Genomic DNA, 117,846 nt, shown 5'->3' with positions numbered 1-117,846 from the left:
TGTGCCGATGTGCCTAAAATCAAATCAATCAATTATGATGAAGAAGCTAAATAAACATTCTCTAAAGTTTTAAGCAAACGAAGATTATGCTTATTGGTAATATTTCGAAACAGGACACACACTCAGACCAGTATTTATGTAGAACTGTGTTGAAAGTGTTGGGTTGGCTTGGAACAAGATGTCAAGTGTAACAACTGATGGAGCCCATGCTTTGACTGAGAAAAACAGTGAATATCAGACATATTATTGACCTAATCATCTCAGTGATCAAACTTATCAGCGCCACAGACAGTTTCAAGAAGTACCACATGGGCAAGGTATTGAAAAGAATATGGGGTCTCAAGGAAAATTTTTTTTTCCTTAATGACACTGACAGTGGCTTTCTTACTAATGTTTCTAATGAAGAGTTGCAATGGGCTACTTGCACATCATGAAATTTATGAGCATCTTTTCAAGCTTTTCCATTTCTCCAGTCAAGCAAGTGAAAACAGGTTTTATCATTTTGTAAATGTTAAACATACTACACTGACTCAAGTCCGTTTCAGCAGACAACATGAAGTTTATTTTACCATAATAATAATAATAGTACACTGCACTCCTTGTTAGTGCTACAAGTCAAGAAATAATAACAATCCTATCCAATTAGGATATATCCAATATATGTTAGTTACAAATCACGTCCGCATCTCAGCGGGTAACAATAAGAACAATTGCTACTAGTGACACTGGAGCTCCAACTATAGATATCCATTGCAATACGAATAATACTTTAATATTCAATAAGCACATGATGAAATCAACTCTCAAATATAATTAATCAACAATCATTAGTCCATCGACTTTCATGCTATATACATATATATACACCAGTCCAGGAAGCAACGTCCAACCTTCCTGGACCGGGAGCAAAACCTTACTGACTTGACTAGACTGAACTCAAAGTCAACTTTATTCATTCTACTTCCTGTTTTCTACATCAGGAATTCCACGTGTCTTTTAAACTCTTAACATGACGTTAACTTTAGATCATGCAATGTCAACTAAGACTGTGACACATTTTCCTTTGCTGAAAGGTGAAACTATTTCTAGTAAAAAGAAAAGAACAAGACTTATGGAATTTGAAAACAAATGTTAAGACGTCAAGAACTTAAACCATTTTTGAATATCCTCACTTCACCATTTAGTACAGAAGCTGATTCAGCTCCCGAGGAAATACTTCCTAGCAAATTATGACCCAAAAGAGAAGCAGTTTGAAGGGTGCATAAGCTGTATTTCCACACTTAAAAAGACTTGATGCTAAACTTTGACATTTTTGGATGCACAAGAATATTTTCTTTTGTTTGAACATATGCAACCAGAAGAACAAGTGGATGCTGACTGGCTGTAATTTAACAGCAGTCACAAAGATAAGAACTAGTAAAGCTAGTTCCAGAGTTCCGGAACATTATGCACAATTAAATACTTCACATTAAGTATAACTGGATTGTTGTGAAGAATGAATGTGATGTAAAAAGACAGTGACAGTAACAAAATTTTTTTAAATATTAGTTAAATTAGTTTCAAAAATTGCTAAATCTTGTTATAATTCCTCAATTTGAATGTCTAATACAATATACAAGTAAATTAATAATCAACAATAGCATAGCATATTTTTCTAAGTTGTAAATACAAATTATATATATGTGGCCCCCTATTCCTAAAAAAAAAATTTAATGCGGCCCTCAACAGAAAAAGTTTGCCATCCCTAATTTAGATGGTTGATTTTAAAAGGGAGACAATTAAATTAGAAGTTATACTACTTAGACATTAAAAAAAAAAAAAAGAAAGATACAAAGGGATAAAATAAAGTACCAGTTGTTATTCTTAAAATAAAAAAAAATGTATTTAACACATTAGCATATTCTGTTCCAAAAATATAAACTTGATCAGAATATTTATTGCTAGAGTTGTATACTCTAAACATCTTACAACAGATATATTGACATGCTGATCTATTGGTTCCCATGGGATAAAACACTATCAGGCAGTCATCTAATGAACAACGTAGTTAACACCCAGGACTATACATAAATACTTCATGTCAACTTAATAACATTGTCACTACCAACGAGGTTCAATGTACAATGAATTTACACTGAATTCTATAAATGATTATAAAAACTAAAATGCAAGTAAATAAATGCTTTCACTATGATATACATATTCTACATATATACAAACAAAACAAACTTGATATGAATAAACCAAAATTTTTATCACTTTAAAAAAAATTGTTCAGTGCAGAGAGTACATTAAATATGAGATGTTTTTAATATATAGCTATAAAAATTATGTAATACAATAAATATGCCATTGTACAATATTTCATTTACAAAACATGGTTGAAAAAAGTCTAGTAATATAGCAGTGTTCAGTGGTAACATTTTCATAAAGAACTCTTAAAAGAAAACTACAGTTGATAATCTTATCTTATATAATACAGATGTTACTTCAAAATAGAAGATAATGCATATATTAAAAAGTAAATTAAGTTATTAGTAACAAGTAAAATACATGCCAGTGGTTTGAAATACAAATATATCCAGTTATCATCTATTAATAGGTCTAATCACCTGTACAGGTACCATTTATTCAAAAAACATTCCACATAAAGATGATGTAATCTCAAAAATGAAATGTTTTCTTTTTAAATTTCTTTAGCATTTAAATTTTTTAATGGAATCCTGTGGTTAATTAACTGTACTTATACCTATTTAAATTTCAATGACAAATATCTTAAAATCCAAAGTAAATGAATAATAGGTACCTGGTAAATTTAAATTAATAAACATTGCAAGTTGTCTTAAAAACAAACACCCAAATTGATCTTTGATCCTTCTTTCATGAACACTCTCAGCATTAAGAAAACTAAACCATTCATGAACAGTATTGTCTTGAGCATAAAAGTGTGTTATTTAGTGACTACAAAAAGTTGTATACAATTAATCTCAATCTTTTATCACTAAACGGATAGAAATCTTTCTGCTAGACAAGTAAGCAATGGATTTCAGATATCCCTCACAGCTTCTGTCGTTGAATAATTCTCAGAATAAAAGCTGCTTAGAATAATATCAGTTGAGCTTGACCATCACTAAACAGAATTGACAGGTAAGGGGACACACAATTCGTTCACTGAAATTTATAATGCAGAAATTTTCAATGGTAATTATGAAATTTTTAGAAAAGATAGGGCTGATAATCATGGAGGAGTTCTTTTAGCAATAAAAAACACTCTTATAGCAGAAGAAATTACCTTACCTAACTCAAAAAATATAGAATCAACATTTTGTAAAATTAATACCACCTCAACATCCCTAATAATAGGCAGCATTTACAGACCACCAAATTCTAGTTTAGAATACATGCAGGAACTATGTAATCAGATTACTACACTTAAAGAGACAGATAAAAATGCAGTTTTTTGGATTATGGGTGATTTCAACCTACCTGATATAAATTGGAAAACACTAACCATAGATAAACAGCAAAACCCTAAGGACATAAATGAGCTTTTCATAGAAACTTTACACAACCTAAGTTTAGATCAAATCATTAAAAAGCCAACTAGATTAAACAACACAATAGATATCTTCTTAACCACAGACCTGGATTAGTAGTTGATTATGATATTATCCCTGGTCTATCAGACCATGAGATCATAAAAATACACAGTCAGATAAAAGCAGTAGCCAATACAAAACCCAAAAGAAAAATTTTACTCTGGAATAAATGTAACCTAACACAACTACACCAAGCTGCATTAAACTTTCAACAAACATTCTTATTAGATAAAGACATTAACCAACCAGTCGATGACCTCTGGAATTTCATTAAAAACCATCTTAAAAGCATTATAGAAAATCATATACCAACTAAATACACATCAAACAAAATAAATTAATGCTGGTTTAATAATAGACTAAAGAAGCTTTGTAAACAGAAGGAAAACCTATATAGAAAATTTAAAGAAACTAAGGCAGAAAGAGTTTACAAAAAGTATATAAAAATTAAACACTTAACCCAAAAAGTAAGCAGACAGCTGCAGAGTGAATACATAAACAATGTAATATCTAAAGATAACAACAAACAAAAACCTATGGTCATACATTAAGTCTAAGAAAATGGAAACAACAGGCATAGCGCCATTAAAAGATGAACATAACATAATGATAATGAACTAAAGCAAACATCCTAAACAAATACTTTGCATCAGCATTCTCAGCCCCAGGAGACAAAGATATATTACTTAATTTGAACCAAGTAGACAACATAGAAGATTTAGTAGTACAAGAAAATGGAATTAAAAAACTATTAGCCAACACCAAACCAAATAAAGCGTCTGGACCTGATGGTATTCCAGCTAGATTACTCAAAGAACTAAGCAATGAACTAGCCCCAGTGTTCAAAATACTCTTTCAGGCATCGTTTAACCAGGGCAGAGTACCAAAGGACTAGAAAGAAGCTAATGTCACCCCCCTATTTAAAAAAGGAGAAAAATATGACCCAGGAAACTACAGATCAGTATCACTTACCAGCATCACATGTAAAATCCTAGAACACATAATATGTAGCAACATCATAAACCACTTAGACAAACATAATGTCCTCACCCCATACCAACATGGCTTTAGGAAATATAGATCATGTGAAACACAACTAATAGGACTAATTGATGATTTTTCAAAAGGTTTAGATAATAGTGAACAAATAGATGCTATCTTACTAGATTTTTCCAAGGCTTTTGACAAAGTTCACCACTATAGTTTGCTTAAACAATTAAAATATTTCGGCATTAATGGTCCACTGCATCAGTGGATTAAAGATTTTCTGATAGGGAGAGAACAAACTGTAATAATAAATGGCTCTAAATCAACACCGATAACAGTAAACTCAGGTGTACCTCAAGGAACAGTCTTGGGTCCACCACTATTTTTAATTTACATAAATGATTTACCAAATTGCATTAGTTCAGGAACAAAAGTCAGATTATTTGCAGACGATTGCATAATATATAGAACAATAAAAACAACACAAGACACAGATATTTTACAAAGAGAATTAGATGAATTACAGAAAAGGGAATCAAATTGGAGCATGTCTTTCCACCCAGAACAATTGCTATAACTTAGCCAAATAACCTCAACGAAAGGAGTATAAAATAACAAAATAGAATGTTTAATAACCAAATAGGAAACTAGATCTAGAATTACACTAATCACATCACAAGCGTCGTTTTCATCTCTAATCATCGGCCATCTTGACTTCCTCTCTTATTTCATGTCTCTGTCCTGTGTCTCATGGTGCGCAGTCTCACACCTAATGACAGCATGCATTGTAGAGTCATAACACCAATTGTTGCAACTCTCGGCTAGGCACTCAATGAATAGGCATGCAACTCAACACAGTGTAACAGGAAATAAAGACAGGTGTTTATTCACTAGGACAAACAGATAGCATCCTTCAGCTTCCTCAGAGTCTTTCTACTAATTTACCAGTCCTTTAGACAGCAACCCGAATGTGGACCAACGACAGCCTTCCCCGCTTCGTTCCAGGTCCCTTCTACAACCTTCAGGCAGCACCAAAAGCTGGCTTCTTAGTTTCCAAACATTCAGACTCTTCACAATCCCTGATGCCCTGTTCTTCTCTCCATTCTAGTCTCTTCCTGTTTACGTTCACTAGTGCGCTAGTGTGCACCTCAAGCACTGGTGCAAGGCAGGGTTACAACACTACCCCCATGTTTACACAACATTTGAATAGTAACACAACGATTATATAGGAAACTAAAAGCAGTGATAAATCTAGGAATAAAAAATACTGATAACAGTGAAAATAATTTCACAACAGTTTTACAAGTTTTAATTAATCTTTTAGACATTTAAAACAATGTTTAATGATTATAAATCTGTCTACTAAAGCAAAAAAATTTCTTTAATTTTCAAATTAAATTATTGTGACCAAAAAAGCTATCACCCTAACTTCAATACTGCTTACCAAGACAGATTGCAACTTATAGTTCGTCCATCGTGGTTCGATGATGACCACTTTGTCATCCAGGGGGCTGAGGGCTTTGCACTGGGGTTTTATGCCTCCTCATGTGGCTGGTGAGACCTATGTGAGCCCGGAATGTTCGGCCGCACACTGGGCAGGTTATTCCAGCTGGAGCTAGTGTCGTGGGCCTTGATTTTCTTTTCTGGCATTTTTCTTCTGCCAGCATTGTTCTTTTTTCCTCAGCCTCCTGTGCGCCAGTTTTCACAGCGCGACGCCATGATGCTCTGTCATGTGCCTCTGTCTCCCAGGTGCCTGGGTCTATGCTGAACGCCTTCAGAGAAGCATTGAGGGTGTCCCTGAAGCGCTTTCTTTGACCACCTTGCGAGCGCTTTCCTTCGCTTAGTTGGCCATACAGGAGTCGTTTAGGGATGCGGTGGTCTTCTATTCTGTAGACGTGACCTGCCCATCGCAGCTGGGACTGCATCAGGATTGTGTGGATGCTTTGCAGACACACTATGGTATTTTGTCTTGCCATTTGACATTTAGTATTTTTCTCAGACATGTCATGTGGAAGTGGTTTAGTTTCTTTGCATGTTTACTGTACACTGTCCATGTTTCTGAGGCATATAGCAATGTAGGGAGGATGACGGCTCTATAGACCCCTAGCTTGGTGTTTGTGGAGATACCACGTCTGTTCCAGACATTTGTAGACAATCTGCCGTAGGATGCACTGGCCTTGGTGATACACAGGTCGATTTCACTATCGATTTTTCCATTTCTGGAGAGTGTGCTGCCAAGATATGTGAATTTGTCCACTGCGTTTATATCCTGTCCATTTATAGTAATGCTTGGATCCATGTAGGCTTTCCCAGGAGCAGGTAGATATAAGACTTCAGTCTTGTTCGTATTGATGGTAAGGCCAAAGTCTGAGCATGCTCTTGAGAAGTCACTGACGATGCTCTGCAGATCGTTTTCAGAGCAGGCATTTTAGGGCACAGTCGTCAGCAAATAGCAAGTCTCTGATTACTGCTGCGTTTGTTTTTGTTTTTGCTTTAAGCCGCCTCGGGTTGAGTAGGCCACCATTAAATCTGTATGATATATTTATCAAGACAGATTGCAACTTAGTTTCTGGATCAATGACAACAACCACTTCATGATTTTCTCATACAATGTAGATCAGAGATTTCTGTGTAAAGAAAGGAGATTCAATTCAGAAGTTGCAAGTCAGAAATACAAAAAGTAACACAAATATGTATTTGCAAATACAGACAAAAATATACCACTCAAGGCTGAATTCATTCATAGAAATTTATGGCAGAATACATAGAAATATGAGAAGTAAATAGCTTGATAGACAGAAACATGACCTGTAAATTACTTGATAGGGTTAATGTTATAATTGAAATTTAACAGTAGACTTCAAATAAGAAAAGAATGTTAATGTATGTTAAATTACAGGTTTCACTAGTTTAGCTAATAGCAATTTGAATATTATTTTACACTTGGTAACTACATGCTTCAACTTTACTCTGTGCAAAAGTGCAGTCCTACCTTGATTTCTATCAAGTGATCTCCAGCCTACATGTTTCAGTTCTTTACCAGCCATTAACATAAGACAATCAAAGCCATATTGTAAATCATGTGAACTATCTGAATTGTTCTTCTCTTCTACAGCAAGATGTCTTCACTCAATGCATAATTCCCCTAGAAGATAAGATGCATTGTTAACAGAAAGATGTCAATTAACTGTGATGTCATCCTCTGAGCTGAGTCAGCTAGAGCTGCTCCCAATGTTTATTCCTGTCAAGAATGCCTTGCTTTGGCAAGTCTTTCAAAAACTTTTACAACTTACACCTTCAAGTGTCTTTCAATGAACAAATCCTGTTAATCCTCTGCCAACATAAAGAAGTATACATAGATATTAGCATTTCAAAGTCATGGGCCAAAAGCTCAGTCATTTTTCATTTCACTTCTATATCAATATTTTGATTTTTTTGTCGGCTAAATGATTTGTGTACCTCATAGGAAAACAATGGGGTCCTGGGTTTGAACCTCCAGCCTCAATGAAGATTGGGATTTTGAATTTTTAGGGTGCCCCTCAGTAACCCAACTCTAATGGGTAACTGATTTTAGGTGGGGAAAATTAAGGTGGTTAGTCATTGTGCTGGACACATGACAACCTGCTCATTAACCACTAGCCATAGAAACATAACCTTGACATCATTAGCTCCATAGATCGCAAGGTCTGAAAGGTAAACTTTACTTTTTTTTTTTATTAATATCCACTGTGCATACTGCATCCCATTACTTCTTACTTATGTACAATAGATTGCTCTTTTCCCTTCCTTGTGTTTCTTGAATCTAGTATCTTTTTATAGAGCATTCTGATACCTCCACAAAGCTAATGGATTATATTATTTGTCATAATGTCCAAAAATAGAAACTAATTATTTTATAATGAGAATGTGGGTATGTGTGTTGTCTATCCAGTATCCAAAACTACACATTTTTCAAGAAAAAATCAACAAATTAAACATATTGAAAAGGTAATAAAAATTAACAAGGCTTATGTGAAGGTCTTTCTAAATTTTATTAAGATTTGTGGTTAAACAGTAGAGTTCTTTTTATTTATTTAAACAGATCATTGAGTGTAATACTTCAAGACCTATATCTAGTTCCTAATCTTCAGACAGGTGATCATGGATAAAATCTGAACATTTTCATTTCAATGTATGGATTCCATGGTGGAAAGGTGTTCTACAGCTTCTGCAAAGATCATGCAGTATCCACCCTAGACAAACAGTATCCACCTTAGACAAACAGTATCCATTTCTATATAAAAAAAAATAAATACATATAATTTTCTTTACATATTAAAAGAAAAAGATTACCTGATGTGACCAGACACCATCAATAAAGCAATATTTTTTTGAGATATCAGTTACTGGTTCGGAAACTGCAGATGGATCAGTCACTGTACAAAACTTGGTCAGTAAAATTTGAAAAGTAGACAACGCCATGGTAAACAATAAAATCGCCACCTCAAAACACAAATAAACAATAAGAGGATGTAGACACACACAAAAATTATTACAATGTATGATTTTAATTCAATGTGAGCCAAAGGAATAGTTATAACCTTATATAGCCTTAAACACATCAAACATTTGAACTAGTGACCAATACTGCACCACATTTTAAGGATAAATGTATAAAATATACAGCTATTTTATTTGAATAAATGTGAATATTAAAGTCAATATAAAAAAATATGAGACTGTGTGACAAAAGTTTAACTTAAATATTACATCCTGTTTGTGTTTTTTTTTTCTCTGTGTTCTCATTATAAATTGTAGGGTTCAGATATATATATATATTTATCGAAGATGAACTCCATTATATTCAGATCAGGCAGCTTTCCATACAATCTTTATTCTAAAGGACTGTTGGGGGCCAGTATTTTGTTTGGGCCTCATGATAAAACAAGGCCACATGTTCTTTTCACTAGTTTCAACATCCAGAATAAGTGTTGCCTCATTATGTTGTGCCCTGTTCAAAGGTGAAAAATAATTCATTGACTGTGTCCTGATAGAATGTAACATGCATCCTTAATCCTGATTTTTGAGTGACAACTGTTATATTTTTGATTTATACTACTTTTTTTTTCTTTTTCTATTCTCTTCTGGATATAGTGGAATTTAAGAAAAGAAAAAGTAAAGTACCCCTTTCAGACCTTGTGGTCTATAGGGCAGATGATGTAAAGGGCATCTGTTTCTGTGGCCTATGGTTAACGAGGGTGTCATGTGTCCAACCACCTCTACTTTTCCCTAACTAATGTCAGGTACCCACTAGAGCTGGGTGGATTCAAGAGGTGCCCAAAGATCCCAAAATTAAAAACCCCAGTCTTCAGCAGGATTCAAACCCTGCACCCTGGTTCAGTAGCCAAGTGCTTTACCACTTAGCCACTGCACCTCCCATGGAATTTAAGACTGCTTAGTTATTCTTCCATTTAGGCAGTGTCAGATTTTTCTTCTCCTCTATTTGAAAGTGTGCTGGGATCCATTGGAGAACAGTTTTCTTGCTATTATTGTTGAGATTTATAAGAGCTGTCCTGACCTTTTTGATAGAGGAGGCATCAGATTTTTTTAAACATTAGAAAGAAATGTTTATTCATTAGAAAGTGTGCATGAGAGATCACCAGTGGCAATTACATTTTCTAATCTTTCTCAATTGAGCCATTTATTGAATAAGACAGCTCCTCTGTTACTGGTGGATTCTTAAGATGATTCATCTGTATAATTGACCCACTAGTTATTGGTTTATTAGATTTGTAGAAAAATATTCACCATTTTCTTGAGATCTTTCTGATTGTGATAAGATTTTTTGGTTATGTTTTCAATACTGTCTCTTACAGCAGAAAGAGAGCTTAGGTCCCAGAGGAGAGAGCCATTGCACTGTTTACCTGATTCATAAATTATATTTTATAAGTGGTGTTTCTTTGAGATTCTTGTATGAAATGAGGTCTTTTCAGTTAGTTTTGAGTGCCAGACTTGTGGGTTTAAGTTTTGAGTGGGTAGCTCTCTTAGGTTTTCATTTTAGTAAACTGATTAAGGATTATTATTTCTCTTATTTTGTCCAGAGAAACCAGGGAAAAAATGATCTTTCCATTGCTTTGAAGGTTGTTGTTTTCATTGTTTGGAGTTAGGTTTTTGTTTTACTTTTTTACTTTGACAATTTTCTGTAGAATTGACTGCTGAATCATATGATGTAGCACTGTGTTCTAGAGTGATGTAGCTGGTACATTTCTTTTTCAAAATGTAATTTGCTTATGGAAACTCACAGCCTGCTAGGTGATTGGTGTTAGCCTTCCCTGGTTGTCCAAGAAGTCTACATCTGAGTTGCCAGTTACACTGATGTGATTTGGTATCCACTGCATCTAGTGTGTTGTAGCTGGTACATTTCTATTTCAAAATGTTGTGATTTGGTATCTACTGCATCTAGTGTGTTGTAGCTGGTACATTTCTATTTCAAAATTTTGTGATTTGGTATCCACTGCATCTAGTGTGTTGTAGCTGGTACATTTCTATTTCAAAATGTTGTGACTTGGTATCTACTGCATCTAGTGTGTTGTAGCTGGTACATTTCTATTTCAAAATGTTGTGACTTGGTATCTACTGCATCTAGTGTGTTGTAGCTGGTACATTTCTATTTCAAAATGTTGTGATTTGGTATCTACTGCATCTAGTGTGTTGTAGCTGGTACATTTCTATTTCAAAATGTTGTGATTTGGTATCTACTGCATCTAGTGTGTTGTAGCTGGTACATTTCTATTTCAAAATGTTGTGATTTGGTATCTATTGCATCTAGTGTGTTGTAGCTGGTACATTTCTATTTCAAAATGTTGTGATTTGGTATCTACTGCATCTAGTGTGTTGTAGCTGGTACATTTCTATTTTAAAATTTTGTGATTTGGTATCCACTGCATCTAGTGTGTTGTAGCTGGTACATTTCTATTTCAAAATGTTGTGACTTGGTATCCACTGCATCTAGCATGATGTAGCTGGTACATTTCTATTTCAAAATGTTGTGACTTGGTATCCACTGCATCTAGCATGATGTAGCTGGTACTTTTCTATTTCAAAATGTTGTGACTTGGTATCCACTGCATCTAACATGATGTAGCTGGTACATTTCTATTTCAAAATGTTGTGACTTGGTATCCATTGCATCTAGCATGATGTAGCTGGTACATTTCTATTTCAAAATGTTGTGATTTGCTCCCAATTAATATTTCCATTTTATATCTTTTTCAATTTTACTTTTTTTTTAGTTGACTTTAAAGACTGTCATTTTAATCATACTGCCATGTAAGATCTTTAAATTTGTTGAACCATGGATTGGGCAATCATAAATCTATAAAGGTTAGTATGAGTGAAAGCATAAATGAGTTTGAATATAACTATATCAAACAGATTAAAAAAGTAAAAGTTCTCCTTTCAGACCTTGTGGTCTATAGGGCAGATGATGTTAAGGTCATCTGTATCTGTGGCCTATGATTTACGAGGGTGTCATGTGATGTGGCCAGCACAACGACCAATCACCTTTACTTTTCCCCAACCAATGTCAGGTACCCATTAGAGCTGGGTGGACTCAGAGGCGCCCAAACATCCAGAAATTAGAAATCCCAGTTTTCACCAGGATTCATAGCTGGGACCCCCAGCATGGAAGCCAAGAGCTTTACCACTCAGCCACCACGACTCCATCAAATTGATTAGGCTAAAAGTAGTCCTATAGTTCTTTGAGTGAAAAGAACACAAGAAAACAGTGTTTAATGAATAAAAAATGGAAGAAGAAACTTTTTTTTCCACTAAAGTAAATCAAAGTAATGTTCCCCTTTCAGACCTTACAATCTATGGGGCTGAGGATGTAAAGGTCATCTGTTTCTGTGGCCCATGGTTAATGAGGTCAGCACAACAACCACCCGCCTTTACCTTCCCCATCACATCAGGTACCTTTAGCTTGGTAGACATAGTCATGTGATCATGGCACGGCATACATATTGTTGGTAAAAATCTGGTTTCTATGCACAGTCAACACACGCTTTTAGGCACTTACCATGGATAAGTCGAGCAAAGAAAGATATAGTCAGGAAATTACAGAAATAAATAATATTGATCCTTACACTTTGAAAGCAAGCCATCATAATAAAGAAAATGATTTGCTGCCCTCCTTGTGTTATCCAGATCTCTTCACTTATAATCTTGTTCTACTGAAAGTGCCTACACAATCACAAAGGATGAATTCAAGGTATTCCGAATCAATTTTATTGTTAGACCTAGATTAGATCTAGATCTACTAATCTAGACTAGATTCTAGATCTATATTCTAGCTATTTAAGTTAGCATATCTAGACATATATACAACATTCATATAGATTGTGATAGAGATCTACTCTTTACTCAAGCCTTCAAGGTCTAGTATTCTAGATCTAGATCTATGGCTATATAGATCTATTATATATTATATACAAAATCTGGATGATGTCTCAGATTAGAGTGTGACTAGATCTAGAGTCTAGCCTACATAATACTTAGTAGGTCATTCTAGATCTCATCTAGACTCTATAGAATAGATCTAGATAACATCTAAAATCTACATATCTCTGTTGCTGCATATTTTAAGCATATTTTAAGCATATGAGACTTAATCTTTATCCAATAGATTTAGCTTATAGCATGCTCAGAGCGCTATGGTCCAATCAATCTCATTGGTGGACCGGAGAGGAGGGGTATCTGGAAGGTTTTCATATATATATATATATATATAATATATATATATATATATATATATATATATATATATATATATATATATATATATATATATATATATATATATTACATATTAGTATTATAATTTATTAGATTAGAGATAACTTATAAATATATATATGGACTATGGTTACAGATAATAGTTACTTATTATTAGATACTAGTATTATCTAGATCAGATCTAACTTCTAAACCAAAGAAAACTTTACTATCCAGTTTAGATCTAAGTCTAGGCCTGAAGACTTTTTAAAGTTTATTCTAGGACTAGGCTCATCGGGTCTAGTAACTTGATAAATCTAATGGTCCTAGATCTGATACTAGTTCTGTGTTTCTTTTACAACTTTCAAATGCTCCTTAAAATTTGAAGCTAATTACACCTTAGCCCCAAACCTTTTGGTTGTTGCGGCTGAAGCACTTGACTAGTCTCGATTGAATTTTTGGTGTAGACTTGGGTTTTTAATTTCTATATTTTTAGGACGCTTCGAAGTCCAACCAATGTCTTGATATGAACAGGTATTTTTTATTATTTTTTTTTTTCTTTTCATTATACAAGAGCTCTACATTTATTACTAAAATATTATCGCTATTTTTATTTTTGAAAATGTCTACAGGCTTACAAGAGTTTAGCAGCTTACAACCAGTTCCTAGATGGTTGGGTTCAAGATATTATGGCTTTTAAACCACTAGCAAAGGTAAGTAATAAATATTGTTATATTATACTAAATATCTTGATATTCATTGTATTTGCATGTATATGAGACCAATGTCTTGATATGAACAGGTATTTTTAATTATTTTTTTTTCTTTTCATTAGGTTCTTCACTCTCAGTGGTTAGCAGAAAAGGTACTGCAGCCCTGGATAAGTCGAGATGGTATTATTCTATCAGCCCACTGTTCTTGTACAGTTGGACTTGGAGAGTCCTGCACTCATGTGGCAGCCACTTTATTTATGCTGGAAGCCAACACCAGACTAAGAGAGAGTAAGACAGTTAGTTACAGGCTTGTTATCTTACTGGATAAATCCATCAGAGCTTAAAAAAGTTTTGCCAACTAAGGTTTCTGAGATTGACTTCACCTCATCAAAAACAAAAAGTTAAATTTGATTCTCTTGTGAACAACATCACTTCTAAAAATAAAAATGTAAAGGCTATTAAATCCAAAGAAACTATAAAGCTTAGTATAAATATTTTTAATTCATTTATTGAAAGTAATGAGACAACACCTTGAGTTGTTATTCCAATCAGATATTTTACTACGTTGTGCTTATAGGATAGCTGCCTGGTCATGCGGTTTGCGCGCTGGACTGTCGTTCGGATTTATCGACGGTCGAGGGTTAAACTCTACCCGCTCCCATCCCCCATCGTCCTGCGGGAGGTTTGGACTAGGAAGTAAACTATCTTCAACTCTGAAGGAACATCCGAAACATGTAAAACATTTTACAAATATTTTTTTTACAGGAAGAATAGGTTTGTGCCTGTGCTTTAATGCTGCTAGGTCTTTCAATGAAAATTTCAAAACAGTCATTTATTACTGTCACCTTCCTGCCATAAGTACTAATAATTTCTTTGGGCCTGAGACTCTCCTTATTGGGCCAGAAAATCAAATCGGACATGTTGACATACATAACATCCAAAACAGTATATGAATATCTTAGATGCAGTTGTGGGATGAATTTTGAACATATCAGCTAATACATAGGCAGGTTTACCTAGAATATTTGAAATAATGTGTGTTAAAAAATTTTTTTTTGTACATTCATAATTATAGTAGTTAAATTAAATTATATATATATAATTATATAATAATTATAATATAATTATATATATATATGTAAATGTGAGACAGTGCATTTTTTTTTATACCTGTATTATATCCAAGCTATCCAATGAGAAATATTTATATAATTTAATATATAGATATATTTATTCAAATCATATAATGCATTCATTTATTTGTGGAAATAAAAGAAATGAATTGAAGTATTGTTTGTATATTAATTATTATTATCTTATCTATTAGTATGAAAATTGTAGATCTACTCATTCAAGAGACCCTTAGTGGAACCTGGAGTACCAGGTTCCAATCTCGTTGAAGACTGGTAATTTGAATTTTGGGATACCTCTAAGTCCAACCAGATTTAAATGGTATTTGACATTAGTTGGGGAAAAGTAAGGTGGTTGGTCATTGTGCTGGACAAGACATCCTCGTTAACCTAGTCCACAGAAACAGGTGACCTTTACATCATCTGCCTTATAGATCGTAAAGTCTTTAAAGTTAACTTGTTTATTAAAAAAAAACATTTTATTTCTAGATCAATACCTGTTCTATGTAACTGTTTGAATAACAATGGATGCCAAGAACTAGTGTTTTTTTTATAAAGTATCTTAGTTATTAATTCAAATAAAGATGTCTGCCTGGTCATGCATTTTGCGCAATGGACTGTTCAGACTTACAGATGGTTCTGGGTTTAAACCCTGCCCATTCCCATCCCCTGTGGAAATCATTTCTAAAAAGTTAAATCTAAATCTAATCTAGATTGAAAGATTCTAGTCAATCTAGCTAGAGCTTGAGAGTCGAGTACTATGTCACATGCTATGTGTGTGGATCTAGTATGTATGTTTAGAGTATACTATTATGTAGAATCTATTTATATCGACTCAAGCTCTATACTAGATCTAGACCAATTACAGACTATTTATAATACTATCACGATCTAGATGCATGTTTATAATCTAGACTTGTATTAATTATTAGATCTAGCTCTAGATTCTAGATACAGTTTTAAGTCTTAGATCTAGACCATGAAAAAACCTTCTAGATACGAATCTTGATTAGATTTCTAACTTACAACTTGTATTTGACCTACATGTTACTTTATTGTTGTTTTTTTAAATTACTATTTATATTTGGATCAGTAGATCTACTAAATGTAGCCTGAGAAGATTTACCTATAAATCCTATATGTTAAGATATATAATCTAGATCTGTAGCATTTACTTTTGACTTTAGCCATAGGAGTAAGTGATACACTATTGTTGGAGCATAGTGATATAAAATCTAGTCTTTATACTAGAATATAGTATAACTAGCATTCCAGACTAACATAGGTGGACATAGGTTTCACCAGTCACATGAGGAAGCACTAAACCCCAGTGTAAAGCCCTCAGCCATGATGGACAAACTATTTATTGTATCATCTAGTTAATATAGATCTATCTACTTTATCTTATTATAATTAAATCCACTAAATTGTACTGTAAAATGTTTTACATTTTGGAAGTTCTTTCGTAGTCCAAACCTCCCCAGGACAACAGCCAAGTCTTTTCGAAGTAATCTCTTTTTGAAGTAATCTCTTCATCCCTAGAGCCTAGCCAAGTTCTAGGCCTAGGTCGTCTAGGAATGCTAAAAAATCTCATTCCTTTCTTGTTTATTGACGTATATGAGTTTTTTTTAGCACCCTATTATGCAGCAGTAGCTAGGCATTTTGTTAAAATTAATGCACTAAAAAGGTCAAAGTAGAGATTGTGTTTTGGAAACTTAAACCCAATTGTATTACATCTAGATTTACTATAGTCAGTATAGCCAGAGTAAGGCTACTAATGTAAACTTACAAACAAAATGGCGGATCAGCTTAGTACGCAGAAACTGTCGCTTCATGTCTTCCAACCCAAAGGGTGGAATGACCTAAAGATCTGAAATCCAAAATCCCAGCCTTTACTGGGACTCGAACCGGAGACCTTTTAAAACATTATCATTAATCATGGCTAGATTTGAAAGAAAAATTATTTTGTTAATTATTTACCTCCATATTCATGAATTATTTATAATCTGGATTAATAGGGCTGGCTCAGTCCTTTTGCTATTAGTACTAGTAAGGGTCTTACCAGCATTCTGAGCATTGCACAGTCTGTCTCCATACTCATTATCATACTGTCTGATCTTAGACAGTTTTCTCACATACTATCACCGAGTATCAGTATATTTATATTGAGTATAATGTCTGTAGTCTAGTGTAATCTGATTGAAGTTTGAAGGCATCACTGTAAGTTAGACGTAGGTCTAGTCTAGAATTCAATTAAAAAACGTATTCTTAGAATATTATAGGTAGTCCACAACATCAGTGGCCACAGTCTGTCTCCATACTCATTATCATACTGTCTGATCTTAGACAGTTTTCTCACATACTATCACCGAGTATCAGTATATTTATATTGAGTATAATGTCTGTAGTCTAGTGTAATCTGATTGAAGTTTGAAGGCATCACTGTAAGTTAGACGTAGGTCTAGTCTAGAATTCAATTAAAAAACGTATTCTTAGAATATTATAGGTAGTCCACAACATCAGTGGCCACAGTCTGTCTCCATACTCATTATCATACTGTCTGATCTTAGACAGTTTTCTCACATACTATCACCGAGTATCAGTATATTTATATTGAGTATAATGTCTGTAGTCTAGTGTAATCTGATTGAAGTTTGAAGGCATCACTATAAGTTAGACGTAGGTCTAGTCTAGAATTCAATTAAAAAACGTATTCTTAGAATATTATAGGTAGTCCACAACATCAGTGGCCACAGTCTGTCTCCATACTCATTATCATACTGTCTGATCTTAGACAGTTTTCTCACATACTATCACCGAGTATCAGTATATTTATATTGAGTATAATGTCTGTAGTCTAGTGTAATCTGATTGAAGTTTGAAGGCATCACTGTAAGTTAGACGTAGGTCTAGTCTAGAATTCAATTAAAAAACGTATTCTTAGAATATTATAGGTAGTCCACAACATCAGTGGCCACAACCGTGGCCTAGTAATTTGGGTAAAACTTCCCATCGAATACCCCTAGTTATTAGACTGTCATGGTGGATCTTAGTTTACTAACTAGACCTAGACTAATCAGTGATCTTTTTGAAAAGAGACGATTAAAGAATTATTTGGAAAGGGATCAATCATGTAAAGAAAATCGTTGAGAAGTGTAATTGTTTATAATTTAATTTTTCGCGTCAACGACAGCTGATTTTATTTATTTATTTTTATTTGTACGTATTAAATACTAAAATAAGATATATAAATTAAATTATATGCGCTGTCTAGGTATAATTAGGATTAAGGTCTCATTAAATAACAATTTTATTTGAAGAAGAAAAGAAAAACTTTATGCTACTTATAAAAAGGACTTGAATAAAACGAAAAATTAAGTTATGGCGTTATGTCGACTAGATCTAAATCATATATATATATAGTTCGTCCATCGTGGTTCGATGATGACCACTTTGTCATCCAGGGGGCTGAGGGCTTTGCACTGGGGTTTTATGCCTCCTCATGTGGCTGGAGAGACCTATGTGAGCCCGGAATGTTCGGCCGCACACTGGGCAGGTTATTCCAGCTGGAGCTAGTGTCGTGGGCCTTGCTTTTCTTTTCTGGCGTTTTTCTTCTGCCAGCATTGTTCTTTTTTCCTCAGCCACCTGTGCGCCAGTTTTCACAGCGCGACGCCATGATGCTCTGTCATGTGCCTCTGTCTCCCAGGTACCTGGGTCTATGCTGAACGCCTTCAGAGAAGCTTTGAGGGTGTTCCTGAAGCGCTTTCTTTGACCACCTTGCGAGCGCTTTCCTTCGCTTAGTTGGCCATACAAGAGATCTAAATCATATATCATATAGTTTGTCCATCGTTGTTCCATGATGACCACTTTTGTCATCCAGGTGTCTGGGGGCGTTGCACTGGGGTTTTGTGCTTCCTCGTGTGGCTGTTGAAACCTATGTTAGCCCGGAATATTCAGCTGCACACTGGGCAGGTTATTCCAGATGGACTTAATTTTTTTTTTAGTGGAGTAAAGTAGTGCCATTAGAGAATGAAATGGGTTGCCTGAATAAGCAAGAAAACCAACGAATTAGCAGAGTTTAAGTCACTTATTAACACGTATGACTAGAATGGCACATTAAACACGTTGGACGTAGATCTTCTTCGTTCTCATTATGTTGGAGTGTTCAGATGAGTAGACCAATACATGAGATGAACTGCGCAGTGGTATCCAAATCAGCTCCATATAGTTTCCTTTCTATTGGGGTGATTTGGGGCCAATGACTTATACGGGCCTCTTGGTAAAGAGAGCAGTTTTGGAGGACGTGGTCTGCATTCTCTGGTGATACTCCACAGGAGGATGCTCCCGTCGCCTCAGCGTGGCCCTCCTGTGGAAACGTCCGCCCGGGGAAACGGATAGGCAAAGTACGGTAGCACACATAGCTCTCAGTGAGTTACCACACGTACGGTCGAGAGACTGTACACAGCACGTGGTAGGGATGTAACAAAGGCTCGCTAACCCGTCCAACACCCCACCGATTCGTTCCCCATCGGGGGCCATACGCGCTGTGATGGACCCTCGCACGGGTTCGGTGGGACATAATAGGCATACGAAAGGCCCCCACGCGGCTCGGCCTCCGGCCTCGCACGAGAGGGGGATACTCGTGTGGGGCTCAAGGGGGCCGTGTCCTGCGACATACCGGACGAGAGTACATGATCGTTTCGGATAAGGCGGGATTTCGGACAGAGGGATTGGTGAAGAGCCGATGCCTCATCCTGGCCATGGATAAAATCCTTTCCTTGGTCAAGAGGTCCATAAAAGGGAACCGGAAGTTCTCGGACCTTAAGGACATCTGAAACAGGTGATACTCCACATGGGCAGATTTCACTGGTTCCAATTTTGAGCTTCCGGACGTAGATCTAATTATCTTCTTTTTTGAAGTAACCTCTCTTTTATAGAATAATATAAGACAAACGCTAATTTATTTATTTTGTCATTTTTGTCATCATTCGTTTTATAAAAAATAAACAGGAGTTAAAATTATTTATAGTTTTTTGAAAGTCAATTGCAACAATAACAATAGCTATGCACATTTCATAAGATCTCATAGATCTAATTTTACGTATTTAAATGTAATATCAATATATTGATACCTTTTCAGACCTTGCGATTTATGGGATATAAATGATCTAAAAGTAATCTGCTTCTATGGCTGATAGCTAATTAACGAGGATGTCATGTGGCCAGCACAACAACCAACTTTACCCATCTACTTCGGGTTTTACTTATCTTATATAATGCAGACCTTACTTAAAAAAAAGAGATTATTACGTCCTACGTCCTACGCGTCATGCATTTAGTCATGATTGTTAACCAATGACTTAAATTCTACCAAGTCACTGGTTTTCCTGGCTGGCTCAGGCAACTCATTCCATGCTCTAATAGAACTAGGGAAGAATGATAATTTGAAACCTAAGAATAGATGTAATTAAGTCTTTTTTTTATAAAGGGATGAATCATATATATTTAAAAAATCGCTTATTTTTGCCCGTGAAGCGTGCTACGAGACATCTCAAGTTTATGCACATTACTGCTTATTGTCGAATGGCTACAATGGGCAGCGCATATGAACGCAACACATTCTCAAGGATGACAAAAATACAAGAGAAATTAAGGGGGATACTAGAGGTTGATCACAGAAAGCCCTAGGGAAGATGATCCAGTTAGTAACTAGAGCCAGCTAAAAACGTTACCACGTGACGTGTCAGCCTAACCCAATAGAGACTGGTGTGAGGAGAACAAGGAAGAAATTCAAGAACTGCTAAAGAAAAAGCACAACTGCTATTGTTCTGTTCTTGCAAACAATAATGACAATGCAGCCAGATCTCTCAATAAAGCTTCTTGTAACACTCCGCAATCAAAGGTCCGGGCATAGAAGTAAATGGTGGCTTAAAGTTGAACTATCCGGGTTTATGCTAACACTGGTGACACACGCTCTTTCCACGAGTCGCTTCTATGTGCCTATAGCTCTCGACTTACCAGACTGTAACCATACTACGTCGCCGTTAAAATCTTCCGATGATTCCCCTCTTTTAACTAGCAAGACGGACACACAAAATTGCTGGACAGAACACTATGGCTTGCTATTTGGTGACAAATGGTTTGTATCGGAGGGATCCGTGGTAAATATTCCAAAAAAAAAAGCTATAGGAGAGGAGCTCGATGATTCACCATTTGAGAAACTTGAAACTGCAATTTTCATATACAAAAGGAGTGACAAGTCTAACTGCTCCAACTATAGAGGCATCACACTTCAATCAGTAGCATGAAAGCTCTTTGCATGAGTTTTGCATGAGTTTTGCTTGACCGACTAACCCATTTTTTTAGTGGAGAACCAATGTGACTTTAGAGCCGGTATTTTTGGATATTTGTTTTGCGACAGTTACAAGAAACTGCAGAGAGCGGAACTTAAATATATATGCTGCCTTTGTGGATCTCACCAAGGCTTTCGACACGGTTAGTTGCCATGACTTATAATCTCCTGCTGTAATAGCAAATGAGGATTTTCACGATTAACTAAACAATAACCAGAGGCGTAGCTAGGGTGGGGCCACATGTCGGTGGCCCCTAAATGAGTGGGTTTGTTTTTTTACACTAAATATTAAATATTACTCAAAATGCAGGGGCCACCAAAGAAGTAACTCCAGGGCCCCCAAAGAACGGCAGATTCCCAGCTACGCCACTGACACTAACAATGAATTCACTGTTGCTAACAAAAGAATAAGAAAAGAAACTGAGGCAAAATTGAGCCTTGAGATTTGTAAAATGTTTTTTTGTTAAATGTTTGTTTTTAAAATGTTTGTTTGTAAAATGCTTGTTTGTAAAATGCTTGTTTGTAAAATGCTTGTTAGTAAAATGTCTGTAAAATGTTTGTTTGTAAAATGTTTGTTTGTAATATGTTTGTTTGTAAAATGTTTGTTTGTAAAATGACTGTAAAGTGTTTATTTGTAAAATGTTTGTTTCTAAATTGTCTGTAAAATGTTTGTTTGTAAACTGTTTGTTTGTAAATTGTTTTACTTGTTTTGGATGTTAAAGATGATTTACTTCCTAGTCCAAACATCTCTCAGGGCGACGGGGGATGGCAGCGGGCAGGGTTTGAACTGAGGAACATCGAGACGACCGAACGCACATACCGCACCACCAGGCAACCCTCCTTGTAACCATTTATAACAAACGAATATTCACACTTGAGTAGAGTTACCCTACTAAAAAATATTAGTAAATTCAGACAATTCATCAGAACATCTATGACATGAGGTAAGAATACAGAGAAACACAAAACCCAGAAACAAAGACATAGGCACATTTCTTATTTCATATGCTAGGACAAATTCGTACAAGTGCTCCTTCTTTTCGGTGCTTTTAGTGCATGTATTGGGTTGTCTAAATCAGCTAGGAAAACCAACAACTTAAAGGAATTTTTAGTCTTTGATTAACATACTTGGCTATTTAGGCGTAATTATATTTCTTAATGAAGTAACGTCAGTAATTTATAAGATAAGTAAAAAGAATTGAGTTATAATTTTAACAATAGCTCAATGCGTGACAGTTGATCTTCGTATCAAATCTCCTTTAATACACTAGTCAGTTGCCATTTTTACAAAGCGTATATTAACTTACTTTGTCTGTCCATCTGTCTGTCTGGTAAAAAGTTTGTGCCCCTTGTTTCTCCAGCATCCATTCTCGGAACAAGTTGAAACTTTGCACGATTATTCTTTGGCAAAGACAAGACACGAATCAGCTAAAAAAAAAACAACATAATCCGATTAGTCTATTAATTACTTGTAAATAATTATTTTGTTTGAAACTAACAAGAGAAATTAATTCCATCAGTAGTCACAGATACGGCTAAATAGGCAGAATTTCGTCCCCTTAGGATATTGACCATGTTATTTCTACCTCGCCCGTTCTCGAATTAATTTGAAAATTTAAACCATTATTTATTGTACCTTATAAAAAACAAATCAAAAACAAAATTAAACAATTAGTCATTTGAATATAGGTAATTAATTATTTTGTTTGATATCGCATAAGAAAAATAATGTTTACATTAACGAGAGATATGCTTGCAAGAAGGAATTCTTTCCCTTAGATAACGTTTGTATTTCATAATTGGATTTAAAAAAAAAAAGACTTTCTCCCTTATCTTATCTTATATAATACAGACGTTACTTCAAAAAAAGAAGATGATTACGTCCTACGCGTCATGCATTTAGTCATGCATATTAACCAATGACTTAAATTCTGCCAAGTCACTGGTTTTCCTGGCTAGCTCAGGCAACCCATTCCATGCTCTAATAGCACTAGGGAAGAAGGAGCATTTGTACAAATTTGTCCTAGCATATGGGATGAGGAATGTGCCTTGATCTTTGTGTCTTTCAGAGTATTTTATTAAATTTGTTTTTGTATTTGAAGATTATGGTTCAGTGTTTTATGTATGATTGCTACTTTACTTTTGAGCCTTCTGTCCTCTCTAATAGACTTATTTAGTGCTATCAAGGGACGAGCTTCGAAAATTCAACTCTACAGTGCTACAGTGTGTAAAAAAAATCATTTAGGCCTAACCTTTCAATAAAACAACCGTATCAATGCGTCCTTAGTTTTTATACAACGGAGACACCAAACATAGCCGCATATAGTTTTATCGCCTTTTTATGGAAATGTCCAATGACAGACGTAAACAAAGAGAAGAAGACTTTAACAAAAAACAAAAGCACTGCGCGTGTGTGAGTGATTCTCTTATCTTATAATTGTGTTTCGTGTTTAAACAATACGTTTCCCCTGTCAGATCTTGCGATCTATGGGGCAGATGATATTAATGTCATCTGTCTCTAACATGAACATGGTGTCATGTGGCCAGCACAAGATCTATGGGGCAGATGATGTTAATGTCATCTGTCTCTAACATGAGCATGGTGTCATGTGGCCAGCACAAGATCTATGGGGCGGAGGATGTTAATGTCATCTGTCTCTAACATGAGCATGGTGTCATGTGGCCAGCACAATGATAAACCGCCTTTACTTTCTCCAACTGCAGTTAGGTACCCATTATAGTTGAATGGACAAACATCCTGAAACTGAAAATCTCTGTCTTCGCCGAGATTGGAACTCAGAACCACACGTTCGGAAGTCAAGCGCTTAATCACTCAGCCACCGCGCCCCTTCAAACAATTTTGCTATTAATGTTTGTTTCTTAATATATGACTAAATATGTCCTCAAAAAAAACAAACTTGTTTTGAAATAAATATATTCCTAGCCATCAATATAAATTATCAGATAATATCTGCTTGAAATACTTGTATTAGGAGCTGTCGTCATTCAGAAACATAAACATAATTTAGAAAATCTTCTTACATTTTTCTCTATGCCCTTGACTGGCAAGTTTCAAGCACTCTGAGATCTGCCCACCTAGTATAGTCTCAGGATGACACCTACAGAGCACTTCTCTGTGGCCTCCTGCGAAATGGACGATGGCACCCACCCCTACAGCTACAGCAGCAGACAGCATCAGAAAGACGAACCCAGCCAAGGCACTCACGTGGCATCAACTATTGTTGTAACGCATGGCCGTTAAGTCGGTATGACTGTTGGATAAATCCGTTAGTTCAAATTTTTGTGACAGCATAGCGTTCGGTATATACCAATAAAAAGTTAGTAAATCAGTTTGCTGTGGAAAAAAAAAAAGAAAGAAACTCTAAATTATTCCAAGGTATAGGTTTGACATATGTCTACTAATTCATGCACAAATAAACTAAATCTAGATCTACATATCGAGGCATGGTGATCGGATGGTAAAGCGCTTGGCTACCTAAAAGTGGGTAAAATTATATCTTGGCAAAAGCAGACATAAATCTATCTATCTATCTAACTATCTATCTATCTATCTATCTATCTATCTATCTATCTATCTATCTATCTATCTATCTATCTATCTATCTATCTATCTATCTATCTATCTATCTATCTATCTATCTATCTATCTATCTATCTATCTATCTATCTATCTATCTATCTATCTATCTATCTATCTATCTATCTATCTATCTATCTATCTATCTATCTATCTATCTATCTATCTATCTATCTATCTATCTATCTATCTATCTATCTATCTATCTATCTATCTATCTATCTATCTATCTATCTATCTATCTATCTATCTATCTATCTATCTATCTATCTATCTATCTATCTATCAACAATTGACAACCTCAGCGTAACTACTATACAACAATATAGATGCACAATATAGATGCACATACGAACGACATTCACACACGAAAAACACATAATCAGCGATTTATAAATAGACTTCTATGTACTTCTCGATGACGACAGAATGTTAATTTTCAATGTTGGTAATCCAGGGTCTATTATTACTGAATGTTTTAATTTTCTTCTTTGGTACAATCATGTTTTCACAGAACTGGATGTACGAATTAACAGTTGTGGCAAGTTCATCTGTCTGGGCAGTTGTTTACAAACATGCCCCAATCTGTTTGCTCCAGACAACTTTGTGGCTGTAAAACAGCGTCGTCAGACCATGACTGGATGGACCGTACTTCGGGTTTTGTTGTTTTTAAACCGGTTTGTACGTTGGTGTAAGATGGATTGTGTGGTCCGACTCTCCTAGGGGAAATAACGATCGAGATGTGTAGGTCACTTCTATGTTGCTATAACACATGTCCAAGGTTTTATCGTGCTGTGTGGGACAATAAACATATTGAGTATATGTTGTCAAGTGTTGATCCAACGTAAGATGATTGAAATCTCCCATAACTAGTCGGGAGGAACCATAGGAAGGGGTTCTCAAAGCGGTACAGGGCGACGATGGACGCCATCGAAGCTCTGACTGCTCCCTATCCGGACAATTTTAGTAGCAGAGTGCCTTGTGGCTGGACCAAGCCACCCTCCAGATCCTTGCGTTCAATCAAAAATGTCTTTATAGACATAGTAGAAAAAGAAAAAAAATACAAACAAAAAAAAAACACTCCTTAAAAAAGGAAACGAAGACACCACACTCCTCGCGGAATCGAAAGTAATCTAAACGGAAGTTTAACCCTTAAAGTGCTGAGTGGAGTCTACTGTCTACAAGCAGAGCCTGCCTTACATAATGGACTTCATTCACCAAATGTAAACAAACAACATTTAGCCACGTGGTGCTCTATCTCTTCTATATAATTTACGATCTCATGTTTAATTCATGATGGTTGTCACGTGACAGTTTTTTTTCGTTGTTTTATCAATAAAATCACTTGACTAAATGTTGTTTGTTTATGATTGGTGAATGAGGTCCATTGGAGGTAAAACGAATAGGGAGGCCCAATGCGAAGTGAATAATGTGGCCTCAATTGAAATAGAAAAGCAAAAAAATTAATGCCTAAAATATGCAATGAATAATAAACTTTCCTGTATCACCTGTATTCATATCAAAATCAACAAATAAGTTAAATTCACATAGCTCCTACGGCGCTATTGTCCTTCATGGACGATCCATGAGACTAGAAATAACGTTTCCATTATGTCAACAGAGGGACGACATAACGGTCTTCTAACATTTGTAATCTAACAAGTACATCTAAATAGTTGTGACTTAACCTTGACTCATAGTAGAGACTTACAATTAGAGCTAGGGGAGCGGACGTAGAGCCTTAGAGTTCTGCTTGAGATTTAATTCACGTTTCGCGATTTTTTTTTCTGAAAAAATTCTTTGAGTGTGACTAAGAATGGTCCAGCTACAAGATTGGGGGGGGGGATATAGGTCGAGTGTAGCTTGATCAAGAAAAGAAAACTGCTCCTCGACACGTACTATCGTAGTTTTCACGGCAGAACTAGGTGTGATGTAATCACCTTTCCCTGTTCGGAGCTTCGCCAGCGCCGGCTCCGTATTACATCAGTTACTGTTAGGATCACCGGCAGGCTCGTAAAGGGGAAGGGCAAGGTACGGTGAGTTACCTTGGTCAATACTGATCTCGTCGTTCACTTTCTTTGTTAGATCACGGACATACAGTTTAACTGAGTTCTAAGTCGTTCACTTTCTTTGTTAGTTCACCGACATACAGTCTGACATACATGACAGACATACATACAACAACTGAGGTCTAAGTCTAAAATGTGACGTAACATAAACGAAGTCCCGATCAAATCTCTCTAGTTTGGATCCTATATTGTCGGCCAGCTTCAAAAGCAGTTGTGTATGACAAATGCACTCTGCTTGTCACACTCATAAATAAAATAAATTATAGCTTTTGTATAGCGCTACTTTCATGCTTATAGCATGCTCAGCTACGGTCCATTCTCATTTGTGGACCAGTGGGAGGAGGGGGCAACTGGGAGAAATTGTCCGTGCTGGCTTTTAGGCGCTCAGTAAACACAACTCTGCTCGCGCCGGGTGTCGAACCTCGCACGCTTCTCACAGTGTCTCCCCCCTCGTTCCCCTATTTGGTCCAGAGAAGTAGTAACACTCATACTATTTCATCTTGCTGCTCTTTTATCCCATTGAAGAGATTTAATAACATCATTGATTTTTTATCGGCCCAGTTTCTATTTGGAGCCATCACAAGGTTACAAACTCCGATGCCATTGTAACATTTCCCGAATCTTCCTTTTCATGCCACAATCCAATCATGACTTTCTCAACTTTTTTGTAGATATTGCTTATTTTTATATTGTTCACTGTTTTACATTCAATAGTTTTATTATTATTATTATTATTATTTCTCTTTATTCTATTACGGTTTGTGTGTGTGTCAGGCCTACCCGTGTATCTAATTAACCCTGTGCATCAAGCAGTCATTTAAAATTAGCCAATTTGTTTGCTAACTATTGGTAATTAATTATTTTGTTTGGAATCGAAAAAGTGAAAGAAATTGTACTTGAATGATGTGGTGGTGTAAATATTTGTTCTTATTATTATTATTATAATATACATATATATTATATAAGAAACAACGAAGATTAAATTACGCTATGACTACAACATGTCAAGCGTAAAGTTGGAGGTTATATATTTGATGTTAATATTTTTTCTATTATTTTTTTCGCCTGTGTAGATCTATGTTATTACTTCTGTTACATAATTTATATTTAGTTTTTAGTTATTGCTTAAAGTACAAAAGCTTGTTTGCAAAACAGCAACAGAAAAAAGTTGGCAAGTAATTCAAGGGAGATAGTCTAGTATTAAGCCTTATAATCAAAATGGCGTATTTCCAATGACAATATATGGTAATAAGAAATAAAATTTAAAAATATATATTTTAAAAACTATTTATCTCCGAAGAAATCACATTACATATCTGTATTCATAAGCGCCCGCAAGGGGGTGCACTGGATTCTGAGTATCGAAATTTTAGCCATTTGTTCGCGCCATCAAATCACTGGTTAATGTAGTAGTGATTAGCCTAGGCGTATGGAAAGGATGGTCAACCATGTACGTGCGCGCCTCTGAATTCTGAGTAGCCACGTTTTAACCAATTTAAAAAAAAAATAATTTTTATAATGAAATGCATCTTCCAGAACTGTTGTTTTTTTTTGGTTTATTACGTAGATGTAGATTTAGTCAAAATCCGGGGTGGGGGTGCGGGTTCAAGTGCATCACAATGTACTCCTCGGGGTGCCCATGGATTATAGATTCAAGAGTTTAATAAATTAATGTTTAGGAAAACTTTTCGCATCGTAACGTCTTCTAAGTCTAAATCATGCGCCTGTCTCACAGGTGGCTGTAGCAATGCTGAGGCTTTCAGAGAAGCTTTGAGGGTGTCCCTAAAGCATTAGCTTTGTCCACCTTGTGAGCGCTTTCCTTCCCTTAATTGGCCATACAGGAGTCGTTTAGGGATGCGGCGGTGCTGCCCATCGAAGCCTGGACTGCATCAAGATTGTGTGGGTGCTTTGCAGGCCGCTTTTTGAAGGACTTCAGTATTGGCTATTTTTTCTTGCCATTTAACATTAAGTATTTTTATTAGACAGTTCATGTGGAAGTGGTTCAGTTTGTTTTTGCACATCTTTTATATACACACTTGAGACCAAATCAAAATCCGCGACAGAGGACAGACGTAGACGACGAAAAGAAAATCTTAATCGACCGCCGGCGGACAATATTTTTGCCTGCTCTGGATTTGGCAAAATATGTAGGCTACAGCTGGGGCTGAGTAGCCTGAGTAGCCACGGGAACTATTGCATTCTTCATTAATCTTCAGACTCGAACACAAGCCTTATGATTATTATGTAGGTCTGTGATCTTATATATGTAGCATTATTTAAATCAGTCCCCCCTCCCCATTGTACTGCTGATTCCTTGCTTTACTTAAGTCTGTAATGACAATTGAAATGATTACCTTGTGTTCCTTATGTTTCTTGTGTTCCTCGTGTTCCTTATGTTTCTTGTTTCTTGTGTTCCTCGTGTTCCTTCTCTCTATCTGTTAGTTTCTGCAGACTTCTACTTATGAGAAAAGAGTCCTTGTAATCACAACACATTTCCTCATGGATCAATAAAGCAGTCTTAGTCATAGTCGTAATTCATATGCTGTATATATTGGGCCATAACAATACAGGGCCAGTTAGGCAGTACTGGCTAGTCCACGATATGTAGTCTTGACTTGTAATGGACCACCCTTCACTCATACACACACATGTTATTTTATAATGAAACGCGACATCCTTTTGGTGCATTCTTTGTCTTGTATTTAGTTGAATATTGGTCAGTGTTTATCACATTGACAACTTTATAAGAAAAAATTGTTATTTAACGAAAGGGATATAATGGACACAAATATTCACCAATATTCTGGCACTGTAGTTCCAATGAGCTGAAGATTAAATGTTTCGCTATACAAGGAAACAGATTGTTTATCAGCCTGCATCTTTGACCTTAGATCGGACTACTCTGGACGTGCTAGGGACCTGTTCCAAATCTTGACATTTCCTGTTTTTACTGTATACAGCAGACCTTTTTCAATGACGTCCAGTCTTGACTTGTCCAATAAAAGCTGGATACATTCTGAAACTGCAAGATGGAGAGCAGTCCAACCTAAGTAATCACTGTTGAGACAAGTTAGAATCAGTGGTGTGCCAAATGTGGGGAGAGAAGAGCATCCGCCTCTGGTGCCGGGGCGTAAGGGGGTGGCGCCAAAACATTACAAAACATATATTTCACTAATTCAGATAAGCTAGCATGAATAATTGTATTAATCATTTCACTGATTTGTATCCGCTTTGTTAATTTTCAACCCCAGCCGAATGCAAAGTAAGTAAGTAAGTCAGACACTTAACTTTTTAAGCAGCATGGCTAAATGTACACGTATTTCTAGGACTGTGACTGTTACTACAGATAGCTCATTAGCTAGCTTTGTTTTCATTATTTGTAAGTTATGTATTTCTCACATGACTATGCAAATATGTATGACGTACACTATTGTAAGGTTGGGGGGGGGGGGCGCTGACAGCACTAGCCACTCCGGTTGGCTGGCATCCTTGGTACGCCTTTAGATATAATCCTAATATAAAAATAATTGTTAACTTATTAACGAAAGAGACTCACTATCTTAGTCTGAACTGAATGTCCATGTGAGTGATAAAGTGCCCAATCCATGCAATCTATAGAATCCCAACAAGAAGAAGATTAATGAGAAGTACAGTATTTCACGTAGGCACGCAGTCCCAGCTGCGACCTACATATTTTGCCACAGTCAGCGCAGGCATAACTATTGTCCGATGGTGGTCGATTTAGGTTCCAGAGAGCGAAAAAGAGAGAAAGAGATAGAAGGACAGAGAGGGAGCGGGTCGTTAAACTTCATTGTTACAGATAAACTAATTCACTTGCTGAAAAGTACGTTAGGGTGATCATTAACATGTAGGCCATTTATTCAAATAATTTTAAAAAAGAAGTGGGTTCTGGCCATAATAAACAATATTAACTAATAAAACCTTGGAACAAATCAACGGGTGTAGCCGGTGTGAACTGCTAGCATGATATATATTTAATATTTTTGTTTTTTGCCTGAAATGAATTGGGGTCTATTATGTTTGCCTACAATGGCTTAAGTATTTGATGAAACATAAATGAAAAATAAAGATAAAATTTAAAAAAATAGCAAGGTTACAAAGACAGTCTGTGGGAAACAAACTGAAAATCGGCCCCCGACTTTGTCAAACCAGGCAAGTAACAAAGGCAGGGTTCAATATTATCAGAATGAAATTTTATCAAAGACAAATGACAGAGAAGAATGGAGAAAAGGGGTTAACAGATCTTGTGTGGTGCCCCATCGGTCCAGCAGACCAAAGGATAGGTGAAAGTGAATGTATATACGAACCTGGCCTAACTGATGTCTTATAATAAATATTTAATTGATCGATTTATTTGGGGACTAGAACAACAAAGATATATTCACGATTGAAGCCGCAGCGGTTTAATGTAGCAAATAAGAAGTCAGAAAACCAAGAAGTATAATGTGTGTAATTCTGTACATTAGTCACAAGACAAGAGTTGAATGTTCTTTTTAAATGCATTAAATTTCAAATTTTATATTGCAAAAACGTTTATATATCAACATACTGTAATTGAGAGAACATATTGGAAGAATGTCTATTATTGTTGTCATTTTCTCTGTTTTCATCTGTCATATCTCAAGTACTGACGGTCAGTGTGATCTATTAATATAAACACTATTCTAATAACTTAGACTCTACTGTTCTGCCTTATATACAAAAGTCGTTAGAATCTCTGGTGTTATAACGTAATAGAAGAGAGATTTTTATTTGGGTAATAACGTGAGAATGTATTACCTTGTATAAGAGCTCATTGGAGTCTCTTTTGTAATTACATGTAAAAAAAAATTAACCAATAACATTGTGCTAAAGGTATTAGCAGTGAGAGACACATTTAATGCCAATCTATAAGGCTTGAATTACTTGGCAACGCAGCCTTGCTGTCATCTACTTAGTTTGTCACACCCAAAGCAGACATAACCGTTGTCTTCCTGTGGTCGGTTTGGGTTCTCTTTCCGCCTGCTACTGAAAGGGGTTCTAACCAAGACAAAAGAAAGGAATGGAGAAAGACGGTCAACTAATCGTGTATGGTGCCCCAATGGTCCAACAGACTAAGGCAGTGTTTCCCAAACTTTTGACCTATCTGTACCTCATTTATAATTTTTGTAACCTTGATTACCCCTCGCCCCCCCCCCAAAAAAAAAAAAAAAGAATAAAAAAAATTATACACTAAATAATAATGAACGAACAATGCAATTATAAGTAAAAGTTATTGTATAAATAACAATCTATGTGGATCAATGTTGATAATGTTTGTGTGCTGAGATAACACATCTTCGTTCTCTGGTTCTTCATGTTAATTTAAGAGGCGTTTGCTTTTTGACGTGATTTCTAGAAATGCTGAAAGAGCATCTTAATGTACAAATAAAGTTGGAAAAAGCAAGAAATTTTTTTGGGATGTTTTCAATCACACAACAGTTAACCCCCCCCTCCCCCATTCGGCTAGTGTTTCCTATGGAAATATCCGATACAGTTTGAGATCAACAGACATAGCTCGTATAGAGTAACATATTCAAATATTTATCAGTTATTGAACTAAAGCCGCCCTCGATATTCATTTTCACTCCACCCACATTTAACTCTTTCTCTCCGTTTTTATTTGTCTTCATTTTGCTCATTACTATTTCACTTCCCTGTTATGACCAAGCTTCAATAGCTTTGTTGTTTGTTATCAGAAAAAGTTGTATCTGGTACAGAATTAAAGGGAATAGCATGCTCTTTTTATTTAACACAAAGTCAAGTTTATACAATTAAACATTAATTTAATTTAATTAGGTCAAATCAACGATGGTATCGTCGATTAGGAGAGAAAGAGTTAATCATTGTTATTATTCATAAGAACTGTATAAAAATCATTTAATGGATGTCATAGTAACAGCTTTTATATATCGTCAAGTAAATTTAAGCCTTATTTTTTCTTCACAGTTATGCTTCAATATGAGGCGAGTGAAGTCACTGGAGATCAAATGCCTGACCAGGTCAATGTAACTTTTAGCACAGAAACAAAATCTGTAACCAAACTTAATCTCAGACGCTCGCGGCATTTTAACCTCAATATTCCTTTGTATAGTTTGGACACCGACCAGGAAGGAATTTTCCATAGACATAAAGTGAAAACCAGACCCAAAAAGGTAAAAACAGTACATTTTAAATTATTTTTTTTAAAGAAATAGTTCCAATAGTCAACATACAAATTACAATGAAGAAAAACTTATTGTGCGAAACATACTGAACAGAATGTGATTGTGTTGCGAGCAAGTGTCTGGAGTAATGCACCACTAAATTATTGATTACATGTCCAGTGGTTAAGTGTGGGATTTAGGAAATTTAAGCATTGTAATATTTGACACCGGACATTTAGGAACCCGGTAATTTATGGACCCAGAAATTTAGGTACCGGTAAATTAGGGATAGTTTATCATTAGAATAGTTTCCTGACTTCATTCAAAAAAATTCATATCAACAGTGAAAAATACTTTCACACACACACACAAGACTGGCTGCGCGAGTAAAATGTACACACATCGGCACACCATTCCACACGCTTAACACTCGCACAAAAATAAATAACTCAATTGCACAACAAGACTACTGCTATTAACTCTTTCTCTTCGTAATTATTTTCCCCGTTTTGATAGTATTATTCGTTTTGCTCATTTGTAGATTATTTCACTTTACTGTTTTGTTTAAACTTTAAAAACTTAACGTTTCTGTTTGTTATCAGAAAATGTTGTATTTGGTATCAAAATGCTCTTTTAACATAACTCATATTACAGCTTATTGCGCTGCCTGAGACGCATAATGGGCATCTCTTGCAGGGACCATGTCTCCAATCAGGAAGTTTTGATATTGGCCAATATGAACAGCATGTATGCTCTCTTGACACAAAGAAGATTACGCTGGCTCGGACATGTCACCCGCATGCCAGATGGTAGAATCCCGAAAGATATCTTATATGCTGAGCTTGTGGAAGGATTTAGACCCAAGGGCCGCCCAAGACTAACATATAGAGATGTCTGCAAGCGAGACATGAGAGCCACAAGGCATCAGCGAAAGTATGTGGGAAAACATAGCCAAAGACCGGAGTGCATGGAGACAGACTGTGCGTGCTGGGACAACCCTTGCTGAGAACAAAAGAATTGAAGCGGCCTTAATCAAGAGGGAAACAAAGAAAACTGCCCTGTCCGCTAGCCCTAAATCAGAGGCATACACATGTACGAATTGTGGCAAAGTCTGCCGTTCTAGAATTGGCTTGATTAGCCACACCAGATTCTGCCCCGTCTCAAGATTAAGCCAAAACCAGTGACTCATTTGGGCGCATCCATTGCCTTTCGAGACAAAAGGAGCCATATATATTACAGCTTATAAATCTAAAAATCAATTAAATTTAATGGGGATCAAATCAACGTTGGCGAGACGACTTTTGGACGTCTGATAGAAATGTGAAGAAAGCCTGTGCATTAGAGATGGTTGAAATGACATCGCCTCCCTCTCCATGCAGCTGTTCTGGTACAGCTGCGTCGCAGGTTAAAGGCAGGTGCTGGTATAGCTGCGTCGCAGGTTAAAGTCAGCGACTCTCTGATTTTTCCTCAGGTATGATTTTCTCAGCCTTTACCAAGTTTGGATATCACAACAAAATTAATGTGTATTATTTAGTTGGCCACGGGGATTTCGCCCCACAGTGTTTATTATGTGTATTTCATTAAAATTTTTTTTTATTATTATAGCTTTTATATAGCGCTACTTTCATGCTTATAGCATGCTCAGAGCGCTTTTGGTCCAATCTCATTTGTGAGCCAGAGGGGGTATCTAGGAGTTGGTTTTCCGTGCTGCCTTTAGGCGCTCAGTAAACACAACTCTGCCCGAGTCGGGTGTCGAACCTCGAGCCCCCTTCTAGGTAGCCAAGCCAAGCCAAGCCAAGCCAAGTGCACTTAGCCTCTCGACCACGCTTCCAATGTTATTCTTTTCATATTTTTACGTTGTTCATTAGAACACAGTATATCGCCCTGATTTTTTCCATAACGCCAGTGTTTTTTTCAATAAAAATCCAGATCTTACAAATGGAAAGGTAATCAAATTACTATGATCAATTCATTTTTTTCATGAAAATGAAGCCTCTCTTGTATCTAACATATTTTAAACATCCTACAGCTAACAAGAAAGGTTTCTGTAGACATAAAATGAATATAATTGATTATAACTTAATTAGCTACAATAGCGGAGTCGTTAGTGGGGTCATGAGTTCGAATCCTGGTGAACTTATGGATCCAGAGTACTTCTCTCATCTCACTCAAGTTTAATCTGTGCCTAATATTAGCTGGATAGAGTAAAAGCATTTGGTCGTTCGGCTGGCCACACAACGCTCTCATTTACTGTCGACCACAGCAACAGTTAAATTTTGCATCTACTCTATCTCTGGGAGTTCAATTTTTATTAATCTTTTTTTTGTGGAAACAATAGACCACATTCTTTATGAATGTCGCGTTCTGCATAAAGGGAGATCGGGACAAGGATTTGAAAGAGAACTGGTTCGTGTGCGGTGTGCGGCTTTTGGTCTGTCCTCGTACGGGGACAAGGCGACCTTAGAACTTACTGAACGCTTCCTTTCACGTGCTCTAAGCGAGTTATCTTAGCATGGTTCGTTACTAATACAGTTTCTAATTCGGTTGCGCTGGTCTATGATGCCCGTGCAGGCGGGTACTCTGCCTCAACGTGGCACTCGGGTGGAAACGATCGCTAGAGGAAGGGATTCGGCAAAATGAGTTTCATCACAAGATTCATGTGGGTGTGTCTAAGAGAATGCGAGAGATTTCTCATTGCATATTGCGGAGTTGCTGTTTATAAAATATATATCAATTGCTTGGATTAGACTGTAGAATTTTTTTAAAAACTTTCTAAGGCAGCGGTTCTCAACCTTTTAAGCTCGGTGACCCCTTTTTACAATCCCCCACTCTGCCACGACCACCCCCACACACACACCTACACACAGCAATAGAAGAATAGACAATAACAATCCATATTTTCGATGGTCTTAGGCGACCCCTGGCAAGTCGTTAATCGACCCCCAAGGGGGTCGCGACCCACAGGCTGAGAACCCCTGTTCTAAGGCCTGTGTCAATTTTTTTAGGCCTGAAAGTTTTAAAGTTTCAATTTAATTTGAGAGTTACGATGTATGCATAGTAAATTAGACCTTCTTGCTTCTTAAGTTAACATAACATGTCGATGATTGGAGATGCTTATAAGAAAAACAATATTGAATTTGTTTAGAGTTCATATTTTTTAAACCCCATTCAATAAAATAAACGTTTCAGCAATGACAAATATTTCCATCAAACACAATTGACTTGTTGAAATCATAGAAGTAGTTTTTAAAAAAAAACTTGACTAACAAAAAATATCCGAGCACAGTGATTTAAGAATAAGCATCATTGACTTTGCTAATAACTAACCAATGACTTCTATTTACTGACCAAAGACTTTATTCATTACTGACCAATGACTATACTAATTACTGACCAATGACTTAACTAATTACTGACCTATAAACCGAAATCTAAATCTATAAATATAGTACCACACAAAAATTTTGGTAATGTTTTGTTTTACATGTTCCCTCATTTGTTCTGAAGATAATTCTATCCTATCCCAAATTGTAGTGAGTGCTGGTCTATTTCGGTGTTGTTCTACTCTATTATTTTCTTTATTTCTTCCGGATAGAGAGGAATTTACATTTGTTAGCTCAAAAGTTATTTATTTATGTATTCTATCTTGGTCCAGAATGTCTAGTTTTTTTTATTGCCTTCGTTTTTAATATGTGCTGTTCTTCATTAAAGAACCTTACAAATTGTTTGAATTTTTTTTTTCTTTTCGAATAAATACCTAACAATAAAGAGTCACCGATTTTTCCCCAGACGGTCGCTTCTTCAAGTTTTATAGACAGGGACGCTAGTTACGATGAGATGGATGCGGACACAGCGATAGATAATCTACAAGCATTTAACATAGGCTCTGGGAGTAGCATCGTAGGCATTTATGATCACGTGATGCTGTTAACAGGATAAGAATTACCCTACATTACTTAGTAGCCCCGCCCCCCCCAACTAAAAAAAAAAGAAAAAGCCGCTAATAGTCTGGCATGGTTGGTCCGGCACTCGTTTAAGCCCCCCCCCCCCCCCCAAAAAAAAAAAAAAAAAAAAACTAGAAAGATATTTTAAAAATCTGATATTATGATATTTTAAATATTACAAAGTTCTAGTGCAATGGCTTTTTAAAAATCTTTTGAAAAAATACTGCTACGAATCTCCACTATCCAGACTCTCTGCAGACTGCACCAGACGACACAACGAACTTAAGGAACCTCACAACTCAAAGCTCCTAAGTATTAGTAACAGTTTAATTTCAAATACATCACAATTGGCGACAACATTAACACAGAGTAAATGAATCTCTCTTATATAACCTTCTTGACCACTCCAGTTGATCACTTCCGCCGTGACCTGCGTGCGTAATATTTAAAACACTGGTCCTTGCCGAACTGGCGAGTATTGTCGCTGGTCACGGTTGACCGCTCGTCCTGTGCTAGACTGGGGCGATTTGGGTAGGCTAAAAACACATACAGTTACGACCATCTGTGTCACCACCAAGTTTCAAACAATACCTTTTTTTTTAAATTAATGATGCAAGTTGTTTTTTTCGCATAAATATACGCTTTTGAAAACAATTCATCAATTAAAGACACATAGATAAAGGCACATTTTTTATTCCATATGAAAGTTTGTACAAGTGCTCTCTCTTCCCTAGTGCTATTAGAGGAAGTAGGGGCTGCCTTAATCAGCCAGGAAAACCAACGACGGCATATTTTAAGTGACTTATAAACATGTATGACTAGATTGATACATGAATACGCGTAAAATCTTATCATCTTCTCTATTGAAGTAACGTCTTTGATTTGTAAGAAAATTAATACATCCTTGCCTTTCTTAAGTCGTAGAACGACTGTGGTTTATCTCGTAGAACGACTGTGGTTTATCTCGTAGAACGACTGTGGTTTATCTCGTAGAACGACTGTGGTTTATTGTGGTTTATCTCGTAGAACGACTGTGGTTTATCTCGTAGAACGACTGTGGTTTATCTCGTAGAACGACTGTGGTTTATTGTGGTTTATCTCGTAGAACGACTGTGGTTTATCTCGTAGAATTACTGTGGTTCATCTCACTGCTGACACCTATTCTCGAGACTAATTTCTATGATGATGAATACAAGAATGTAAGGGAAATTATATTAAAAGGAAAAAATATTTTTTTGTATATGCTGAGTAACATTTATCCATACAATTTAGCTATTAGTTGAAAAAAAATGTCATAAATTATATATTTCATTTGGTTTTCCTGATCAGTATCTCGCTGATCTTGGTATCTGAACAAACGTCGAATCCAGACCTTGTTGGTGAGTTTGCTAGTACTCGATTCTCTCTGTGAGACTCAGCTTTTGTTAAACGCTTGAGTGCAGAATTCAAGTTGACATCCTCAGGACTGTGCAAGTTCACATCATTCGTAGGCTTCCTGTCGTGGAAGCTACATTCGTAGGCTTCCTGTCGTGGAATCTACATTCGTAGGCTTCCTGTCGTGGAAGCTACATTCGTAGGCTTCCTGTCGTGGAAGCTACATTCGTAGGCTTCCTGTCGTGGAAGCTACATTCGTAGGAATTGCTATCACAAACAGCGCTAATATCACTAGCGTCTCGGTTAAGTAAAGGATCGTATCTCTTTTTGACATGGTAGCCATCATGGTACCTATCGGTTTATCTGTCTTGTTAAGCATGGTACCTATCGGTTTATCTGTCTTGTTAAGCTTGGTTCCTGTCAGTTCATCTGTCTTGTTATACATGGCACCTATTGATTCATCTGTCTTGTTAAGCATAGTTCCTATTAGTTCATCTGTCTTGTTAAGCATGGTTCCTATCAGTTCATCTGTCTTGTAAAGCATGGTTCCTATCAGTTCATCTGTCTTGTTAAGCATGGTACCAATCAGTTCATATGTCTTGCTAAGCATGGTACCTATAAGTTTATATGTCCTGTTAAGCATGGTACCAATCAGTTCATCTGTCTTGTTAAGCATGGTTCCTATCAGTTCATCTGTCTTGTTAAGCATGGTACCAATCAGTTCATCTGTCTTGTTAAGCATGGTACCAATCGGTTCATCTGTCTTGTTAAGCATGGTACCAATCGGTTCATCTGTCTTGTTAAGCATGGTACCAATCGGTTCATCTGTCTTGTTAAGCATGGTACCAATCGGTTCATCTGTCTTGTTAAGCATGGTACCAATCAGTTCATCTGTCTTGTTAAGCATGGTACCAATCAGTTCATCTGTCTTGTTAAGCATGGTACCAATCGGTTCATCTGTCTTGTTAAGCATGGTACCAATCGGTTCATCTGTCTTGTTAAGCATGGTACCAATCGGTTCATCTGTCTTGTTAAGCATGGTACCAATCAGTTCATCTGTCTTGTTAAGCATGGTTCCTATCAGTTCATCTGTCTTGTTAAGCATGGTTCCTATCAGTTCATCTGTCTTGTTAAGCATGGTACCAATCAGTTCATCTGTCTTGTTAAGCATGGTACCAATCGGTTCATCTGTCTTGTTAAGCATGGTACCAATCGGTTCATCTGTCTTGTTAAGCATGGTACCAATCGGTTCATCTGTCTTGTTAAGCATGGTACCAATCAGTTCATCTGTCTTGTTAAGCATGGTACCAATCAGTTCATCTGTCTTGTTAAGCATGGTACCAATCGGTTCATCTGTCTTGTTAAGCATGGTACCAATCGGTTCATCTGTCTTGTTAAGCATGGTACCAATCGGTTCATCTGTCTTGTTAAGCATGGTACCAATCAGTTCATCTGTCTTGTTAAGCATGGTTCCTATCAGTTCATCTGTCTTGTTAAGCATGGTACCAATCAGTTCATTTGTCTTGCTAAGCATGGTACCTATAAGTTTATATGTCCTGTTAAGCATGGTACCAATCAGTTCATCTGTCTTGTTAAGCATGGTTCCTATCAGTTCATCTGTCTTGTTAAGCATGGTACCAATCAGTTCATCTGTCTTTTTAAGCATGGTCCCTATCAGTTCATCTGTCTTGTTAAGCATGGTTCCTATCAGTTCATCTGTCTTGTTAAGCATGGTACCAATCAGTTCATATGTCTTGCTAAGCATGGTACCTATAAGTTTATATGTCCTGTTAAGCATGGTACCAATCAGTTCATCTGTCTTGTTAAGCATGGTTCCTATCAGTTCATCTGTCTTGTTAAGCATGGTACCAATCAGTTCATCTGTCTTTTTAAGCATGGTTTCTATCAGTTCATCTGTCTTGTTAAGCATGGTTCCAATCGGTTCATCTGTCTTATTAAGCATGGTACCAATCGGTTCATCTGTCTTGTTAAGCATGGTACCAATCGGTTCATCTGTCTTGTTAAGCATGGTACCAATCAGTTCATCTGTCTTGTTAACTATGGTACCTATGAGTTCATCTGTCTTGTTAAGCATGGTACCTATAAGTTTATATGTCCTGTTAAGCATGGTTCCAATCAGTTCATCTGTCTTGTTAAGCATGGTTCCTATCAGTTCATCTGTCTTGTTAAGCATGGTACCAATCAGTTCATCTGTCTTTTTAAGCATGGTTCCTATCAGTTCATCTGTCTTGTTAAGCATGGTTCCTATCAGTTCATCTGTCTTGTTAAGCATGGTACCAATCAGTTCATCTGTCTTGTTAATCATGGTACCAATCGGTTCATCTGTCTTGTTAAGCATGGTACCAATCGGTTCATCTGTCTTGTTAAGCATGGTACCAATCGGTTCATCTGTCCTGTTAAGCATGGTTCCAATCAGTTCATCCGTCTTGTTAAGCATGGTACCAATCAGTTCATCTGTCTTGTTAAGCATGGTACCAATCAGTTCATCTGTCTTGTTAAGCATGGTACCTATAAGTTTATATGTCCTGTTAAGCATGGTTCCAATCAGTTCATCCGTCTTGTTAAGCATGGTACCTATAGATTCACCTATCTTGCTAAGCATGGTACATTTATCCATATCTCAAGTTAAATTTTAACTATGGTACAGAACCCCAACCCCTCCTGGGTACGCCCATGCGTGCACTATTCATACCACTATAATTCGCCCTCACAAACACATTCCTAGCACCATTACGGAGTGCCGGCACCTTTTTCAATTTTGGGGTTAAAATTATTACTTTTCTTGTATTTTAATGTTTATTATTAATTTATTAGTAGTTAAAGTTAGGCACTCGATCATTGAGTACTGGCACCAATTTTATTTTTACAAAAAAGCACTGTATATCGGGTTAGGGTCCGACTTGATCCGAGATTGGGCGTATCAGAAATAGAATGTACAAACTTTTTACAAGGCAGACAGAATGAGTTGATATAAGCTTTGTAAAAATAGAGTCATTTAAATTCAGTTCAGTACATTTAACATTAATAACGAACAATATCGCATCCATTCTTTTCATTACAGTTATAACCTCTTTACAGCGGATGGTAACAATAATAAACAAGATACCTTAGGTAAGTGCTCTCTTTTCGGGTTAATGTCTTTTGACAGTACTTCAAAGTGATAGGCCTACCTCAGCTCATGATCATACTTCCTTCCAGAATCTTGTTTGACAATTGATTTGTTACAACAGCTTAATATGTTTTTTTTTAATTTAATGGGGTTTTTTTTTTACGAACCAGATACGATGTGAGTGTATGTATTATACGCTTAACACTTTTTTTTAAAAATGTAAACTGTTTCACATGTTTTGGATGTTTCTTCAGAGTTGAAGATAATTTACTTCCTAGTCCAAACCTCCCGCAGGAGGACGGGGGATGGCAGCGGGCAGGGTAGGAACCCTGGACCATCGAGACAACGGAACGACAGTCCGGCGAGCATACCGCACGAGCAGGCAGCCATGTAGTGGGAAACTTGGTCGTAACGCTGAGGTCGTATTTTAAAAGTATTTCCTTTTTCTTACTAAAAGTTCTCAATGTCTTCGTCTCTTTGTTTTGACTGATGACTTCATTAGACCGTGATTCAAGATTAGCAGTGAAATAACAAATCGAACAAGTAAAATTTAAGTTGTTTTTAAATGAAGTCTTCACTAATGAAGCCGTTTGATGGTCTATGATTTCTCATTTAATCAATTTCCTGTAATCCTTATCATTGGAACGAGTCTTTCTTCTAAGTCTAAGCTTTACACATCCAAGTTCTTCTATTCACAATTCAGCTCAAGATTTCTACTTTGAGCTTGTGTGCAAGATGTTCATGAACGTCTATTTTATGTTGTTCATTTACGTGTCCTCTTTATTGTTCACTTTTTAAAGCTGGTCAGACATCTTGAGTTATCACTTTTCTTGCCTCCAGGGCCGGCCTTAGATAAATCGAGGCCCTAGGGGAACTGCATTTGGTGGCACTAAATGAAATGTGAACTACTGGCCCGAATTGCACTCCACAGCAGCACTTTCAGAACATATAATAATATGCGAACTGATGACTCCATGTGTCCCCCAGAGAGCCCTGCGCTCAATGGACTCAACGCTTTTAGTGGTGCCACATTTCTCCCTCAAAAGCTACGGTCATCAGGTTTTTTCAGTGCACGGACCAAAGGTTTGGAACTCACTCCCTAGTGATCTCAGACAGACAACATGCTACACTACTTTTAAGAAGAACATTAAGACTTATCTGTTTAAAACTTTTTTAGATTAGTTTGTCATTGTAGCTGTCGTGTTTGTGTTTGTACTGTTATTACAGCGCATGGAGCCTACATTTTGTTTGTTAACAGCGCTTTATAAATACAATTGTTATTATGTAAAGGCAAAGTATTAGCCCTCGACAACAAATCAGACTGATACGCTCCCTTGTCATGGCCGCATTTGTATTGTGAGTCTTGGACGTTGACGAGGAGGATCCTAACAATGGAATAGAGATGCTACAGAAGGATCCTAGGTATCATATTCAAAGACTGCATCACAAACCAAGAGATAAGAGACAGGGTTACCGCAAAGATTGGACCCCATGATGACCTGCTAACTAGCGTTAAAAAATTTATATTCATATTAAAAAATCATCGGGGCTCGCAAAGCCCTTCCTTTAGGGAACAGTACCAATAAAAAAAAATGAAGAAGAGGCAGACAGAGAAAGCGATGGGAGGACAACATAAAAGAATTGACGGGCCTGTCATTGAAAGAGGTTCTAAAGCAAAAGACATAGAGAAATGGAGAAAGACTGTCGACGAATCTTGCATGGTGCCCCAATGGTCCAACAGACTAAGGAATAGGTAAAGATAAAAAGTAAATGAAAAAAAGCAATATTTCACTTGGATACGAAACCCAGTTGCAGCCTTCATATTTTGTTACATCTAGTGTCGACAAATCCTTTTTTTTTTGTAGAGTGTTCTTGAGTTATAGATAGATTTAGGAAATTTAATGAGTAGCAATATAGGAACCATACGTGTAGTTCGACAAAGACAGAAACTACAAGATTAGAGATACTCTAAGAATAGTGACAAGAGAGACACTCAAGTTAGTAGAGCGGAAGACATTGGTCCATGTAAATAAATCTGTTCAACTTATTAACACTTTTTTTTAATCCATTGAGAGCGCCTGAGAAGCCGAGCATGAGGATTGAGTGATCTAAGTAGGAGCATAACTGTCTATTTAAGTTTCCTTTTCGTATTCGGCTCCTGTGGGTTAGGCCTTCTTCTGTCAGCTTTGTTCTCCCATGCCAGTTAGGGCAAAATGGAATCTGATTTAATTTAATATGTTATAATTATTCAGTAATATTATACTAATATTATTATTTCAAATAGGTAAAAAAAAACACTCATGATATCACAATTTACTTATCCATTTAGTTATGACTTGCTTACAAATCTGAAAGAACATATCCAAACCATATCCAGAACGAATCCTTAACCTATGTTCTAATAACGGAATCCTAATTTCTCTCAGGGATTGCTTTTGGTGAAACAATGTGCCGAACAAACGGGAAGAGCTCTTCTGTGATAGAAGATCGCCAAGAAGATCGCTATTCTATCTCTACTTCTCAAACGGTAGCACATGACCTGGCACATGGGTAATCCTTTGCTATTTAGTTTGTTGGAAGGCATTAATGCTGCTATAAGGAAACTCGCACAATTTGTCCAGATTCAGCGACATGTCTAAAGTGAATCAAGCTGTTGTGTCACAACAGATGGTGGCCTACTTCAACATCGAGACGTATATAAGATTAGGGTATATCTTATTCCCCATTTCACTTTCTTGTAGCCATCGACGATGTCATAAAAATACATTAAACGGGCTGCATTCGGATTTCAATCGAGTTGGATTTTGCAGACGACATAGCATTACTTTGAAATACAATTTAATGTATACTCGAGATGACGGATAAAGACGCCCTCAAAGTTATGCATATTGGGTGCAGGTTACCCAATACACCCATAAGCATTGGTTATACAGATCTTGAACAAATAGAAAAGTTAACCAAGCCTATTTAGAAGGTGTTATCTCAAGCGATGAAGATCATATCATGGTGTTGCATGTCGGATTTAAAAATTAAGGCCTATCTGAATAAACAAAATTAATTAGCCTGGAGATTAAAATCCAGCTTCTCAATACAATCATTGTCCCAGCGGCCCCCACGCTTCGAGACGTGGAAGGCTGAAACGAGGCTGAGTAGATGGCTGAGAAAGATACTAGGAATAACATACTGAGATAATGTACCCAATAGAGAAATATTTTCCCCTACAGGCCGTCTAAGGAAAGTGGCGACTGAATGTCGATTGACATTTGTGAGACATATCACATTAGACAAGACGAAACACGTTTACCAAAGTCAGACTTAAAGATGAAAGCCGAAAAGAGGAACGCAAAAACATGTCTAGCATGGCCTCACACTTTTTTAGAAGTCCTGAATTCCGTGGAGCCAGCTGGGAAAGGGCTGTGGATAGAGCTTGCAGCCCTATACGTCGAATGAGGCGTTTCAGTCTATGTGTTTCTGAACAGTTTAAAATAAACAATGCTAGGTTTGCCACTCAACTGGTTAGATTAGATGATTAGAGTGTCTTAATCTCACTCGTAGTGTTCCGGGACGAAGCCCCGGACGCCGAGCGTTTTTCTACATTTCTGAGCTTCAGAAACTCTTTTCCTGGTGTCTACAAGAAATTATTTTTCTCAAATTCAAGGTATTAATGTTTTAGTTTTAAAAGTTGCATTTTACTCACTTGGGTGTCACCCCCTGGTGGGTGTCACCAGGTGCGGACCGCACACCCCTAGTGACGCCACTGCGCTTAACCACTCAACCACCGCGTCTACTTAATTAGACTTATAAACAAATGGGCTAATAGCAAAAATAAAGGAGATGTGTTACATAGATTAGCTGATACGCCTAGCGATAGTGTTAAAAGTTTTGTTTCGTTGGGTACGTCAGCTGTGAGGAGAGGGGTGTTATGCTCTTCCGCATTGTATAGTACTTGAAAATGTAACTAAGTCCAACTAGAGGTAACACTGAACTCAATACTGGAACAGATAACACCAATGAAAGGCCAACAATCGATACATTGAGTCGACGCTGGTGTTAAAACAGCAAACACTTTTAATACTTAAGGTGGATCTAAGGTTAGAGAATAGAAAGAAATGACCAAAATATCACTTTTTCATTCTCATCATATTTATATTGTACAACCATTTCTCTATCAAATTCAGTTTATTTGAGGCAAGTATTCCTTCTAGAAGTATTTTAAAATAATTTTTGTATTAGGTGGGGTAGTGTTTGTTTACCTTAGCAACGACCATAAGCAGGTAAATATTTTTGTTTTTGTTTTTTTGTAAATAATACTTTTTAATTATTTTCTAATGAAGTTAAAATGCGATATGCTTATAGATATAAAGGAAGTAGCTAAGGGAATGTACTCTATTACTTCACTGTCCCAGTCAACAAAAGCATGTTTATTTTCTGTTGGATTTTGTGTCATTTCTAGCAACATTTTTTCGTTTTGGATTGCTGCTGGTGAAAGACTCTTTTGTATATTTTGATATTTAGATCTGTATTCATATTGCATTTTTATTTGTGTAACAATAATGGCCAATAAGCATAATAAAAGGCAAAGTTGTGGTAGAAAAAGAAAATTTCGTGGGAATAAATACACCAAGTCTGCAAAGTCTACAAGTTGTACAAGTAGTACAAGTGATGATCATGGACAAGTTGGTGAACAACAAGAGACACATCAAGCTGCTTCACCTAATGTAGATATTTCATCTGAATCAAGTTTATCAGATAATCCACTGGATTGTAATATCTTTTTAAACCTAGCATGTTTAAATAATTTCTTGGCAAGTTACTTGATATGTCCTAAATGCTTCAACTATTCTCTAAATTTGTTTTTGAATGAAAGCGCAAGAATTGGATTTTGTCAGGAACTAATTGTAAAATGCACTTCAGCTGACTGCTCATTTGAAGAAAGCTTTAGATCTTCTAAAGAAAATAGAGATGGTCAAAAAAGAGGATTTAGGGAAATAAATCTCAGAATGGTATCATTTGTAAGATCCATAGGTCGAGGTCACAGTGCGCTCTTGAATTTTTGTCAACACACAAACAGTCCAGCTCCTATTTCTGAAACATCTTATCAATCTGTAATGCATACCAGAGGCCTTGCATCTAAGAAAGTTGCAGAAGAAAGTATGGAAAAGGCTGCAAGGGAAGTGAAAGAAAAGGTTGGGATCAGCAACGAAGAAGGCATCACTGACTGCGGTGTGAGCGTTGTTGGGACATGGCAGCGTCGAGGGCACTCGAGCCATCATGGCGTTGTTACAGCCATATCAATAGAAACAGGTAAATGTTTAGACGCAGAAATTCTTACAAATAGCTGTAGACTGTAGACTTTGCACAAAATGGTCTAGTAAGAAAGGAACAGCTGATTATGATAAGTGGATTACCAAACACAAATGTAAAGTAAATCATGTTGGTAGTTCAGGGGAACTGTCCGATGTCCTCTATTACTAGCTGTCTATATAATTCTTCTTATTCTTATTGTAAAGAAGAAAGCGTCTTGATTCTAAAGCGTCGCTTAGAGAGTTCTTGTTTTTTAACTATCTTTCACGTCACTTGTCACTAAGTACAACTTTCCCCTTATTCCTGAAACAAATAACTAAATCCTAATCATGTCATAACAGGAGGAACTGCTGTGGGGAGAGGGGGAAACTACTGTGTCGTTGACATCGTTTCGACTATAGCAAATGACCAGGCATTCATTATCATTTTTATGAGATTATTCCTCATTCCATATGCTAGGACAAATTTGTACAAATGCTCCTTCTTCCCTAGCGCTATTAGAGCATGGAATGGGTTGCCTGAGCTAGCCAGGAAAACTAGTGACTTGGCGGAGTTTAGGTCATTGGTTAATATCCATGACTAAATGCATGACGCGTAGGACGTAATCATCTTCTTTTTTGAAATAACGTCTGTATCATATAAGATAAGATTCATAGTCGCAATTCACTGTCCTTTACATTGTTTAATTTATCATGAAATTCTTCAATAAAGAATTTTGCTATTACTTTAGTTCGCCTACCCGAGCAGTATTAGATTCAATTGAAAGCCTCCTGTAGGTTATGGCGGGCAGGAGACTTTGATTTTGTAATATATGAAGCGGTTAGTATACCACAAAGCAGCCATGTGAGGCAGGAAAAGACAAGACTTTCTTAAACAACCATACTAGGAAATTTAACTAGTTAATTTATTACAATTTGCAGCCTCTCAGCATGTCACGACGGAGAAAACAATCTCTGCAACGCTTCAGAGAGATACATTATGGGTTCTCCTGATGCGAAAAAAAAGCCTGGGACAGAGTATAATCCATGGCTGTTCTCTCCCTGCAGTGTCAGTTACTTTACCAGCTTTTTGAAGAAAAAATTGAGCTCCAGGTTGGTTTCTACATTGTTATGAAAACATTTATTTGTTTTTGTTTCAACTCAAGATCTGCATGTGGCTGTTGAAATTTGGTGGTGCCTCGAAAAGAACATGTATCTCAACCACTGGCGGAAAATGGTTATGTCTGTGCTGGTTGTGGCAAAGTATGTAGGTCGCAGATGGGGCTGTTTAGCCACGGAAAATACTGCATTCTTATAAATATTCGAAGACATGCCTTATTATTTACAAAGCTTGTATCAACTCCCTGTGTCTGTCTGGTGAAATGTTTGTACATGTTAATTCTCACGTACTCAATCTTGGAAAAAAAAAACTGAAATTTTGCCCAATTTCTTTTATCTGCCAGTACAAGAATCAAATAAAAAAAAAACCAATTAGTTAGTTAATTATTGTTAATGAATTGTTGGGTGTCTTTGTTTTGGTATCTCGAGCAAGGGAAAGAAATTTCACTGACTGATATGCTGAATTATTATTATTTGTAGAAAGAAAATTGTGTAAAATCCATTTTTATAGACATCTCTCAGGCAGAGGGGTTACCGTATTGGCTTGGGGAAGGCTGAGGAGACCTCGCGTTCGAACTCAGGCTGCTCACTTTTTTTTTACAAATACATTTAAAAAGCAATCACCCAGATACTCCCTTTTTTCTTCCCCCAATCCTTTTTCAACTGGTGCAGACACGTGATAGGATCATAGCGTATTAAAAACCTAAAAGTTAAACAAAAACAGTTGTTGAAAATATTTCTAATCGCGCATATTTATTATTGTTTGTCTAGAATCAAGATAGGCCCCTTATATTATAAATTTAATTACATGACTAATCCAAACTAATTGATATAACTAGATTTAATACTTTTTAAAATATTATTTTTATTTTGCTTGTTATTAGGTTATATTTGAGTTTGAGTCTGTCTTTTTTCAATTTTATAAGCTGAAAAACTGACATTTTTAAATAGTATTCGGCATCTGTAAGCATGCTTTCATTATGACACTTAGTTTAGTTTTGAGGCGCACTTCAGTAGACAGACTTTAAAACACCACATTTTAGTGACGCCCTTGTTAGTGAGTTTGATATTACTGATGTAGACTTTTAGTTTAGTGACTGGCTCGACTGTGTCCAATTCTGTAATAAAGTTAGTCATTGTGCTATCTCAAGTTTGGATTCTGTATCGACTCTCTGTGACTGTGTTAGCTATGTATTGATCTCGCACTGGTAATTCACTACACAGTACACCCAAGCATCTATGATTCTTACCAAGGTAATAGAGAATATAGAAATATATAAATGTTTTTTTCTTGAGGATTTGAATAAGAGATCGACCCTTTACAAAACAATTAGATGAATTAGATATTCATTATAAGACATCAGTTAGGCCACGTTAACGTCTGACTTCACATTCACTTTCACCTATCCTTTGGTCTGCTGGACTCTTGGTCACCACACAAGATCTGTCAACCTTCTTTCTTCATTCTTCTCTTTCATTTTCAATTTCATTCTGATGTTCTTTCTAAAGATATTGAATCCTGCCCTTTTTACCTGCCTGGGTGGACCACTTCGGGTGCCGATTTTGAGTTTGTGTTTCTACACAAACTGTCTTTGTAACCTTTTTTTTATTTTATTAAATCAGGCTTCCGAATCTAGACGCTCTATCACTGAAATCTGCCAAGCAATGTTATGTGCAGATGTTTTAAGAGGGTTATGTATCCCGCAGATAGCACTCATTGGAACATCTTGTGGCGATGGAAAGGTAAGCTTTCATCGATCCTCAATATATTTCAAAAACGTTTATCAACCACTGGTTGCATTAGGGTTATTGATCGGTGAAGAAACGCTAAGAAAATGCGGTTATTGTACTAGAACTAGCAAGACAAATCTAAGCCAAAAAGAAAAAAAAATTGTTCACTGAATTAAATTTTTAAAAAATTGTGAGAGGGCAGTAAGGCCTCGTGGTCCAAATGTCGTTAGTTTTACTTGGACCTGCAGGGTCACATGTATGCATGTTTCTTGTAGTTTCTATGCAGTCGTTCACCCTTGCAGCAGTATATCTTTGTTTTTGAGTCTTTGAACTTCCTTCCTTCACTCTCTCGCTCTCTTCCTTACTTCTTTCTCTTTTTATTCCTTCCTTCTTTTCTCTCTTTTTTCTCTCTTCCTTCTCTCTCCTTTTCATTCCTTTTCTCTCTCTCTCTCTCATCTATCTCTATTCTTTCTTTTCTCTCTGTTCCTACCTTCCTTCTCTCTCTCTTTTCATCCTTCCTTTTCTCTCTCTTTCTCTCTCTCTCTCATCTATATTCTTTCTTTTCTCCCTGTTCCTACCTTCCTTCTCTCTCTCTTTTCATCCTTCCTTTTCTCTCTCTTTCTCTCTCTCTCTCTCATCTTTCTCTATTCTTTCTTTTCTCTCTGTTCCTTCCTTCCTTCTCTCTCTCTTTTCATCCTTCCTTTTCTCTCTCTTTCTCTCTCTCTCATCTTTCTCTATTCTTTCTTTTCTCTCTGTTCCTACCTTCCTTTTCTCTCTCTTTCTCTCTCTCTCTCATCTATCTCTATTCTTTCTTTTCTCTCTGTTCCTACCTTCCTTCTCTCTCTCTTTTCCTTCCTCCCCTCTTTCTTTTTTTTTCATCCTTTCTTTCTTCTCTCTTGTTAGATAGCCTGTTTAGTTAGTTGGCTTGCGCACTTTATTAGACCGACAGTGAACATGCATTGTATAGTGACGACATCGACTTTGGGGTTAGAGGTTAGGATAGACTTTTAGAAAATCAGTTACTCTTGAAGGGTAAACATCGCTGTTAGTGACGGACTAGACTGTGGCCCATTCTCTGTATTAAAGATGGTTTATATTGTTCATCTGGATTTAACTTGGTTCTTGAGGCTTTGATCCTGTTGTAGCAGTTCATGTCTTGTAATGTGATGTTCATGTCCGAGTTCGCAGTTAAAATACATTCAACAAGGTACGCACGCACTTAGTATAATCAAGTATCTTTAGAGATACTTCAAGTACATCTGATTTACACATGCATCCGCACTCTCTATTTTTCTTCTTTCTCTCTATTTCCTCCTTCTGTCTCTCTTTTTTGCTTCCGCTCTCTTTTCCTTCCTTCTTTATCTCTCTTGTTTCTCCTTCTCTCTTTTTTTTCTTTCTTCTCTCTTTTCCTCCCTCCTCTCTCTCTCCCTCTCTTTTTTCCCCCTTCTCACTTTATTTTCCTTCCTTCTTTCACTCTCTTTTCCTTTTTTTGTTCCCTCCTTTTTTTTTTGTCCTTCACTCTCTCTTTTTCTTCCATCTTTCTCTCTCACCATTTCTCATGTTTCTGGGTATAGTCTAGCCCTAAACTCGCTTATTGTGACTCCACCCACTACAACTACTATTTCATTGGTAGTACTACTTGTGGCAGAAATAGCAATCATCGTCCCTTTCCCCCAATTCAGAGAAATAAATAAAGCAAAACTAATATTACAGAATCCTTAGTTAATGAGGCTTTAATGTTCAACCCCTACCCAGAGCGTAGCTAGGAATTTCCCATCATTTGGTAGCCCGGGAGGGGGGCTTGACCTCTTTGGGGGCCCTTGCATTTTGCGTAATATTTAATATTCAATGGAAAAAAAACACTCAATAGGGGCCCCCTCTCAAGTGGGGGCTGGGGGATTTTCAAATTCACCCCCTCCTCCCCCACCCTAGCCTCAGCCCCCTGTGGCTGCCTGGTAGTGCGGATTGCGCACTAGACTGTCGTTCAGATGTATCGATTGTCCAGGGTTTAAACCCTGCCCGGCCCGCTCCCATCCCCCATCGTCCTGCGGGAGGTTTGGACTAGGAAGTAATTATCTTCAACTCTGAATGAACATCCGAAACATGCAAAACATTTTACAACATTTTACATTTTACCACCAACAAAAATCAACGGGTTACATTGATAAAGTAAATACATGAAAACTCAAGCAATAAAATAAGCTTGACTAAAACAAAAAAAATGTAATTCCCTCCACTAAATAAATTGATCTGTTTTGTTATCAGTCGCCCCATAAAACAGTGCAGAGATATGCTCTTTCTATCTTTGGTTCAATTTTGAGTCAGTATCTAGGTCAGTTCAAAGTTCATAGTGATGTTATAGAATTTTTTTGTTACCAGGAAGAACTAACAAAATCTTTTTTTTTTCTGCATTTACTTAGAAACTAATTCATACGTAGAGATTAATTCACGTGTAGGCCTAAACTATTCCTAATAATTATTTAAATAGTTTGAGGAACACCAAGTCAGGCCTCTCGGAACACAAAGGTTCCGCGGAACACTATTAAGAAAACACTGGTCTAAATGTTGATGAAATTCTTTTTTAAATTTACAAATAATAGAAGTACATCATTTTTTTACAAAGCTTTTATCAATTCACTCTGTCTGTCTGTATGGCAAAAAGTTTGTACCTGTTATTTCTCCCACACCCAATCTCGTATTTAGCTGAAATTTTGCTTCATTTTTTTTTTACCTGATAACACAAGAATAAAATTTTAAAAATAGCTAATTGGTTAATTAACTATTGATAATGAATTATTTTTTTAAATAAGGGAAAGAAATCGTACTTAAAAGATGTGGTGGCATAAGTTGAATTAGTCCGCTTGAGGAATCTTTAGCCCTGAGGGAACATTTTTTTAAATTCATTTAAAAGGAGATCATGTAAGCATTCTCCGAGATACCCCCCCTTCTCCCCTCCCCCTTTCACAACTGGTCTAGACAAGTGATAGGATCATAGCGCATTGATTAAGCTAAATGAAAACCATTGGTGTAAATATTTCTATCACACAGATTTATATATCTAGGTCAGTCTGCTGTACAATTACATAAAGATAGACTAATACTATAGATAAAAAACGAGCTATTTATAGAGACATTACACAATTTAAGTTCAGAAATATCATACGGTGCTTTGGTCTGACCACATTCCAGATACAGAAATCCTAAACTAAGCCAACATGAACAGTATCGATGTCACAGTAAAAAAAGATCCCAATTTCGATAGGCGGGAGTTGTAGTCCGCATGCAAGATAATCGCCTTTCTGTACGGCCTTTGTCCGGGGAGTTGTGTGTAGGAAAGCGCTCCCAATGGGGGTCAATGCAATCAGCAAGCACTATAAAGACACTCTCAAGAGCTCCAGTGTAATATTGACATTTACCGCTGGGAAGCACTAGCTCTCAATCTCTCCTCATGGAATGAAGCTGTGAGTGTTGGAGTCTTGAGATTTGAAGCAAGAAGAGTGACCAGCGTGAAAAAGCACCAAACTAACAACTAACAAAAAGCTGAGAGAAAAAAGCAGGCCTATCTGCAACTGGCCCAACCCACCCATGCCACGTATGCGGTCAGCTTTTTAAAGTGAGGATCGGACTTTACAGTCATCTACGAATCCATAGGATATGAGAAATGTGCTCATCTTCGATCACGAAGGAGGATATATATATAAATTATTTCTCTAGTGCTATTAATGCATGGAATGGGTTGCCTGAGCTAGCTAGGAAAACTAGTGACTTGCAGAGTTTAGGTCATTGGTTAATATGCATGGCTAAATGCATGACGCGAAGGACGTAATCATTTTCTTTTTTTTGAAGTAACGTCTATATTATATAAAATTAGATATATATTTACATATAAGGAAAAAAAGTAAAGTTTACCTTTCAGACCATACGGTCTATATCTCAGATGTTGTTAATGTAACCTGTTTCTGTGGCCTATGGTTAAGGAAGGTGTCATGTGGCCAGTACAACGACCAACTGCCTTTAATTTTATTCAACTAATGTCAGGTACTCATTAGAGCTGGGTGGACTCAGAGATGCTCTTAAGCTCCCGAAATTAAAAATCCCAGTCTATAATTACATGACTGATTTTAACTAATTGATTCAATTACATTTAATATAACTTTTGTTGTTTTTTTTAAAGTGTTTTTATGTTCTTCTTGGTAAGATCTTGAAACAAAATAAGTAATTTATCACACAGTTTATAAAATTTTAATCATTGAATTTTTAAATACCTGTCTTTGTTTCAGGTCTGCATAAATGGACAATGTGTCAGCGACCCATACGCTCCTCAAATTGATGGTGTGTAACTTAAAGATCTTAAATATTCTTTTTCTTATTCACCTAATCAGAACTGAATATTGATTTTTTAAAATAAACTAATTTATATTGGTACTATGGGAGGATTACATAACATATGTATACGATAATAGGCCAAATGTTTTTGAAATTATGGTCGCTTTAGTTGTGTCCATTGTAAAACACATTTTTTAAAACTGCCATCAATGTACCTTTATGTACATTATAAAGCTAACTTAATTTTCCCAGCAATACTTTTCTCTTTAGAAGTAGTAAATCTTAATACTGTGCTATTGCTGCTACTCTATGGTTAATGCAGCTCTGTTAATTAACTAATGATAATGAATTATTTTTTTAAATAAGGGAAAGAAATCGTACTTAAAAGATGTGGTGGCATTAAGTTGAATTAGTCCGCTTGAGGAATCTTTTGAGCAGTTCTGTTACATTTTACTCTCTCTAGAAAACTGTGCATTTGGAGACAGACCGAGCTATTCTTGCAGTTTGTTTATCAATGACTTTATGGGCAACAGTTACTCTACTCTTGGCTATCGAGCATGTTGTGACACGTGTAACAATGCGTCTAGGCCCGTGAAAGGTAAACCTCAATACACACTTTCAATGATCTATTACATCATACATAATGCCATACATGTCAATCCATGTCTAGTAACGCTTAGAGTATCTTAGAGGAATGTAATCCTTCAGAATTAAGATATATTGCTAAATATGTAGGCTTTGGTCTCCTTAGATAAATGTAGATGTTATTTCTCCAACACCTATTCTTGTATCAAGTGGAAACTTGAATAATTATTCATTGTAGCTAAGAAAACATGAATCAATTAAAAATAAACCCATTAGTCAATTCATTATTGGCAATTAATTATTGTGTTTGATATCGAATAAAGGAAACTACTTCTACATTATTTAGAACTAAAGCTGTAAATGCGGGTTTTTTTCCTTCCTATTGCTAACTGAAGAAGGTGAAGATCCGGACACCTACCTGTTCGAGTTAGAGCCCGATGTAGTAGAGCTGTTGATTACTTCTAAAGAACAAATGTTGGCTGACTTTTAGAATGTGTTCAAGTGTGAGCTTACAGAACGAGACCTGTGCCAGGGTAGAACAGATGTACACCTCAGTGGAAGAGATGACGAGCCCCGAGCTGAAAACTTTAAACGAGGTGGTAGAAACCCAGAGCCACGAAATACACAGCTACAATGGCCATGTTAGTGAAGATGGTGCCTTCTGTAACATCAATAGCAAGCCGTATGAAAGTAACTCCTATGACAAAAAATGTGGTGATTGCTACGATTTCCTCAACGAGTACAGAATCATTTCACTTCACGTTACCTCGCAATGTGACCAGTACGAGGCGAAGTCAGAACCAGCAAAGTGTGTGAAGTCCGGAGTAAGACAAGGTTTTTGGACATTCAGTTATTGCCAATTGTGATGTATTTGAAATGAAAATGTTACTGTTATTTTGGAGCCCTGGGGTGAGGTTCTTTAAGTTCGTCGTGTCGTGTGGTGCGGTTTGCAGAGAGCCTGGATATGGGAGATTCGTTACAATACCTATGATAGGGCACTCAAAATGTTGGCCAATAGTAAGTAATGCCTGGCTGATTTTGACACTCAGTCCGCCTCTGTACCAAACGGTGATAATTATCTATACGAATCCATAATTATTAAATGGAGTTGACAATTTTCATAGTGCAATGCCAAAAAAAAAACACATACATATTTTATAGTTCGTCCATCGTGGTTTTGCACTGGGGTTTTGTGCTTCCTCATGTGGTTGGTCAGATCTATGTGAGCCCGGAATGTTTGGCTGCAAGCTGGGCAGGTTATTCCAGCTGGAGCTAGTGTAATTGGCCTTGCTTTTCTTCTCTGGCGTTTTTCTTCTGCCAGCGCTGTTCTATTTTCCTCAGCAATTTGTGCGCCACATATGCTCTATTAAAAGACACAGAGCGAATCGATAGTTCATAACTTTACACACCAGAAAGACTTTTTAAAAAGAATTCTCCATAGAGGCCTAATTTAAATTTGAGATTGTACCACTTTAGGCTGTGAATACGGAGATAGAATCATCGATTGTACAAAAGATCACTGCTTGAATTCTCAAGTGGATTGCTGCGGCACGTGTAACTATGGCACACCCTTTACCCCAACGTACAGCACCAGAAGAAGCTCACCTAAAAGATTAGCCACGACAGTAAATCCCCTTGTGCTATTCACTTCAATTAAAGGTAGGAAACTTTGTTGACATTTAATGGGATGTATGAGCTCCTAGTTTTTAACAATAAGTACTATCAGGCGTTCATATGCAATTCTTGTGAAAAGTTTCTATCAGATTGTTTCTATTTAATAATTTGATTGCCAGGGGAACAAAGGATTTTTTGTGTCTGTTTGTCTTTGCTATCGGTGTTTTGTATCTCTTTAGTGATGGTAAAATCACAAAATCCTGACCCAAAGGGTGACCTTTTATTTCTAGAATCTTTTTAGCTTGTAGCTGCCCGAATGGGTTTTTTTTTTTTTTGCCAATGATTTTACCAGCAGCATTTAGGATTCTATGCAATTCTTGATAGAAATGAGAAAGCTGGGTGAGCTTTGATGTTCTCGATTAGTGACATCGTGATATATATGCATTTTCGTAATAGCTACTCGGATTTGCAGGCGCTCTCAATTACTCATAAGACTTCGAAGCACTTTAAAATATGTATTCACAAGCGGTAAAGGTCAATGAGTAGCCATACATGGGCGTCATTATCGTTACAAATTGAATCGTCTCTTCTTCTAGCTACACTTTTTAGTTTCGGGATTTGTAGTTAAAGATTTCTTAACTCTACTTGATATCCTAATATCTTCTTTTTTTTTTATCTCACTCGATGTGAGGACGTAACTGGAGCGGTGGTTCTCACACTGTATTGTTGTGGTTACAGTACAAGAACATGAAGACATTTCCGGGCGGGGTACGGGAACGACAGGCGCCACGTATATGGGACGATCCAATCGTAGTTATGATCGCTGCCATTGTGGAACCTTCAGACAAGACTTCATGCCTGGTCGTTGAATAAGTTCGTTCCCAATGAATTGTCTGGATAATGGCACTTACGGCGTCGATTATCTACTGGACATTTTACAAGGTGATATTGTAGGTTTGCAGCTGTACTGCCCACTAACAGGTAGCGAGAATATTCTTAGGGATGTTTAGGGCCTCGAAGGTGGCTGCATGGTCAGTTGTCATTATCCCCTCGTTTAATATAATAAGGCTTATCTTCGAGTCCGAAGATCAGTTTCAAATGTGTATCCCGCGGCCTTTGTGAGTGACCTCCAGCTGTCTTGTTCTGAGGCCGCATGCAACCAGGTACTATGTCAGCTAGGGCAAGTTAGCGCCTAAGCTGGTCTTTGAAGCCTTTCCATGGGGCGCCTCTGTTACGTCGACCACCTTTTAGCTCACCAAAAAAGACTGCTTTTGGCATACGTTCGTCCCCCACACGGGAATCATGCCCTGCCCAGCGTAACTGTCGGACCATAAGAAGTCCCTCTAATATAACAAGGTATAATGTTATTTTATATTATTTCTATAGTCGCTTAGTCTCTAAACTTAGGCTCTCATATTTTATTTTCTATCGATTCACTTGTCTGTCTGGTAAAAAGTTTGAACACGTTTTTTTTTCTCACACTCATTCTCGGATCTACGACAAGGAATGCGGCAAAGATTTGGCAATGTTGAAAATTTAATTTTTTTTTTTTTTTGTGTGGGGATCTGATTTCTGCAGTTTACCAGTGTTTTGACATGCTTATCTTTAAATACTTTTATGTCTACAGGTTTTTCTTTTGTTACATTTCCCAGGCCTCATTTAGCATAATTCTTCTTCTTTGTTGCCAAGCATTGTATATGCGAATCTAAAACAATAAAACTGTACTTTGCAAAAGCCGCTCTTTTTTTTTGAGCATTCAGTATATAGTCTTGTAATGTATTTTTTTTTTTAAATACTGTACAGATTGTGAACAAGGAGATCAAGACTTGAGACCAGAACTGTGCACTAACTTTAGCGTCTGCCTAATACAGCCAACACAGTGCTGTCACTACTGCTCGTCATATTACACGTCTGCAACTACAAGTACCACGACAACGAGACCATTGATACCATCCACTTCACCCAAAACTAGTAGGCAATGTATTGGTAGTAAATATGACGTTAAAAAAATACTTTAAAAAAAAAACAAAGCTTATATTAATTTCTATCAATTAGTTTGGATCAGTCATGTAATTAAATTTGTAATAGAGCTAGACTAACATTAATACATCTGCGATTAAATATATTTTATACCAAATGTTTTTGTTTAGCGCTATCTCATCTTTTTGGCGTTCTCAATACACTATGATCTTATCACTTTTATCAACCGGTTGGAAAGAAGGAGAAAGAACGGGGTATCTGGGTGATCGCTTTTAAAGTGTATTTAAAAAAAAAAGGTAACGACCGAACTTTGGGGCTAAAGCCTTCTCAGGCTTCTCAAGCCAACACGGTAACCATACTAAGCCTCAGACGGCAGCCTAATATAAAGGAGCTTATACCACGACTTCAATCAAGTGTTATTTATTTTCATTGTTACAGATACCAAACAAAGTAATTAATTACCAATAGTTATTTAACAAATTTGGTTAATTAGTTTTTTGTTTTCTTATGCACCGACGTATGTAAAACAAATTAGGCCATTTACTGCTTCGTACTGCTTCCTGCGAATGCGTGTTGAAAGTGTTAGAGAGAAGAATCCAAGATGGAATAATGTAAACAAAGTCATTATTGAAATGTTATTAATGGTTTCTCAACATTAAAGTATCCATCGTCTACTATATATATGAGTTAGTTTGTACATAATTAAGAGTCTTCGTCAGTTCGTAATATTTTCCTTAAATTCGTGGTTGTTCATATTTGATACTGTTCCATATCTCAAGCTTAAACTCTACAGAATGTGAACCGGGAGATTTAGATTTGAGACCCGAACAATGTCTTAGCCCTAGTGTCTGCAAGACACAGCCATTACAGTGCTGTAACTATTGCTCGTTTTATTTCAAAACTGAATCAATTACCACACCAACAATACCATTTATTACACCCATTTCACCAAAACGTAAGATATTTAGAATATATTTGTAATCAATTCGACACCTAAACACTTAGACGACTTAGATCTAGAGCTAGGCCTAGTTGAAGTAGTCCTGAACATGACATCTGTACTCGGCATTTGTAACCGTGTTTGTATTCATATCGATACAGCGCTGGTGGCGACTTGGGTAGAGTTAATGGTGTGTGTACAACTAGCACAAGTAACAGAGGCCAGCGCTAGGTGAATCAGGGCCGACCTTATGAGATTGGAAGTCATAGGCGAAGTGAATTTTGGTGAAATATAAAATTTATGCCAAGTGAAAATATAAATATATATAAGACTGAAACAAAGAAATTACGCATTTTAAATTATTAAAAAACTTACCTGTATGATGTAGAGCTTAGAGCTAGACCAGTAGACAGTGAGCTATAGACTTAAATTCTGTTTGAGATTTGATCTGGATGATGTAGAGCTTAGAGCTAGACCTGTAGACATTGAGCTATAGACTTTTGTTTGAGATTTGATCTGGATGATTTAGAGCTAGACCAGTAGACATTGAGCTATAGAATTCTGTTAGTTTGAGATTTGATCTGTATGATGTACAGCTTAGAGCTAGACCAGTAGACATTGAGCTATAGACTTCTGTTTGAGATTTGATCTGGATGATGTAGAGCTTAGAGCTAGACCAGTAGACATTGAGCTATAGACTTCTGATAGTTTGAGATTTGATCTGTATGATCTAGAGCTTAGAGCTAGACCAGTAGACATTGAGCTATAGACTTCTGATAGTTTGAGATTTGATCTGTATGATCTAGAGCTTAAAGCTAGACCAGTAGACATTGAGCTTGTTAGACACCTTATTTATATAGGTTAGTTATTTAGCAACGCACCATAGAAGACGCATATTGAACGGGACTAGTGACGTTTGGGATATGTTGGGTTAGAGACCGGAAAATCAGTTAGCGATAGAATATTCCAGGGTAACGACGTGTTTAGTGACAGGGACTTCTACTGTGGCCTTTTTATCAGAATAAACCTATGTTGAATAGTTCATCAGAGTTGACTACATCTCTTCACTTGTTAAAACAGGTGTTGTTTTATTCTATATGTATTGTTGTTCAACTACACGGAATACACCCGAACATCTATACTCAAACGCTTGCAGAGTAATTTGGTTGAAATCCAACAGTCATCCATAGTTGACTTCAAGACAGCCTGAATAAGCAACATCACAGTGGCGACCCCCGACGCTCGAAGCCGAACCTCGAAGCCGAACATCGAACCGGACCTCGAAGCTGAACGTTTACTCAGGTGAGGGTCGTGCACTCGAAGTTATAAAGTTTCATCGGAGTACGGCTGAACACAGAATCATCGCAGAGTGACTTTGTTCTAGATCTACATGCAGTCGTCACCTGTTTGATCGCACGTTCAACGAGCCGTTAACTCAGGGTGACCTTCGTCAGGACAGTAATCATCGCAACGCCTGATCTTCATATGCTGAATCGACCTACAACCAGAGAAACCGTTCATTCATAACGGGTGAGAGATCGTTAGTGAACCTGTTGGACATATTTTTTCTTCGTCATAGGAGCCACATCGAGTATCAAGTTTTACCTCGTCAGTTTCGAGAAGGACAGTTTGCCCGCTGTCAGAAGTATTGTGAGTACTACAAGTTTGGTAGCTAACTAAATCGAAATCGCTCTGTCGTCGTACCCTTTGAGAGATTCTTGTGGAGCAGTTTGCTCATTGAACCGGTTGCTTGCCACTTTTATAACGGTCACTGTGTTTAACCTTTGGAAGGTTAGTAAAATCGTATTTTTCGTTGCTGGACATTGATATATTTAGTATTCGTTGGTCTAGACGATATCTAGACGTGCTGATATTGAAGTTGTGGAAACAGCTACATCCACTTAATTCGTTGAAAACGGTTAATCGTGTAACGGAACGTCGTCGGAGGTGACCTTGGTCTCACCTAGTCTACATTGGACAGTTTGGTCTAGTGAAGCAACGTACAACAGCAAACTTCGTCGTACTACCAGAGTAGCAGCAGAAGCAGTGAACTATTTTAGAGAACCGTTATTCGTCAGCCCAGATCAAGTCATCGTCAAGAAAGCCGTTATTCGTCAACCCAGATCAAGTCATCGTCAAGAAATTCGTTATTCGGCAGTCGTCCAGATCAAGTTGCCGTCAAGAGACTGTTATTTGTCAGTAGTCACCTACACAAATCAAGTCATCGCCAGAAGAACCGTTAACCTATTCGTCAGTAACTGTGTACACAAAGTCGTCGGAACTACACATACGGTCATCAACAGTCGCCGAAGGAACTGAAACATTTTGCTGTGGCATATCAGGACATCTGTGGCATTACATGGGATACTCGACACGGATTGTATCCACTGGTAGCACCGGAGAACAGAGTCAGAACTGGAAGAGAGGCAGTGGAATTTGTTGTGATCTAGCATATTCGGGAGTCCGAACAAAGGGATCTTTCTTATCAAAAGCTAAGTGCCATTTTTCTTATTAGTATATGTTTAGATTGCCCTTAGAAATAGATTTTGTCTAAATTTGGTATGTTAGCCTGAGTAAAATTCAGGTGGTGCTGAAGCCTTAAACCCGTTCGGGGTAAAGACATAATTTAGATGAAAAGCTATATTATACGTTTAGGGTTGTAATTTGTTTTGTTTGTGTAAACGTCATATCCGTTGTTGCCTAGTTACTTCGTGACGTTATCATTGTGTGCCATATTGTCATATCCCAACCCATAGCGATAGTCTCATTTAATTATTTCATTTGTTTATATTATTTTAAATTATTTATTTTTATTAATTTAATTAGATCTGTAATTTTTTTTCACTCAATGATAGAAAGTGCGGGTAGGATTCTTTTACTGTGAATCAGACTAAAATAATTTTAGTTTGAGCGGTTAAAATCAAATATGATTTTGCCATGAGAATAATGCCGAAACTGGCTATGTAGTCAAACACTGTCGTCTGGCTAAATATAGATCTACAAATTTTGTACATCTCTTTGGTACATTTGATTATCTAGACTCGAATTTGGAATATTATCATTAATTGAAAGATGAATGAAGGTAGTACATTCTAGATATATATATCCTGTTGAAGATATATTTGACATTGTATAAACATATTTGTTTCATATGGTTGAATGGAACCATAATCTACTCTAGATCTAGACTCTAGACAGTCTTTGAATTTACTCTAGACACTTCATTCACATCAGATTTTAAAATTGATCATAGTTATTCATACTAATAGTCATAGTGCTCTTGATAACTATAGATCTAAAAGGTATTATTATACATACTATAATATACTAGATTTAAATTTGTGTGATACTAGATCTAATATACAGATCTGAATATAACTCAGACTAGATTTACTCATTTACTTAATCTATAGATAGGGACATAACACTTAAAACTTGTATAAAAGTGTGTAAAAACTTAAATATATAATAAGTTTAAAGTATAGCCATAACCAATATAGGCTAAGTAAAAAATATATATAAAATATAAAACACAATGGCTACATCATCATATGTGGACCTTAAGGAGGTTAAGGAAACAGCTATGCAGGATGGAAAGGCCATGGAGTTAAAAGGAAAGGACTTAGCAGCTTATGTACAGCAAGTTGTGAGGGAAGAAATGGAACGTCAAAGACAAGAGATAGAGAGACAGAAAGAAGAGATAGAAAGACAAGAAAGGATCAGAAAGGAAGAATATGAGAAACAAAAAGAGGAACAAGACAGGCAAGACAAAGAGAGAGAAAAAATTAGAGAACATGAAGCTAAAATGGAGAAGATGAGATTGGATGCAGCACAAGCCAGAGCTCAAATTGAACAAGGAAATAACTCAAATAATTATACCACTCAAAGAGACAACCCTAATTCGCAGACATGGCTAAAGAGAAAGATACAAAGTTTTGATGAACAGAAAGATGACATTGGTGATTTTTTGAAAAGATATGAGGCAAAAATGTCTACATTTAATATGCCTGAAGAAGAATGGTCTGAAATATTGATAGACTTTGTTCATGGTCAAGCTCTAACAATATGCCAAAATCATGACCATCATATTGATGATAGCTATCAAGTTTTGAAAAAAGAATTATTGAATGCCTATGGTCATAATGCTACAACTTTCAGAAAGAAATACTTTGACAATATACCATCATTAGGAATAGAACCCCAAACTACTATTAATATGGAAAAGGATTTTTTCAATAAGTGGGTAAAATTAGAAAAAGTGACAAACTCTTATGAAGGATTAAAAAATTTTATTCTAGTGGACAACTTTGTAAATAAATGTGATCCTCAATTACAATCTTTTATTAGAGAAAGAAATCCAAAAACTATAGATGAAATAACAGAAATAATGAGAGTATACAAAAATGCCTATCCAAATAAACCATTTTCTGATAGGGATAAAAGCAAAGTAGATTTAATAGGATACACCAAAGAAAATGTTGATAGAAGTAGAAATAGAAACAGATCAAATAGTGGAAATAGAAAATATAGTGAAATAACCTGTTTTAAATGTCAAGGAAAAGGTCATATAGCAGCTAATTGTAGAAGAGGGAATAGTAGGTCTGGAAGTAGAAATAGATACACTGAACAAAATAACAGTAGATATAGGAGTAGAGATAGGAATGACAGGGGAAATTATAGAAATAGAAGTTACAGTAGGGAATACAAAAATAAAGGTACAGATAGGATATATTTCATGGAAGGAAATAGGAACAATTTTGCAATGTACCCAGGGTTTGTAGATAGAATTCCGGTGGAATTAATCAGGGATTCAGGTTGTAACACTTTGGCAGTAAAAACTAAATTTGTCAAACCTCATTGGTATAAAGGGTTTACTAAGAAAGTAGAATTAGCAGATGGCACCGTAAGGGAATTTAAAGCTATAAGGGTATACATTGAAACTCCATTTTTCACTGGTTATTGTGATGGCATTGCAATACCAGAAATGAGATATGATATGTTAGTAGGAAACATAAAAGGAGTTAAAGAATGTTCAAGAAAAGAATTAGAAGACTGGCAAAACAAATACAAAAACATAAGACAAAATCATGAAAACATAGAAACACAAAATATAACAAGTATGATAATAACAAGATCAATGGATAAAAAAGATGAGAAACAGGAAAATACAATAAATGTAATAAGTAATGATGAAGAAAAAGAAACCAGTAATGTAATACAAATAGAAAATACAGATGTTAAGGAAAGAGAGATAGAAAATGAAACACAAAATAATCTTGAAACACAAATATCTCAAAGTGAAAAAGAAACAATACCCAAATTTGCATTAGAACAAATGAATGACAATATTATTGGGAAAATTTATTCAAGAATATCAGATAAAAACAATAATAATCCAATGGAGAAATTTTGTATAGAGAATAAAATATTATTTAGACAAACAAGTAATGATAACAAGAAAATAAAACAACTTGTCTTACCACAGAAATATTGGAAAGATGTTTTAATCATGACACATGATAATAATTTAGCAGCACATAGGGGAGTAAAGAAATGTTATAGGAATTTGTCAAAACAAGTATTTTGGCCCAAAATGAAAGCAACAATCAACAAATACATAAACTCATGTGACATATGTCAAAAGAGATCTAACAAAAGCCTAGTGAATAAAGCACCCATTCAAGAAATGGATGAACCTACAGAACCATTTCAGAAAGTATCTATTGATTTAATAGGTCCTTTAATTCAAACTGAAAATAATAACAAATACATTCTAACAGTAATAGACATGTTTAGTAGATACCCAGAGGCAATCCCATTATCAAATACAAGTGCAGAAAACATCATTAATGCCATAACTCAAAAAGTAATTACAAGACATGGTATACCTAAAATTATATTGAGTGATCAGGGATCTCAGTTTAAGTCAGAACAATTTAAGAAATGGACTAAACAATACAATATACAACACATATACTCTTCGGTTTACCACCCAGAGAATAATGGTTTATGTGAACGATATGGTGGTTCATTAAAAAGATCACTAACAAAAATAATTCAGAATAATCAGAACAAGTGGGATCATTACATTAACTATGTACTATTTGCTCATAGAAACAACATCCATGAAGCAACACAATTTTCACCATATGAAGTAATACATGGAAGAAAACCCAGAGATGAATTAGATGTTTTTAAAGAAAATCTAATAGACAATGAGAATAAATTAAATAATGACAGTGAAACAACAATCACAACAGAATTGAAAGAGATATGGACTCAAGCATATAACAACAATAAGAAGTACAAACAAAGTGTTCATGAGAATCTAAATAAGAAAAGGCAATTGAAAACACTAGAAGTAGGAAACAATGTATTAATATTGATAAATGACCTGAAAAATAAAATTGGTAAACAATGGAAAGGTCCATTTAAGGTGATAAAACAAATTAATGATGTGAATTATCAAATTGAAATAAATGGGAAAATTAAAACATATCACATAAATAATTTGAAACTGTATCATGATAGAGAAGATGAGTTGATACAAAACATTCAGGAGGAAATAGAAAATAAATTTTCAGAAAGAGAAGAATGCTTGATGATAATAACAAATGAAAATCACAATGAAAATGATATTAAGGAAATACCTGTAATAGAAACAAAAGAGAATCAAACTTGGCAAAAGATTAATCTTAATAATTTAACTAAGGAAAAGTCAAAAGATATAACTAAAATAATACAGGAATACAAAGAAATTTTTTCCAATAGAGGATATTTTACATAAATTAAATGGAGCAAAATATTTTACTAAATTAGATTTAACTAAAGGTTATTGGCAAATACCTTTAACAGAAAATGCAAAACCTTACACAGCATTTGTAACACCATATGGTATTTTTCAATGGAATTATATGAGTTTTGGATTAGTAAATGCACCAGCCACATTTAATAGAATGATGAACATGATAATTGGAAACAAAGAAAATGTTATTTGCTATTTGGATGACATATGTATTTTTAATAATAGTTGGGAGGAACATTTGGTAGATGTAAAAGAAGTATTCAAAATAATAAAAGAAAGTGGACTTACAATTCAAGCAGAAAAAGTAGAAATAGGATTGGAGGAAATAATTTTCTTAGGACATAAAGTAAATAACAACATGATTAGCCCTATTGAAGATAACATAAAGAAAGTACTTAATATTGAAATACCTACAACAAAAAGACAAATTAAAAGCATATTAGGAATAGTAAATTATTACAGAAAGTTTATAAAGAACTTAGCAGAAATAGTGAATCCATTAAATGACTTACTTAAAAAAGGAAAACCTCAAAAAGTAGTTTGTAATGAGGAATGTGTGAAAGCTATTGACAGAATTAAAGATGTTTTTAGTCATGAACTAATATTAACGCTACCTGATAAAGACAAAATATTTTATGTTCAACTGATGCATCTGGTAATGCTATTGGTGGTTGTCTAATGCAGAACTATGATAACTTACATCCTATATTATATGTAAGTAGAAAATTGTCAGAGGCAGAGAAAAAATATAGTGTCATTGAACGAGAAGCCTTATCTGTAATATGGGTAATTACTAAGCTAGAGAGCTATCTAATAGGAAGGAAATTCATATTATTAACTGATCATAAACCTATTCAGTATATACAGCAAAAGAGCATGAAAAACAGTCGTGTTTATAGATGGTTCTTAGCACTACAGGAATATAAATTTGAAGTGAAAGCTATTAGTGGATCTGTGAATATTGTAGCTGATCTATTGTCTAGAATGACATTGAAATGAAATAATTTTGTAAATAAACTATGATTATATTGAGTATGTAATATATATTAATATATTGACACCATTTATATGTTATGGAAAAGGGAGATAAGTAAATTTGATATTAAGCATTTAAAAATAAGTATGGATATTTTTTTTTGTGTGAATCATTTCATATATCATTGACGAAAGTTAGTTCTATGGAAAAGGGTGAGTATAAAAGAAAAATGGACAAAAGCGTATAAAAGGGTGGTAAGAAAAAATTTATTGAATGTGTAAATAAAGTCTATAATTGTTTTTTTTGAAATATTGTATTTTATCAGATTACTGCCAGTGAAGAACATTTGTGATGTATGACATGCCCATAAGATGCCACATTTTCCTCCATGATGAACTGTGTACTAATGAAGATGATTCTGGAATGTTATGAACATTGACATTGAATATAAGGAACTGTCAAGTCAAGATGAAGATGTCAAGATTTTATGTTTGTTGTCTTCCCCTTAAATTGAAAATGCCCTTGTAAGACTTGACAGTAGTGGAAAAATATTGACATATTTTTTTTTCAAGGGGGGGAGGAATCTGTTAGACACCTTATTTATATAGGTTAGTTATTTAGCAACGCACCATAGAAGACGCATATTGAACGGGACTAGTGACGTTTGGGATATGTTGGGTTAGAGACCGAAAAATCAGTTAGCGATAGAATATTCCAGGGTAACGACGTGTTTAGTGACAGGGACTTCTACTGTGGCCTTTTTATCAGAATAAACCTATGTTGAATAGTTCATCAGAGTTGACTACATCTCTTCACTTGTTAAAACAGGTGTTGTTTTATTCTATATGTATTGTTGTTCAACTACACGGAATACACCCGAACATCTATACTTAAACGCTTGCAGAGTAATTTGGTTGAAATCCAACAGTCATCCATAGTTGACTTCAAGACAGCCTGAATAAGCAACATCACAAGCTATAGACTTCTGATAGTTTGAGATTTGATCTGTATGATGAAGAGCTTAGAGCTAGACCAGTAGACATTGAGCTATAGACTTCTGTTAGTTTGAGATTTGATCTGGATGATGTAGAGCTTAGAGCTAGACCAGTAGACATTGAACTATAGACTTCTGTTTGAGATTTGATCTGGATGATGTAGAGCTTAGAGCTAGACCAGTAGACATTGAACTATAGACTTCTGTTTGAGATTTGATCTGGATGATGTAGAGCTTAGAGCTAGACCAGTAGACATTGAGCTATAGACTTCTGATAGTTTGAGATTTGATCTGGATGATGTAGAGCTTAGAGCTAGACCAGTAGACATTGAGCTGTAGACTTCTGTTAGATTGAGATTTGATCTGGATGATTTAGAGCTTAGAGCTAGACCAGTAGACATTGAGCTATAGACTTCTGTTTGAGATTTGATCTGGATGATGAAGAGCTTAGAGCTAGACCAGTAGACATTGAGCTATAGACTTCTGTTAGTTTGAGATTTGATCTGGATGATGTAGAGCTTAGAGCTAGACCAGTAGACATTGAACTATAGACTTCTGTTTGAGATTTGATCTGGATGATGTAGAGCTTAGAGCTAGACCAGTAGACATTGAGCTATAGACTTCTGTTTGAGATTTGATCTGGATGATGTAGAGCTTAGAGCTAGACCAGTAGACATTGAGCTATAGACTTCTGATAGTTTGAGATTTGATCTGGATGATGTAGAGCTTAGGGCTAGACCAGTAGACATTGAGCTGTAGACTTCTGTTAGATTGAGATTTGATCTGGATGATTTAGAGCTTAGAGCTAGACCAGTAGACATTGAGCTATAGACTTCTGTTTGAGATTTGATCTGGATGATGTAGAGCTTAGAGCTAGACCAGTAGACATTGAGCTGTAGACTTCTGTTAGATTGAGATTTGATCTGGATGATTTAGAGCTTAGAGCTAGACCAGTAGACATTGAGCTATAGACTTCTGTTTGAGATAGGATCTGGATGATGTAGAGCTTAGAACTAGACCAGTAGACATTGAGCTATAGACTTCTGTTTGAGATTTGATCTGGATGATTTAGAGCTTAGAGCTAGACCAGTAGACATTGATCTATAGACTTCTGTTTGAGATTTGATCTGGATGATTTAGAGCTTAGAGCTACACCAGCAGACATTGAACTATAGACTTCTGTTTGAGATTTGATCTGGATGATGTAGAGCTTAGGGCTAGACCAGTAGACATTGAGCTGTAGACTTCTGTTAGATTGAGATTTGATCTGGATGATTTAGAGCTTAGAGCTAGACCAGTAGACATTGAGCTATAGACTTCTGTTTGAGATAGGATCTGGATGATGTAGAGCTTAGAACTAGACCAGTAGACATTGAGCTATAGACTTCTGTTTGAGATTTGATCTGGATGATTTAGAGCTTAGAGCTAGACCAGTAGACATTGATCTATAGACTTCTGTTTGAGATTTGATCTGGATGATTTAGAGCTTAGAGCTAGACCAGCAGACATTGAACTATAGACTTCTGTTTGAGATTTGATCTGGATGATGTAGAGCTTAGAGCTAGACCAGTAGACATTGAACTATAGACTTCTGTTTGAGATTTGATCTGGATGATGTAGAGCTTAGAGCTAGACCAGTAGACATTGAGCTATAGACTTCTGTTTGAGATTTGATCTGGATGGAGCTTAGAGCTAGACCAGTAGACATTGAGCTATAGACTTCTGTTTGAGATTTGATCTGTATGATCTAGAGGCTTAGAGCTAGACCAGTAGACATTGAGCTATAGACTTCTGTTAGTTTCAGATTTGATCTGGATGATGTAGAGCTTAGAGCTAGACCAGTAGACATTGAGCTATAGACTTCTGTTTGAGATTTGATCTGGATGATGTAGAGCTTAGAGCTAGACCAGTAGACATTGAACTATAGACTTCTGTTAGTTTGAGATTTGGTCCAAGTTTTGCTATTTTTTCTCTAAACATTTTTTGAGTCCTGTGCGAGGCTACCTCAGCCCTGGATGAACTTTCAACCATGGCGAGGGGATATTCCTCGGTTCATATGATCATCCAGAAGGAATGGCAATGTTCTATCGCTTTCGAGAAGGCCTTCGACGACCCTATAAAAAGAGAGAAGGTCATGACAGTTCAGATTCACTAGTTACATTTAGTCCAGTACAGTCAAGTCCAGTGTGAAGTCACCCAGTTGAATCCAGTACAGTCAAGTCCAGTGGGAAGTCACCCAGTTGAATCCAGTACAGTCAAGTCCAGTGTGAAGTCACCCAGTTAAATCCAGTACAGTCAAGTCCACTGTGAAGTCACCCAGTTGAATCCAGTACAGTCAAGTCCAGTGTGAAGTCGCCCAGTTGAATCCATTACAGTCAAGTCCAGTGGGAAGTCGCCCAGTTGAATCTATTACAGTCAAGTCCAGTGGGAAGTCATCCAGTTGAATCCAGTACAGTCAAGTCCAGTGGGAAGTCGCCCAGTTGAATCCATTACAGTCAAGTCCAGTGGGAAGTCGCCCAGTTGAATCCAGTACGAGTCAAGGACGAGGCTGAGAGGCCAGTAGAGTTTGATACATCAGTACAGAGTTTGATACATCAGTACAGAGTTTGATACAACAGTACAGAGTTTGATACAACAGTACAGAGTTTGATACAACAGTACAGAGTTTGATACAACAGTACAGAGTTTGATACAACAGTACAGAGTTTGATACAACAGTACAGAGTTTGATACAACAGTCCAGAGTTTGATACAAGAGTACAGAGTTTGATACAACAGTACAGAGTTTGATACAACAGTACAGAGTTTGATACAACAGTACAGAGTTTGATACAACAGTCCAGAGTTTGATACAACAGTACAGAGTTTGATACAACAGTACAGAGTTTGATACAACAGTACAGAGTTTGATACAACAGTACAGAGTTTATACATCAGTACAGAGTTTGATACAACAGTACAGAGTTTATACATCAGTACAGTACGGTTAAGCATTTTTACAGACAGTTTCGTGTTACCAATTGTACAGTATTGACTAATTGACTCCTTTTTTGAAGTGACCTCTTATGTATCATAAAGATATTAGACATTAATTAAGTTTTATGGCGCCCGAATTGTCAAGTTGAGTAGGTTGTGAAGTGTTTGCATAAAGCCTGGATAGAAAGAGTGACGTTACAATATTGTAGTCTTTCGATCGTGACTGTGTTATTGTGCAATTGTGTGTGTATATGTATACATAGCTCCTCCCTCGTGGTTGAATACGAACACGTTTCTGGTTTTCTACGAACTCGACTATGACTATAAGTCCAATCCTCGCTTTAAAAAGGCAGTATATTTTTCTGCTTCAAACAATGTAAAATTGTGAATTAATGTGTATTATTGCTTATCAAATAGTATTTCAGTCTATACCAACTCTATACCACTGTGTATATTACAGAGAGAGTATCATCGTGATGCGTGCATTAAAGTTTTTAAATTTTGTTAAAAGAATGTGACGTGTATAATTGTAATCAAAAAATGCAAATTATTGTTTCAATTGTGTAGACTACAAAAGTTGTTTTCGCTTAAAGATATTTGTGACGTTATAATACACGAAATTGCTGTTTTAATCCGTACCTGCCTCCACTAATCCCTTAGCCTAATCTTTTTCATTAGTTGCTAAACATTTAGATAAAAATAATGTATACTGCAAGTCACAAATCGAAGAGCGTTGAAGACATTCTTGATGATATAGTATGTGTTTTTTAAATTGTCTACAGAATGTGAACCAGGAGATCTAGACTTGAGGCCAGAACTGTGCACTAACACTAGTGTCTGCCAAAGTCATCACTATGCTGTCACTATTGCTCGTTACATTACAAGTCTGCAAATACAAGTACCACACAATTAACGTCCCCCAACGGTAGGAAATTTTGTAACAAAATGTGTGTAAATACATTTAACATTTTTCGAATGCTTATTCAGTTTTGAAGATGAACTACATCCTGGCCCAAACCTCCCGCAGGACGAAGGGGGAAGGCAGCGGGCAGGGTTTGCACTCATGAACATCGAGACCACCGAACGACAGCCCAGAACGCATAACAAACGATTAAGCAGCCATTCATGTTTTATTACATATCTTTTATCTGACGTTTGAGCTTTTGGTAGTGTAAGTGATTTGCGATTTGTATCTAGGTTCTAAGCTTTAAACTATTCCTTTGTCTAATAAACATGTTTTAGAAAAGATACATAGCCACTAAACGATCTTCTATATACGTAACAATATTTTGAGTCAAGAGAAGTTAATTAAAAGATTGTACCTGTACTTTCATTCAATATAGACTCATATGTATCACTGGAAATAAAATAGTCTGTATCTTTATGTATCAAAGATTGTGTATCATTATGCATTTTTATGAAAAACCGGCTTGCATAATTATTATAACAATAAAAACGGTTAACTTTCAGAAATCATAAAGTAGCCTAAGCAAAAGAGATTTTCGAAGCTGTAAAATCAGATTTTCACAAGATTTTCTATAAGTGTCACAGGTTGAGGAAAGGCTGCCTGGTCGTGCGGTTTGCGCGCTGGACTGTCGTTCGGATTTATCGACGGTCGAGGGTTCAAACCCTTCCCGCTCCCATCCCCCGTCATCCTGCGGGAGGTTTAGACTAGGAAGTAAACAATCTTCAACTCTGAAGGAACATCCGAACCATGTCAAACAAACAAAGGACAGACTGACAGACCACACAAAGCTATGGCGGCTTTCCTGCCTTTCGGTGGCCAGTAATATTGTCGAGAGAATAATAATAATGTTTATTATCCATTAGGAAATGTGTCTTACATTTTGTGCATTACACCAATTAAAACATTAGAACTATAAAAAAAACAAAATATACAGTAGGCCTAGATATTTCGATCTGCTTAATTTGCCTTAGCTCTTGTAAGTGGAAACAATTATCATGATGTCAGTTATGGTAGAAACTTTGTTTACAATAAGAAATTTTAATGAGGTTTCTAATAATAATAATAAAGCTTGTCTTCGAGTCTGAAGATTAATGAGGAGTGCAGTATTTCACGTGGCTATGTAGCCCTAACTGTGACCTACATATTTTGCCACAATCAGCCATTCAGCGCAGACATAACCATTGAGTGAGGTTTCTACAAAACATGAAATGCCTCGTTTCCTGTTTTATTGAAGTAATTTTTTTCTTTATAATAACAAAAAATATTCAACCATGTATTGGAAATGTTTATTTGTCGTATTCTGTTCAGTCCATAGGTTTGTTGTTTCCTTATTTAAACTAATCCACTTTATCGGTTGCTTAAATTTTGTTTTGTGAGCTAAAGGTATTTGTATTTTTTTGACACATTGCACAATTTAGGCCATGTCCTGCCCATAATCCATCAAAGGAACTAGAGGTCAACATATCTAACTTTGATTAAGTCGTGCAAGAAGCAGTACTGTTTACAGTAGTCGAGACATGATGAAAGTAATGTATAATTATCTGTTTACTTTTAACAGAGTGTGTATTAGGAGAACCAGATTTAAGTCCACAGCTGTGTACTAGCCGTAGTATCTGCCAGCCATTGATGTGCTGTAAATATTGTTCTTCCCGAGACAATTCTGCAAGCCATCTCTCTTTATACACTATTTGGATATATTGTTTTTGTATTGCGTTCATTCTTTATATTAAAACAAATGTCTATTAGGTAGATAAAGTACAAATGTCTATTAAGTAGATAAAGTACAAATGTCTATTAGGTAGCTAAAGTACAAGACTCTTAGGTAGATAAAGTACTTACCCTTGTTCGGAATTTTTTTTATAGTTTTTGTCTATTTCTTATCTTTGTACCATTTTAAGCATTGCTTACACAAGGAAATCAATTATAATGAAGCAATTTATCAATCATAATGAAGCAATCGTTGGTGTACTGTGCATGAAATAATAGACCTCTAAAACATGTAACCAGGGCCGGCCTTAGATAATGAGCCTCCTTGTCCTTATCATTATGAGGAACATTTTGTACATCCTCTTATAATTCTGGATCTAGAGATAAATTATGTTGCTTGTTTTTATTTCTTTTATTAAACAGTTTCAAGTTCTTTATATAATGTGTTGCCTTTTCCATTTATAGTTAGTCTATAGTTTGCTGCACTAGTTTGTTTTGTGTCTTTTAAAATAAATGAGCTTTCCAATTTTATTTTTAAAATCATTGACCAGAAGTATCTAATACCTTATCACCTGATTCTGATTTGCCTTTCAATTTATTTATAATTCTATAAAGACAACTTAACTAGACCCCACACCAGATGGCTCTGTCTGCACCAGATGTGGAAAAATATACAGGTCATGATTGGGTTCGCATTCATCTTTAATCTTGGAAATTGAAGGCATTGCCATTTATTGTATATCATTTGTTTGTCTTCAGTGAAATTATTACAGGATTGTTTCCACAGTATTTTAAAATTTGCTATGTTGTCTTCTTCATCAGTTATTTTATTCAATGTACCGTACACCTTAATAATGTTGATTTATCTATATTATATTATTTCTGTAAGCAAGTACTCTATAATTAATGTAATTACAAAACAGTGTATGATGCTGGCGAAAACTTGTTTCTGCAGATTACTAAACAGCTGTATGCTGGTATTTGAGTTTGGTGTAAACAAATGCAGACAAAACTCCACAAATAAATGACAGAAGAGGGAACTGTTTCAAAATTTTAATCACAACAAATAGTTCATAACAAATAGTTCATAACAATTACATGCAGGTAATAACCTTATTTTATTTATACTTTATTTCCTCACATCGATAGTTTGATTATGCAACTCGCAAGTAACATTCCAGAAAAGCTGTGACTCAAACAGTATCCCTACAAAATAACTGTCCAGATATCATGGCTACATTAATTTTTAAAAAGTAAATGTTCGAAGTTAACATGCGAAAAAAAAAAGTTGAATACGAAGAAAACAGGCACCTTCCAAAGCTTATAAAATAATTGTATATAGTGCAATGCAATGCTGGTAAACAAATTAACAATCAGGCCTTCAAGGGCCATAATTCTGAAATTCATCAGCAGAAGTAGAAAGACAATAGTATAAAGCCTGTGAGGCCACTGATCCTGTATCGACACTTGCTGTTCCTTTGGATCTAGATCAGTTGCTTGGAGAGAGGGAAACTGCTGAGGAGATATAGTTTCGACCATTGCCATTGCACAGGGATTCATTTCCATATAGTAGTTTCACAACTGAAGGATCACAATTAAATCAAGCTGGAACTTTTCTCATCTTTGATCTCCCATCAAACTTTTACTCAGGTGGCAAATAGGGGAATGCTCTTCAGATATGGCAAATATCGAAGAAATAAAATACTTATGGTATACCAAAATCGAACCTGCCGCCTGTATGAAAAGGAAGGATCCACAAAGATTATGGCACCTTAACTGAAAGTAAAGTCAGCTATCCAGAGAGCTTAATAGGCCACCCCCAGCTGGTTGTGCGCAGGGTTAACAACAGTCATATAAAAAAAATATTGTTGGGAAAGCTAAAACAAATATGAATAATATAAAGTTAATTTTAAAAAAATGTTTAGGCTATAATAAAACGCCCTAAACGTTGAAGGAAAAAGCATTGATCACACAATAAGCCTTCTATGATGGACTAGAAGAATTTATGACAAGGCAAGACTGCAGGACATCAAAATAGTTCTAGGAGATTTCAATGCCAAAATTGGAAAAGAATTCGCCTTCAGACAAATAATCGGCAAAGAAAACTTAAATGAAGAGGCAAATAATAATGACCTAACATTACTGGGTTGGGCCTCAGGAAAAGGAATGTCTATCTGTAGCACTAAATTCCAGCATAAGAAAATTTACAAAGCAACATGGATCTCACCTGATGGAAAAACCAAAATCCAATAGATCATAAATGGATAATCATAAGTAAAAGATGTAGATTTGATGTCTTTCATGTAAGAAGTTTCAGAGAAACAGATGCAGACCATCTAGTAGCCAAAGCTAAATTTAGACAAAGAGTAAAAGTAAAATATACAATAACCAAAGTAGCACAGCAATATGATAATCAAAAACTCAAGATAGACCCACTTGATGCAGAAACTTAAGAATTCCTAACACATCTAACAGCATTGGAAAAGGACAATTACAATCTAGACTATAATTCTAAGGGCACTTACTGATTCCCTCACCATTCACTAGTTACGATACCCCCATTGTGGTGAACTAAAAAAAATACAAATTTAACTTGTTATTACTTAACTTGTCTCTAGAACAGCGGTTCTCAACCTTTTAAGCTTGGTGACCCCTTTTTAGAATTCCCCACTCGGCCGCGACCCCCCCCCACACACACAGCAAAAGAAGAATAGACAAAAACAATCCATATTTTTGATGGTCTTAGGCGACACCCAAGGGGGTCGCGACCCACAGGTTGAGAACCCCTGCTCTAGAACAACTAAGCCAGTTCACAAATGGAAACTACAGCCATTAAAACTTCCCAAAATGATGTTTCATTCCCAATTTTATCTTCAAGTTGCTATAACAAAAAGACCATTTTATTCTTCTTTCTGTTTTAATCACCATTTAAAAAAAAAACAACTTTTGAAAGTAAATTTCAATGGCAGTATGTGGCACCAAACTTGTTTTTGTAGACATTATATGAAAACAATCTTTTTTTTTCTATCAAAGCTAGGACAAAATTTTTTTTCATGTGTGTAAAATGTTTTAAAAAGAAAATGCAGATATAGATATTTTATTTTGTGTGTTGGGGTGGTGGTTAAAAAAAAAAACGGCCAGAAGGATGTGTTTGTGTATGGAAAGTCAATATAAGTGAGCCGCTCTAATTTAAAGTAATATCTTAGAAGAGTATTGAAATTGGATGGGGGATATTGGGTCAAAATGTTACGTGAGAACAGTTCACAGGCCAGAAGTGTGTATGGGAAGGAATTTAAAGCTGGCCACTCCAATTAAATGAAGCATATACTAGAATTCACAGACCAAAAGATAAATTGTTGAAGCACAACAACAGACATAGCCTGTGGGTAATCCTAATTATAACAAATGAGCAATAAAAAAACAACAACATGCAATTAAAAGTAAAGCAGATGACATGGTTGGATTTCAGCAAAAGAAAAGGAGAATCTGACATACAGAATGCAGGCATATTGAACAGACAAATAATGCTAAAGAAAGAAAGCAGTACAAAGAAGCAAGGCTAAGGGTTACAAAATCTGTCAGAAAGCATAAAAATGAGGCAATAAAAAAAAAACAAAGAGCACTCATTGAGAACCTTGATGCGAGAGGAATGGGCATGAAAATAAGGGATGACAAGAATGGATTTCAAGCAAGATCACACATGTATGAGAACAATAATGGTGTCCTCGTCACAAAAAAAAACAGAACAGCCATCAACACTATAAACCTAACAACACTATAAACTCACCAACTCTAATTTAAACATCAGAAATAAAAAAATTAGAAGCACCAGGAGAGGACCAAAATTACAACAGAGCTAATAAAAATGGAGGAAAAAACCTGAATTCACAATAAGACTAACCAATATCAAGAATTTTGGAAGAAGTAATACTAACAGATTGAAAGCAGCACTCATAACATAAATACAAACTTAAAAAAATGTCAAGAAAACAATGTACTAGTACATCAACTTAAATCGCTTATGATGGTATCAAAAGGAAATATCTCTATGAAATACTGAACAACTTAACAAGACTTATGCATATGAAATTAAACAACTCAATTTTACAGTGATAACATATAGATCTAAAATACACATTAAAATTAAAAAAACACAACAATCATTCAAAAAAGACCTGAATCAGACATTTTTAAAATTGTCCCAAACTTGTTTTTTTCCATATAATTGCCCAAAACTTGTTTTTTTTTCATTCTGAAGGAAGTTACATTTTTGTAGAATAAAATTTCAGTATATTTAAGGCTGCTCAAATGTTTTCATTTATTCCTTTCATTGACAGTCTGTGGATAGGTTAAAAACAAAATTTAGTGATATCAAAGACTCTAATAAAAGCAAGTCATTTTAATTAAAAAAACAAACAAAAAAAAAAACATAAAATATACTTTAAAAAAAAACAAGCTTATATTAAGTGTGATTATATCAATTAGTTTGGATCAGTCATGTAATTATATGAAATGCCAAGACATAGTAAATCTGTGCAATTAGAAATATTTTTACCAATTGTTTTTGTTTAGCTTTCTCAATCTGCTATGATCCTATCACTTGTTTGGACCTGTTGTGAAAGGGGGAGGGATGAAGGGGCTATCTAGGTGAATGATTCCATGATTGTTATTGAAAGGCATACAAATCATGTTCACTCATGTCTCAGGAGTTCTCAGGGGGACTAATTCAACTTATACCACAACATCTGTCAAGTAGGATTTCTTTTTTTTGCTCAAGATGCCCAACAAAATAATTAATTACAGTAGCAATAGTTAATAATAATAATAATAATAATAATCTTTATTATCCGTAAGGAAATTAGTCTTACAATTTGTGCATTACACCAAACAAAAACATTATAACTATAAGAAACTAATTGGTTAATTTTTTCAATTGATTCTTGCATTGTCATGTAAAAGAAATAATTTAGCAAAATTTCAGCTTGACCAGAGATTAGGTGTACGAGAAAAAATGTGTACAAACTTTTTACCATACAGACAGATGGAGTGAGTGTAAAAAAAAATAACATATAAGTGACATCACGTTTAATTTTCTATAGAGGAGCAGTTAATTGGATGGGTACTTGGTCATGCTGTGGACACACTCTGAACAGATGTCATGATGGTCCTATGCACAAACCTGGCCCATCCCCATTGTCAAGAGTGTGGGTGTGTAAGATGTGAGATTGTGTGTGTGTTTGTTTATTTTATTAGTTGGTGTGTGAATTGTTTTTATCACGGGATTTTCAAGGGGGGACAATTAGGTTTCTAGCGGTCAGTCAAGCAGTTGGAGAGCTGACCGGGTCTGAGTAGGGTGCTGGTGTTTTGTGTATTTCATAAGAGTGATATAATTGTGTGCTTTATTAAGTATTAAAGTATTATCGATATTCATGAATATAAGGAGTTAGAGTTGATGTATACTAAGTGTTCGTATTTGAGTTAAGCAAGTATTGACAAGTGTAATTGAGAATCATACCCTAGATTATCGAGCCATACGTAAGTGGTAAAGAACTCACCCGAGTTCCCTTACACCCATATCATCCTGTAAGATAGGACTAGGATGTCGAAATAATGTTTTGATGTAGAATGCAATTTTTCTGTTTGTTTGCACTAAATTTTTTTTTGTCAATGTATATTTTTTTCCACCTCATCTTAAGGAATAAATGTTTTGAGATGACAGGGCATTTTGTAAAGAACTCTTTCTATACTATAAAATCGTAGAATTGAATAGCTCTTTTTTATATACACACACACAATAATATGTAGTGGAACATGTAGCTGTCTAGTAACCATCATAAAAAGGGCATCAAAAATTACACTCACAACATTGCCACATTTAAAGGAACTTTTTGAACAAAAGTGTCTAAGGAAAATCGAAAAAATCTTGGAAGACAACAGCCACCGGCTCCATCAGAACTATGTCAGGTCGTCGTGAAGTGGGTGACTACTGTCAATCAAAACAAGAACAGAGGGGTACAAAAACTCGTGCGTACCTCACTCGGTCAGACTATATCAATGCCACTCGTTGATCAGGAAACATGAATAGGACCAAGATGCCTGTGTGTAGTCGCTGAATGAACTTTCTATGTTGTGTCTGTTGTATTTATGTGTATGTTTCTGTTGTGTTGTCTTTATATGAGAAAAAGAGTCCTTGTAATCACAACAAATTTCCATTAGGATCAATAAAGCAGTCTTAGTCTTAGTATTTCTTAAGATTGTGGCATATAAAAATAGTAGCATGTTTATATAAAACTTGAAAGACTTTACAAATATTGTTAAATCACTCACAGTTTGGCAAGCCATATTAATATAAACTGGATCAGTTTCAGTTGGGCATTTGGAATCATTAAGCTGTGGAATGTTCAAACAAGAAAATCAAAGAATGGAGATTAATTCACTAAACAAACTTTAGAGAACTCTAATCCTATAAAATCATAAAAAAATGATAACTTCACTTTGTGCACAAACACAGTATTATGTAGGATTTTTTTTTATATTAGCCTGAGGCAAATACAATTATAAAAAACAGCATGTTGATAAACTTGAAATAAGACTTTACAAATATTGTTAAATCACTTACAGTTTGGTCAGCAACACAGGTAGAGGTTCGACTAATAGTTGCAGTTTGACTCTCTGAAGTCTTGGGCTGGAACTGGAATGGTCAAATAAAAAATTTGAGATCACAAACACTCTAATAAAACAGACAGTCATTTTAACAATAAAATAACATGAAAACTGGACAGCCATTAAGAACACTATCTATCCTATAAGATTATTAATAAAATAAAATAAACAACTTCTTTACACAAACACACATATTACCCTATAGGAACTTTTTTATAATAGTTTGTAGCATATAGAAATAATAAAAATAGCATGTTGATAAATTTAAAATTAGGATTTTTAAACATGACTCACAATTCAGACAGCATTGTTTGTAGGTATTTTATAGATGATTTCAATAAAGCACTCTGAAGATTTGGGCTGGATCAGGTGTTGTCAAACAAAAAAAAAATAGAGAGCTCAAACATTCTAATAAAAAAATTAACAGTCATTTTAATAATAAAAAAAAAACTTGAAATATAGAAATAATAAAATAGCATGTTGATAATAAGCTTAAAATAAGACTAGAAATATTGTTAAATCACTCACAGTTTGGCAAGCCATATTAATATAAACTGGATCTGTTTCAGTTTGGTCAGCAATACGGGTGGAGGTTCTATTAATAGTTATAGTAAGGCCCTCTGTAGTCTTGGGCTGGAACAGGAATGGTCAAATAAAAAATTTGAAATCACAAACACTCTAATAAAAAAAAAGACATCATTTTAACAATAAAAATACATGAAAACTGGAGCTCAAACATTCTAATAAAAAAAAAACACAGTCATTTTATTAATAAAAAAACAACTTTAAAACTCATTTAAGAACTCTATCCTATAAAATCATAGAAAATTATAAATCTACTATATGCACATATTTACAGTATCAATTTTATTATACAAGTTTGTAGTATATATATAGAAATAACAAGATTACAAAGAGAGTTTGTGTGATCCCCCATTGAAGTCACCAATGGACCAGGAATATTTAAGCCATAGTCTTGTTTTGATCGTTAAAATTAATAAAATTGTAAAAAAATAATTTGGCTTTTTTTCCACAAACAGGACAACACTTCATCTTTGATAAAACTCTTCTGGAATAAGTAGAGTAGAGATCCAACTGATCACCTAAAAACAGAATGGAAACCTCCCAGACAGTGTCTGTGGCACCTGGTGCGGTAGCTCAGGGAGTCATCCCTTCCCATCAACTTTCTTCAAATATGTTCCAATAAACACTATTGCTGGTTAGTTCTTTTTGTGGAACAAATAGAGTGAGATGATTACCTACTATTATTGATTTTTACTCAAATGTAAAATGAGTCTCAATTCTTTTATAAAATCCCAGTTTATGACATTTATTTAACTCATACTCAAAAGCAGCTATTTCTTACCATTTATGGAATCTAAAATTAAAAAGAAGGGGGGGGGGGCAAAAATTGGCTGTTCTAAGCTAACTTTGTACAGATCTAGATCTAGTATTTCACAGCCTACAATTCTGTGGGGTTGATAAAATACCTTTAAATATCCCTATGCACATTAAAAAATAACTTTATGAAGCTGAATTAGATTTTTTTTTTACATGAAAGTGAGAAGGGCAAAGGTTTTCATTGAAGAAATATTGGTTGAGCTTAATCTCTCTTTTAACATGATAAAGGGAATCAAACTGATGTTCCCTAACTTGCAGAATGTATCTTCTGTGGTAGCTACTGGAATAGTCACTAGCGACTATCTAGGTTCCATTACTTATGAAGGCCTAAATTCAAATAATGAAATCAGGGGCATTTTAGGCAGACTCAATTATTTTTTTTATATTAGAAACAAGTTCAATGACTAATTAAAATTATCTGCCTGAAAAACAAATGTTTAAAATGTTTGTTATTAGTGATTGTAGAGGAGGCCAAAGCTTTCATAGCTAACTCTGCAAAAAAAAAGGTATGGAAGAAGAAAATCTGAATGATATAAAATATTTCCAGTGTTTGGATACCTTGTAAAGAAATTGCCTATCAACAAAACTTTTTTTTTTACAAAACTAGATGTCACTGATCCAGCTAAGCAAACCATTACATCTGGTTTAAGTCTATATTCACTTGTAACAAAAATTCCCATTCTTTTGTATAAATTTTCTGTTGCTGCTATTATGGAATATGAGTACCATACACAAGAGGCATTATGATCAGTAAATCATTGCCAAGTGACAAGAACGTTTTCATTCTAACATTTTCTAGAAAAGTCTAAGACAAAGACTGCAAGTGTAAATATTTTGAAAAATGTACAAAATGTCTTATGTAACTTTATGCTGTGTTTAGGACTGCTTGTATTTTATGCGCTTGAATGATTTAATTTTAGTCTATCCTTAGTATATTTCTTGATATTTAGGAAAATACACATTTGCCCCTCAAAATACACATTTCCAGGTCTGGGAATACATAATTCCCTTTTGGCATGTAAGCATCTCTGCATATACAAACATTAAAAACAGAGTGTTGATCAACTTGAAATTAGACGTTATTAACATTGTTAAATAACTCACAGTTTGGTCAGCAATACTGGTTGGGATGCTTTCAGTTAGGCTCTCCGAAGTTTCAGGCTGGATCTGGTGTGGTCAAACAAAAACAAACAAATAGAGCTCAAACACTCTAATAAAAAAAAAAAAGTCCCCTTTATATTAAAAAAAAAACTTGAAAAACTGAACAGTCATTAAAGAACTTTATCCTATAAAATCCTAGAAAATAATAAATCTACTTTATGCACATACACAGTATTCACATTTTTATATTAGCTTGTGATATATAGAAAAAATAAAAACAGCATGTTGATAAACTTGAAATTAGACTTTATTAAATGACTCACACTTAGGTCAGAAATACTTGTAGCATTTGAATTAATCGTTTCAGTTAGGTCGTCTGAAGTCTTGGGCTGGAACTGTAATGGTCAAATAAAAAATTTGAAATAACAAACACTCTAATTTAAAAAATAAAAACAACATGAAAACAACTGAATGTTAAATGTTGTTAAAAACCTCAATTAATTGGATGGCTACTTAGTCTAGTTATAAAAACATATTGACTAATAATGTAGTCAATAATAATGTAATCTTTTTTTATACTTTAATTTCTTTTTTAATGCTTGCTTGGCCAGTAATTTTTCTAAAAAAAAAACTTTCAAAAACCAAATAAATATATACTAACTAAATTAGGGCAGAAAAGCGCTTGGTTTCTGAACTGGGGATCCTGGGTTCAAATTCTGTTGAAGGCTGGGAATTTTAATTTCGGGATCTTTGGGCACCTCTGAGTCCACCCAGCTCTAATGGCTACCTGACATTAGGTGGGGAAAAGTAAAGGCGGTTGGACGTTGTGCTGGCCACTTGACACCCTCATTGACCGTAGGCCACAGAAAAAGATGACCTTAACATCATCTGTCCTATAGACCACAAGGTCTGAAAGGGAAACTTTGTAGTCTAGTGATAAGTGCTCTGGACTGCTGTCATGATGGTCGCTACATCAAACCCACCTAACGGCGGTCATTCCCTTGCCATCCTGTAGAAGGTTTGGACTAGGATTTAATAATCTTCATTTCTGATGTAGTACCCAAACTACAAAAACAGTAAAAAAAAATAAAAAATTTAGTTCAATCTTCCTCCAATGTCTGGTGTGAATTTAAACTGCCTATACAAGTTTTGCTTTATGTCTTGGATGTGAAAGTTTGTAAGTTAAAAAAAGTAAAAGGTTTGCAATAGCATTTTTTTAAATATCTTTTTTTTTTTTCAGTTCTTTTTAGGGATGTAATGTCTGGAGATTAATTAAATGGTCGCCCTGTAAAGAACTTTTTCTATCCTATTGAGGATTTTCATAATTGGCAGAACAACTAAATAGCTAAGTGTACAAAAAGAAGGAAGTTTTGATCAGTTTTTGTTTTTTAAAATGTATAAGTACTTTTTAATGCAGCAGAATGAAATTTTCTTAATTTTTCTGCTTGTAGCAAAAAATAATGTCAATATGGAAGGACATGTAGACTTCACTCTATGACTTAAAAGTATTTAAAACGAGGGGATCTAATGTAAGATAATGTAATTAATATATTGTTAAAATTATATCTTAATCCTTTTTTTTAGAGTTGGCAACTGTAATATCCAATTAAGCATTCTTGACATTGTTTATTCATTATAAAAAATGTTCAATAAATTGTTAGAAAACTAATAGCTCTACTTTCTACAGGCACAAACAGCCTTACCAGTAGACATTTCTTTGCACCATAGAGAGATCATGAAAGCAATAAACTTGAAATAAGACTGTTCAAATACTATTTAATGACTTACGGTCTGATATCCTGTATATATTACTGAGTCATAAACATGGTTTTCTTCTGTACTGTTCACCTATGAAATGAAAAAAAATCTAATAAAATTTTAACAAGTTAAATATAAAAACATTTTTCTTAAAAAGGCATGCATCTCAAATAGCCTCTGAAAACCAGACCTTGGACCTGGTCTAACTATTTATCACTAACAGGAGAAGGGGAAAAGGCGAGTACTGACACTTAAGCAAGTAAGATTTGGGTAGGGAGGGGCTAATTAGCCTGGCTGGTTACCTACATCGAGAGGGTGGCATCATTCCATCCAGGATTAAGGCATAAGCTTCATCTCACTTCCATAAGATGATCCATTGTCATTTCTCGATTTAAAGAGGCCATAGATATGGTTGACAGAATCAATGTAGGCAATGACCAGTTGAAAATTCTTTTAATAAGAACTCTTTTTTCATCTCTAAACTTTTCACATGATGAATCTTCCCCCCCCCCCTCTCATTGCAATTCTTATATGTTTGTGGAATACAGAAATTAAATAGTAAATAATGTTGATACAAAATTTTAAATGGTATTTAAATACTTACAATCTCTATTTCTTCAGCAGCATTGGAGGTGCAGACCACAGCATTGCTTTGAATACTGAAAGAATAAGACCATTTTAAAATTGTTAAAAAAAAAAAACAATAAGAAAAATGTTTAGTGTTAGTGTTGTGCTGGCCACATGACACCCTATTTGTTAACTGTTGGCCAAAGAAAGAGATGACCTTAACATCATCTGCACTATAGATTGCTAGGACTGAGAGGAGAACTTTACTTACTCTTTTTTTAAAATTGCCATACAGGGTTTTCATTATACTTGTTTTCTTCAAGGGGAGATAATATGGGACATTTCAAGAAAGATGTTTGACATCCGATAAGGATGCAAACTGTGAGCAAGTAGAATTCCATTTATTGAGTATGAGTACTTATTGAGTACTTATCTTCTCTATAAAGTAACATCTGTCTCTGGACACAAAAAAATGATCCTTATTAAATTATTTCATCTAATAAGAGAAGAGACAATTCTCCACACTTTATAATGTCTTATATTTTGATGTTATTGTTCTCACATCATTATCTATATGTAACTATACCGGCAACTCTTGCTAAATCTAGTAAATCTAAAATAACCAAGTAAGTTAAAGCTAAAATAGCTACACATCTTAAGACCACAGAAATAAACTTTCTAAGTACTGGTATTCAAAATAAATCACCAGCTTTAGGAATTTTATTACAAAAGGAAAAGCCATACATAATGGCAGTAACAGAACCTTTGACAAAATCAGACAATTTAAGTAAGAAAATTCTAATAGGTACTATGAAATTTTTTGTAAAAAATTTGACATAATCATAGATGAGTTCTTTTAAGCCATATAAAATATAAAAAGCACAGTAATAGCAGAAGAAATTACTTCATAATATGGAGTACACAGATCTTCACACTCTAGAAAGAACTATGTTACCAATTATCAGAACTGAAATTAAAACATGAAAATGTTGTTTTTTTTAAATTATGGGTGGATGCAGTCATTATGACATTAATGGGAAAATACTGACCATAGACCAACATAAAACTTTAGGATATGAATGAACTATTTCAGTTCGTACCAAATTAAAAAAAAAAAAAACAGCTAGACTAAACAACATCAGAGAAAATGAAGCACTGGTTGTGTGTGTGTGTGTGTGTTTCATGTTTGATAGTGTTAGTTTTTTTTTCATCTATTTTGTTATTGTAATACTGCTGAGGTAGACTATTGTAGTCAAATTGAATTTCCTTTCGCTCAGACTAATACAATTATTCTATAGTATCTTACAGACATGAACTAGTGGTAGATTATGACATTAACATTAATTAGTACATGGATACACAGACAAGGATGTACTTATCTTCTCTATAAAGTAACATCTGTAATTTATAAGATATGATCTCTGGACTATCTGACAATGATGTCAATAATATATATTTTCAAATAAAAGCAGTTATGACTTAAAGAAATTTAAGTCATGTGAAACTCGACTAATAGGTCTTTTTGATGGATTCAGGATTTCCTGCTAGGTAGAGAACTAACTGGAGTAATGGCAATGTCTTTGATTCCCAAGATTAAGGATATAGGCTGTGTAATAATATGAAGGCTCCAAATCTATATCAATAACATTTAACTCAAGATAAGTATGAGAAACAGTCTTAGGCACACAACTGTTTCAAATGTTCTTAAATGATCTCCTTAATTATAGAACAATATAAACAACACAATATGACAACATGTTGAATTTTTACATTATGGAACTAGATACCTGAATCAACTAAGAAAACCAAAGTCTTAGCTAGTTTAGATTAACTAAGAAAATGAAGCCATAGCTTAACCATACATACACATAGGATATAACTATCTTCTTTTTTGAAAGAATGTCTGTAATATATATGATGTCAAATGAAGCTCAGAAGATTATAATAATATGTGAGATGATTATTTTTTTTACAAGGAAAAATTTATTAGATTATGCAATATTTAATTTTTGTAAACCAATTATTCTTTGAATTTACAGATGACAAAAAAATTTTTAAAAAGAAGATAATCTCGCTCAACATATTCGTCTAACTACCCACCCATTTTTATATTTGCTAATTGCATTTGACAAACAACATGAAATTAGTGCAAATAAATGTGAACATCATAAAGGCCATCTGTTTCTGTGGCCTATGGTTATCGAAGCTGTCATGTGGCCAGCACAACGACCAACCATCCCCAACTAATGTCAGGGGAACTCAGAGGCGCTCGAAGATTCAGAAATTAAAAATCCCAGTCTTCACCAGGATTTGAACCCCGGACCCTGGTTCAGAAGCCAAGAGCTTTACCACTCAGCCACCATGCCTCCAAATATGTCATTGTACATTGTTCAAATTATCCATGCATAAGTTAGGTTTGCATAAAAGAAACATTAAAAAAATAAATCAATTCTTACCTAAATTGAACAGCTGTTGAGGAGCCTGAGAAATTAAAAAAATGAAACAATATTGAAAGAATCTTTTTTGTTGTTATAAAATTGGTTTCAACCAAAGTAACAGTGAAAATATATTGTGAATTTGTTTACCGGTACTTAAAGTTTATTTATAACTATAATTTTTTTTAACAAACAGTAACTAATAAAAATCAAACAAATCTTACATTACTAAAACAGTTAGAGACAAAAGGGCTGCCACAAAGTTTTAAAAGTAATGTAAAAATGTAAGTAATGCATATAAATATGTAAGTGCATCTCCTGGGGAGATAGCGTCTCCAATCAGGAGTTTTGAATTTGGCCTAAATATATAGTGTTTTTGCTTTATAAAAACTTGAAACAGAACATTATGCTAGTTTAGACATTTCACCTAGATGCATGTTTAATATTTAAAGAAGGGAACAGACTAAAAGCAGCTGTCACATCTTTTTTTAAGCACATTTAAGGCCATGGTGAAATAAGTTTTTCAATAGCATTTCTAGTTTCTGAGACATTAGCATGACAATAAGCACAAAAGGCAGCTTTTCAATATTGGTGCTGTTAAAAATGTACATGAATGAAACAGAAGGTATTGATATACAAAAATTCGTGAATGATTTAGCTAACTTAAACAATGCTAGGAGGATTTTGTCAGCTTTGAAGATATAGGATGATGAATATGTTGTATTTTCCAGCCAGCTTTTTGCCCTGAGCTCTTTTGCGGTCTGTACCAAGGAAGAATAGCATAATTTGTTGTTTTTTTTCAGCTGGTTATGCTGGGTTAATGTGGTAATAGGATTTGTGAATTAATTAGGGGCATTTAAAGACTAAGAGGGCCTGGTTTAGAGTTTTATAAAGATGGGAGTAGTGTCTACAAAGGGGTGGGTTTATTTATGCCCAAATAGTAATCATCTTCTTTTTTGAAGTACCGTCTGTATTATATTATTAAAGTACCAAACATGGGAAACATGAAGTACCGTCTGTATTATATTATTAAAGTACCAAACATGGGAAACATAAAAAGGATGAGAGAGTTGGTTTAAAAATCGAAACAAATATAGCTTATAATCCTTTAAATACAAAAAATAATTTCACCTAAACCGACATTGAATACTCTTTTCCAAATGTAAATTAAAATGCCAGTACAAACCAATGCAACAGCAATCAAGAAAGTTGAGCAAATTGAAATGACCATTAGAATTTTTTTTTCCATTGAGCCTAAGAGAAAAAAAGAACAAAAACAATATTTTAATTATGAAAAACATTTAGAAAAAAGTAAAGTAAAAAAATAATAATTCCGAAATCACAATATTTGTCTTAAAATCTCAACAAATCTTTGATACTCTTCTAAAAACCAATTGTCAGAGAAGTACTACACTGTTGCTATTAATGACTGTGGTGTGTCAGTGGTGTGTACTTGTATTATTCTGGCACCAAGTCTTTTTGTGTGCTGACTCCTAAAACACAATTTTGCTGCTGTATTGCTTTTAGTTATAGACCCTTGTTCTCACTATGATGAATATTGGTTTGATGGCTCTATAATGCTACCTTACACACTTTTGCTGCTGTATTGCTTTTTTGTTATAGACCCTTATTCTCACTATGATGAATGTTGGTTTTGTGGCTCTGTAATGCTATCTTACAGTTCTGTTGGTTTTGTGGCTCTATAATGCTATCAGTGATACATATTGGAAATCACACACAGTGGCGCAGGAATTCACATATTTGGGAACAACAATAGCCAGCAACCTAGATTTAGACACTGAGCTGACAAAAAGAATAGGAAAGGCTTCTGCAGCAATGGCAAAACTCTCCAAGCATGTGTGGGAAAATACCAAATTGACCACGGTAACAAAAATTCTTGTCTACAATGCCTGCATTCTGAGCACACTTCTCTATGGCAGTGAGAGCTGGGCAACTTACATGCCTCAAGAACACAGATTAAATAGCTTCCACCTGCGACGCATAATGTGCATCTTCTGGAGGGATCATGTCACCAACCAGGAAGTTTTGACACAGGCCAACATGCATAGCATCTATGCTCTCCTTAAACAGAGAAGACTATGCTGGCTCGGTCATGTCACTCCTATGTCAGATGGAAGAATTCCTAAAGACATGTTACACGCTGAGCTTGCAGAGGGAGCCAGACCCAAGGGCCCCCCAATACTAACCTACAGAGATGTCTGCAAGCAAGACATGAGAGCCACAGGCATCGACCAAAATGTGTAGGAGGAGATAGCCCAAGACAGGACAGCATGGAGACAGACTGTACGTGCTGGTACAAAAGAAACGAAGCTGTGTCAGCCAAGAGAAAGAAAAAGAAATCTGCCCTGTCAGCTAGCCCTAGGACAGATGTATATACATGCATGAACTGTGGCAAACTCTGCCGCTCTAGAATTGGCTTGATCAGTCACTCCAGATTCCGCACCTCTCAAGACATAACTAAAGCCAGTGACTCATCTGGGCACATCCATTGTCTTCTGAGACAGAAAGAGCTATATATATAATGCTATCTTGCAGTACTGTTGGTTTTGTGGCTCTATAATGCTATCTTGCAGTACTGTTGGTTTTGTGGCTCCATAATGCTATCTTGCAGTACTGTTGGCTTACCCTTGTTTAATGTGAGTATGCAAACTGTTACTACAATCTTGCAGCAGTTTTGATGCCATAGTTTTGTACAATAGTATTGCAAGGATATTGACTTTTGCATCTCTAAAGGGACTGAACTTTAGGCTTGTATTGGAACTAGAAATTGTGAAACTTTAGGAATTGGAGTGAAGAGCCCCCAGCTCACGCCTGGTCATTGGATAAAAACCTTTCCAACAACTAATTGGGATACTGGGGCCTACAGAACCGATTCCAACTGGACATTTTTTCAAGACTCTGTAAGCATAATAAATCAATTAAAGTATAAAAAAAAAAAAACTACATTATTAGTCAATAAGCTTGTATAAGGTTAACACCTTAAAAACAACAATAAAATTAATAAGGTTAACACCTTAAAAACAACAATAAAATTAATATTTCAAAGTTAGATTTTTTTTTCTCTTGATTACTCCATAAACCAATGTACACAAAATGATTTATTTGGTGTACTTTTAGGCTGGTTTTGATTGGATGTCCTAGACACTGTAAACAAAATTTAAAATGTTTTTGTTTTTAAAAGGACTAAAAACTCAAAATATCAAGGTGTAATAATAAATGAAAAGATATCATAGAAACCCCCCCCCCCCATTGATGAAATTATTACAAAATAAAAATAAAAAGAAGTAGAATTTATTAAAAGAAATGTTTACAAATCAAATTGGAACATACAATTAACTGCTTTTTAACCTTAGTTAGTCAGTATTAGAATATGTATCTTCTGTTTGGGACCCCTCAACTCAAGAAAACATAAAGAAACTAGAAAAAATTAAAAAATAGAGCAGTGAGATTTATAACAAAGGAATATTCACATTTGATTAGAGTAGCACCATTAGTAAAACCACTAAAATTAGAGACACTTGAGGACAGAAGTATCAAAAGTAAAGTAGCAATAACTAATTTTTCATTTAACAGTCTTGTGCCTTTTCTTCAGAAAGGACATGCTTTGCTTTTCTCTAGAGTCTGTTGAGAATTAGTCTTAACATTATCTTGCTTGGATGACAGATGGATGGCTGCCTGGTCGTGCGGTTTGCGCGCTGGACTGTCGTTCGGATTTATCGACGGTCGAGGGTTCAAACCCTGCCCGCTCCCATCCCCCGTCATCCTGCGGGAGGTTTGGACTAGGAAGTAAACTATCTTCAACTCTAAAGGAACATCCGAAACATGTAAAACAAACAAACATTTTAGACTTTTCATTCTATAGTTTCTATAGTTTTGGCATTGTCTCAAGTTATATGTGAGCTGCTGTGATTTAGGGTAGTTCTAATGGTATGTTATCAATTCCTGACAACTTGCCACCTTATAGTGTCTTATTGCTTCCTCTACTTCTAATATTAGAGCCTCACCAAGGTCTCTGTTGTCCCAAAGCATTTTGTTGATTAGATCGTAGTCAGGGTTTATCTCAAAGTTATACAGATCTTTTGCAATATTCTGTGCACCTTCTAAGCACACCTGCTTCTTCAATCAGAAGATTTCATTGTATTCTATCACTGAGGTTCCAGTTTGTTAAAGGTTCTAATGTTTCAAATGCTTTTTTGCTATTGCCAGCTTTCAAGCAACTATCGCTTATACTTCGCTGGTCAAAGATTAATTTTTCTTTTGTTGACTTCATTTTCATGCATATTTCTTTGTTGGTTGAACTGCATTCTTCTGCCAGAAAGGGATTCACTTTTTTTTTGTTTTTAGTTCTCTACTTCCATTACATAAATCAAGGATGTTTGTGTAACCCATGGCTTAATTTTCCTTTGCTTTGTCCCTAGGATCTCAGAGGCTGACTTGTGCAATATTTTTCTGATAGTATCCATGAGTTAATATCCTCATGTACGGTTTAAGGTTGAGAGTTCAAATTTACTAATACTAGGTCTGGGTGGACACAGAGGCGCTCCGAAGATCCAGAAGTTAAAAATCAAAGTCTTCACCAGCATTTAGCTACAGGACCTGCGGTTCAGAAGCCAAGCACTCTATCACTCAGCCGCCACACTTACATGGTCAAGCCAAGTCACCAATTCAAAAATCATAAAAAAGATGTTGGATTTCTTTTCTTTCTTTGTGTTTGATGCTGTAGACCAAGGTAATCCATGTTTCTGTTTCAAGGGCCAACCTGTGAATGTTTGTAGTATGTGGCTTGGACAGGAGAAGATTCAGAGGTACAGAAAGGCAAGTTGGGGTTTTAGTGTGAGTTTGTTTTGGACGTTTTCAATGTTTGTAAATAATGTGATCAATGAGACTTGATACTTTACATGTATATGTGTTGACCTGTACTATTTCAAGAGCATCACACACAAGTATTCAATTTTTTATTTCAGCTAAAAGTGAATTAAAGTATTTCCCTTGTTGTACTAATACAGTGATGCCCAAAACGCGGGCCAGATCCGGCCCGCGACGTGGTTCCATCCGGCCCACCGAAATGTCGGCACAAATTGTAGAAAAATCCACTTATCCCCCCCCCCCCTAAAGAAAAGGTTGAAAAATGTCTCTTTCCCTACGTTAGGCCCCTCAATGTTTCTAACATTTGTGCGTTTATGAGATTGGACTCTTAATGTAGAATTTATAAAAACAGAAAGGACCTTTACTTTTTGGCAGAACCTGATAATAAGCCAATATATTTGAGTTGTAAATAAAGTAAAGAAACGCCATTATAAAACAAATTTGACGTCATTGGAATCAAAAGATTGTTTAAAACTACGTCTAGAGATTGGAAGATTAATGTTATTTACCAAAAAGAGTCAAGAATATGAGTCGTTGGTAAAGCTAGCTACACTGTCGCTCATATTTTTAGTAGAGAAATGATCCGAAGCATGAAAAAAAAAAGACAATACTATCCCATCAATGAATGTAAGTGCTAGATCCACGGGTTTCGAATCAAATAGTTTCAGATCAATTTCAATTCGTTTTCTGTACCTTTCCCTTATGTGGCCCGTGACACCAGTGTCGGAAATGAAAATGGCCCGCAGGTCGATTTATGTTGGGCATCACTGTACTAATATATTAACAAATGTTTTTACTTTTCAATAAACAACAAGGGTGAAATTGGTATAACTGTATATCTATTTTTAAGTGTAACTGTATTCTTAAGTCTATTTACTTTACCAAAAATAAAAACTTATTGGTGTGATTAATATCTCAGCCAACCCATACCCTCATGTGTTGTTGTTTTAAACTTTTTATAAAAAGCCAGTCAAGGAATGTATTTTATAAAAAGCTAACTTAAGTCTGTTTTAGAGAATACTTCCAGTTGGCCCCCTTCAGTTGTAGAGTGACTATGGTTCATCTCAAACACTTTTTCATGTAGCTTTGGAGCCCTATTTTGGAGAGACATTCCCGTCCACAAATATTGCAGGTTAAGGTGACTTTCAATTAGGTGGTAGAGGAGCTGGCCATTTTTCACATGGCATGCTTTTCTTCCAGAGCTGAGGCCCATGTTTTTTTGCTGTCCCTAGTGAAGGCTAAGGCTATGTCAATGGTCAGTATCAATGTTTGCTGGTTTTAGGTCCCATTTTGTTACATCCATGTAAAGGAGGTCGGAGCAACCAGTTTTTAAACTCAAGAGGCCCACAGAGAATAATTTTCAGGATGCGATTGTCTTCCATCCGGCGAACATGTCCAAGCCAGCGCAGGTGGTGTTTTCTGAGGACTGTAAATACAGTCTGGGAATACCTGTTCGTGCAAGAAGGATCTTTCTTTCCATGTGATTTTCAAGATTCTTCGGAGAGAGCGCAAATGGAATGAGTTTAGTTTTTTCTCTTGCTTTGCGTAGGTGGTCCACGACTCACTGCTGTACAATAGCTTACTCAGAACGCATGCCTTGTAGACCTCCATTTTAGTCGCTGTAGTGAGCTTCTAGTTTTCCCAAACTCTTGACTTGAGTCTAGCGAATGTTGAGGCAGTCTTCTGTAACCATTTCTCCTCTTCTAGAGACAGGTCATCCTAAATTGTGGATCCAAGATAGCAGAATTCATTTACAGCATCCAGTTTGTTATCGTCTATGAGGATGGAGGGTGATGTTGTAGAAGGTGGTCCCATAACATTTTTTTCTTCATGCTAATTGTTAAGCCATACTCTTTACAGAGAATACTATATATATGTATATAATCACACACACAAAACCTCAAGTAAATGTACAAAACTAAACTATATGAGTAATAAGATATTCACATAAAGACTGTACACAAAAATACCTTGGTCCTCCACATTTAGTTTGTTTTCTTCATTCACCGGAGAATTCACAAAGTAACATCGCAAGAAAGGTAAGAGCTTTGAGAATGTGTCCAGGTCCAGACTTGTGTTAACTGTAATCACTTCCTTGGTATTAACTGAAGGTCTTTCTTGATTCTGCAATGAAAACTTTTTTTTTATAGATGTCTAATTAATACATTAATATGTGCATAAAATCATATTAATGTTTTCCTGGCTGAAGAATGAGCACTTATTGAATTCATCCTAGCAAATAGAATCAGAATTGTGCTTATCTCTTTGTCTTTCTTAGTGTTATATAAGTTTGCTTTTTTTTTTTTTTTTTTTTGTATATGAAGATTTTGGTTCAGTGTTTTATGTATAATTGCTACTTTAGTCTTCTATCCTGAAGGGTCTCTAAATTTAATGATTCTACTAATGGTGCTATTCTGACTAAATGTGAATATTGATTTGTTATGAATCTCACTGCACTATTTTGTGTCTCTTCTTGTTTCTAAATGTTTTTTTCTTAAGTTGAGGGGTCCCAAACATAGGATGCATATTCTTTTAACCCTAATCAAGGATATATAACATTTTAGTTTGTCTTTATTGGATTTGTAAAAAAAAATATATATTTTAATAAAAACCTTTTGCTTTATTTGATTTTTAAAAATTTCCTCTATATGAGGTTCCATGATAATTTTTCATTTACTATAACACCTAGGTATTTGGAGTTTTTAGTCCATGTAACTGATTTGCCATGACGATGATATTTGGTATTTATTTGTTTTAAATTTTTTATTACTCTTAATAGCTGACATTTTTCTGGGTGGAAAGACATGCTACAATTAGATTTCCATCTCTATAATTCATCTGCAAATAATCTGACAAATGCAACTAATGCAAATTGGTAATTCATTTATGTAAATTATACTAAGACTGTTCCTTGATGTACACATGAGTTGACTGTTAATGTTGGTTTAGAGCCATTTTAATATTACAGTTTGTTCTCTACCTTTCAGGAAATCCTGAATCCATTGATGTAATGAACCAGTGATGTTTTATTTTAAAAGCTAGTTTCACTGATTTTGAGTTCCAACCCAAAGGGGATAGGATGAATAGAGGTGTTAAGAGTAAATCAGATAAGCAGAGGTGGAAATAAAACCTCTTAACATAATAAAACACAAGAATTAAAGAGGAGCTGAATCTAAAAAGTAGATTGTGTTGATAGCAAGAGGAAAGTAGTGATTCTAATTGGCCACTAGTCAGTCAGTGGCAGTAACCAATAAAAAAAAAATAGTTCACAGTGAAATAGCAAAGAAAACCTATCTTATATGTCTATGAAGACACTTAAGATTAATTCTGCAAGAAATTTCTCAATGTTACAAAAAATGTCTAGACTTTTTTTTCTAGACTATGTTGCTCTAAAGATGTTCAGGATGGGACTACATTCATTTCTGGTATTACATCTCCCGAGTACGCTATTCTGCCTCAACGTGGTACCTGAGTGGAAACGATCATTTGAGGAAGTGATCAGGCTAAATGAATAGCAAAACAAACCTCCTGTGGGAGTGTTCAAGGGAATGCAAGAGCTTTCCCATTGCACTGAGTGGAGTAGAAAGAGAGCTCACACGTCCCTGTCAATAATCCATGCGCCGCTCCTCAAGGGAACGTTACACCAATGGCGAGTCCTGCACGGTTAGCTTGGCACAACAAAGGAAAGTGGCGGCGGTTTCTGGTGTACTCGGCCTTTGGCCAGATAAATTGGAAATAGCAATGCTTTACATAGGCATTGACTTGGATCTCTTCCAGACAGAATGGTTGTTCAAGCAGGCTTACAAGCCTAGAGCTTGAAGAGCCTTCAGCTAAGCTCTTTTGACAATCAAACAGTATTACATGTACCTATAAAGATGTTATTCATTGACCAAAACCTAGGCTAAAATGTCAATCAAAGTGTACTCACCATAACATTTTTCATACTTTCGCTCACTTTGGCTGCAACTAAATTTGGATTCAGTGATTTCAATACCAGATTCTCTGTCAGGTCCAGTGAACATTGGAGAGATAGCTTACTTTTGGCATTTCCGCTAAGGGAAATCTGAAAAACTAAAAAATGTTATATACAGTTAGGATACATATTTAGTAGAATATACAGTTAGGATACATATTTAGAAGAATAAAGAAATAATTTTGTGAATAGAAATCTCAAAACCAAAAGTGTAGCTAGAATGAAACTGTTATAACATTTTATAACAAACATAGGTTAGCCAAGAATAGTGTAGTGACACTTGAGACACTTAATCTTGGAGACTTAATGACATATTCCCCTGGTAAATAAATGTTTTAAAGTACTTTGAAGTCTTATCTAGAATGCATAGTTGAGAACTTGCATGTGTGTTAAGCAGTCTTCATTTAAAGCACAATAAAACATGGTAAGAACCTAGTTGTTTGAAATAAAACTAAATAATGAAAGTTACGAGGAGTGAAATAGTGATTCTATTCATCTGGGATTTCTTTGTATGTAGATAAGTCTGAAAAATAATGTATTTTTTAAATTTTAAAATATCCAGCTTAGGGTCTAAAATTCTTGGTGACTAATATAAAAAAAATTAATTTACCATAGTTTATATACTACAATGTATCTTAGTCATCAATAGCACTAAGAGTACTAAGTTTGTGCAGGAGCTCATTTCCAGCTCTGGCTGGATAACTGGCCATGTTTTACTCCAGCAAAGCATCATTGAAGGATAGTTGCCTAATTTAGGTATAGGATGGATTCCTTTACTGTCTAAAGCTACAGAGTGTAGTAATATTATCAACACACACAGCCTTGCATCACATCATTCTCTACAGAGAAATAAGCTGATTTAACCTTTCGACCCACATGCAGTAGCTTCAGAATAGCAATGAATCTTGAAGGGCATCCGAGCTGAGATAGAATTCACCACCAGTCATCGTGACTCACTATATCTCACTGGTGAGATCGATAAAGTCAGCATACAAATCAGCTACCTGCATTTTTCCTGCATATGATGCTATTATAAGTATTGTACTAAAAGGGAAAAAAAAAGTCCTATCTTAAAGGAAAAAAGTACATTTAAATATTTTTTTTAGCAAAATAGTTTATGTTAGTTTTAGAAACCAGTTACACAGAGACGCAGTACTTGTTACAATATACTGATAAATCACACTTCATTGAAATACACGAGACAGCACAATTTTTTATTTTAACATTTTAACCATGTATTTTGCAAAGTTTCGGCTGTCAGAAAGTGTTGAATAGTGTTAGATACTTATAAATGTTCTCAGATCCAAATAAAAAATTATGTTGGCTTGCAAACTGTATGTATTACAATGGTGCTGAATCTTGTTTGCTCTAGGGGCCACATGTGTGCAATATGTGTGTCACAGGTCACACAAAATTGTGGTGTTCAATGAATTAAGTCTTTTCTGCTTCATTCTGCATAGCGAGAATTTCAAGTGACCAGTTAAGACCTTTCACTCGCTGGATATGGCCTATGGATCATAGTTTGAATATCAGTGATACATTTGATTCCACACTGAATGATTCAAAACATTACCATCAAGTCCCTAAAATATTCAGTAGACAATTGTCTACTGAATTGTACAGGCCTGGTAGTTATTTAGCATTAAAAAAGTCTGGTTCTGTTTGTTTTTCTTAGATATAAAGTTTAAGACCACAACTGGAGGACAGGGAGGATGATGGTGGTCATTGTTCAAACTTGGCACCATCCTGACAACAGTCTTCATTGGTTTCTATTTCTTTTGAAAAAATGTATGATCCTTTTGCAGGAGCATATTGCTGATTTATCTTGGCTAAGGATTGACCTGAAGATATAAATTAAACTTTGAAAAAATAAAACACATTATAACAAATTATACTTTAGATTTGAAATTACTTCACTTAATAAATAATTATTAAATGTAGAAATTCATTTAATCCAAACTCTTTACTATTTTTCTTACCTAAGTTAAAGCAGAGGTCTTTATTTTCAAAGTTAGTCTCCTGTACACTATTTGACAGCTTATTGTTATCTAGGTAAGTTGGAAGAGTTACATTTTAGCTTTTATTATTGAGCCATAAAACCCTGGCTTCAGATCTGAAAATTATAAATATAAATATTGATTAGATCAACAAATTATTTATTTTTTAATTTTCTAATTTCTAACACAAAAACAGTCATAAATCAGATCTAGATAATGCTGTAATGAAGGAAATCAACATTTAAAGCTAAAATGTAAAAACAGTGTACCGGTAACAAATCAGATCAATCAGTCTATGTGCAGACTAATATTGTAATGAAAGAAACCAACAGTTAAAGCTCTTACTTAGACTTAGACTTAGGTCCTCCCGCGCCGTTCGGCGCATTGGGCGGCAAGCTGTCTCCATAATGATCTGTCACTGGCAATGTCTGAAGCCTCTTCCCATCTGGTGTCCACTGTTCTGAGGTCCTCCATGAAGGTGTGTCGCCAGGTAATACGAGGACGTCCCTGTTTGCGCTTTCCTCGTTTTGGCTTCCATGTTATCGCAACTCTTGGTGTGCGTAATTCATTTTGACGTAGAACATGTCCCGCAAACCTCATGCGACGCTCAGTCACAACCTCACTAAGTGTTCGACTCCCAGTTCGGCAAAGGATTTCCTTGTTTGAGATCCGGTCTGTGTATCTGACTCTTAAAATCCGTCTCAGCCATCTCTGTTGAGCCACATTTAGTCTTTTCTCAATTTTGACAGATGACTTCCACGTCTCACATGCATATGTAGCAGTTGGAATGACGATTGTGTTGAGAAGGTGTATTTTTGTCTCGAGTCCAATGGCTTGGCTAGTCCAAATAGGCTGCAGCCTTTGGAAAATGCTCCCTGCCTTTCCTATTCGGCACGCTACATCATGGTAAGCGTCTCCATCATTTGTTATGATGCTGCCAAGGTACGTGAACTTGTCCAGCTCTTCAAGCTTTGACTCGCCAAGTCTGACGGGGACACCCTTTGCCTTATATCCCACTCGCATAATTTTAGTCTTATCCAAGTTTATGCGGAGGCCAATTTTGGGTGCCTCTCTGTCTAGGCTCTCCGTCATTTCTTGAATGCATTTATTTGTAGCCCCGAGTAGTGCAACATCATCAGCAAAGTCCAAGTCCGTCAATCGGAGTTGTTCATGCCATGGAATACCAAAGGCAGTCTGGTTCATTGCTCTCCTCATTATGTAGTCGATGGCTAGGAGGAAAAGGAAGGGAGATAAGATGCACCCCTGTCTCACACCTGTCTCGATTGTAAAAAACTCTGTTGTTCCCTCTTCTGTTTTAATGCAGCAACTAGACTGACTGTAAAGGTGTCGTAGGATCTGGACGAATTTTTCTGGTATACCGTATTCTCTAACTATTTTCCATAGTGATTCTCGGTGGACACTATCAAACGCTTTTTTGAAGTCCACGAAACTGATCGTTAGCCGTTGTTGGTACTCAAAACTTTGTTCTATGATATTTCGTAAAACGAAAATCTGCTCTGTACATGATCTGCCTCTTCGGAAACCTGCTTGTTCTTCTCTGAGCCTTTCATCTACAGACTGTTGAAGCCGTCTCAACAAAACAGTGCTGAAAACTTTGCCTGGGACAGAGAGGAGAGTAATGCCCCTCCAGTTGTTACAGTCTGCCAAGTTGCCCTTTTTTGGAAGCTTTACAATCACTCCCTTTTGCCAGTCCTCTGGGACTTTTGAAGTTCGCCAACAGAGATTTAAGAGATCAGTCATTCTGTTAACAATGCACTGTCCCCCATATTTTAGCATTTCTGCTGATATCATGTCTAGTCCTGGTGCTTTGTTATTATTTAGCACTGCAATGGCCATGGTAACCTCCTCAGCAGTTATTGGGTCTGTCTTGACCTTGAGATCATTGTCTGGAGAGGGGTCCTTGAATATGTAAGTTATGTCTGGCGACAGTTGGTTAAGGGTCTCTTTAAAGTGCTCTACCCATCTTGCATCCTGTTCTTCTTTCGTTAACAAAGTTTTGCCTTGCTTGTCTTTTATTGGTGCCCCATGTCCACTCTTTGCTCCAGTGAGATCTCGGACAATACGATGGAGGGTTTTTGTGTCATTTCTGCTTGCAGCTGCTTGTGCCTCTTGTCCTTTCTGCTCAATCCAGTCCCGTTTATCTTGCCGACAGCTTCTCTTTACTTTCAGATCTGCTTCCCTATAGGCTTCTTCCGCTAGGCTGCGATCCTGTGTTTCATTTTTCTGATCTCGTCTACGTTTGGCCTCTTTCCTCTCATCTATCAATTTCCATGTTCTGTCTTGTATCCACCGTTCCTTGTATGAACCTCGCCTCCTTCCGATAACTTCTTCTGCGCACCCAATAGTGGTATCTTTGAAGTTGGCCCACTCTTCTTCAAGGGTCAATATATCTGCAAGAGCCTCAAAGCGGTTCGTTAGTTTCAATTGGAACTGTGCTGCAGTATTGCCGTCTTTAAGCTTCTCTACATTAAATGGGCGGGGTCGTGTGGCTCGTTTTGGTTGGCGTTTCAATCGGAGCTTACATTTGCCACTGACAAGGTAGTGGTCTGAGCCGATATCAGCTCCTCTGCGGGTCCGCACGTCTAACAGAGATGACCTCCATCGTTTGGAGATGCAAATGTAATCTATCTCGTTGAAGGTTTCCCCATTTGGTGATCGCCATGTTTTTTTGTGTATTTGTTTGTGCTTAAAATATGTGTTTCCAATTGAAAGGCTGTTGGATGCGCAGAGAGAAATCAAACGCTCGCCATTATCACTGATGTTTTCTGCAGAGCCATATGGTCCCATTACATATTCAAAGCCAGTTCGGTTGGGATTGATTTTGGCATTAAAATCTCCCATCAGTAGAATTAGGTCGTGAGTAGGTGTTTCATCAAGAGTGGTTTGTAGTTGATTATAGAACTGATCTTTGATGGTATCTTCTGCATCCTCTGTAGGGGCATAAGCTTGGATGGTAGTGACTTTAATTTGCTTTGTTTGGAGTCGAGCTGTAATGATGCGGTCACTGATCGGCTTCCAAGCAATTAGCGCTGAAGCTGCTATTTTAGACATGATGATTCCTACACCACCAATGTGCTCCTTGTCATGTCCTGAATATATTATTGTCTTGCCATCATTGATAATTTTTCCACTTGACGTCCACCGCATCTCGCAGATCCCAAGGATGTCCAGCCGATAAGAGTCAAACTCTCTTAAAAGTTGGGCCAGTTTACCGCATTGATTCAGGGTTCTTACATTCCACGTGCCTATAAGAGTCGGTTTCCTTGCGTTGAAAGGCTTGCCATGTATCGGGTATTGGACTTCCAGTTGGCTTTGATCCAACACCGTCATCAGGGTTTGGCCGCCCTCGCCGCATGTATAGTTTTCATTATGTGTCGAGTTTGCCGTTTCTGTAGCAATAGTGGTTTTACAGGGTGGGGTCGCTAGCCCCACGCCAAACCCTCCTCCTTTCTCACCCGGGCTTGGGACCGGCATACGGCGGAGTTACAGTTAAAGCTCAATCAAAATATAATCAAAAATATTTATACATCATTGGCCTCCTTCAGTCGTAGAACGACTATGGTTTATCTCAGAGCACACTTCCTTATGTGGCTGTGGAGCCCTATTTTGGAGAGACACTCCTGTCCACAGATAGCGCAGGTTAAGGTGGCTTTTGCTTCGGTGGTAGAGGAGCTGGCCATTTTTCGGATTGTGCGTTTTTCTTCCTTATACAAGTAAGTAAGTAATAACATGTTTTCTAAATATCTGAAATCTCAGAGTTAGAAAAGTTAAGTTCCCCTTTTAGATTTGATTTGATTTTTTATTTGAGGCACATCGGCACAATTTAGGCCATGTCGTGCCTGCAGTCCCTTAAGGACCACTCTCTCTCTAGACAACAAGGGCCAGATTCTATACTGTCATTCCCCTTTTAGACCTTGCTATCTATAAAGAAGATGATGTTAAGGTCATCTGTTTCTTTGGCCAATGGTTTACAAGCAGTGTGTCATGTGGCCAGCACAACGACCAACCACCTTAACTTTCTCAAATAAAAGTCAGGTACCCATTAGAGTTGGGTGGATTCAAGAACGCCCTAAAAATCCTTAAATTCAAAATCCCAGTCTTCAAATCCAGGACCCCAGGTTCAGAAGCCAAGTGCTTAACCACTCCACCACCGTGCCCCCTAATAAAATCTCAGACATGCCTAACTAGAATATGGAATACTCAAGTTCAGAAATAATTTAATTATAAATTAAAACTGTAGATGAAAACCTGCCATTTAAGTATGACCTATCAAAATTGCCCTCTTTTTAAGTTTTTATAGATGCTTGAATATAGAAAAGATCTAGATCAAAGATCCGTGGGCTGTAAACTTTTTGTTTACCTACCTACCTTCTTTTATTTTATTTTTTCTATAAAATAGTAAATGTAGTGCCACCTTCTTTCCTGGACACATATAGGTCCAGAAAGGTTGTCATTGCCAGAAGTGGTAATGGATATTATATTTTATAAGCACGCCAATACCTATAAAATGTTGAAAACTAGTCCAAGAAGTGTGGCTTAGATGTTGAGTCAAGGGAAACTGTTTTCAATAAAAGGTGAAGAACGAAGGCAGGTAACTGGGTCTGAACCAGTAAGATTCAGGGAGGAGGGGCTCATTAACAATGGCTAGCTACCACCTAGGAGAACAAAAAACTCTTAATTCAAACTTCTGCAGCCTTGTAGCTATTCAGAAACATGAAAAAGCTGCCTGGCCATGTGGTATGTGTGCTGGATTGCCATTGGGTGGCCTTGATGGTCCAGAATTCATACCTGTCCACTGCCATCCCCGTCATCTTGCAAGAGGTTTCGCCCATTTATTTCAACTCTGAAGGAACATCTGAAACATGTAAAACAAAGGCTTTAGGAATCAACCAAGAAAAAAAATATCAGTGGATGATGACATCATCCCGACCATTGCTAATGCCCAGGTAGAAGCTTCACACCATGACAAATGAAGGGGGGGAAGTATAATTTAAACACATATAATTCTAGACCTATGATTAGTGAAGAAACAGTATATGGCAAATCAAAACTAGTCTTGATCTAAGAATCTATAATTAAGTTCATCCATTGAAGTTCAATGATGACTTTTGTCATGCAGGGGGCTGAGGGCTTTGCACTGGGGTTTTGAGCCTCCACATGTGGCTGGTGAGACCTTGGTCGTGCGGTTTGCGGGCTGGACTGTCGTTCCGATTTATCGATGGTCCAGGGTTCAAACCCTGCCCGCTCCAATCCCCCGTCGTCCTGTGGGAGGTTTGGAATCTTCAACTCTGAAGGAACACCCAAAACATGTAAAACATTTTACAAACATGTGAGCCCGGAAAGTTTGGCTGCACAATAGGCAGGTTATTCCAGCTGGAGCTAGTGTCATTGGCCTTTGATTTTTTTCTCTGGCGCTATTCTTCTCCCAGCGATATTCTAGTGCCCCCTGCAATATGTGCGCCAGTTTTATGTGCTTCTGTCTCCCTGGTGTCTGAGTCAAAGCTGAATGCTTTCAGAGAAGCTTTGAGGGTGTCACTGAAGCGTTTTCTTTGTCCACCTTGTGAGGGCTTTCCTTCCCTTAATTGGCCATAGAGGAGTCGTTTAGGGATGCTGCGGTCGCCTACTGCGCAGATGTGGCCTTCTCATCACAGCTGGGACTGCATCGGGATTGTGTGCATGCTTTGTAGGCCCGCTCTTTGAAGGACTTCTGTATCTGGTATCTTTTCTTGCCATTTAACATTCAGTATTTTTCTGAGATGGGTCATGTGAAAGTATATATATATATATTGTCCAGGTCTTTTAGGCATAGAGAACTGTCGGGAGGATGACAGCTCAATAAATCTCTAGCTTTGTGTATGTGGAGATAACCGTCTATTCCAAACATTTTAGACATTCTGAAATAGGATGCACTAGCATTGGCGATACATAGTTACTAATGATCTTTTGCAGATAATTTTCAGAGCAGGCATTTAGGGCACAGTTGTCAGCAAATAGCAAGTCCCTGATTACTGCTGATTTTTTTTTTACTTTGCTTTGAGCCGCTTCGGGTTGTATAGGTCACCATCAAATCTGTATGTTGTATTTATCCCGCTTGTATCTCTATTTGTGAATGTATCTGTCAGCATGACAGAAAACATAATATTGAACAGTGTGGGTGCTAGGAAACAACCTTGTTTTACCCCATATGATACTTTAAAGGGTTCTCCACTTTCCTGAACACAAGCCTTCATGCCATGAAGGCATGAATAATTAAGTAAATCTATATAGATCTACATCTTATCTAGACTATGTATACAAAATCTATAGATAGAGACACATTTCATATAAATTCCATATATATATATGCTAGAACTAATTCATACAAGAGGAGCCTTTTCTTACCTAGTGACTATAATAGTGCCATTGATTAGAGAATGGAATGGGTTGCCTGAATCAGCCAGGAAAACCAAAGAGTTAGCAGAGTTTAAATTTAAGTCAATAATAATATAGCATGTATGACTGTCAGACCTGTCACTATGACTAGTATGACTAGATTCTCTAGACTGTACAAATGAAATGTGTAGGTTTTGAAGGTTTTTGAAGATGCCACTGAATGTAAGAAATGATCATGTCATTTATGATTTATGATGTCAATGATGATGAGTCATTGATTGAGTGAATCATGATTGCATGAATGACAGTTCCAATGATTTTGAATTATTATATATTATATACTATTCAACTAGACATAGATTCTAAATCTAGATCTATTTCTACAGAGTGATTAGAGACTAGACCTCTACATTAAATTTAAATGTAATAAAAAAGTAATACCTTACAAGTTACATCAGTGGACATCACTAATATTTAATATGTAGATCTAGATAATATTAATAATTAGATCTATATTGACTATATAAAGTATATAGACATATAGTAGATCTATTACTAGACTATTATAAATTATATTTTATATATTTAATATTACCTTTAGGCTTGGCTTATGCCGGCTTATAAGTCTTAAGTAACAAGTTAGTTAGTTATGCCTATGTCGCCTATGAGTATAGTATGAGCAGCCTATGCCTATTAAATTCATTTATTTTTTATATCTAGATCTAGATTCTTATATAATAAATCATATTATATAAATTATATAATATATAGGGTAATTTCCTCCGCTTTTAGCAGCGGAGTCTAGACTAAAATCACTATATATTTGAAAAAAAAAAAAAACTTACCTGCTATGGCTATGTCACTATGTGTTGGTGTTGATATTCTATAGCCAGACAATCGCACAAGGTGCATTCAATGTTTCGATTAACAATCACCGGGCAAACGGAAGCTGTCCAGGTTAGCAGTAACTGAGTAAGCACCAAGAACACTTACTAAACACGAGTTTCGATGCTAATTTGTTAATTAGCTAAATCTAAACGGGATAAATATGCAGTGGCAGTGGTTATCAAACTGTTATAGTAACTTCGTAGACCAAAAAAAAAAAATGTTTTCCCCATAATAGTCAGAAGTTTTCCGTCAGAAAGTCATTCTCATGTATGAACATGTGAGAGGAGGGGCTGTAAATGTAGGCACAAGCTATAATATTGTCATAAATACGACCATTCTCTTGGGTAGAATTTCGTATAACTATAGAAATCAAACTTTTCCGGCTTCAAACTTGTATTAACAGGCTAATATTAATTTAATAGATGATAGGCTATATATATACATAATCACGTTAGGCTTTATTGGTGAAGAGAATAATCGAGTAACGTTATTTTATATTAATCCCATTTAGCCTCTTTTATTTGACATGCATATATTTTGTTAAAAAGTTTAAATTGAATTAAAGGTGAGGGTATAGGCCTATAGTCTATAGTGCGCGGGTCTTGCATTTTCGTAAACCCGTCATAAATATAAATATATGGTCTACAAGGGTGGCTGCCTTGTCGTGCGTTATGCGCGCTGGACTGTCGTTAGGACTTGTCGATGGTCCCGGGTTGATACCCTGCCCACTGCCATCCCCGTCGTCCTGCGGGAGGTTTGGATTAGGTAGTAAATCAAAATTTTCTTTAACTCTGAAGTAACATCAGGAACATTTTTTTTTTAAATTACAAACAATCTCATCTGCATACCTACTATATAATTTTATAGAAATGATGTCACCTACGTACATTAACACATTTTAACAGCGTACTTCAATTTATGGAAGAAGTCTACAATTTTACAATGCTACAACTTAGGAGCTATATAATGTAACCTACATTGTAGTCCAACTTATGGGAGTAGCATACGAATATTCGATGTTAGGATATAATTTAAGGAAGTAGCCTACATAGGCCTATATACAATGTTAGGCCCTCACCTCACGGAGGTAACCGACAAAGATAGGGCTACATTATTAGGCCTACAATTTACGGAGGTAGCCAACAAAAATAGGGCTACAATGTTAAGCCCACAACTTACGGAGGTAGCCTACAAAGATAGAGCTACAATGTTACCGCCTTAACAGCCTTTCACTTCAAATTTTCTCACCAATATGCCCATATTACTTAATGCGGTGACCCCCAACCGTAAAAATCATAAGCCTAAGTAGCTGTGCTTTTGATCATGTTCTAAAACAGTTCACTTGATGTAAATATTTGATATGCGTTGCCAGGTTTCAACATGAAACAATTGTCATTATAGTCTTGAAATAAATAGTTCTGATTATGATTAAATTATAAATAAATAAAATTGCATCTTTGTGACATGCATTTATTTACTATTCTATTTCTTATTCGGGAGACGCGGGGATCTTTGGGTGCCTCTAAGTCCACCCAACTCTAATGTGTGGGGCCCACCTGATATTAGTTGGGGAAAGTAAATGCGGTTGGTCGTTGTGCTAGCCACATGACACCCTCGTTAACCGTGGGCCACAGAAACAGATAACTTCCATTGTTGCCGTGCCATTGACCGCAACGGAAACTTTTACTTTTTAACTTATTTCGTATTCACCATTTTTGTGGTGCAGACTTATGTGACTATTTTTTTAAGCATGACGTAGCATTTGCAGTATTAGAATCTATATTTTCAATGGTCTTAGACGACCCCTGGCGAATCGTTATTCGACCCCCAAGGGGGTCGTGACCCACAGGTTGAGTGTCACAGTCATGGTTGATATTGCCGGCTATATTTTCACCTCGGGTCAAGAAGGTGAAAGACACGTGAAACCTCTGATATAGAAAGAAGAAGTAAGAATGACTAAATTAACTTTTAGTCAGTAGTAACCTTGAGTCAGTTGAGTAGGGCAGTCACTTGAAGACAGTAGTAACTTTTAGTCAGTTGAGTCGTTTATGGGACTTGAGACAGTACACGTATTTTGATAGTTATTTTCTGTACTTAGAGCTGGATAGGCCTACATATTATTGAAGTTTATTGTTACCCGCTGTGGTGCGGACGTGATTTAATAGTAAAGTATATATATATATATATATATATATATATATATATATATATATATATATATATATATATATATATATATATATATATATATATATATATATATATTGTTACGAATCTCACTATCCAGGCTCTCTGCAAACTGCACCATACACCACCAACTTAAAGAACTTGACAATTCAGGGCTCCAAAATAACGTAAAGGTTTAATGTCCATAAATAACAGCCAATACTGTACAATTGGCAGCACGTAGAACAGTACAAATAGCTCTGCGATAACAAATATCTCTCCGATAACACCGTTCCGCCGTATCAAATCTTGCACTGGCCTCTCCGTCTCGTTCCGGGCTTGCACTGGGTTCAACAGTTCGGGACTGACTTCACACACTTGGGCTCGTTGTGTCGGACTCGATCACAGACCAAGATCAAGACGCCGTTCGTCTCAACTGTACTTGACAGTACTCCGCACTGAACCGTCGTAATGCTTCGTACAGAACCACACCGTTGAACTGTGCTGTAGTCGACCGTGTTCTGAACTCCTGTCGTGAACCCGCTTTCTGAACCGTCTTGACTGCGACACCTCCGCTCTTTATATAGGGTCCCTACTGGCCTTCTAGAACCGGACAGAACGTCGCTCGACCATTCTGGGACGCTCCTGAGCTCGCTCTGTTCACGACGCCGATCTTACTCGAACCTTCATGTTGTTAACTCGTCTCGGCCGATCGTCGTAACTCGTCACGGTTGACCGCTCGTCTAGCGCTGGCCTGGGGCGATTTGCGTCGGCTGACTACACTCACACCACTACCCCCATCTGTGCCACCACCAGGTTTATAACAATATATATATATATATATATATATATATATATATATATATATATATATATATATATATATATACACCTGCTCTTGAAGACTTAGTATATTGGGTATATCTGGTACCGCTGTTACGCGGACGTAACTATATTTCTATGCATTTTTGTAACTACTATGAAGTGCAGCATATTGTCATTGAATAAACGTTATGTCTTGTCTGCTTCAATTCGGATTCTAGTCAATCCACGGAACTATACTATTTGTGTTTGTTACGTGTAAAGTGTGACTCCAGGCAGCACGAAGCCAGCATTCTACAGCATTCGCGACACATTGGTTGTGATACAAGCTTCTACATCTTAGTGACCAGCCTTATGTGTAATACTAATACCACGTCAAAAGGCCAGTTACATTGAGAACCTCGGCTCTAGATGGAAAACAAAAAAGTATGTTGGCGCTGCCCTTTGTCACTTTTTAGTGGGCTTTGGGGGGGGGGGGGGTTGGGGGAACACTGTTTCTGAGTTGTAAAGAGCTTTTTCCTGGCGACGGTAGAGCAAGTTAAAATAAGCCCAAAGTAGGAGGAGACACTGACCGATAATGTGAAGAACAATCGAGGCTGCATATTAATTTTTATGTGGGGGTGGGGGATCATCGTTTTGACTGTTGCAACGCAATAAATACTAAGACTAAGACTGCTTCATTGATCCATATGGAAATTTGGACTCTTTTCTCACATAAAGACAACACAACAGAAACATACACATAAATAAATAGAACGGACACAACATAAAGAGTTCATTCAGCGACTACACACAGGCATTTTGGTCCTTTTCATGTTTCCTGATCAACGACTGGCGTTGATATAGTCTGACCGAGTAAGGACGAGTTTTTGTACCGCTCTGTTCTTGTCATGATTGACAGTAGTAGCCCACTTCGCGACCACTTCTGATGGAGCGGGTGGCTTCCAAGATTTTTCCGATTTTTCTTAGACATTTCTGTTCATGAAGTTCCTTCAAATATAGCCATGTAGGCGGTGTAGAATTGGGCATGACGGCTATGTTGAAATGTTTTCTTGAAAAGAATGTTTTGAATTGATTTTGTTGCTGGTCCAATTTAGAAGATGAAGGGACGTCTCTTAATTTTCTGTTTTTAAATTTCAGATTTTTATTTACACTCTTTGTTCTTTTTTTTTTTAATTCACAATTATGCCCCCCCCCTCCCCACCCAATCTTTATATTTATTATTTATATTTATTTTATATTTATTAATTATTAATTTTCAGATAAACTATCAATAGATATCGCTAATAATATAATATCGAATCTATATTTCTAAAACATAACAAAACATTGACCATTCTTTAAAAAGTAAAATAAGATGATTTTTGACAGAAAGCCTACTTAAGGAACTGCAGTCCATATAATGTAAAATATGGATAGCTGCCTGCCAGTGCCTAGTCTTATGGTATGCGCCTCGGACTGTCGTTACTATGGTTCGTGTTTGAACCCTTCCGCCGTACAGTAAATTTGACTTTGGTGTAATTATTTCTGAAAAAAATAAAAATAATCCGAAACTCGAAAGACAAAAAAGAAATTACAGTTTCTCCTATTGCTGTGTTTTGGACTTTGATTAAATACCAGTACGCTACAATACAAAAAAAAAAGTAATCGGATGGACTCTCTAAAATAAACACACAATGAACATTAAAAGCAGACCTAATTGATTTGATAAAATGTTACTTACACGTAGATAGCAAAATCACTGAACCCAGAAAGGTCTTCATTTTCCAAATCATTTTGTTGAGTCTACTGCTCTTATAGTCCTAAATGTGAAAATGCGAAATAGGCTGGTAGACTTTCTTTCACGAGATAAAGCTTGATATTTTCCAATAGAGTGCCTTTACGAAAGTTTTATTGCCATTTTCTGCTCAAAACTGATATTAAATTAGAAACTACACAGTTTGTAGTTGCGTCCTTTGAAAAGAGAAACGAATGCCCCAAAAGAAAACAAAATAGAATTGTCAATGTCACACATTAAAATTCACGTAAGCTGCTTCCGAGATTCTTTTGTTTGGTAATCCTATGCAAATCAGATTAAAGAACCTATTTTTTTTAATCGTCACAGCACCCGTGCGACAAAAGTCAAAGGTCAGAGATAATGATGAAGATGATCACAATGAACTTGATGGTGAAATAAGACTCAGACAGAACTTTTCAATAAATCCCTATACTAATGACAAAATGAAAGCAAATCAGTGTTACAAAACAAAGTCACGAAACTGTCACTAAAGAATATATAAAGCAACACAATGGATTCTCTGCGATCACATCAAATGCAAGTTCCATGAGTGCCCTCCTTTTTGTCACTGCTTTTTTTTTTGTCACCTGCCTGGCGCACGCTGAACAGTGCGAGTAGACCTAATTAAATCACAAATTGGTCGTCATTTAATGCAGTGAATCCCTGTCTCTCCCCCCCCCCTCTCTCTCTCTCTCTTTATATATATATATATATATATATATATATATATATATATATATATAGAGAGAGAGAGAGAGAGAGAGAGAGATAGATAGATAGATAGATAGATAGATAGATAGATAGATAGATAGATAGATAGATAGATAGATAGATAGATAGATAGATAGATAGATAGATAGATAGATAGATAGATAGATAGATAGATAGATAGCATGAGGCCTCGAAATGATAAGGCCCAATGTTTGTCTTCCTAGAAGTGAACAAAATCTGCTGTTCAACCAGTAACTGGCGTTCAACTAGTAACTCTGACGTTTAACCTGTAACTGGCGTTCAACTTGTAACTCTGACGTTTAACCAGTAACTGGCGCTCAACTAGTAACTCTGACGTTCAACCAGTAACTGGCGTTCAACTAGTAACTCTGACGTTTAACCAGTAACTGGCGTTCAACTAGTAACTCTGACGTTTAACCAGTAACTGGCGTTCAACTAGTAACTCTGACGTTTAACCAGTAACTGGCGTTCAACTAGTAACTCTGCTGTTCAACCAGTAACTGGCGTTCAACTAGTAACTCTGACGTTTAACCAGTAACTGGCGTTCAACTAGTAACTCTGCTGTTCAACCAGTAACTGGCGTTCAACTAGTAACTCTGCTGTTCAACCAGTAACTGGCGTTCAACTAGTAACTCTGACGTTTAACCAGTAACTGGCGTTCAACTAGTAAATCTGACGTTCTACCAGTAACACTCCACTCATCAAACAACAACGTTTACCTACAAGATTTGTGTTCTGTCCAATTTGTTTACTTTTTTAATTCAATTTAAAATTGTCCTATCTAACGAATTCTAAAGTAATTATTACTTATATGGCTATCTTTCTCTTGTTAAAGGCTGACTCAGGCCTTATGCTCTCAGCGAGAGCATCAAAGATTATGTGATGATATATTTACAACAAAAATTAGCTGCATTACTGTAACACTTCACTGTCTCTCGTGTTGCAATGTTTTGTAGTTTTCTCTAATAGAAAGCCCTTTGTGTACATTATCCTCGTCATCCCCTTCTTGATATGCCAATAGATCGTAGACATGTAAGGACTGTGGTTCTGCACAAAGTAAACTAATTGACCTCGATTTTGAATAAGCTTCTTGCTACAAGATATATTTCAGTCTTTTTCCATTTTTACGAATTTTCGTTTACACTACAGCCGTGTCTCATTATAGTCCTGCAGGAGTGTTATTAAGCATGCTCTCTATCATTTCGTATTAGTTCAACGGAGACAACTGTGTATCATCATATTGTCTCTCTATTCGTGAGTTGTCCACCTTATTAAGTCATAAATCGTTTTCTTCCGGCTGGATGTCTCCTGTCCCCTGTGGCGTAGCTAGAGTGGGATGAGAAGGAGGGGGGAGAATTTGAAAATCCCCCCGGGCCTCACTTGAGGGGGCCCCCAAATTAGTGGGGGGGTTTTACATTAAAAAAATAAATATTACGCAAAATGCAGGGGCCCCCAAAGAGGTCAAGCCCCCCGGAACCCCAAACAATGGAAAATTCCTAGCTACGCCTCTGACTGTCCCGATTTAATGCATTGATATTTGTTATTATGTCATTCACACTAAATTTTTGTTGATTTTCAACGCGTCCACCTTGTTAAATGTTGCCTTATTTATAGATAGATTGTTTCGTTGGCCTAAAGCTCTCGGGTTATCTTTTTAAGGCGCTTTCACCAGTTTGGCCGGTGCATCGCCGGGTTTTCGTCAGTGAGTCTTCCAAGGGCTTTTCACTCCAAAAACTGAAAAATTATAGGCTTACACTTTTTAAACTAAAATATACATATTAATTATTGTTTAAAGGGAAAGTGAGATTAAATTTATAAGAACTGTTTCTTTCTTCTAAAATATCTAAAATATAACATGCTTTTAGATATAATCATTCATAAGTGGATCTTAAAGCTTTTGAAAAATTGTAGGGGCTTCCACAAAATCTTGCCCTGGGGCCTCCACGTACTTAAATCCGGCCCTGGCTCCACCCGGTGCGGACAAAGACTTAATTCGAACTGGGGTCTATGTAGGCCTAAGTTATTTTTTCGTTCCTCCGTGCATGCCTTTGGAAGGGGCTATTCTTTGGGACTCTAATTTCTCTCCAGCGGCCTGTTCCCTGCTTTCATCTAAGCTAGTGAAGGCGAACATCATCATGGCACCCGATAGGCCTTTACAGCGCTTCAGCTCCCCTAAGCATGCAGTCACCCCTAGGGTTACGTCTAAAAGAGGACGGAAAGAAGGCCGAATATAAATATATATATTGTTGTAAACCTGGTGGTGACACAGATGGAGGTAGTGCTGTGTGTTTTTAGCCTACTCAAATCGCCCCAGTCCAGCGCAGGACGATCGGTCAACTGTGACCAGTGACAGTACACGCCAGTTCGGCAACGACCTGTGTGTAAATATTACGCACGCAAGTCTCGGCTATTGTGATCATTCTGAGTGGTCAAGAACGTTCCATTCGATTCTAGAAGGCCAGTAGAGACAGTGTATAAGAGCGAGTGTGTCAGAAAGACGAGACTTCACGTTACCTCGCTATGTGACCAGTACAAGGCGAGAACCAGCACGGTGTGTGAAGTCAGGCGGAGCAGAGACTAGGTTTTTGTAAAGACAGTGTTAATGCTGTTGCCAACTGTACAGTGTTTGTAATGTATTTGCAATTAAACTGACTGATACTTTGGAGCCCTGAGTTGTGAGGTTCTCTAAGTTCGTTGTGTCGTGTGGTGCAGTTAGAAGAGAGCCTGGATAGTAGGAGAGATACGTAACAATATATAAATTGAAATTGTATTGATGAAACATGACTATCATTGGCGGAAAAATAAAATTTTATAGCTCTTAACTCTTTCTCTCCGTAATTATTTTTCTCGTTCCGATAGTAGGCCTATTATTCTTTTCCCTCATTTGTAATAGTAGGCCTATTATTCTTTTCCCTCATTTGTAATTCACTATCCTGCTATGATTAAACTTCAAATATTTGTTTTATGTCATCAGAAAATGTTATATTTGTTATTGAATTATAGAAGCGGGCATGCTCTTTGACGCAACACAAATTAAAGTTTATAAATCAAAAAATCAATTTAGTGTTAATGGGAGTCAAATCAACGTTGGCAGCATCCATTAGGAGAGAAAGAGTTAAAAAGTATCATAGTTATCGGTCGATGGGACTTTTTATTTTGCACTTGCCTAGCATTGGCCTGAGATAGTCGTTGAACACTTTCTTTAGATTGTGTCAGAGTTAAGACGCCTCAGTCGGGTACTGTTAATCCACAGCAAGACAGTGCGACGCAGGGAGTCCAGAGTCAAGTCAGTACGGACGCGACTTCCGTGACCCCTACATCGAAAGGTGTCGGTCCGGGACAGTCGAGACAAGAGTCCAGTTCAAGTTGAGTACAACTGTAAAGGGTTAATTGTACAGTATTTGGATGTAATATATTACATTCGTTAGAGCATAAAGCTATAGTATTAAAGTAGCCCCTTTTTTGGAAATGGACCTCATTCACTAATCGTAAACAAACAACATTTAGCCTCTCTATCTCTTCTATACAAATTACGCAATCCATAAAGGCTGTCACGTGATACGTTTTTTTTCCAATGTTTTATCAATATTATCACGTGACTAAATGTTGTTTGTTTACGATTGGTGAATGAGGTCCAATGGAGTTGTCAAGTTCTTGAATTGTTTATGTCGTGTTAAGCACGTTTGTTAAGCAAGCATCATGTCAAGTGATAGTTCAAACAAACATCATAGAGACTTTTCTAGCTTTAGTCTTCCCACGAGTTACTAAAAAAATATATAGTGCTAGATCGGGGACTACACAAGCCAACAGTCTTTGATTGAAAGAATAATATGCAATGCAGTTGCGTAGCAAGCGTGGGTCCGGGTTGCCACGGGTTACTAAAAAAATATAGTGCTAGATCGGGGACTACACAAGCCAACAGTCTTTGATTGAAAGAATAATATGCAATGCAGTGGCGTAGCCAGCGTGGGTCCGTGTTGAAGAACACGTTTGTGGGCCTCCACACAGAAATAAAAGTGTGTGACAAAGAAATCGAGTAGTCTGTATGTATGGGTACATTGAACAAAAGACATTCTAATACCGTACTAGTAATGCAACAATTTTGTAAGTAATTATTTTAAAGCAATGTTTACTTTAGCTATGACTTCGTGCAAGTAATAATGTCTTTAAAACTAAAAAAAATTGTAGACCTTCTTAACATATCAATCGACTAAAAATGTTTTCAATTAACAAGAAAAGTTTTAAGGCTATTACGTCCGCCCCCCCCCCCATTTTACAAGTTTAATAACAATGTCCATGTCTTCTATTCCAAAGATTAAGGATGAGTCCAGTGTTTCACATGACTGCGCAAATTCAGTTGCGACCTGCATGTTTTTCCGCATCTCGTGCAGACAAAGCCGTTATCCGCCAGCGGTCTATTTAAATTTTCTTTCCGTCTTCTGCGCCTGTCTTCCATAAGGGCTTTCTTTTGGGTCTCAAATATGAGTCCCGTAACCTTTGTGGGAGCTCTCCGTCTCTCACAGAGACCATCTGCTGCCAGCTACTTTCCTCTATGGCATTGAGGGTGAAATGGCGCCTGAGTTGATCTTTATAGTGCATAAGGCACCTCTTTTACGCAGTCTTCCATTACAATCACCAAAGAAGATTCGGTACTCGGGGTGATTCGAGACACACTGCAAGGCATCCAGCCTGCACTGTCTATTTATAGTGGAATATGGAGTGCACAGACCAAAACCCTTCTTTATGTCAAGTGTCGACCACAGTGGCTCAGTAGTCTGAGATAGCTGTAGACATCAAAAGGCTGTAGGCTTTATTTTGGAGTTTCTATCTCCTAGACTGGCTGCCGACCTAGAGCCCAGTCCGCAAATCTAATCTACTCTCTTCATCGCCTTTGGCATGCGGTCGTCTGCGTTGCAATGGTTTTCACAACTAAGGAAGAATAAAAATTGTTTACAAATCTCCCAACCAGACCTATTATTTATTTATATTATATTAGACACGACTCCATCAGTGTTAATGAGTGGCTGACAGGTCAGATGTGCCACAGTGTGGACTATATGCAAAGCCTGACCTATATTGTTGATCTAATGAGTCATTGGACTTTGTTGATTAGTTCAAAGCATCTCAGTTGTTAATGTCTGAATGTTGACTGTACAGCACGAAGGACAACATTTTGTTTTTATTTACATCCTAGCATAAACATCCAACGGGACTGTGGGGGTGGAGGTGGGTAGGGTTCGAACCTTGACCATCGAGGCGACAGTTGAAAGAGAATACCACATGACCAAGCAGACAACCAATACGAACAATCTCTGGCATTTCTTCCGTCCCTTTGACTATCGACGTAGGGTTGGACATTTCACTTCACCCAAATCCACTTCCCCGGATGTTCTTAGCAAGATGTCAAGGCCGTTCACATAGTCCTGCCAACTTTTCTTTGGACGACCCGTTCTTTGTGCTCCCTTCAGTGTACCTTGAAGGATGACTTTTGACAGCCAACTACAATTGGATAGCTGCCTGGTCGTGCGGTCTGCGTGCTGGACTGTCGTTCGGATTTATCGACGGTCGAGGGTTCAAACTCTGCCCGCTCCCATCCCCCGTCGTCCTGCGGGAGGTTTGGACTAGGAAGTAAACTATCTTCAACTCTGAAGGAACATCCGAAACATGTAAAACATTTTACAAACAACAAACAACTGAACCGAACTTGCTCAGCTTTCGTCTATTCACAATATTGAGAAGTTCATCCTTTTTGCCAGCCAGACTAGTTAAAAAAACAAACTCATTTACTCTCAAAAGTTTGAATTCTTCTTTCGGCCTCAGCGTTCAGTGTCCAACTTTCACCACCATATGGGAGTACAGAGACCACCATTTATATGTAACAATGTATTACTGACCGGAGATGTCCAAACTACTAGTCATATCCAGCTCGTGACGTCATATCCAGCTCGTGACGTCATATCCGGCTCGTGACATGGTGCTATTCATCCTCTTGATACGAATGTTACAATGTGTGTTGAAGACTCGATACATTTTGTTGCTCATCCGGCCCATGACATGTGTTAGAAATTTACTGGGCGTCACTTGTTACAACTAATCCGTCTTTAGTAACAGTCGTTTTTATTTTGAGAGGACGAAGGTTTACCATTAAAAAAAAACAACAGTACCGGCATTTTTAAAAAGGATTTTTTATTGCAAATATTTTCTGAATTTAGAACAAATTTGAAGATGGTCAAATCTTGACGACACTGTTTTCTGTATTAGTTTTTACTACTTTTAGGACGCGTAGGATGTAACCATCTTCTTTTTTGAAGTAACGTTTGTATTATATAAGATAAGATTTACATACCTCTTCTTTCTCTAAAGTTTTAAAAAATTAAACTTACAATTATCTGATAAATAACGTAGATACCAATAAGTATTTTAGCGGTTGTGTAGATTTGCTTGTATAAAAA

At 36.2% G+C, this 117,846-nt stretch overlaps 2 protein-coding genes and 2 long non-coding RNA genes across 21 annotated transcripts; 2 read left to right on the top strand and 2 right to left on the bottom strand.

Annotated features, from left to right (window-relative positions):
* Positions 1 to 2,340: 2,340 nt before the first annotated feature.
* On the bottom strand, positions 2,341 to 7,854 carry LOC129922021 (uncharacterized). Its single transcript, XR_008774000.1, has 3 exons — positions 7,579 to 7,854; positions 6,031 to 7,213; positions 2,341 to 3,171 (listed from the first exon to the last, which is right to left on the bottom strand). It is a non-coding gene; the product is annotated as an uncharacterized LOC129922021 (long non-coding RNA).
* Positions 7,855 to 9,534: 1,680 nt separating this feature from the next.
* LOC129922027 (uncharacterized) lies at positions 9,535 to 14,541 on the top strand. The gene is made up of 5 exons (XR_008774006.1): positions 9,535 to 9,586; positions 11,858 to 11,948; positions 12,771 to 12,834; positions 13,970 to 14,050; positions 14,173 to 14,541. It is a non-coding gene; the product is annotated as an uncharacterized LOC129922027 (long non-coding RNA).
* A 13,831-nt stretch (positions 14,542 to 28,372) lies between these two features.
* LOC129922012 (uncharacterized) lies at positions 28,373 to 81,552 on the top strand. 18 transcript variants are annotated; one of them, XM_056005879.1, is made up of 12 exons: positions 28,373 to 28,444; positions 33,188 to 33,393; positions 41,785 to 41,834; positions 46,954 to 47,136; positions 48,057 to 48,227; positions 49,857 to 49,976; positions 54,245 to 54,296; positions 54,754 to 54,888; positions 56,352 to 56,534; positions 58,293 to 58,460; positions 59,263 to 62,491; positions 67,516 to 67,980. In XM_056005879.1, the coding sequence occupies exons 5-11, from the start codon at positions 48,162 to 48,164 to the stop codon at positions 59,448 to 59,450; spliced, it is 912 nt and encodes a 303-aa protein (XP_055861854.1). In that variant the 5' UTR covers positions 28,373 to 28,444; positions 33,188 to 33,393; positions 41,785 to 41,834; positions 46,954 to 47,136; positions 48,057 to 48,161; the 3' UTR covers positions 59,451 to 62,491; positions 67,516 to 67,980. The 18 variants fall into 18 exon arrangements, 12 of the variants coding, with proteins under 12 accessions (XP_055861854.1, XP_055861856.1, XP_055861858.1 ...); XM_056005880.1 differs by lacking the exon at positions 28,373 to 28,444 and adding an exon at positions 31,763 to 31,853; XM_056005881.1 differs by lacking the exon at positions 46,954 to 47,136.
* Positions 77,085 to 105,474, bottom strand: LOC129921953 (uncharacterized). Its single transcript, XM_056005335.1, has 13 exons — positions 105,451 to 105,474; positions 105,019 to 105,179; positions 103,426 to 103,492; positions 94,617 to 94,770; positions 88,891 to 89,013; positions 87,781 to 87,805; positions 85,362 to 85,416; positions 84,788 to 84,847; positions 83,323 to 83,394; positions 83,003 to 83,065; positions 80,454 to 80,525; positions 80,162 to 80,224; positions 77,085 to 78,172 (listed from the first exon to the last, which is right to left on the bottom strand). Exons 1-13 carry the CDS (start codon positions 105,472 to 105,474, stop codon positions 78,149 to 78,151), a joined length of 963 nt encoding a protein of 320 aa, XP_055861310.1. The 3' UTR covers positions 77,085 to 78,148.
* Between the last annotated feature and the right edge of the window lie 12,372 nt (positions 105,475 to 117,846).

The sequence above is a fragment of the Biomphalaria glabrata genome, chromosome 12, assembly GCF_947242115.1.
Source record: "Biomphalaria glabrata chromosome 12, xgBioGlab47.1, whole genome shotgun sequence".
Taxonomy (NCBI): Eukaryota; Metazoa; Mollusca; class Gastropoda; family Planorbidae; genus Biomphalaria; species Biomphalaria glabrata.
Note: the sequence above shows the minus strand (reverse complement) of the source record. Positions and strands in the feature narration are given on the sequence as shown.

Excerpts from the sequence above, each read along its gene's own strand:
- LOC129922012 (XM_056005872.1), top strand. The coding sequence starts at position 49,728 with ATGTTCTTTCTAAAGATATTGAATCCTGCCCTTTTTACCTGCCTGGGT. Across the intron at positions 54,297-54,753 it reads ATACGCTCCTCAAATTGATG|AAAACTGTGCATTTGGAGAC; the intron begins GTGTGTAACTTA and ends TACTCTCTCTAG. Across the intron at positions 58,461-59,262 it reads ATCCACTTCACCCAAAACTA|AATGTGAACCGGGAGATTTA; the intron begins GTAGGCAATGTA and ends TAAACTCTACAG.
- LOC129921953 (XM_056005335.1), bottom strand. The coding sequence starts at position 105,474 with ATGTCCACTGATGTAACTTGTAAG. Across the intron at positions 103,493-105,018 it reads GGCACTATTATAGTCACTAG|ATGTTCCTTCAGAGTTGAAA; the intron begins GTAAGAAAAGGC and ends TACATGTTTCAG. Across the intron at positions 89,014-94,616 it reads ACTAAATGTGGAGGACCAAG|GCTCAATGGAAAAAAAAATT; the intron begins GTATTTTTGTGT and ends TTTTTCTCTTAG.